Here is a 143,405-nt window from a genome sequence, read left to right as displayed (position 1 = left end):
TTCTACTACACCACCACCAATAAAGCAATCCTGTATTCTCCTACATCTGCATTCACGGGGGTTCACATAGGAAAAGCCTGTCGCCACAGTAATGGGCTGGCGATGGGAGTTCAACGCAGACTCGCACATATTAACCCCCTTCAGAAAAAGCCAAATGCTGCTGAACTAAACACACAACATACAGCTCTCTCTCTCACACACACACACACACATACACACACACACACACACACACACACACACACCAGAGCTGGTATAACAGGGTTATAATGTACAAGATGACTAGTTTTTTATGTACGTGGTCCTGACTGCATCAGGAAGTATGAGCTCACTCAGAGCGAAACGCCCCCTATCAGCAAGAGAGTATTATTACTTTTGACAGCGCAGCGTCTCCGTCTCCTTTGTCCTTCAGATGTAGCCATCCTAAAATATTCACATTATTAGTCCTCCAACCTCGTCCAAGTCCGGGGAAAAAAAAAACTCTTTTGAAAGAGTTTTGTGTTGAAGTATTGTCAACACAAAACCATTCAGCAGCTGCTGAATTAGTAAAACAGCATAGATACAGGACAGGTTGAAGATTTTGGACTTCTACGTTGGCTACTGTTATTACAACACCCATGGAAACTGACCACAACAACAATAACTGCAAAAAAGCTTGTGTTTTGAAGCGAGGATGTGGTGACGTATCATTATTACGGCCCGCAGAATCCTCCACCAGGTGGTTGTTACCATTCATGGGTTGCTAAAACAAAAACATGTAATCTTGGTTTCAATATTCAATGTTCAGAGTAGCCTGACTTTGTAGACAGTGGTATTAGACAAGGCCTCACATGTATGGCCTTAACATGTAGTAGCAAATGCTAAGGCTGCACAGCAGAGGCAGGAAAACAAAAATTACTTTTTTTGGCTGAATTTTCTCTCCAGTTGTAGTTGTGGAGGTGGTTAGGTGAGTTAGACTTTCTAAAGATTCACCCTTGTTTGTAAGTCAGATTTGAACCCAAGAACACTCCAATGTAGAACCTTGTCAGGCAAATTCCAGTTTTGATTTAGTTTTCCTCGATACTGTGCAGCCTTAGCAAACATAACTGGTTATTATTCTATATTTACAGTGTGGCTTCAATGCCATCACCTTCTGCTTCATAGATACTGTAGACTGGAGTCTTTTGCAGGTTTTTTTTTTTTTTATCAATATCCGCTAGAATACAACTTCAAAGCATCACTGTCCTTTGTGTGGTACGCTGGTGTGGGTGTTGGCTGACAGCCCGAAATGTGCTCTGAAGATCTTTGAATTTTGCAACTCTGTCAGGTTGGATATCCAGATTAGATTTTTCTTTTCTGGGTTTCATCTGTCATATCGGTCATGGCGCGTCAGAGTGAAGCATCAGTGTCAGTATCAGCTCCAATATTGGAGGTTATGTTCTTCAGTGCAAGCTTACCATTTAGAGTGCATGGTTAAGACATTATGCATAATGGATAAATATACATCTATACAGTTTTCTAAATGGTGAGCTGGTGCATGTGTGAGGGCAACACCCTATCCTCTGCAGGAGTTGGCCTGAATGCTACACCACAGAAATAAGCTGGTGGGCATCGTGCATGTAATGGCAGGTCAGAAACACACCTACACACAGTGATGCACTCCATCTAGCCTTCTGCTGAAAAGCTGGTCAAAGGCCAACACTGGTTACTGCAGGCAATTGGAACCTTGCCTATAATTCACACAGCTGCTGTTTACTGTACTGACACTGTTGTAAACTCCCTTGGAAAGACATCACTGCTCCAACAGGGCTGGGTTCCTCAGAACTTCCTCAGCTGAGCAAAGATCACATTTAAATCTTTTTATTAGTAGGGAGGCAAGTTAGGACCTCCCAGCAACAAAACACTAGTAAATGTTGTACAAATGGATTTATGCTACAAAACCATCTGGTTTAATTGAACAGGAAATGTAGAAGAAGTACAAATTCTAAACATTGCATCTACTGAATGGAAAAAATTAATTAATAAAAAAAAAATTAAAAAATTAAAAAAACTGATTGTTGCCCTGAGGTGGTTTTGGGGAACCAGAAGGGCAACCAGGATGCTGTTCTTAGGATGTTGCTCTTCCTCTGTGGTTGCTCCTTCATCCAATAAGAAAGTGGTTTGAGGCTGTGCTTAGGTCAGTAAAGCCAGGATTGGCAAATGCTTTTGATTCTTTAGTGGTGATAAATTTCATTTGATGCTTCAGCACATTGTTTTTCCACAAAGCTGGTCTGTCTATGAAATGGATCAAACTGACAAAAGACTGTCACTGTTTGATCATTTGGAAATGCAGGCTGACCCACTGAGTGCTTAGTGCTTCCTGTTTTTGATATTATGTCCAGTCCTTGCTTTAATGTCCTACGCCAGCCACAACAAACCCACCCACCCACCTACCCACTACTGGAGTTAATACACATTTACAATAATGTATCATACTGTTCAACTACTACTACTACTACTACTACTAGACATGTTCATTTTCCGTGTTTTGAAAAAGCCTTTGGAAGCTGTTTTTTTCTCCTTTTGTAACGCTTTAGCTGGCCGCCGTGGCTCGGATCAAATTAGAATGCTGACTCATTATCTGCTTACTCTGTTTTTACTGGCGCTTTGCTCTCCTCTCCGTTACAGCAAAGTTATGGCTTCAAGGTCTCAACATCCACAACCCAGACACACTGCACAGATTGGAGGTTTAGTCATACAGACTGAGTCGCTGTGGAAGCAGAAACAAGGTCAATTGTCAAGTTAAGCCTAAATTGGTGGAGTCAAAGAACCACAGTGATTTGAATCAGAGGGCCTTTTCTCACTCATTCATGGTCTTGCGGGGTAGCTAATTGACATACCAAGATCAATACAAGTACAGTCAGTTTGAACCGAAGGTCAGTTAGGCGAACTAGCCGAACTATGCCTATTACCATATGTGAGAAAATGCTATGCCTGGGCCACGTCTATTGAAAAATGGCAAATACTTTAGGATTCCAGCTTCTCAAATGTGAAGATTGATCCTGCTCTTTGTCATACACAATAGTGAAAACAATCTTTGGGTTTTGGACTATTCATTGGACAAAACTAGACATTTGAAGACGTCACCTAGACCAAACAAGTAAATGAGTAATCAAGGAATAACTGGCAGATTACTTGACAATGAAAATGATCATAATTTGCAGCCCTACAGATTACACAGCTCTGTTAGATCTAATTTCCCCACATGAGTTGCTTGAGAGACTCAAATTTGTGAGGGGGCATTTTATGCCTTTATTGGACAGCAACGGTGGAGCAATTACAGGAAATTATAGGGAGAGTGAGGTGGGGCAGGAAATTCAACAAAAGTCTTTGGTCAGAAGCGAAACAGGGATGTTGTGGTTCATGGTTGGCACGGAGAGTAGATCATTTAACAATACTTCATTATGATTATACCTATAATTGATCCTTTAGTCAATTAAATGTCAAAAAATAATGAAAAATGGAAAACCTTTTTCTTCAGATGGCTTGTTTTGTCCAACCAACAGTCCAAAACCCAAAGATAATCACTTTAGAATTATAAAAAAAAAAGACTTAATTTTCTTTTAAGTGACTTATCAATCAATCAACTAATTGTTTTGCATGACTCATTGCCTTCCCGAGAAGTAAGAGTTGACAGTACTCCGCTCTGGCAACAAAACACCAAGCAGATGTGTATTTTCATGTTAAGTTAAAGAAAACCTGACACATCCTAAAAGCTTCCCTCCTGTTTTTTACTATTTGCCTTTTCAGTGGGCTTCAGTCCAACATCACTCGATCCACCCACCAAGGTTCAACACAAATGTTGAGGTTACATCTGCCTCCAGAGCGGCTCAGGGAAATTTCAAACTAAAGCTCCCATCTACACAAACTGCGCACCTTACTCTGTCTCCGCCATCCAACATCTTCCTCACTTTTCCTCCTCCCACCACCAGCAAAGTCCCCCTAAAAACCACCCCTCCTGTCATGTCCCTCCTGCCCACAACTACTCCTCTCTTCTTCTCTCCTGTCCGGTGATCGATCAGCCTCCTTGGCCGACACGTGGCTCTTTTCGAATTGCTTTTGAAGCATTGGACGATCAAAAAAAAAAAAAAAAACGTTAAACAAGAAAAAAAGGATGTCTGTAGCTTTAAGGACAAATAATGACAGGCATGTGTTGTGTAAGTACGTGTGAGGAGGGGAAAACGTTGCACACTGCTTTGCTCTGGCTTGGAGAGCGAGAGAGGGAAGGGAACAGAAGAGCGATGGATAGATAGAAAGAAAGAAAGAAAGAAAGAGAGGAGGGAGACGCTTACTGAACCGGAGCCAGGAAAGCAGACAGAGAAAGTACAACTTGTTCTTTCCTCTGCGTTTTGTTTGCAGCCTGTCCGCACAGTCAAGTTAACAAGCAGCTAATATAAACAACACCAGGCACTTCCCCTTTCCTTGCCCTCTCGCCTCCTCACCTCTGTCTCTCTCTTTTTTCTCTGTACTTTCTCTGTTCTCTCTATCTCTATACAGCCGGGTCTCCATCCAAGTATTTCCTTTACAAACTGTAACAATCGAATCAGGAAAGCAGAACGGAAACCGGTAATATGTCCATTAAATGGCATGACCAATTCAGTTTTGGGACAGAGTTTTTTAATATCAACCATGACTTTCAATATAAAACTCCCTCTGTGGTTATATGTGGTTAGCTGATGCATTTGTTGATGCATTTGTATTCAGACAAAAGCATCAATTTGGCCAACATTACCCAAAACAGATAACAAACCAGTCTTACAAAGATAAGACTGGCGATATTCTATATTTTTCTTAGTGTCAACTAATCCCATTAAAAAGACCAAAACTAACAATTAATTGATCACACTAACAAGTAAGACAAAGTTCTATCCAAATCCTGAAATATCTTATTCCTCTGTACCGTAGACCTCCATTATTGTCCAAACAATATTAAAAACACATTGATGGGCCTCACTGTTGTCACATTGGATGACATGTTCCTTCATTACCATGCATACACATACTGTAGGTGAACTCAATCCTATATATAATGTACCATCCTGCTGCTGTAAATACTACTGCACCAAATGTGTATTAATCCATAGCTGAAAATAGTGCCCAAAAAATGCACTATTTACTCCTTTTTGAGTAACGTTTGCTAAAAACTACAGTGCCCAGCTGATTTAAGAAATTACTGAGCCTTTTTTTAAAAATTTTATTAACCTATATATTTGTGACATGTTTTTAAATATTTATGTCTTCAGTAGAAACAAAATGCACAAAATGGTTATTTTAAGTCAGGTAACCTAGACGATAGTAGTTAAACTACTGTTAGTCAATACCCACGACGTTCCACTTCCGGGATTGGTCTGTTGTCGACGGAAATTCCTTTGTGTTGGCATTCTAAACTCCGGTCGATTTATGACTATGGTTAACCTTTTATCAGATCTCTGCAGGGTAAATCCAGACAGCTAGCTAGACTATCTGTCCAATCTGAGGTATCTGTTGCACGACTAAAACAACTTTTGAACGTACACGTCCCACCAAAACAAGTTCATTCCCGAGGCTATTTTGCAGAGGCACCGTTGCGCCATCCAGTGCTTAGCGCCGCCCAAGACGATTATGATTGGTTTAAAGAAATGCCAATAAACCAGAGCACGTTTTTCTCTCATCCCGGAATGCTTTGTGGACTAGCCAGACCCTTCTCCGCACGCCAAGGTGGAGGAAGGTCTGGCAAAGCAAGACTACACTACTATATAGTATATGCACACCTGACACAGTTTACGGGACTGTCAGTGACTCCAGGTGGCGAGCTGCCTCTGGCTAACTTGTAGTGTGAAGTGTTGCCATCTCTAAACCAATAACAATCCATTCTTGAAATTGAATCCTTCTTTTTCAATTATTATTCATGGTTCTTTCCTCACACTCACACAGTATTTAGCCTCCATTTACATCTGGTTTTACCATTAGGCTCCTGGGAGGTTCAGACTCTGCTCACACATATATCACTGTAGACAAATTGGAGGTGTAAATGCAACCAGGACACACTGAAGATCCATTTGGCTAAAGCTACTGTCTAACACTGATGGTCAATCCAACATTTGGAAACTTTACATTTAAGTTCAAACGGAGCTTAACACAAAGGGTAAATGTAACAAAAGGACGTTGGTGGGAATCTGATTTATGAGGAAAAGGGTGATTTCAGCGCAGGCACTGGAGACACTTTACTTCCAGGTGCAAATGTAATCTGGATAAATCACGTCTAGACACATTCTGGATTTAAAATGCAGGTTTAGACTATTTGTTAAGAGGCCCTTTGTACTGTATTCTTTTCTCTTAATTTCACCGTGATGTTTATTTTATCTTGTTTCTCACTGTTTTTCTTCACTGCTTTTGTAATCTGATTATTTTTTCTCTTCCACACTAGCGTTTTCAGATTGTAAATCTCCATCCACACTAAAATGCCTGAACAATAAGAAACATTAACATTAAAAATACACATTTTTTAGCTAGTTAGGTGTGCCTAATGATTCACACATTTGAGGTAAGGGTGTGATCTGTGAAATTAAGCTGTATAAATAAAATCTTTGTTTGTTTGCATGCATTTAAGTTACCGGGTTACTGTCGGCTTTCTCCAATGAACGGATTTCTTAAATGTCATGTTTTCATAGTCAGGGCAGAAGGTTAGAGAAACCTGGTTTTCCCACATAGCGATGCATCCTCATGTTCAAATTGGTTCCAACTTAAGTCTGACTTAAACTTCGAAAGAGCTTTTTCGATTTAGAAAAACACAGGCTTAGTGTGGACAAAGAAGCCAAAACTGACTTGTGTGGATGTCCTCTTAAACATTTCTCTCTCCTCTCTCTCTAATCATAGTCAGTCTCTCTTTCTCTTGCTTGCGCTCTTTGACTTTGTGTTGCTTTGGCATTATCTGTCTCCCTCTGAGCTTCACTCCATGTTTCTCTCTACTTTTACTCACTTTCTCCTACTCCCCTTTTCTCAGTATTCCTCAGTACAGTTTCTGACTCTCATTAATAACAACAACAACAAAAAAGTCCTGCGATTCACAACGTTTTCTCTCTCAGGTTTAAAACACATTATGAAACAAGAGTTCAAGTGTTTTAGTTTGCAAATTTTCAGCAACTTTTTGTTGCAGAAACTTCTCAGTACTTTCTCCTATAAGCACTTATGAATATCCAATTTTTACATTAACATTAGTTATTTTAAGCACTTATGTCGTCATTTGTTGACATAAGGTTAATTGACAAGGCTGCTTCTTTGAACAGTTTCTCTCCCTTCTCTCTGCTCTCTCATGACATTTTTTAAATATTGGGTATCATTCTGCAATATGAGAGGGTTTTTAAATCACATGGTCATATTTAGGCCCTATTTAATTACCAATCAGCATTGTTTAATCAAAGCAGAGCTGGACACAGGCTGTTTCTCCTCCTCCTGTCTTATTTGTCCTTATAAAGGTAAATCTCTGCTGTGGTGTCCAGTTTCTCCTCCACTCTGCATCGGTTCTTCAGTACAATAATATGAATGTTGCAGGAGTTTATCCTTCTGTATTCTTTGTTTCAAAGAATGTTGTGCCATTTGTTAATAGCAAAGAGAACTATTGAACATATATGAAAAAGAAGAGCTATTTTAAATTATTTTTTGGCTTTTTTTTGCTATATTTATTTTCTTGTATTAGAATCTTCTTTGTAGGAGGGAAAAATCAAAAAATGTATTTTTCATTAGTGCGAAAAACCTATTTTCTTCCTTTTTGTACAATTTCGATGTTTTAAGCGAGACTTTGAAAAGCAATATGATGATGATGACGATGTTTCCTGTGACTGTATCTGCATGCTGTTTGTGTTGCCTTAAAGATGGCTGCATCCCACTATGATCCCAACCACCCCACCCCAAACCTGTCTGACCCCGCCCCCCTCAACTCCCACCCTCATCTGATGGAGTCCCAGTCCCATCTGATCCAGTCCAGACCAATCCAGTCCAGTCCAGTGCAGTCAATAAAGCAGTGCTTTCTGTGTAAACGAAACTCTCTGCCTCTCTGTTCATCACACAAACTGAGATCTCACTGGTCTTTTCTAACTGATTTTACAAAGAAAAAAAATATTATTTTTTTAGTCCTTACCCTGAATATAATATACAGTATGAAAATGTGTTAATCGTTTTGGTTCAGCAGAATAAAACAAAATGCTGAACAAAAACTATTTTTGTGTGTAGCCTACTTATTTGGTGTAAGGACTTTCTGTGGAGGCCAAATTTAAAATTGAAAAACAAATGTTTTTTTTATTACCAATCTACAATAATTAGGGCTGTAGCCTACCCGAATTGGATTGGACTGTTCAATACGAAGAATCAACTATTCGTTCCTTTTTATCATATAGACTATGGATCAGAAAATCCATTGGCATGAGTTTCAGTGAAGGTTTCGACCACTTCTTTTTTTTAACTTTGCTTTTTGCGATGGTACCCGTGTCTCATTCACCAGTGAAGAGCTCGTGAACTTCAGGGGAACAACACCATCGGACTTATTTCCTACTTTTCTTCTCCCTTCACTGGACATTTTGGACATTCTGGTCAAAGGTGCGCTCACCTTTGCTCATGCAGCGAAACACCGGAGGAGAGGGAAACGGGCCGGTGCGCTTGTGCGTCTCCGCATCAAGGAAGTGGACCAGTGAGGCTGTGGAGGATCTCCAGCGAGAATAACGCACACCGTTGCCGGGAATATTCCTCTCTAACGTGCGCTCACTGCCCAACAAACTGGAGGAATTACAACTGCAGTTGGTGAGAAACAGGGACTTTTCTTCATCTGCTGTTTTGTGCTTCACGGAGACGTGGCTCTGTGGATTAATACCGGACTCTGCGCTGCAGCTGGCAGGCTTCCAGCTTTTCAGAGCGGACAGAGACACGGATCTCTCCGGAAAAACTAAAGGTGGAGGAATCTGTTTCTACATCAACAGCGGTTGGTGCAACGACGTGACAGTGATCCAGCAGCATTGTTCTCCTGACCTGGAATATTTCATCATAAACTGTAAGCCTTTTTATTCACCCCGTGAGTTTGCGACATTCATTCTGGTCGGTGTTTACATCTCACCACAGGCCAACGTGCAGGACGCGCAGCGCATGCTCGCCGACCAGATACTGTGCGTGGAGCGGACCAACCCGGACTCCCTAGTTATGGTCCTTGGTGACTTTAATAAAGGGAACCTCACTCATGAACTACCTAAATATAGAGAGCATATTAAATGCCCGACCAGAGAGGAGAACATTCTGGATCACTGTTACACCACAGTCAGGGATGTTTATCACGCCGTCCCCCGTGCTGCACATGGACACTCTGACCACGTCATGGTTCACCTGATCCCTACCTACAGGCATAAACTAAAGCTCTGCAAACCTGTAGTGAGGACATCAAGGAAGTGGACCAGTGAGGCTGTGGAGGATCTCCAGTCGTGTTTGGATTCTACTGACTGGGATGTGTTCAGGACTGCTACCAACAGTCTGGATGAGTACACAGAGGCTGTGACGTCATACATCAGCTTCTGTGAGGACTGCTGTGTTCCATCAAGCACCAGGGTGAGTTACAACAATGACAAATGACCGACAAGGATAGGGACAATGTGACCCTATCCTTCAATGACTGACACCTAGCCAATGACCTGAACGAGTTCTACTGTCGATTTGAAAGACAAAAGGACAGTCCTGTCCTGACACCATCCCCTACGACACCTCCCTACAGCTACACCCACTGTGCATCACCTCCACCTCCCCCACCTTAACAGGGTCCTGGGCCCCCCCACCAATGCCCTCCTTAAAGGTCCCCCCCTCCACCTCCACCCTCCCCTCCCACCTCAGTGACAACTCTCTCCATCCACGAGAGGGACGTCAACAGACTCTTTAGGAGTCAGAACCCCAGGAAAGCTGCTGGACCGGATGCTGTCTCCCCATCAAGCTTGAAGCACTGCGCTGATCAGCTGTCTCCAGTGTTCACAGACATTTGTAACACCTCACTGGAGACATGCCACGTGCCAGACTGCTTCAAGACCTCAACCATTATCCCTGTCCCCCAAGAAGCCAAGGACCACAGGACTTAACGACTACAGACCCGTCGCCCTGACCTCTGTGGTTATGAAGTCCTTTGAGCGCCTTGTGCTTTCTCACCTCAAAGCCATCACTGACCCCCTCCTGGACCCCCTGCAGTTTGCCTACAGAGCCAATAGGTCTGTAGACGATGCAGTCAATTTGGCCCTCCACTACATCCTCGGGCACCTGGACGACGCAGGAACCTACGCCAGGATCCTGTTTGTGGACTTCAGCTCTGCCTTTAACACCATCATCCTGGCTCTGCTCCAGGAAAAACTCTCCCAGTTTGGTGTGCCTGACTCCACCTGCAGGTGAATCACTGACTTCCTGTCTGACATGAAGCAGCATGTGAAGCTGGGGAAACACGTCTCCGACTCACAGACCATCAGCACCGGATCCCCTCAGGGCTGTGTTCTTTCTCCTCTGCTCTTCTCCCTGTACACCGACAGCTGCACCTCCAGTCACCAGTCTGTCAAGCTTCTGAAGTTTGCGGACGACACCTCCCTCATCGGACTCATCTCTGATGGTGACGAGTCCACCTACAGGTGGGAGGCTGACCACCTGGTGAAGTGGTACAACCAAAACAATCTAGAGCTCAACGCTCTAAAGACAGTGGAGATGGTTGTGGACTTCAGGAAGAACCCAGCCCCACCTGCCTCATCACCCTCTGTGGCTCCACAATTGACACTGTGGAGTCTTTCCGCTTCCTGGGAACTACCATCTCCCAAGACCTCAAGTGGGAGCTGAACATCAGTTCCCTCGTCAAGAAAGCACAACAGAGGATGTACTTCCTGCGGCAGCTGAAGAAATTCAACCTGCCAAAGACAATGATGGTGCATCATTGAGTCCATCCTCACATCCTCCATCACCATCTGGTACGCTGCTGCCACTGCCAAGGACAAGGGCAGACTGCAGCGTGTCATTCGATCTGCGGAGAAGGTGATTGGCTGCAATCTGCCGCCGCTCCAGGACCTATACGCCACCAGGACTCTGAAGCGTGCTGGTAAGATTGTGGCTGACCCCTCCCACCCCGGACACAAACTCTTTGAGACACTCCCCTCTGGCAGGAGGCTGAGGTCCATCAGGACCAAAACCTCACGTCACATGAACAACTTTTCCCCCTCCGCCACTAGCCTTATTAAGGCCCGGAAACCACCCTGACTCTCTCCACCCCTGGCTCTTCATGCAACTGTTCTCTCTCTGCTGTAATGCTCTTTGCTCTTTATTTATTTAATTTTTTTATTTCTATCTTTATTTTTAATTTAATACATACTGTGTACATATACTTATATTGTTTATACCTATACTTATATTGTTTAATATTCCATCTAGAGAATGTGTGACGTGCACCAACAACACCAAAACAAATTCTTGTATGTGTTAAAAAAAGGTACATGGCAATAAAACCCTTTCTGATTCTGATTCTGATTATCATGGTCAGAACCGAAAATATCCATTAAGGTGACATCTTCAAATTGCTCTTTTCGTCCGAACAATTGTTCTGTTAACAGTCCCAAACCCAAATATATTTCATTTGCAATCACGGAGGACTCGGAAAACAAGTCACTTTTGAGCAGTAAGAACTTGTCGATTTTAGGCATTTTTGACATTTAAAAAAAAGCCTATTCAGACCAAACGCGAATAATTCGTGCAAACAAATCACACGTTAATATTCGAGCCCATCTGAACCTTTCCGCACCGAATCCGAAACGTCTGTATTTCGCCGTGCGTTTTTCTTTTGCAGCTTCGATTGCGGATTTCAGATGCCGATAAAAACAAGCAAAAACAAACTATTATTATTATTATTATTATTACTGGCAACGGAAGCATATGAGTTCACCGTGTATTCTTGAGAAATCCACCGAGCGCCGGAAGCAAGCAGGTGGCGATCGGGTCTAGCTATATCCCGGTTCCGGTCAGATAGGCCCACGAGTTTTAGGACCTCTGGAGACCTCTACTAACACCACAGTGCTATTGGACACAACGAGCCTGTCTCCGGTGGGTAAAGTTGAGTTGAGTGTGGGTTTATTATGATGAATCAATGATTGTATGACGGTGCAAATTTTTGTATGTTAGTTTTCCGTGGAATGCACGGAACGTGAATATTTGTGTCGGCCTTGATGTGAAAGGTTTGTAGCCTACCAAGCCCCCAGGAACCGCGCCATGAATGGTTTTTGCGCTTTTGAGCACTCTCATTGGAATGAACGGGGCTTCCCGCCGAACGCTGTATCCGGTTCTATTCTCTTCTCCTCTCTCTCATCCGTGGTTTGTACACGAAAACCCGTCAACGAATATTCTGTATTTTAGTTTCGTTTTTGCGTTTCGTAATCGGTGTGAAAATAACTTTAAACGATTAATAAATTAAGCTGGCGATGACTTTTTTGTAGATCGACTGTTTCAGCTCAGATCACTAGGCTATACAGAAACGTGCCCATGACTCAGGTCTAATTAAGAGAATTAAACTATAAAAACAGCAGACCCCATCATTAAGAGATGGAGGATCAGAAATGAAATTACCAGGGCACCGCCTAGAGCTGCATGGTTTTTGGCCAAATGGAGCAACTTGCCAAGAAAGACCTTGATCAGGAAGGGGGCCAAGAACCTCAAGACCACACTGACAAAACTCCAGTGTTATGAATCATGATAGAATAACTTGGCAGAACAGAAACTGTCAGCACAGGCATTCAAAAAAAATACAGAAGTCAAACATGGCAGCAGCCTGGAGTTGGTCTAAGGATGTGTGAAAGACTGAGAGCATGATGCAAAAGATTCTGTGGTCTGATGAAATAAAATTCAAAATGCTTCAGCTGATGCAAACTGTCTGCTGGAACTGGGCAGAGCTTATCAACCCTCTAACACCATACATACCTTGAAGCACAATGGTGCAGCTTCAGACTTGGCCAGGGAGGACTGGGATACTTTGCCAAAGGTCCAGAGGAACAATGCAGGGATCCAAACACAGGCAAATCTTGAGGAGAGCAAATTTCTGAGTGCCAAAGGCCTGAGAGTGGGGCCAACAAATTTCTCCTCCAACAGGACTCAAACATGCTGCCAAATCAATGTTGGAGATGCTTCACAACAAGAATGTGAAAGTCCTTAAGCAGCCTCAAAGCCCAGATTTGAATCCCAGAGAAAATCTGTGGAATGACTCGAAGATTGAGCCATATCGGCAAAATTCAAATGTGCCAAGCTGATGCAGATGTTTCCAAAGGGAGTTGAAGAAGAGTTGCTGTGACAGTGTCATCTGACACTTATGGCGTTTTTCCATTACATGGTACCTGCTCAACTCGCCTCTACTCGCTTTTTTTGGTTTTCCATTATGAAAAAAGTCCCTGGTACTAGCTAATAGGTACTTTTTTTTTAGTATCACCTCTGTCAAGGTTCCAAGCGAGCTTAGGCGATACCAAAAGGTGACGTGAAAACCTGCAGACTACTGATTGGTTGGAGAGAATCGTCACTAATCACTGCGCGCATCATCATTGCTAGCGACAGACGGGGGTGTGTCAAGACACGATGTGAGTCCCCTACACCAGTAGTTCCCAACCTTTTTCCTTGGTGCCCCCCCCCCCCCTCCGAAACCGAAGTTGAGGTAACTCTCGAGATAGAGCCTTTACGTTTCTCCGCTATGTTTCATTCATAAAATAGTGATGCCGTGGCGGCAGGAAAAACGAGGATGATAGCAGCTAGCAGCTGACCTGATGACAGCAAGGGTCCCAGGTTAAGAGGTCCCTGAGGTTTGGCCTACTAAGTAGTCTGCCTACAATTTTAAGCGAGAACAAGACTTTTGTATACATTATATATTCTAGTGTATTATCATCATTTGTTTAATATGTGCAAATATTTTTTTTTTACCTCAACCTCAAACCAGATAAAGACTTGCGTTTCCAAATGAAAAAGCTGTGCTAAAATACCAAAAAACAAACAGCAGAGAGACAACGTGACGAGCTGGTGAACATAGTGGAGCATTTAGCAGCTCCCTTAGGAATTTGTTGAGACCAAAAACAGAGCTAAAGAGAGAGCTGATAACTTAAGGTGACAGTATGGCAGTGTTTTGTTCATAATAATGTGTGCTCTTGAATTAATGATTAGTGCACACAAGTTACTAATTGATGCTCTTGATTTTAATTATATAATTTGCCTGCTCTCCTCTTGTAAAGGACAGCAAACGCCTTTTGGTACAGTGCATTCAGTCAGCCAGGAGTTTGAAGAAGACATTTATGAAGCGCTTCAGAGCCCTGAAGCTGAGCTATTATAAACTGGATGACATCCACAGTATCATCAAGTTTAACAGTGAAACAGTCCCCTATCCTGTAAAATACATTTTAGGGATCTCAAAGACAACACAACATTGCGTGTTGACAGCCAAAACCCTAAGTATATCGACATACGTTTAACTTGTCCATGCACAAAAGTCACTTGTCCGGGTAAAGATTTTTGCTAATGCAGAATTCGAACAAACCGTTGAACTTCGGTAGGCTATCCTCAGTATTTGCAAGCTAGCTAAACTTATACTACATCTTAAATAATTTTGTAGACATAACAATGGATTTTGCCACTAAATGTTGGTGTTAACAAATTCACTTTCTATCCGGTAGAGGCTGATTTACCAAGGGATCCTTTAAAAGGTGTAGCTACTTTACAGTTGAATATTAGCTGATATTTAACTACGTACATTTAACCGATACAAATGCTGCTGATGCTAGCTAGCTAACGTCATTTACTTGTCAGCCAAGTTGGGTTGCCCCCAGCAGACGCCGCAGAACATTACTCCTTCTTCATAACGCACCCAGTCAAATTCATCTCTCCAGCTGTTCACAAATGTTCTTTCCCTTTTTAACTCGTATGGTGCTGCTGTTGTAAGGTTAACTGTTCTTGATGCTTTCCCTGGCACTTGGCCGGGCTGCGGAGCCTGAAGAAACATCACTCTCCACTCCAGTCTCCACCACTGTTCTTCTGAGGCAGGTAAAATGTATGTTTAAACTGCGGGCGATTATTACTTGGACCGACTCCTGATTGGACAATCAAAGCATTCTGAGTTGGACGCTGATTCGACAGATTGTGGGGAAAAAATGTATTTGTTTCAAATCGGTAAAATAAAATCTGTAAAATAGACTTAATGAGTGGCACATAACGTGAAGTAACATGGCATTTTATTTCGTTTGAGTTTTAACTTGTCCAGTGGGGCAAGTCAATTTCTCTTCCACTTGCCCTACAAAAAAATCCACTTGTCCCGGACAAGCGGACAAGCCTTAATGTCGAGCCCTGCATAGTGAGAGTGTGAAGGGTACTGTACACAAAAAGAAGACAATGATAAATGTCATGAAGGTGATAAGTTATGCTAAATCAAGACCACAAAATAATTTAATACACGCAGATTTGTTTTCCCCTCCATAACACTTTTCCCAGCTCCAATTTTTTATTTACAAAAAGATGTTTTAATTGCAAGATATATAGCCTAAAGTAAGTAGATACATTTTGAATTATTTTTGAGTTCAGGCAGCGAAAGACAGAAGTACACAGTAGGCTACAGACTCTGTCTTCGTGGGTTTATTTCAGGGCCTCTGAGTGAGAAGTAAGGCTTGATTAATAAACTGCTCATCAGTTTCCGATCTCTTTTTTTATTTTTTTTATTTCGCTTTTTCTCCTTCATAATCTGACCATATCCTGCTATTTCTATCTCACTACTGTGTCGGCCTCTATTCTAAAACCTTACCCTGGATTCAGATAGACCTCAACTCTGTCATCCATCAGATTTACACAAACACACCCACAAACGGACATATTCATAATAATGGAAATCAATTTAGCAGCACAAAGCAAAAAAGCACCTGGAGAGACTTCATGCACCTGGCTTTCCTCACAGAGCTCAAAATTGTATTCTTTTCCCATGGGGCCCTTCAAAAATCATTTTGTTTTGCAATCCAAATGTTATTTTTCCAGCCTATTGTAAGGGCTTTGGCTGAATCTGCTGTATAGTTATACTACTAACCCACTACCCCACCACAACTTCAGGGACTTCAAAAAGGAGCATTGGGTAACATTTTCTCTTGTATAAATTCTGAAATTCCTGTGTCTGCAATCCAGCCTCACACCCCTCAGATGGTGTTTGGGAAACAGCAGGATGAAGTTTCAGTGTTGTGTGCTTCAGGGGATTCAGGCGAACTTTTCCATGCACCTGCCACAGTGCCTGGTGTTTTTACAAGCAGCCCTTATTTAAGCTGCAGTAGGCAAGATTTTTTTAATGTAAAAACCTGTGTAATCAGCCTAAATACCCTGTAAAGCGACTTTGAGTTTGTGAAAAGCGCTATATAAATTAAATTTATTATTATTATTATTATTATTATTATTAAATATTGAAAGTAAGTCTGCAGTACAGAACAACATCAAATCTTCCACACTAATTGTGATACTACACATTCTCTGGTGTCTGGTATGAATATTTCTATCCAAGTCAAATGGCGATTACACACTGCTAGTACCAGCTCTGCTCTGCTCGGCTCGACTCGACCACGGTGCCCCGTCCTCCATTTTCCATTGCAGATTTAGTACCGCCTCATGCGTGAGGCGAGCGTGGCTGGTCGTCATAGCGACGCCGCAGGACACTGCCGTGACCTAACGCGACACACACACACACAGAATGTCGAAGGTGTGTTGTTTTGGATTCTCGGCATGTGGCTGTTGCCAGAAGACACGTTTTGTTTCAAAAGAAGCTGGAGGCAGCAAAAAAACACCGCTGGCTAAACAATTTAAAAATGGCGGGTTTGTTCAGGACACACCCATCTGTCGCTAGCAATGATGACGCAGTGATTAGTGACGATTCTCTCCGACCAATCAGTAGTCTGCAGTTTTTCACGTCACCTTTTGGTATCGCCTCAGCTCGCTTGGAACCTCGACGGAGGTGATATTAAAAAAAAGTACCTGTTAGCTAGTACCAGGTACTTTTTTTCATAATGGAAAAACAAAAAAAGGCGAGTCGAGCAGGTACCATGTAATGGAAAAACGCCAAAACTGTCTCCTAAAGAGCAACGTTCGCACTCTCATTCCACAAAACACTGGCCTCACATTAGATCTGTTTTGTAATGGACTGGGGCTGTGCCCACAAACCTTCATAAGGCTGAAAGTAGCTCCTAACTGGCCAAGATAGGAGAAATTCAGGGAATGTCAATCCTTACTTGAAGACCACTAAATATTTTATCTAAAAGTTATTCACAAAGCATTGTATTACTAAAACTACTAAACTCCTAAGTCTGGGAGAATTTAGATGTAGTCCAGAGGACTCATGAGTCACTAAGTGCTGTTTACAATCAGTCAGCTGCTGCCAGAAATGTTCTGTGTTGGGTCAGCGTTTTCGGAAAAAATATACTGATAATGAACTTTTAAAAGCATATTTTGATGGCAGGTTGAGTTAATGAAGGTCCAGTCAGTTCACCAACAAAATCAAAACTATTCAATCACACTGGAGATGACCGTTTGTGAAACTCTCCACTGTACAGTTTGCAGCGCTGATTAACTAGGAATGTCTCCACCATTTGTCTGAATTATTCATCAAACCAAAAATTACTTCTTAAGACCCCAATGTATTACCAGTAAAATTGGCACTATATGTAGTATTACCAGAGATGGTTTAGAACCGAGAACTCAAGCTAGTTTCCTGTATCTGTGTTACATGGGCTCCACCACCGCCGTGCTTTTTTAGGAGACTAGTGGCAGATCGCCGGTGTATTGATTCCAATGGGAGAAGTGAACACAGATTATGAGCGATCCTTTTGCCCCAAAGTCACCAAAGTAGATATTGGACCCATTTCTCACAAGCCACATATCTCCAGAACATTCTGATCCTAAAAAGGCATTTTTCAGGCGGACACATAATGAGAAAATTAACTTTGAGATGTGTTTCTGTCTCAGGACCAAACTTTCGCGAGATCTGGCAACACAGAGAAGCTAATGTCAGTGATGAACATATTAATAAATTATTCATCCACACGAGGTTCACTCCACGCCTCTTTAGGAGACAGGAAGTGTGTACTGTTTCATACCATTGGCGATGCTTGAAATGCGCTATCTTTAGTATAAAGGATCTTTGGTATTACCTAAGGGTGGGGGGGAAATTCAAAAAAATTGGATGTATCATGATTTTTGTTTTGCGACGATTTGTTTCCCTAGAATTTTTCTTGATATATTTTCTGTTTATATGGTACCTGCTTCATATCCATTTCCAGCAAAACAGAGCGAAAGCATAAAATGCAGAAAATTCACGTAATGTACATATTTACAAATGAAATAAATGTCAGACTGACTGACTGACATGTGATGTGCATTCTTTTTAGAAAACAATTAGTTTTTAGAAATGTCTCATGATAGATTGTCTCTAGAAGTGTATTATTCAAATTTAGTTTTTGTTGAAGAAGGAAAATTAAATCACAATACTTAATACTATTGATGTATCGGACAAAAGCATATCGTCCCAGCCCTAGTATTACCCCATCTACGGTGGCCGACAGGGGCAAACACCCTGCAACTTAAAGCGTAACTCTCGCCAAAATGCAACCTAGGGTCTTTTTGTGATTGTACCCGAGTCAAACTTTCATTTTGAAAGCATATTTCAGACGGAATCGCCACTTTTAAGATTTACCGTATTTTCATTTTTCGGTCAAATGGCCTTTTGAATGGGAGTGCTAGGGGCACTTTTATGCTAGCCTCAAAATAGCTATTTTTAAAACACTAAGAAGGCTCGACACAACATGAAACTTTACTCAAAGTATCTCCAGGGGCTCTACACCTTAATGAAAGCATTGACAACATTGTTTGTGTACCCAGAGTTTACTAAAAAAGGTTTTGAACAACTCACCGTAGCTCTTGTTGTTTCCGGCCGCTACCACCTCGGCAGTCAAAACGAGTCGAATTCCGAATGCGAATGACCGGACTCCATATGATGCTCCTTTTTCAACTATGAGGTCAATATTGTTTTTCAATAATGACAAAACAATGAATAATCCGTGCATTTCTATGGAACTAAGCTTTAGGAGCTTTCCATCTTTACTCTCCTCCCTGTTATGTTGCATTCGGAAATCGATTGTTTTTGACTGATAAAATGGCTGTGGCCGGAAACAACAAGACCTACGGTGAGTTGTTCAAAACCTTTCTTTTTAGTAAACTCTGTGTACACAAACAACGTTGTCAGTGTTTTCGTTACGGTGTAGAACCCCTGGTGATACTTCGAGCAAAGTTTCTCTCTCTCTCTCTCGTGGCATTTGTTTTCGGGGTTTGTGTGCTTTTCTTTTTTATTTGCAGCGCGTTTATGTATATATGGTTGTGTTGTGTGTATTTGCAGTTTGCTGAATGCTGCGCATGTGTTGTCAAATTAATGAAGTTGTTTTCTTAATTTGCTTGTGTTTTGTCTTAAGTTGCAGGGCGTTTGCCCCTGTCGGCCACCGTACCCATCAGACTGGGAAAACAAATCAGTGTCTACATGCAGATCACAATCAATCTACTCCACACATCAATATTTTTTATTTTGTTTCATGTATTTATTAAATATTCATGTATCCATCCATATAAATGTATCAATGATGTTTCATTTTACATTCACTGACACAGACGAGTCAACTGTCAACCAGTTTTGGTTTTATTTGTTGGTTATGAGAATGAATGAAAACGACTTACAAAATGTAACGGCAACATTTCAATCAGACTTGGATCGTATTCAGGAAAAACCTTATCCTGAGAAAGAATCCTGATTTTAGTTGCAGTTGTTTTAGCTTAGTTGTTCTTGATTAGGTCTAAAGTGACAGTTTATTGATCCCATAAACTGTTTAGACCTCTTCTCTTATTTGAAGTGGGGAAATGTAGCAATACGAAGTAATTTTGCAGGTTCATTCATTCACTCGAGGGCTGCTCTCATACAGTCTGTCACAACTGATCCATCACCCCCACTGTGCAGAGATTTAAGCCTGACTGAGAGGCTTAAATCTCCTGAGAGAAATCTGCTGGGATCACTGGCTGATGACTGAAGACTTTTTGAGGCAGTTGAAGAAGCTTTAAAGATGATGGATGCTTGAAGTTAATTTGAAAAGAACTCATTCACCTCCCACATAGCCACTTTTCTCTGAAACTTCATCCATTGTAGGCTTTTTTCGTTTCACTGAGATTCTTGGTAACACATAACAGTGTTACGCTACTTCTTGCATGCAGATTTACAGTGTACTTATGTTGTATTTATTAGGTACCTATAAGACAACTGTACCGGTTCTTACTGCAACTTAAAGCTGTGGTAGCCAGTTTAGTTTTGGCATCATTGGGCAAATATTCCACAATAATCTTTCCGCACAATAATTTAAGACTTAGAAGATTTAGACTTCTGAACCTCTTCCTTAGCTCTGTTTTCAGGCTTTTGAAAATCTAGCCCGTGAAGTGGGCTTTGGCCAATTACAGTTAATGAGAGAGAGAGAGAGAGAGAGAGAGGTATATGAGATGCACATTGCTTTGGTGAAAGTTCTGCTAACTGTGGCCAAAGGCTCAGGGCTGTAGCTAATTTGAGGCTAAACTATTAGATAAGAGCCTTTATTGTTATCCATCTATATACGTATAGGTACGAAATTGTGTAAAAGGGTCAATGACGAAAAAGGGTTGGCAAGATGAGAACATTTAAAAACTTAAAAAAAGCTTTTTTAAAGGCATCCTTGAGTTTCGTTAAAATGTATATTTGTGTTATTGTACATTTTATTTAATTTGAAAAAATGGTAGGACCAAATGGACCTAAAATGTCAAGTGGTGTAACCTCAATGGAATGATTAATATGTAATATTTCATCCACTACATTGTTTGTAGTGTACAAATTTTCACCCAAAAATAGATTTTATTAGGATTACTTCTAAATTTAAATTATATTTGTTATTGCAATATCAAGTGGTAGACATTCTGGAAACATTTGTTTTCTAAATAATCTTGGACAAATGGTGTAAAAAGTCTTAAAAATGAGTTTTTACAGTGGAGTAGAGTATTACATTTTATCAAACAATTTACCTGCACATTATCATATTTTCAAGAAAAAATACTGGTTACCCCATTTGACACAAACCAGTTACACCACCTGACGTGATGCTTCTATAGTCAAAAACCTTGTAAGTGACACTATCAAGCACTGCAGTCAAAGTAGTTTATTGAACTTGGCGTTTAATTTCATTTCAATGACAAATATTTAAATATATTTAAAACTCATTAGATTAAATTAAACAACTAACATCTTAACAAATTGTGTGTGAACAGTGTTTGTGTGTGAGAAAGAGCTAGATAGATGGGTAAAAGAGAGAGGAAGAAGCAAGTCTGTTTAGGGTTGTGCATGCCCTTTAACATATTTACAGTTAAAGAGCTCATATTTTCGGCAGGGAGGAGATTTTCGTCACAAACACCGGTAATGCTAACGGAGGTGTAACGTTACGAATGCCCGCTGTTCTGACTCGGGTGCCTGGGTCTGTTTCAGTACGGTTCAGTAAACTGCCGTTAGCGTCCTTAGCACCAGAGTTAAGTGCTGACCGGGTTTGGATTGCTGTAATGATAGTTGCTGTCTGCTAGCTGGCTGGGGGCTGACTGTGGATGTGCCCCCGGGCCGGGGCTGTTGTCAGCTCTCATCCCGACTGAAGCCTTGCAGCGCCAGGAGAGTGAGTCAGACAGACAGGGGTGTGCTAGCTGGCTAAATTACCATTAAATTAGTCATCTATATATACAGTTAACGTTACTGATGAATTCATGGGTTAGCCCAGAGTTGTTAACCGTGGTCAAAACAATCATACTAAAAATAACTGAGCGTGTTGAACGATGTTGTAATCTTATGTTACCCACCAAGAATTAGCTAACGTTATAGACCAAGCATTAGCATTAGCTACTTGTCAACCAGCACCTTTATAGTAGGCTAACCTTAAAGCAACACCAAAGGACTTTACCTCTTCGGTCCCCCTACAGGTTGGAAGTGGAATTGTCCATTACCGTTATCAATACCATTATTCTTATGTCTCATTCGAACGAGTTGATGAACCACTGAAACGATTTTGGAAACATTATTTTAACGTATAAAGGAATCTTTGGTGTTGGATCGATCGATATTGAAATCAATCAGTATCAATAAATAAGGTCTCTGTTGTTATTACTGTGTTGCAAAGTGGCATGTAATCAATGACAAAACGATGCCATGTGGCAGAAAAAAAGTTGTATTACGTTTACTGAGTATAACGTAATACAACTTTTTTAAGTTTTGACGGTCACACCACTTAGACATTTTTACCATTATCCTCCAATTATTATTCTCTTAAAATTGATTAAAACCAAACTCTTTAAAATATGAAATGTGTCATTATGTTCATTAGTATCATTATACTATTACTCTTAGTTTTACTGGTGCATCCAGTGCTCGAAGTGGGCCGGTACTCACCGGTACACAGTACCGGCACTTCTACATTTTACTCTTAAGCGTACCTGCACTTTTTCTTGCGTACCGCTACTTCTTGCATGCAGCCGGTACTCTACCACTGACAGAGAAAGCATCAGTGTCAGAGAGATTGACCCTAACGTTACATAAACTACACTTCTCAGAGGGCACTACGTGACTTACCTCAGTTCGGAAAAGCTGTCTGATGCCTGCAGCCTGACCGTAACAGATTTTTCACTGCTGAAAATCTAGAAACTAAAAAGAAGTGTGTCGAGTTTGAAGTTGTTATGTTAGCCTGGCTTCAGAAAGGTACTAAAAGAGCACGTGTGCCAGAGCCAGACACGTCAACTGAGGTCCAAGTCCAACCAGAAACATCAGGTACGATTCATGAGCTCCAAACTAACGTTAACGTTGATGTGAGCGGAACAGCTAGCGTTAATGAGGAGTCTGCAGCTACCAACCTTAACGTTACCTTAGTCAATGACGCTGACGTCAACAATAGTGTGAGTAACTAAACACATGGATGGCCTGACTATTGGTCAAGGGACCAAATTATGTATTTTTGCTCCACGAACAGCTGGCTCGTTTTTAAAGATAACAAACTGGGCTGCAAACATGTAGCAGCATCCTGTCACTTGCTGGCCAGACAGAGAGGAGACTAAAGCTGTCAAGAGAATCACACACACACACACACACGACTTAAATAAATACATACATTTATGTTGTTAATAAATAACAATAAATTGTTGTTGTACCAGCAATATCTCCAAGATTAGTTTTTCACTATAGAAATCTCAAATAATGTCATAATGATTTGCCAATGCAAGAGAGTACCAGCACCTTTTTTTCCCTGGGTGCACTGGGTGCATCACTCGTCTTTCCTGACCCTGAAGAAGGGAATTAAAGTAAAACTCCTGTAATTATGTTATTCTTACAGCTAACTGTCCTCCTATTAGCCAGTTAATTAGCTTTCTAGCAATCACAGATGCTCAATGAGGAATGCTAATAAGCTTTGCTGTAGTCCAAAAGACCCAAGACAGATAGTAGTTTCCTCAACGACGTGACAAGTGGCTGGCAAAGAAAAACGACAGACGAAAATTCTAAATGTCAAGGCATCCATTTAACAGCCTTATGTGCTGGCAGCCAGTTAATCTGACACATTGTTAAAGAAATCAATAGAAAGCAGAAAACTGTTTGGATAAACTGTTGGCAGCTGACATCCACCACTGTGAAACCGTGAAATCCACATTAGTTTCAGGACGTCCGGCAAACGACAGAGAAAGGAGGTGGGCGGCTCTGCTCGAAGGGGTTTTGTACAATTTTATCTGTTACAATCTCATATACTGTCTCACTCACACACACACACACACACACACACACACACACACACCCACCCCAGCAGATAGTCCTGACACAAGCACTTGAACTCCCTTTTTCATTCCCTGCTCCCAGGAGATCCTTATCAACTACACTAACACATCCAGCCCAGCCCAGTATTTTCACATGATGTTAGGTGTTGAAACCATCCAGTACTACAGCAGGCTGAAATGCCAAGAGGCCACTGGGGTTTAGTGTGTTCCTGATGAGTTCTAAGTCATCTAGTTCTTCTTAAAGCAACAAACAATGGACTCAGCAGAAAGAAAGAAAGACACCAGACCCCGTTGACATGAAAGATAGTTTGTTTTTGTTGCTCTTGGTCCAGGTCCAGAGCGCTCTATAGTAAGTGACGAAGTGCTTCCCGTATGAGACCCTTTTTGTAAATACTTAGTAGAGTCAAAAGGGTGGAGGTGAGGTGGGAAGCGGGCGATGAAAGAATAATACCAGATGGAGCGAGCAAAGACTTTGCGACTTTTGCGATATTGATATTTGAGTTTAATTTAAAAAATCTGATGACAATATATTGGCTAAATAAATAAATTTGGTTATTATAAAAGGGAGTGACAGTAAGACCATCTGTTTTAAAGTAATGGTTCATATGCACATGCAAGTTGTAAAACAAGAAGAAAAAAAGTTTAAAGGGAACCATGTGAGAAACCTTACTGCACCTCGTTATATTGAACAATACAATCGCAGGATACAAATTGTGCTTTTGTGAACTTACCGAATATGCTGTATCTGAGTCCACACCAGCCCTCTCCTAACCCTTCAAAGACCATAGCTGTATCTTGTCCTCAGTAAGTTGTTTCACTAAAAGAAAAATATCCAACAGAGCATTTTTCAAAGTGATTGTGGTTCTGACAGACAATTATCACCAGCACACAGACATGCCGTCAGTCCCTGATGCACTGTATGGCAAGTTGTTTACAAGGATTACATACAAACAGGACACAAGAATGAAAAGAGAAGTTCTTTTGCTGTATAATTAAATCCGTATAATATAATAAAGATGGAAAAATGCCAGAAATGGCTCTGAATTCCCATCACAGTCCTGCGGCAGACAGGTTAGGTGACCTGGACCAAAGTCTATTCATAAGCTCCAGCTCCCCAATAATCCTGAAGAGGAATAAAAAGGTGCAAAGACTGATGTGTTTAGGAGATCTACGCAGAAGAGAAAATAGCAGTTATTTTGCTGCTCAAGTCTAAATGTGTGTCACATTAAGTACTTTCATCTTCAATCTACTCATTGATCAATTGATTCAAATTACTGCTGTCACTCAGCTTCTACTTCATTCACTATTTATCCCTATCAGTTTCATACATTTTTCTTCATTTATATCAATACTCAAAACTCATAGGTTTTGTATGATTTCTGGTCATATTATTTAACGATAATGTTTTGTTCTGCACATAATACATGCAATTATATATTAAATGCATCATGCTTTCATTTCTTTCTACAGTGTACAACAAATCAGTGAACATAAAAAAGAACCCAGTATCTGCTTGCAGGTCTAGTTTCATTTGGGTGCTTTTCTTTGTAAGTGCACACCAGCGCTGAAGAAAGCTTTCCAAACAATGTGTAGGTTACTGTTGTATAAAAGCAATCACGCCCTTAAGGATATTCTCTGCTGTGATTATGGCTACTCAGTTTCACATTGCAGGTATTGCATCACCACTGTGGACATAATCACAGCACAAAATGCCCTCTTAGGTCCTCTTGCCGTAATAGCTATTTCCTTGCCATGTTTCTTCCTCTCAGACAAAGTAATCACCTTTTAAAGAAAAAAGACAACAGGATGTTCTGCTCAGATAATGGTGTGCAAGTCCGTCACCAGTTATCAAGTGCTACCTACAGTGTATTCTTAAGGTGCTGACACACCAACCCGATTATCGGCCGTCGGGCCCAGTCTGGCAAGGTCGGTGACCCGAGTCTGTTTGGTGTGTTCCGTGCCGTCGACAGTCGGAGGAGCCGTCGGTGTTCATTTGGGCCAATTTCACTTGTTGAATCGGCCAGTGGGCAGTCGGCCTTAATGACCAATTACTGGAAATGACGAGCAGGATGAGCGCGACGAACGCCTCTCAAAATCTGACGAGAATCTTTTAAACTGACCTTTGTCAATCTGAAATAAAGACAGATTCAGCAAACGCATGGCCTATTTCTCGCTCAAAATGTTTTCAGAAACACGTTTCAGTGACCTATTTTCATAAAATACGAGATCGCGAGCTTCCATTACGGTCGGTTTTGAAATTTGGGAGAAGCCAGACCATGGATGTATTAAGAGAACTGGATACAGTGTTCGGCGGGAAGCCCCGTACATTCCAATGAGAGTGCTCAAAAGCGCATAAAGCAAACATGGAGCTCGGCTCTTCCGCATTGTTGGCCCATGTCACTGCCCGATGTGAGTCGAGTGCAGATGTGAGTTGCGCATGCTCAGATTTGAACGGTTTACGGCATAACGTGTCTTACTGAAATTTGTGAAATCCATAAAATAATAAACGTTTCTCTTTACATACAATAACAGAAGATGGTAATCATTTCAAAAACGTTTTAGCTATCTATGATTGTTAGATTGCTAACGTTAGCTCAAAACGCCATTCAAGTGACAGCCTTTGTTGTGTTTGATTGCTAACTTGTAGCCAGCAGCAGCAGTCATTTCAAAATCGTTTTAGCTATGATTGTTTGATTGCTAACGTCAGCTCACAGACTGTGCGTTAGCTCAAAAAGCCGTTAACATCTTGGAGGCTACATGTCGCAAAGTGACGCATGCGCAACTCACATCTGCACTCGTCGCAAAGTGACGCATGCGCGACTCAAATCTGCGCTCGACTCACATTGTGCAGTGACAGCCCATAACGCTGGTTGGCTCACGATGGGCATGCGCACTAGCAACAATTTGTTTGTGTTGTCATAGCAACCGGTAGCAACATGCGCGTTCATGAGCTTCTCTCTCGTGTTTCTTACATCCACGGTAAACGTAGCTAGCGAACTCATGAACTTGCCGTTTTCATTGTCTAAAATATTCACTAACGTTAAACATTGTGTTTTCGTTGTTCCCGATCATTTACATGCTTAGCTAAATAAACGATAGATGTATTTAGACAACCAAGGAGATGTAATTATTATGTCGTGCTACTAGCTAGCTAGCTAGTAGGTTAGCCTGCAGTTTGGTGAACAGAGCTTCTCTTAATACATCCATGGCTTTATCTCTCATCCATTCTACAGGCTTTACAGCATACATCCCTCGGATGTATCGTAAGACAAGTGTTAAACCCTAAACCCACATCGGCTCTTAGGGACATATAAGATATTAGGTTAACATTAGCTACCTAACTAGCTCCATTATTTAGCTTGACCTGCATTCTGCTTTTTGAGCTTTTGCAATAAACCACTAAACCAGGTCGAGTGATAGTGACATTGTATTTAAGTTACAAACAACATGTTCCTTATTTTAAAACTAATTATCTTAATTTAAGATTAATACTGAAACTTTCACTCATTGTTTTGTTAAATTGCAATAACTTTTCTCTTTTTTTCACAGACAACTCCAACCTTGGGAGTGCAGTTAGCATCTATTCATCCATCACCTATCTTCCAGCTGCATGACATCTATGAAAATATTTTATCTGGGATTCTTGTGTGCAATATACAATAACCTATACCTCACAATGAGTTAAAATCCATGCATGTATTAAAACCTTCTGTTGAGAATGTATGCATAATGTGTAATAACAATTTCAACTGATGCTCATTGCAAGTTACATGTACTCCAACATTTTTGTTATTAAAAAGTTGACTTTTGTCTCAAACTTTTCATGGAAAAATTGGAAAGCACAAAAATAATGCTCAACAACACTGGTGTATATTTACATTTTAACACAATACAATTATTATTAAGAGAATTATTGATTCACAAAAAAATGTATTCCACCTGCAGGATTATTTAAAAAGAAAAATTCATTAAAAACATAATGTAGGGCGGGGCAGCCTCTAGCTCACCCAGTGGGAGCGTTCGCCCCACGTTGGCTGAGTCCTGCAGCGGCACAGGGTTCAGGTCCGACCTGCTGCCCTTTGCTGCGTGTCATCCCCCATCTCTCTCCCCTTTCATATCGATCCACTTTCAAATAAAGCCCCAAAAATAATCTTTAAAAAAAAAACATAATATAGGACAAACAAAATCTACATCCGACGTGGGGAAGAAAGACAAAATAAAAAATGCAAAACACGTGGGTGAGGCTGGGGAAGATGAGTGGAGGCAAGAGAGGAAAAGGCAGGGAGAAATAAAGTGAAATTAACTCCATCTCTTATAAATATGCCAGGACAGTCAAACTTTATGCAAGGATGCCTTACACTGTCTCCACCCAATTCCCTGACAATTTTTTCCATCTCTCTGTTCACCCACATTCTGGTCTTGTTGATCTTTCCCGGATCTGCTTTCCTCCAGTGACATCTCTCATTGATGGAAGAGAGAATGATCTTCATCTCAGGAAAGATGCCATGGCGGTGCAGCAGGTCCTACTTCATCACTGTGACAAGCTCCACACCTTTGATGTTGCCAAGGTCGTTGCCGTCACAGTGAATCAGCAGGACATCCGGGACTGTTCTTCCTCTAAGACTGATGAAAAAAGGGAATAAGGTTCCTCCATCTCAGACCACCCCAGACAAACCACCACACACGGCCATCTAGTCCCAGGTTCCTCCCTGTGGTCTGTCTGGCGCTCTCTTCCCCACGTCGGATATAGCTGTCTCCTAACTTTCAGACCTAGATATTATAAAATATATTGGATTTTAAAAAAGTACTTTGTGCTCTTCTTTACACAAAAATGGTTTATTAAGCTCTCATATACATTTTATATTGTGTAAAGGCATTACAGGTACTAATCATACCCTAAAAAAATTCAAATACATATTGTATATAGCCAGTCATTGACATCAACAGTCAACGACAATGTTCATTATAATACTTCACTTTGCCATGTATTAATTAGTAATGCTTATCAAAATAAACGATGGATGTTATGAGAAAACCAAGGCGATGTAATCACTGTCTGTAATGTTACCTATGTACAGTGTTACCGTTCTCCCATGCTAGCTACCGCTGATGTTAGCTACTAGCCGATAGCCCTGGCAGTTTTGGGAAACGCTAATGATGTTACATCCACGTAACAGGCTTTACAGCAACATACATACATCCATACATCCCTCGGATATATCATAAGATAATACCATGGATGTATTAATAGAACACATGGTGAATTACAGATATTAGCTGCTGGAGCTACATCCATTAGATTATTACAGCTACAGGACTCAAAACAGTCATATGAGCATGCGCAGTGCAGGCGACGCGGGTGGGCGCAGTCCAGCGGCTCTGCTCGCGCCCATCATGCCAAATTTAATAATTCTGGATTCGCTTCTAGTGAATGTTAAAAATGTTAAAAAAACGTGACGTTTTAAACAAGGACTCTTTACTTGTTCGGGCTGGTAAGTTGATATACCCCGAAACAAATTAGCCGCTGAAATATAGACGTTTCTTTCGCCATGCAAAGTCTATGTGAAAAGTCTTTCTGGGCCATGGGGTGCAGTACCACCGTTATCCGCTAAGCCCATGGTGGCTTTTAGACTTGGCGCGCTTCCTGGGGGCTTGAGCCAGACCCACGTGATGCGTTTGTCCAATCAGCTGCCGGTTTTCTTTTTTTTGGGCGACAATACAGATTGGCGCCGCCTGCTTGCTTGCGTGAGACGTACTACGTCTCACGCAAGCGCAGAACGTACGCTCAAGTCGACGTCGCTTCGGTGTGTTCCGAGGCACTTTTTTGACCAACTCAGGGAGACTGATCAGTCCAACTGCCTTTTCTGCCAACGGTCGGTCATCGAGTTGGTGTTTCAGAGCCTTTAGACTTGAGCAAGAGAAGGACAGGAGAATACAGTATGCTCCTGAACCTCATTTGCAATCCAGCAGACGACTGTTTGTTTCCGTCTGGTAAATAATTCCACTGAAATTTTGTTTTAAAGATGCACATGTATATGAAATAGTTATTTACCTGCAGGCATAAACGTGCCTTCACAGCACAACACAATTAAAACCAGATTAGGATCATTTTTTCAACGTATGTCAGTCAGGAGTTGTATATTTCTGATAGGCCTACATTTGAACCAAACTGGAATCACAACAGCCCTAATAGATCAGTGTGGTTACATTCTGAGAGCTTGTGAGCTAAAGATTTTTTTATCATCAAGGTTAATGACCTAAAGACAAGCCCACATGGTTAAATCTAATATGCATGTAGGCAGTTTGTTTGCTGAAAGGCCCCATGGCTGTCACAAACAAAGCTGAATAATCTTTGATTACTGATAATGTTATCTCTGCACTGTGGGCTTTGTTAGCTCATTCTATAAACACAATCTACAGAGCAGTGCATAGAAGAATAACTTGTTAAAATACAACAAATCTAAATTGTTGATACAGATAATGATCATTTGGCTAAACCATAATCAAATATAATGTTAGCTCTGCCTGTAGAATACTTTACTTTAGTATTTTTCTATCAACATGATAATGGAGTAAAGGACAATGATTAGGCTAGACGATGAATGAAAAAACATTGAATTTCTTAAAGCAAAAATGCCAAACATTTGCTGGTTCCAGCTTCTCAAATAGTAAACTGAATACCTGTGTTTTGGACATTTGATCGAAAAAGTTTAATATGCAGTCATTCAACTAATCAAACTAATTTATTTAGAAAAAGGAATCGATGCTTTGGAAAACCAAAAGTTTTTCCAATGACAGCAAAAAGGAACAGATTCAGAAGGACTTCAAAGATGGAGACGGTGGGTGATAAAGCCCCTCAGCTGCCTTCCTGTACTGCCCTCTGGTGGCATGATATAATATAACTTAGTAGTTCAATTACATTTTCACCACAGAGCCACCAGAAAACTCCCAGTCCAAATGCAATAAATGCAAAAGCATTTATCCTAATTAGGGATGCACCGACAGACCAAGTACAAGTAATTATATTTGGGTTCTTGCGGAAACCAAGTACCGATATAAGAACTTAATAATACCATTACAGTTCTGAGAATGGGTACATTTTTCGTCAACGATATTGCATGTTGATATCGCCACAGTCAGCGTCTAATGACGGCGGTGCTGTCTCATCTCGTCATTATTACCGTTGGAATGTAATTAAGTTTCTCAAGTACTGTATTTATGTACAGTACTTGAGGTACTCGTTCTTAATTTGAGTCTTTTCTTCTCATGCTACTTTCTACTTCTACTCCACTACATCTCAGAGAGAAATATTGTTCTTTTTACTCCACAACATTAACCTGACAACTTTAGTTACTAGTTACCTAACAAATTAAGATGTTTGCACATAAAACAGTGTAGTTTATAAAATATGTTTTATTATAAATTAAACTGCTCATTAAACACTCAGTTGGTAGAGCGCGCGCCCATACTTAGAGGTTTACTCCTCGACGCAGCGGCGTTCCCCCTCTCTCTCCCCTTTCATGTCTTCAGCTGTCCTGTCAAAATAAAGGCCTAAAATAAAACAATATATAAAAACAATATATAGGCATACAAGTACAGCTGAAATGATTAGCCGATTAAACACTGAACTGTTGTGATAATTTCCAGTTTTTAAAATGTGAGGATTTTTCTGCATTGAGTACTTTTACTTTTAAAACTGTAAGCACATTTTCCTGATGATACTTACGTACTTTTACTTAAGTAACATTTTCAATGCAGGGATTTTACTTGTAACAGTGTATTTTTACAGTGTGGTAGTACTTTACTGAAGTAAAAGATCTGAATACTTCTTCCACCACTGGATGTGTGCTGCTTTGTATATCGGCCTGTGCATTATACTAATTGAGTTCCGTGTGTGTGTGTCGTGTATGTGTGTGTGTGTGTGTGTGTGTGTGTGTGTGTGGTGTCTGTTGTGTGTTTTGTTTGTGTGTTGTGTTTGTGAGTCTGGCAGGCAGCATTGTTCACAGCAGCGCTGAAGGACACATCTCCATGGCCTGTGTACCTTTCTCCTCCACCTGCTACTATAAATAGCTTCTAATGTTTTTGCAGTGCGTGTGTGTTAACCTGGCTTTCAGAGATGTTTACCAGACTGTTGATTAAGGGAAGGTGAAAGAGAGACAAAGAGAAAAATGGGAAGAATATGAGAGAAAATGAGTAAGAAGGAATAAATGAAGCACAGAGAGGGAGGAAGATGAGGTGGATTAAATAAATGGGCCTGACCTGACCACTATAATAATAATAATAATAATAATACTAATAATAACTTTTAAAAGACCACTACCACATCATCCTAATACTACTGTCACCTAAAAACGTTGCAATGCAATCAGAGCTGCAACCATAAATAGATTAGATTGAAAGAAAATGAATTGGCAACTATATTGATAAGTGATTAACTGATTCTTTTTTTAAGCAGTGCCAAACATATAGATATAGATAGATAGTTACAGGTGCAAATGTCTGCTTTTCTTGGTCTAGCATTGTAGTTAATTGAATATTTTGGGGGTTTGGACTGTTGGTCGGACAAAAACAAGACATTTAATGATGTCACCTTTATGCTCTAGGATATTGTGATGGGATGGGCATTATTTACAGTTTGCTGATGTTTTGTAGCGAAAACAACAACACCATTAATCAAGAACATAATTTGCAGATTGCTGCCCTACAGTATTCATGCACAGATTCAAATTCCCAAACAGAAGCATCAATGCATGTATCAAATACATGACATACACACCCCTATTACTTTTATGCTTGTCACATAACATTCAGAACCATAGGCGCCGATACTGAGCATATAAATACTGAGCACCCAGTGCAAGACTGTCAGTAGGCTGCATTCATTTAAAATTAAACATTGCAGTTGGTGCTAAGTGGAGCGTCTGTCATAGTGTGCCTAGGCTACTAGACAGGTGGAATTGATTCTTAATTTCCCACGAAGCTGATGGCGGTTACGTGTTCATCTCCAATCCTATCTGTATTTGTGAGAAGTGGCGTTGTCCTGAGGTGAAAGATAGCCTACTTTACGACTTTATTATCGAGTCAATAGGCGTGTGCGTTTGTGTCGGCCGCTGTCCATTTCCTAAGGTTCTGAAATGCAAAAATTGTTTGACTACTTTTTTTTTTTAAAGGACGTGCGCCCGTGAGCACCCACGGAGGAAAACATAAATCGGCGCCTATGTTCAGAACTACATTGCATTGTTTTTTTAATCAGGGCAGCAGTTTTCAGATTACATCATGTGTTTACATAACTGCAAAAGGGTTCTCGACTGTTGTAGAAAGAAGTGGCTGAAGAAACGCTTGAAATCCATGCCTTTTGGTCTAAACGTCATACCCAAATTAAAAGTGGTACAGCTCCCATATACTTTGACACTCAGGGGTGTGCCTGATATCATTGGAAAGGTGATTGATGTGGGTGTGTTTGTGTATTTGAGAAGTGTTGTATTTTGTAGTTTTTTGGCTTTTTTCTTTGCACTTTTCAAATGGAAATAAAAAAAACGCAGAGACACATCTGTAGAAAAAAATCATATAAAATCAATTTTTGACTATTGACTGCCATTCATTTTGACATCACTTTGACAGCGAATAACTTTACATCTGAAGCGTTTAAAGACTTTGTTTGTCCATTGTTTATTTCTAAAGAAACACAACAATGTATAAAAGGCTCCATTACCTTGTACCTCACGTTATGGCTCTGTAGCAGGTGTTTTTGTAAAAAATAGGCTAACGATTGTGTCATAACCACAGGACTTACTGTCGCATAGTAGAGGAATTACCGTATAGTACAGGAGAAGCTCGCAGGCAGTTTTGACTTACATTAGCTGTTTAAGTTTAATTATATTAACTAGCATTTTAGTTAGCAATAATTAGCCTGTGTCCATGTTATCTCCTTACATATAGCTACGCTGTCCGTCTCTGCAATATTCAGAATGATTGAGATTTCTCTTGGCACAGCTACCAGAAGACTTACAACTTTCAGACAGGTTGCTCATGTCACATTTACGTCGTCTCTCTCAGTTGGAGGCTGCACAGTAACGCTCGGCGCTCACCGGAAAAGTGCTTCTAATGGCCTTCACTGGTCTCCGTCCAGAGCAACAGGATCTGTTGGTCCATTCTATATACAGTCAAAGCCCTTCTACGGAATTGTACCGAATTTGGGTGCAGTTCCACCAGCGTTCCACTGGGGGTGATTGCGGTCCAGTGATAAATGAATGGGACTCTAGACGGCTAAATTTGTCTCTTTCGCCTGATTGTCGTTGAGAAATCTCAGATTTGATTGTAGTTTTTGCAAGTCCAACATGAATTATAGGTCAAAAGTTGAATGAACGAGTACTTGTGTCCTTTCGATTTCTTACAGGTTGAGTCGTTGTTGCCTATAACACGCTAGCATTCTGCTAATGAATGCTGATTGGTCAGTGAAGGACTGATTACGATCAGAGATCTCGCTTGACGGCATCCAAAGCAGAACCAGAATGTCAGAGTGAATATTTCAGTGCGGTCTTTAAAACATTAGCAAACCTCTTTCTAGCACGTGTATTAACAGGGAGAGCCTAACCTGTCAGCTGTGTTGTCGATGCTTCGAGAGAACAAAGGAAGCGACTCAGAGCTAGCCGTAAAGCAGTATCTCTGGCCGTATATGTGTATGACGTCATTGACATTTTAAAAGGCTTTTAGAACAAAAAAGCCACTTTAAAAAAATCTAACACCCAGCAGTGTGTATTTTCTTAGCCTCCCCTTTCGAATGCAACATTCAAATTACTAGACAAAAAATTATATCCTGAGAAAAGTGGATTTTGAGGGGTATAGCTCCATAGAGTCCCATTCATTCTGCACTGGCCTGTGAGCGCCCCCTATATGGAACTCTGGTGGAACTGTAACCAGTTCAGAAGCCGAAAGTAACGAGAGAGTGGAACTTCTTCCCTTATTAAAAATTCTTTGATACAGTCTATGGTTTACTCCAGCTGCTAGCTAACGGTAGGCTAATATCAGCTGCTGTCAGGTGTAGTGTTGACTAGCGTCCCGTGCGGCGATGTTTCAGTTCCCTCTAACGTCCGTTTTCGGAGCATCAGAGAGAAGCGCAGGCATTTAAGTGGCACCTAAATAAGGCACCGAAATCCGTGTTGCTATTCGGTCTGGTAGATAACGGTCGTTAAGGCACCGGTGCCGTATTAGCACCGGGTCTCGGACCCCCCCCAAATAAAAACTCTTCGGATCTACATGATTGACGTGGATGACATTTTCCCTTTCAAAACAGCGATTTTCGCCGAAAAGCGACTAGTTTGCAGGTATGTACTACTCTTTGGCCGGCGCGCAAGCCTAAACAAGTGTGTCTGTTGTTTTGTTTCCGGTATAGCTAGATCCTGTGTGGTGTTGTAGTTTTTCTAACGTTACTAGTTGCAACAGCATGTGAAAAAAACTGCAAAGTTTGCTAGGCCAAAAAGAACGTTAATCTCGCGATAAAAAAAAATGACGGCGTTAAAATGGGTTTGCGTTAATGCCGTTAATAACGTGTTTAACTGACAGCACTACTATAAATCTTAAAAAGTCTGCATCAGTCACATCCATATACTCGTTGCCCCAACTTGCCGAGAAAGGTAACTATGAATTCTGAGCGTTTACAAGATAGTGTTGTAGTTTGTTTTATTAGTTTCAGTGTCATTTAAGTGACACTGATCTCTGCTGCAGGATTTAAAGATGTATTATTATTTTAAGATTATCAGTGAGCTCAAATATGAAATATTCATCTTAAAAACCTACAGTGAAAATCTGTGAAAACTTCCATCTTGAGTGAGTGAGAGTATTTTGTTGCCAGTGTTATTTTAAATCAGTATTCCTGTGCTAAGAGTCTTAATAGAGTGAACCTAATGACTGCACAGGAACAGAGGGCCCATGGACCTCATATCTTAAAATGTCCTGTGATTGAATTTTCTACTTAATTTTAAGATTTTTTTCAAATTGTGCATTCACCAAGAATGGCTTCAACTGAATATAGCTGCACTTGCAACATTCACCCTATAAATTGAATGTGTTGGCTTCTGCTATCAGGGTGACATTCTTATATCAGGTTCAAGCACTATAAGGTAACAAAGTGCCCATATTATGAAAAAAATCACTTTTTCTGGGATTTGTTATTTTGTGTCTCTGGTGCTTCCACACGCATACAAACTTTGAAAAAAAAAAACATCCACATCCATGCTGTTTTGACTGAGATACTGGTTTCTGACTGTGTCCTGCATTCAGTCTCCAGGTGAGCTGTTCAAAATCTGCACGGCTTTCTACGTAACTAGCCAAAACGAGGGGGCTAGGGGGCTAACTGTTAGCATGCTAGCTCATTCTCAATGGCAAAACACTGCTCCAACATACATGGATTCACCCTAATCTACAAAATAAATTGTATATAACTACTTACATGTCCCTGTTCTGCAGGTATTCCATGCAAAGTTGGAAGTGCGCCCTTAGAAGAAGTCTCGCGGCTAATCCTGCCTTGTACAGGCCGAAGTTGGAGAAACAGCTAGCTAGCTCATGTAATCTTTACATAAACAGAAGTTGAGAGGTCTCACTCTGTAGCTAAAACAGAGACCTGAACACAGAGTGAAAAGAGGCACTGCAGCAATGTGCAGTACAACAAAACTATGGTGTTTTTTGAAAATTAAACCATGTAAACCTATTCTGATAAAATCTCAAATTACAATTATGAACCTGAAAGTGAGCATAATATGGCAACTTTAAGGTATTGCTGTGGATTTCTACATACCGACGTTTCTAGGAGCACTTTTTAGCAATGCAAGCAGCACGGCAATAGGGCTGTTCTGTCAGTCGGTCCAACACTTTGATCCAGCCTGAAATATGTCAACAACTGCTGGATTGATTGAGATGAAATTTTGTACAGACATTCCTGATGAAGTGTAATGCATTTTGTGATTCCCTGACTTTTGCTTTTAGTGCCCCCATGAGGTTCACATTTCTGGTTTTGAGTGAAATGCTTGACAACTATTGGTTTTACACACATAAAAGACCCTTCAGGATGATTCACTTGCCTTTTGTGCTTGCAAAACGAATGACATTTACATCAGCATCAGCTGTACTTTGTGTTAATTGCTAACTAGCAAATGTTAACATGCTAACAAGTTGTGTTAGCATGTAGCTCTCTCTCACACCCCTTACAAAGTTACTTGTCTTTTCTAGACGTGGCTACGTTGTCATGGCTACAGTAAATTTACACACAGGAAAGAATACAGTAAATATTCCTCTGTACTGTTTAAGTATGTTTAAGTAGGCTGTTTTCAGTAGGGCCGTTTTTTGCCTAATAACCGAAAAGTGAGCTACTTTGGCTTCGCCGCAGCTGTTTCTGTCCCTCTGCTTCGGTTTCCCACAACACCATCGGACTATCTTTTACTGTGTATTATGTTGAAAGTTTCTAATTTATCAAATAATAGCTTAAAGTATTTAAACAAAGTTTTGTGTTGGGAGTTTGTAACAATTCCAAAATCCTAATTTTGACTGAAAGATTTTCATTTTCACTGTAAATGCATATCGGGTCCAAATATCGGTTATCGGTTTAATTAACTACTAATAATCTGTATCGGCCTTGAAAAAACAGTATCCGTCGATCGCTAGTTTTCTGCTTCTCCACAGTAGTCAAATGAACCATTGTTCCAGATAGTAATGTAGTCAGGTGTGTGTATTTGTACTTTCACCATTTTTAGCTCTAAGCTTATGACAGTGACATTTTTAGCCAAGTGTCTAATGTTTGCCTAAACCCACTTCTTCAAGAGGGTTAGATCCCGATTACAATGTGGATTTAAAATTTGGGAGTAGCATTAGGATACTGTTAAGAGGTAAATATATGGTTATGCATATTAATGTAAGGAGTAAGGAAATACATTTTGTTAAATGTATGTTGTTAATGTCAAATTGAGGGCTGAAAAAAAAAAAACATATTGCATCTTCTCTGCAATATTGTTCTTTCCGTTTGTCACTTGTACAATGTATGATTTGCTGTCATCCATTTCAGGAATAGATAAATTGTACTGCACTTAAAAGTAAACTTTTCTGTGTCATGTGCACCACCTAGTGGCCTGATAGGGTAGTGCTTGTATTGAAACTAAATGATTTGCTGCCAATTTGCTTTTTACATAACCTCCACGGTTAAAGGCGCTCTAAGTGATGTCACGCGTTTTTTAGGCTACAAAATTTTGTCACATACAGCAAACATCTCCTCACTATCCGCGAACTGCCCGTCCCCTGAACACACTGTAAAAACCGCAGTCTCGTGGCCGGTTTGGCTCAGTTGGTAGAGCAGGCGCACATACATAGAGGTTTACTCCTTGACGCGGCCGCGGGTTCAACTCTGACCTGCGACCCTTTGCTGCATGTCATTGCCCCTCTCTCTCCCCTTTCATGTCTTCATCTGTCCTGTGAAATTAAAGGCCTAAAAATGCCCCAAAAAATATTTAAAAATAGACAGACTGTAGACAGCCCAGGCTCCACAAACGGCAACAAAAACGGGCCAACCTGCACCACGAAACATAACAGTCTTCCAGCATTCCAGCCAATAACCGACAAGAAGGATTTGGGGGTGGGGGTTGGGGGTTAGTGCGCGGAAGCACGGAAGTGAGGAGGAGGGAGGGGCGAGCTTGCCTCATTTTGTTTGAAAATACTTATAACGTCAACAAGAAGTGCCGTCACCCAACATCGCTTAGAGCACCTTTAACTGTCTACATACAGACTGTCTAATGTAGATATTTTAGCTTTCAGATAAAAACAAATACAATTAATCCAGTACTATACTTTAATTTAAGGTACTTGTAATTTACTTGAGTATTTTCATGTTATGCTACTTCTTTTAACTTCTACTCCACTACATTTTAGAGGGAAATATGGTACTTTTTACTGCACTACATTTGTTTGACAGCTGTAGTTACTGATTACTTTTCAGATTAAAATAATAATTGCACAAAATACAATGCATTAAAGATCAAAACATTAACATTACATAATTTTTTTTTAATCTTTTTGGCACGACCCCTTACAAAAAAGCAGTGTATCGTTGGGGAGCTCTGTCACATTCTTCTTGCGTTGTCTTGCTACCCCATTAATCATCTCACAATCCCTCAGATTTATTTTTGGCCCACTGTTTAACCTATGGGTTGGAAACTACTGCACCCAAATACCAAACTGTATATAAAGTAGTTTAAAGTATATCCATCTTGACCAGCTATAACAGTTAAACAATGCTTGTGAATTGATGCATCCATATCAACATTCTAAAATGTCATATATGTATGGTAAAACATAAGTCACAATAGTCAATTTTTTCCTGCATGAGTATTTTTAATACTTTAATTACTTTTAAAAGTACATTTTGCTATTTTTAATCTTGTAGTATTTTGATACTGTTGTACTGGTACTTTTCCTTAAGAAAAAGGAACTGAATACTTTTTCCACGGCTAATCTAACCAATGAAGTGACTAAAAAAAAAAGAAAAAAAAATCAGTCTGCATTGTGGACCAATGTTAAAGCCTGTTATTCATTGAAAACATTTATTACATTTTCATGATGCAAACAATAGCATTCCCGCCCTTGTTGGAACAGCTCATCACGTAGTCATGTGGGAATGAAAGAGACACAAAGGGACAGGGACAGAAAAAGTGTGTATTACGTGCAATTCAATTGTTTCCGTTAAAATAAAAAAACATGACAATCAGCTCTCATTGTAAATTTTGGCATATTTCCCCCTCCTGTTGTATGCTCTGGAATAATGGTTATTAAAAGTCAAAATAACAAGGCATGCATAATAGTTTCTGGTAATGCACATAGAACAAAGGATACCACTTATAAATGCAAAATCCATGTACGATGTTCATGTACATTTCATATAATTATGGTCCCTTTCTTAGAGGCTTCTCAGGCCTATCTACCTGCTCCCGCTGTGGGACTGTGCCCTCTGTTATCTACGCTTGGTCGCTAGATTCACCCTGTACAAAGGTCTGTGCCAGAAAATATATCTCTAGGATGGACTTCTTACATTGACAATTTCTAGACGTTACAACCATCTGTTTAATCCTCCTTTTATCTATTACTGTTATTATCAAGCTATCCCCAATTTTCATTTAAATAGTTCTCTTCACATCAACTGACCTCTAAACGATTTTATCAAACCTGGCCAGGGTTATAGCCCGTATTTTCTATTAAAATTCTTCTCCTATGTGCTATACTACCACCCATGCTTCTCTTTAAAAAAGGGAGCCCAAAGCCTACTTGCATCCATTCAATGCCACAAATTCCCACAAGATAAAAGTCTGGGACTAGTGTAAAGTAAAGTATTTAACTTACAAGTAACCCTAAAGAAATGGATCTAATTTCTGATACGCTAAGATAAATGCACTGGTCCATTTTAATAAATGGGTGAAACAGACACCCGTCTATAGTAAGGGCTGTATACGTGGCCACACAGTTTATTTACTGAAATCATGTAAAAAAACAAGGACAAACCAAAATGTGTTGATTAAATACAATGTTGAATGAATGTCTTTACTGTTAAAAAAGAAAAAGAAAAAAAAAGTGTACTGCAATGTATACAACTATGTTGCTCTCTTTCATTCCTCAAAATGAGTTGAGGCATCAGGGATTGTTGATATACCAATGGAATCATGTACAGATTTACAGTTATAATGCATCTATCATCACACTCAATAGATGGCAGGAAGGGAGGGAGAGAGGGCAGCAAACGACAGACACAACATAGAAAAGATTTATCCGTTTGAATTTGCTGTGGAACCAATGCTATGTTACTCTCGTAGAAAAAGACAGAGAGATGGAAACGAGTGTGTGCGCGCGTACAGGTATGAATTCTGTAAGTGCGGAACCAAATGTTCGACCAATATAAGTCTATTGGGATCAAGTTGTACTGGTTTCTCTGAAGGTGGAGGCAGACTTGTTTAACCAAACATGGGGCTGAGTATGATGGTACTGGTGGCAAAGGTGGGCGTCTTGAGTGGTTGGGTTTAGCGCCCCCCTGATGGTGGTGGTGTTTTACAGGGCTTGACTGCTTTAGTCGATGTACTGGGAGAGCCAGCGGAAGCCCTCACCGTAGCCCTGCCTCTTCAACACACTGCACATGAACACTTCCAGTGGTCTTGTGTTCAGCTCCTTAATGGCAATGGTGCCCTGAGAGAAAAGCAGGAAAAAGTCACACAGTATATATCTACTTTTTTAAATTAGCAAATGTATGCAGAGTCTCTTAAACGATTCCGTTTTAAATAAAGGCGGCAGCAGTATTTTATTTCACTACGACTGCAGGGACTTGAGGCTGCTTTGACACCATACCTGAATAACTTTTTAATGTCAGTGTATTGGGTTGGGGACTCATCTTACCATAGTCCAACACTGGATCTTGATTAGGGTTGGGTACCGAAACTTGTGGCCAATATGGCACCGGTTCCTTAACGGCCGGTATCTATCGGACCGAATGACAACTCAGATTACGGCGGCACTTAAATGCCTGCGCTGCTCTCTGGGGCTCTGACATGGACGTTAGAGGCAACAGAAGCATCACTGCACGTCACGCTAGGTAACACTACAGCAGGTAACTTAGCCTACCTTAGGCTGTGTCAGCATTTTAACCATGTTTAAGCCAGTTACTAGCTAAACAGTGAAAAGTGTGGCTGTATTTCACTCAAAGGGATACCAACACCGGGACATACAACAGTCTGCAGCTGAAGACAGAGTAGGCTAGCTGCACCATGGCCCATGCTGTAGTCGGAGTTGGCCTTGGCAATAAACAAGCCATTTTGTGATTGAAGTATGGTTCAGACACTGGCACCATTTCAAGTATTGTTTTAGCACCGGTTTGGGAAAAAACAATTCAAGTTAAAGTGATATTTCTTTTATATACTTGCCTTACTTATTCCTATAATCAGATGCCCAAAGAAGGGTAGAATGTACTGTCCCAACAGATAAGTGCTGTGTCCACATACCTTGCCTGTCGTCTGTCCGTACAATCCAAAGACTTCTCTCAGCTTCTCCTCGCTGATGGCCTCTGGTCTGTCGATCTTGTTGCCCAGGATCAGGATAGGCACGTTTCCGATAGTCTCGTCCGTCATTAATGCCTAGAAGGGTAGACTACGTATTACCATGTGGCTTTCATATCTAGCCTTAAAAAGGTGATAAAGAAAAAAAAAATATATATATATACCCTCATATACTACTATGTAACACACACATCAAACTGATGTTTTGAATGATGTATCAATGAATTTACTTGTGTGGACTAAAGCGGACTGAGTTCTATATGTAGATGGTAGAGAGCAATCGCAAAGCATGAGTTTTTTTTAAGGACAAAGTCAAACAATGATGTATGCTGTGATGAGCTCTGCCTCCTTATTCATCTTACAAAAAATGCCATTAAACATTGCTTTGTATTTCTTGAGCTATTTTGAGAGCAGAAACATGTACCTTCACTTCCTCTGCAATGGATTTCTCTTTGCACAATTAATAAGCATTGGTGGTGACCACTATGCTGGTGCCGCAAACACCAGAAAAGTATTTGACCAATTTTGACAGTTTAGCTGTGTTCTGAATGCTGTCAAAAACACTGCTCTACAGTGTGACGGTGACCCTTGCATGTAGCAGGTACTTACATCAAGTTCTGTTTTTGATTCGGCCAATCTGGTGAAATCTGCACAATCCACGAGGAAGACAATGCCATTAATGGCAGGGAGGTAGTTTTTCCACACTCTGCGGGCTGTGTGAAAAACAAACAAGAGTTTTACAGTCCGGTCTGTCTACTTATGTTAGATACATTTTGCATTCATCCATTTATGTTAGAAACGTTTTGCATTCACAGTGATATATTACATTGACCTTATATTAGCAAGAGTATTGGCAGGAGAGAATTTCCTTTTCGTGCTGCACAAATTGCATGCAGCCTTTTCCAACATGTGGGTCAGATACTGTATGTCTGGAAAACTGCTAATAACTCAATCATTTTATTTCCAGATCGTGGCAGCAGTGAAAAAGACGTGTTTTACTAAAACACACCGTGACCAACGAAACCTAAAAACATTAGTACAGAACACACACATACCTTGTGCGTGGCCTCCAAGGTCGAAGGTGGTAAAAGTCATGCCAGCAATCGTCAGCTCTTCCGAGGCTGGAGGAAGGAATTTTTTTTATTTTTATCATGAACAAATCTGAAAAGTCTGGCAGCTCAAAAGTCACTGACACACAATAGTTTAGTGGATTGGCATGTGCAACATGAGTAAAATTACCAAAATGTTACACATTCATACTCATTGTATACTTACAGCTCGTACCCATTCAACAGTGGTTCATTTAAAAACAGTAAACCTAAAATGTCTGACTTTTTCTTCTTCCATGGATGGCTTTCAACACATAACTGAGCATGTGTGGATGTGCATGTATGTGTGAGAGTAGCACCAACTCACTTGGATGTAAAGTTGGCACATGCTGTCCCAATCTGTCATCTTTAAGCATGTGCAGTAGCGTTGTTTTGCCAGCATTGTCCAGGCCAAGAAATACTAACTTGCCCGATTTCTTATACAGTCCTGAAACAAAGCCAGAAGCATTTCAGAACACAAACTTGGACACTAGAATTTTTATTTTTTTTATTATTTTTTTTAAGTCTGGAAATTTCACAAATAAGAAAACGTCTACACATTTGAACTCAGCTGAGTCAAGTGGTATTTGAAGGTCTGTCATGGCTTAAAACTTTGGTTTGCATTAAGATTACACAAGCTCAGACTTGTTCTCAGGCATGCACTGGATATTAATTTCATACGTATAAATAGTTTCTTTGATGCAACAGTGGCTGTGCTCCCCCTACTGATTTTGCCATACTCCAATCTTTACTTCACATTGACACAAAAAAACTGAAGCCACCCTTGCCTTAGTTAAGCTATGTGTAAATTGAAGAAGAAAAAAAAAAAGTAGATTTGTAATCTATGGAGGAATGGCATTCAGTCATATAACCTCACAATTAAACTACTTTAGAAATGTAAAATGCACAAGTGCTTTCTGCTTCAAAAGGGAAGCCAACAAGATTTTACTCGTATTGTCAGTTCTTAGATATATGTATCGCATAACTGAATATAGGAGAAAAAGTGCCACTCCTTACTCAAATTTCCTGAGGAGATTACAAGGCTTAGTGTTTACCACTCTTCGAGTCAGCGAAGTGATACCAAGTGGACTGGTGACATTTCTGACTGAGTCAGCTCTACTAGACGTCATCATTACTCACAACAGCACAATGCTACCTATCTGACAGGGAGAACAGAAATGACTGCTTCACAGGGCCAGCTCTAACACAGAAGCTGTTCGCAGCTGTTACACATAAGATTTTCCACCAGATTTCAGATGGACACATTGATCCCAAACGCATTTATACCAAAAAAAAAAAGCTGGGGTGAAAAATCATGTCATATTTCTAAAAGACATTTCTTTGTGTGTCTTTCATGTTTACATCAACATCACATTAGCGTTGGGCAATCATTTGCTTTTCAATATCGTCATATTGTCATTACCAGAGATCACATCTGGTTATGGTAGTATTTGTGAGACGTGATCACATTTCACTACTTCTGTCGTCAGACAATAGTTCTGCTTCTTCCTATCAACTTCTACCAAAAGGGGGGTGGATTTATAGGGACAAAGCCCACTGTTGTGCACACTCTTTGTCCCGGTTTTTACAGAACACTTTAAGACTAAGGGGTAAGACGGACCAGTAGTTGTAACAATTAAAGATGTTCTGTAATCACTGAAGACAGATTATACTCTAAATCCTCTCTCATATTACCAACTCTGTTCTCAACGTTAAATTTTTTTTATTTTTTATTTAATAGCTTTGTAGTTGTACACTATGGCAACGCTATTTCATTATTGACTTAAAATACTAAAGCAGTCAAAATAGTTTGCAGTAACCTTTTAAATCTTCCGACACAGAACCCATGTTTACTTTGAGTTAGTGTGTCTGATGATCACCAGTACTTACCTAACAACTGTAGTACACTATTGAAACCTATCGAAATCCAATCCAATATGAATGACATATCCGGAGCTGTTGAATCCTGAAAAACAACAAATGGGGAAAAAGGCAGATGGGATGTGTTATTTTGGCTGTAAAATCCATAATTATCTCACAACAAGTGAACAAAAACAAAGCAAGAAGGTGCGATTAAGCGTCCTGATAAAAGTTGTCTAATGGTGCCTTTTCCCATTACTTTACCATGGATGATTTGTCATAACTTTTTGTACGTAGGTTGTTACTGAAGTCATCCACAACAGAATACTGAAGTGCAAAGAGTTGTCACAATAGCTGACATGACACACGCGTACAATCTCTGCTGAAATCTTAATAAAAACTGCAGGCTGTTCATGTTTCCATAATGCTCCAAAGTTCACATGCTCGAAACACTGGACTTATTGTGTAATATTTTGATTTCAAATCTTAGAGTAAATATAAAGATAAATTGGCAAATTACTGTACACATGGTAAGATTGCATGTGATCCTACTGATGAGGGTAGTGTCTTAATGGTGAAATTACTACTTACAAAAAAATATCCAGTTTTAAAGAGGACAGAACTTTTTTTCAGTGACATATTGATGGCCTAAGCTACAACTTAATATTCATATTTATTACATGGCTTGAGTCTACAGGGGGAAGTACCTGAAAATAACTAGACAAGACAAATAGACACAAGAGTATCAGACAACAGAAGACAGACAGTAAGATCAATAGGAACCAATCAGAACCCCACAATGTGAACCTCATAAAAACTCCATGAATATGCAGTCTGTCTCAACCTATCAGATAGATATTGGCAGCTGGTGATAAGAACAATGACTTGCTATCTACAGCCAATGATTAGCTTGTTCCAGTGGGAGTCTTTGGACAGCAGGACAGGAGATTCACAGCACTGATCACAAACCATCTGACAGCCTTTCAGCAGACAACATGAGTGTTTTGATCTATACAACCCATCTGCAAGGGCCTTGGAAATGAAGCCTCGTCTTATCCTTTCACGATAAGCTAGCCTCATTGTATTTTAATCAAAACGGATCTGAGATTGGACCTGCTTTAACTATGTGAAGTCAGAAACAGCTTCCCGACTTAACTAAACGCAACAGCTTGTTTTTGCTCAACCTTTAATTTTACAAGTGTTTACACTCCCCATAAAACCATTATATTTGCTACATTAGAGACACTGTGCATTCAATACACACTCCGTTTTCCAACTTCATCTCATTTCCTCGCCTTTTCTCTGTGACGTGACATCAGAACAAGGTAAGCTGGTGCCGAACTCTGGCCCTAGTTACGTAACATGCAAACAACTCCAGGGTTAAAGTATAAGGTAGCCAAAGGTCAAGACCACACAAACACAGCTGAACTACACGTCAGCTGCGGCTACAATCCAGTCCCATATGCTCCTACGCCTGCTACAACACTGTGGGCTGGTGTTACAGACTGATGCTCCCACATGTGGCATGATGCAGCTGCGAATATGAAACAGTTTGACAGTAACTGACAACAACCACAGGCACAAATGGGCTCATATAAGACAAATGAGTTTGAAACATGTGGCAATGAAAATGTTTGGTTAAAGGTAGCAGCCTTAACCTGTTTCAAAGGATATGACAAAGTGACAGTAAAAAAAAAAAAGTGAGAAAAACAATGCTGGCTGCCAAGTTAAGAAAATCAAACATGCACAGGAGGACTTTAGCTAGAAATGGCCCCAGAGCATTTCATCAAGGCACATCTGTCGTGAATTAGATTGAATAAGATTAGCTTTTAATCATTATTTCAAGTTAACACTTTCAGCACAGGATTGTATGACTGAATAGTGTACTTGCTCAAAATTCACAACGTTACACATTTTGACAGTTCACAAAGTAAGATGATCACTGACAGGACATATTTTCCTTGAGAAGATATGGTCTCTATCAATTTACATCTACTGTAAGATTTCAGGCAGGTGGTGTATATCAAATAGATGTCATGAGAAAACTGTGAATCGTAATACAGTGAGTGACACTAAATGTGATTTGACTCGGCTGTCACAACCACTGTCCACTTAGCAGCGTAGTTAGCAAACATCTAATGTTACCTTAAAGGCTAATGTTGGATGATTTATTCAATTTTATTTATGGATATAGAAGACAAAAAATAAATAAATAAATAAATCAATACAAGGGTCAACATGTAAAATGTAATGTAAACACTTATTTCCAACATGGTCTCTGATGTCGTCGAAAAACACAGGACAAACACACATTAAACAAAACATCCCCAAAAGAATAAGCAACAGAAACCAAGGACATTCTATAAATGAGAAACAAACAAAAACAACTTGAACTTCACAAAAATGAACTTCAAATACCTGTCTTTGTATCTTCCTTTCCTACACAATCGTTGTGTCCTAAAAACACTAAAAGCACTAAATTAGATGCAAGTAACAAAAACGCAAACAATAAAACGCCCAGGACCTGCCTGTCCTATTCTAATTGGCCATCTTAGCCCAGAGATGAGCCCGGACCTGACCTTTAAAAACTCAGGATTTTGATTGCTTGATATTTAATGGAAGTCTAAAAACGAGCTCCGGGTTCCTCCCTTTACTCGCTGCACCTTGCATTATTGTACACTAGTCCTGGTGTGGCTAATGACCATGCTGGGTATGTACCATGGCTGTGTGTGAGCCCACGCATTCAGGTGCTGCTAATGATGTTAAACATATGGTTATGTTTCAGCTGTTCCACCCTGAGTTGTAGCTACTGGAAACAGGCCCACCTTCTTAACGTTACATTGATGGTTGGTCTCCGACAGGTTCCGCGTTGGCAAAAGAAAAACTAAAAAGGGCCCAAATATAAGAATGACAAGTCATATCAAAGTATAACATATAAGTAAATTGTCATTTAATAAAGCTTGGGTGAGGCCAACTAGTAGGTTGGCTAGCAGGAAGCCACTAGCTACGTGTCATATTCTGCAACAGGCGACGTTGCATCGAGTGGTTACTGGCTACGTGAGCTAAGCAGCAGTTAGCTAGCTAGCTAGCTAGAATAAATACTTCACCGATGTACTAACGTCACCGGAGGCTTGTAACGTTAATAGTCCGAGTATTCCCCTTCCAATAATACGTATGAATGTTGAAATATATATAAGAGCGGGTCAACTTCAGTTTATATCAAGCTCGAAGCTCTTCGATAATAAGCGAGTTAGCCGACTTGGTGTTAGCAATGCTAAGGTAGCATCGCTAGCAGCCGGGATAATTTGCTAGCGGAGATGCCGAACATACGTTTCTTTTCTAATTATTGTTAATAAAATGTATTTAAAAACTTACCCTTTATTTATGTGTAGAATAATTTACCGAGTGTGTTCGTTCTTTTAGTCATGTAAATTGGTCTCCCGGTCAAAAAGAGAGCCTGCGAAATGCCAGGTCTTCCTCTCCTTTTTCGTGTTTTGTTACTGAGCCACGACACTGCAATGGCTGTCCAGCAACTCCCCAAAAACCTGCCCAGCCGCTTCCTGTTTATGTTCCACAATCATCTTTCCGGCAGGGGAACTGAAATAAACCGAGTGCCTGGCGTTCTTCTACTTTTACAATTTCCACACACATATTCAGCAGATTTTTTTTTTCATACAATATTTTATTATGGTAACAGTTACTGGTTTATATATCGAACAAAACGACCAACTGCAAAAACGATTGCTCCTAGCATGTTATATCAGTGGTTTTCCCAGGGGTTCTTGATAGGGATCCAGTTGGTGGTCCCAAGTACAAAGGTGAATAATTTATTTTTCACTACAATTCCATCCATAAGTAACACAATGACAGACTGTATGACTATTTTTGTCATCTGTTTCATGCACTTTCTGTAATAAAACATCTAAAAGGAAAAATCCTGTCAGATAGGGGCCATGGTCTAATATGTGTCAGTTTGGGGGTCCTTTACTTGAAAACGTTTGGGAACCACTGTGTTATATTATAGTATTTTATATCTAGCCTGTAAAGTCATGAACATCATTTTGTTAGGTAGTTCAGAGTCATATTTATTAGCAAAGTAAGTGTTAAAAAGACACTAACAATAAGAAATAAGTACATTATAACAGTTTAAGAAAGGGAAAGAAATAAGGCTGTACGGTTTAGTGCAGGGTGTGCAAAAATATTGATCAAGGGATGTTTAAAAGTTCACAGTATGTAATATGTGCAATGGTCAGGGGTAATAGTCCAGGATGTGCAGTTAAATGTCACTTCATCTATAGGTGTAAATTACTCTGGTGATCGCTTGAATTCTTTATGGAAAGATTACCGATCTCGCTGACATCTAACTAAATGAGAAAATGCTTAAAAAAATACTGAGTGTACATACAATACAAATATTGCACTCTCTTCTCGTGTTTCCAGTACACTGGAAAACCCAGAGCACAGGAGGAAATGCCACGTGTACATACTGCGCATGCCCGACGAGTTTTACGTTGATCCTGCTGGGTGATCCCCACTTCCGGTGAATGGGAGGAGAAGCGTCTCACACGATACTCTAACAAGGCCTATCGTTACTCACCCGTAGGTAGTTGAACGGGGTCTCGGTTGTAGCCATGGACCTGTGATCGCCAACAAGTCATCTAATTAACTTTTTACGAAAGTAGAAGACGTCACCATAGACGCCGCTTTGACTAAACGTCGCCAGAGCCACAGGTTTGAACGTTACCCCGCTACTGCCAGCTAGTTAGCCAGCTAAAGACGCAGCTAACGTTAGCTTTTCGCCAACCAAGCACCTCTAAATTAAGTCCTGGTGTCTATTTCAAGATGTCAACTGCGGGATTTAACTCTCAGAATGGGACAGGGACAGGACAGGCATATGTGAACGGTGAGTAACATTCAAATGTAAGTAAAGTTAGTTCAAGGCAAAGTAGCTAACAGGAGCTAACTCGCTAAACGCAAGTAATAAGCTGACACTAGCAGCAGTTCTTGGATCTTGTCTCTTGTCTCTGTTGCTATTTGCTAAGTGGGCTAACTGGCTTGCTTAGTAACGCTGTAAATTAAGATAGCCAAGCAACGGCGAGCTGTCATGTATAGTTAACGTTACACCGGGACAGCTGCAGTTAATCTTGACCTGTCTTAACGTTAAATTGTTGCTGTCGGTAAGGTAACTAGCTATAACGTTACCTGCCTTGGTCAGAACCAGAATGAGATTCATTGCCAAAATATGTTTTCACTAGCATGGAATTTGCCTTGGTGTGTTTCGGGCATACAATAAACATAACAAAATGGAATAAACAACACAGCACAGTATTGTAACAGTCAAGAAGTTAACTATAGAACGGATGAGTGTTAATGTAACCTGTAGTGACTATGGATGGGGGGGGGTTGAGTCCGAGTCTTTGCTAACTACATTTTACCAGTGCTACTTTTTAATTTGTCGAGTTGGAAGACCAACAGGTCGACAAACCGAGAGGTCAACGGGCATCATGACTTTTAAGACAGGTGTCAGGTTGTTCCATCTTCTCCCAGTAAACATAACGGCAATGATATGATCAAACCGTCAACGTAGCACTTGTTGTTCTCCTGTCCAGCTGTTCAGTTAGCCAGAACCATTCCTGTCATGATAAAATATCTAACGAGCTTTAGCTCGTCTTTTCGCATCTGTCTCCTTTTTCTGCCTCCTCCGAGTTTTTTTACTGTACACTTTAACATTCCCATTGAATTTTCCCATCTGCAGATTTTTTTAGCAGGTTAAATAGCTCGGGTGTTTTTGCTATGACGTTATTGTACATGTGGCAAATTGGGGATGATCCAGATATGTTGCTGCAGATCTTTCTGTAGGCTCATCCAATTACTTACTTCAACTTGAGATTACTTGAACATTTTTATCAGGTTTCCATTGAATGGTGAGGAAAAACACCCTGTGACATCTGACAAAAGTGTGATTATGTGCAACCTTCAGAAGCGTTTCTTGTTGATGCATGGGAAGGAGCTCTCTTGTACTGTTCAGATGAAGCAATTGCAGCTTGAGCTTTAAATGCCTCAGGTGGTTTTCTAAAACTGTAGATATGTGTCTGAACTGTATCTGAACTTCTAATTGTTCACTGCATTCCCCAATAATCATATTCCCATCTCCCTTGAATCAGATGGGTCAATAAAGGATGTTAATCCAGCTCTGTTCTTTGACCTCTAATCAATTTGAAAACAATGTGTTACTGACAATAGGAACAAACCATGAAAACATGTCACTAAAGCTGCATGGGGTGAGTTTTCAGAACAATGCTTGTAAATTCATTGTTATCATGAGCTATCTGTAATGCGAATGAACAATTCAAATGGGAGGAAGTATCATTTGTGTCATTTATATATTGTCACACCAATATGTCTCCACATGTCACTTGTATTTTACACTACTGATGTGCATCCAGTAATAATATGTTCACCTGGAACTCCCAAACCGCAAGTGAGTCTATTTCTCTCTGCCATTGTCTATCAGAAGCTAACGTGTGCTCTGATAGCGCTTGTTTTAACGGATCTCTATAACATCAGTTAACTTTAACCAGCCCGGTTCTTTGTGAAAAACAACAACGGCAGAGAGAAACGGACGTAAATACTGTAACAATGCTTACTGTCTGGGAGTTCCAGGTGAACTCATGAAAGACAGTACGGTACGGGCTGTGGGGTCCAGAAGACTGACCTGTTCGTTTTTGTAAGTCACACTCTCCTTGCCCCCTCCACTCCACACCATAACAGAAAGTTGAAACTAAAAGAATTTTTTTTTTAGTGGAAACCCAACCCTCCAAATGTTTAAGTAATCTTATTTTCTTCCCTTTCTTTACACACATTGTGGTATCGACTTTAGTATTGAGTATTGTGTACTTTTGTTGCTATCGGTACTGAATACTAAATTTTTGGTATCGTGACATCCCTAATTACCAGAGGACCTCATGTGATTTAATAAATACCCCCCCACATCTGTGTTTCATGTTGCACAGTTGCATAGTCTGTATTTTACTTGAATTTACTGAACTTATCCCACGAATATGATGTCAAGGTTCTGTCAAAACTTTCAATTATAATTGCCAACGCAGTAAATTCAACCCCAGATCACAGAGATGCAGGTTCACACGGGACTAATTATCACACAACCACTCTGTTTGGCAAAATCTGGTAGGTCATTTGCGGTGGAATCTTTTCTTGATAAATTACAAACATGGCAGATTTGAACGGGATTGAGATCACAGAAGACCTCCGCAGTTATTACAAACTACTAGAGGTCCCCAGGTAATACAAGTCCCATGCGAATAAGGTTATACACCCACTTGGTGTTACTGAGGCCAATTTTTTACCTTTTATGTTTTACCTTTCAATGGGTTGATTTGTGATTGGCAGAGAGTTCTAATTCCACATCAAGCTTTTTGATTGAACAAGAGCTGTTACTGATTAGGAACTTCTTACAATTTCCCTTTTCTCGGGAAGGACAAAGATTTGAGGTGGATTATGTGCCTTCATCCATCTTTGCTCATTGAGAGTTTTCTAATCCCTTCTCACTCTGAAATTCACTTAGCTTTGCTTCCACGTATGTAGCACAGGGCTAAGTAGATATGGGTTAATCGGTTTGCATATAGGCCTATGTAATCATTTAAGGTGCAAACAGCGATACATTGGTGCTGCAATTTAAGCTGTTGCCTGTTAGATTGTTTGTTATTTAGATAACACATTTTTCTATATGAATTCTCACTCTGACTAGAGCTGGGCAATATATCGATTTCAATTATATCGATATCTTGATATGAGACTAGATATCGTCTTCAATTTTGGATATCGTAATATGGCATAAGTGGTGTCTTTTCCTGACCCATTTCTTTCTTTCTTTTTCCTACTGACGAGTAGATAAGTATTTGAGATCTGTTTTTTGCTGTTTGCAGCATCTTGCATCATCTGCTATTTCAAAAAGAGTGAATCCTGTTTTGATATTTGGTATGACACCATGATTCTTGGTATTGATTTGACATTCAGGAAGTTGAGAAACAAATGCCATGTTTTAGCCTAGTATCTGCACAATATACAATTTAAAGAATTGTTAATTGTGCAGAAGTGTCTGTGGTGTTACTACTATTACTACTACTACTACTAAGGTCAGACTTGGCTTAGAGCCCCACACTTACTGTCACTGTGGGCAGTTCATGGTGAATTACACTCGGATAAAGGGATTAGACCCTGGGCTGTCACTTCATTGGTCATTTGGTGGATCTAAGTGGTTTTCACTGGTGTTCTATAAGTACTGTGCCATCTGTTTTTTCATTTACCTTTTTGAACTGTACTTCAGATTTAAACCCAAAGACTTGCTTGGGTTTAAGACACTTGAATCACAAACAAAAGCCCTTTGCAGACATGGAATCTGTAACATTGCTGGCTTCGTCTTTCTTGGAAGCTAATGGCTTGGCTTTTGAACTGGAGAGCTGCAATCGTTGTTCAGATTTTGGCATCTGGCACACGAGGGAGTCCAGCAGCCCTTTTTCTTACTGCCACAGTGGCAGCATGACTGGAGAACAGTTTGAAAGTAAGGGTGTTTTCACACCAATTTCATCAGACTTTTGGTTTTGTTTTCCCCCTTGGTTGCTGTAGCCAGGTGTGCTTTGCGTTCTAGAATGTTACAGAGCATACAAACTATAGCAGCTTGAGTAGTAGTAGTAGCAGCAGCAGCAGCAGCAGCAGCAGCAGCAGCAGTAGTAGTAGCAGCAGCAGCAGCTGCAGCTGCTGCTCTATCTGGACAATTGAAAAGTGATGTTTCGTTCACAGAAATATGCACTAGTCTAGAACACAAGACTGTCTTCCTGTATTAACTTTCTTGCTCCAGACACATCTGACCAATAAGCAGATTCAACGTTCTCACATGGTTTGTAGTTATGCAATTTGGTTCGCTTGGATTTTATATTTGTGGGAAAAGAAAATGAACCAATGGGAAAATGCTCCAAGTTTACCAACTCAACTGTTATGGACCAGAACAAACAAACTATAGGTGGGAAATTGTGAATTTCCCTGTTGTGGGATTAATAAAGGATTTTGAATCTTGAATCAGTATTTAACCTGGAGATGACATGTAAAATTGCCGGAACATTTAAAAAATGAATTGTAAGACTGAAAGGGCTCAAGTGTCATCTTGATGGATGGACTTGTGTTGTTTTGGGTAGAAGAAATATCAAATAACTAAATAAACATAGGCCTGTTGTTTTTGATCTAGGTTTTCTAACATGCCTGTATTTTTCATTCTCTCTTCTGCAGGTCCGTCGCAGAATCCAGTTGGCCTGCAGCAGCTGCCAGGGGTCAGCTATGGCATGACTCACCAACCAACCTACAATCCAATGCAGGCCAAAGCTCCCGCACCCCCCGTCACTGGACTCTACCCCTCTGGGCCATACCAACCTGTTCACCCAGTCAGCTCCTACCAGCCTGGCCAGTCACTGTTGACCAGGCCTCTAATTGGAGGTCCTCCATCCCATACCCCTCCTCAGTCTGCCAGCCCTGGTCCTAGGCTGCCCCCTGCACAGACCACACCTCCCCCTTCTGCTGTGTCTTCTAGTAGCTACTACCCAAACCCCCGGCAGCCGCAGCCCATGGCTCCAGCATGGCACTACAACACAGCTCCCCCACCAATGGGGCAACCCACTTCCATGAGCATACCTCCCCACGGCCCCGTGCCTAACCATGTAAACCCAGCTGCAAGCTCGACACCGTCATCGGCACCTTACAGCTCTGCACCACCAGCCCATGTGTCCCATAGTGTCACCCAGCCCCCAGGCCCAGGGATGCCCCCCACCTCTCTACACGGATATACCCAGCCAGGTAGGAACACAAAGGCTCTGCTGTAGTTTAAACTGTACCATCCATATCAGTGGTTCCCAAAGTTTTTTCAATAATGTACCCCCTTTGAATGTTTTTATTTTTTAAGCCAAGTACCCCCTGACCAGCGCAAAACAATACAGGTACAATACAGCGCTGGCAGTGATAGATTTACCAAACAACCACCTTGTAACTGAAAAACATTTAAATGCTGCGTTTCAAATGTTTAGAATCCATCACAAAAGATCATTCATTATTATAGTATAATTATTTTCAGAATAATGCATGACATATTTTTAAATTAGCATTTAGCAAAAATCTCAAGTACCCCCTGCAGTACTCCAAAGTACCCCTAGGGGTATGCGTACCCCCATTTGAGAAACAATGATCTATATGCACAATACAATTTTCAAATGGAGGATAAGATAATTACAAGATGAAGTTGGGAGTGAATTAGACTCTTAATGCAGGCACTCCTTGGCTCACATCAATAAAAAGATGAATCATCCTTTTAAGTTTCAATAAATCAGACCAGTGAACGTTAGCCCTGTAACCTTAATTCCAGGGTCCCCATTACTTAATCACTGTAAGATATCCACCATGTTCTCCTTCTAATAACCTTTCTATAGCGCTATTACTGTCTCGTCTTTTTTTCTCATCACCATTTTAATTGACGTGATACAGATATGCATGTCAAGAATGCTGCTATGTTGGAGCTGGACCTTGCTCTCTGTTCCTACTTTGAACATGGCTCCCTCCCAGGCACAGGCTCGTTTACTCTGAATTTGTACAAAGTTCAATTCAGAATTTTTATTGTTTAAATGTGATTCTTATGTAGCAGCATGACGTGGCTTTTAGGACAAATGCAAATTTTACTTTCAGTTTCTGGTCCAGGGTGTATTGCTAAAATGATTGCTCTCTACTGGTGATGTTAGCAGAATGCACACAACCGTATCTTCTGGGCTGTTAAAACAATTGATAGATCAGGTAGTTAAGTAGTTTCATTTCTTTCTGAGAGAGGTAAAGGGTTGTCTCCACTGAGAAGTATTTAGCTCTCTGTCAAAAACAAAAGCCCACTAAAAGAGAATGTCAGTAACTTCTACTGCCAACTAGTGATTTTCTAGGGAGGAAGTGGATTTGTTAAGTGACGTTAGCATGTAGTTGGTTGTGTAATCCGTGGCCACAGTGTCTCAATGATTTGTCATAGCATTATGTAAATTAACCTTGATTTTTTAAAAAGCTTTATTTAGTGCATTACTTGGTTGCCTCAGTCTGTCTGTTACCAGCATATCTCTCAATCAAATGGTCAGATTGGCTTAAAAATGGCTGTTCGCATTTACACCCCCAGCAGTAAGAGTTGGCTTGATTTTAGTGACTTTTCCCCCAGCAGCACCATCAGGGCACATCTTCCCAGTACAATGGTGACAGTGAGAGTTGCAGCTAACTGGAGAAATGATTAGGTCTTTGTGACGTTGCGTACTGCGATTGCTTTCTTGCAAATTAAAAATGTGACACATGTCACAAGCAATTCTCAAATGTCACCGATTTTCCACCTGCAACAATAATCTGTTGAACCGTTTTGGCTCTTTTGAGCTGCTGAAAGTTTCAGTCTCCAGCATTAACAGTGATAAAGTATTTGTCATTAAAATGTTTCATATGAATGTAACATGTTACAGTGCCGATATGAAATGCACCAAAGTGCCGTGAACAATGTGAAGTAAAGAGGATTATCATTTTAGTCATTATAATGCAGCTTTGTCTCAGTATAGTCTCTAATCTAATTAAGTCTTTACACTATTGGCCTTTTGTCCTTGAAATGATAGATTCTTCCCTAATATATAGATCACCATTTGTCATTATAATTGGCACTGACTTGCCATTGTAAGTCTCATTTATTTAAAAAAATGTATTAACCTTTTAGACAAAAGAGAACATACTTCCTGCATGTATTGATCAACAAGTTAATCAAGGAGTTGGAGTCCAGAGGCATCTTAACTGGCTAGTTTGTCAGTAGACATGAACATGTCTCTGTTGCTGTCATTGTTCTGACATTAGCTCGCTGTGGGTCAGTAGTGCCACCCCTGTTGTTGCCTCTAGTCAGAACTTATAATGTTGCCATCATATTTTTTTCTACATGATATGTGGCAGTACCACAGAGTGCTCTTCTTTATTTATTTATTTTTTTTACACAAAACAGATGCAGTGATGATGCAGTTTCACCCAGGTGATGGAGGGTGTTGTCATCTCACAAAAATTACTGCAACAATTTTGATATGTGATTAATTTTATAAGAGTTTTATGCTTTTTCACTCTGGGAAATTGTGATGACCATTGCTCACTATTTTGTCACATTTTATATATTAGAGTAATCAGAAAAAGAATTACAAGGTTAATCTACATCTATAATGAGAATAATCATGAGTTGTTGCCCTAAAATGAATCACTGTTGGTGTTTTTCATCAGGCCCTGCACCTCCGCCAATGACTCACATGGCTCCACACACATACCAGCCAAGCAGAGCACCCTATGGCCCCCCACCTACATGCCCACCACCAACCATGAAACCCACACCGCCTCCTACTGGAACCCTAATGGCCAATGCCACACCTCCACCCCCCAAGGCAGATGGTAAGTGGTGTTTTTAAAACTGGGCACGTGACATTTTTGTGCTTTGTCCTCAGGTATGACAACCTACAAAGACAGCAACACACTGAGCGCCACATCCACATTTCTTTATACTTTACTGCATCACTTTGTTCATTTATTTACATTTTACATTGTCAGATTTAGTTTGAGTGGTCTTAAAGGTGCCAACGGCCTGGTGTGAACTCAGCAAGACGAGACTAGTAAAAAATTGTTTGAATCAACGTTTCTGAACCAAAAAAGGAAATGGAGCCAGTTGTTCATAAAACAACATGACCAGTCACTTAAGTAGAGTTAGTTTTTCAGCCCGATTGTAGATGGTCAGAGGGTGGTATGTTTTAACTTTTTATCTAGCTTTGTAAGCTTGTGAAAAAAATTGAAGGTCAAAGTCCATGCAGCACAACATTTTTCCCACAAATTAGGCAAGTATATAATTACATGTTTAAAGTACAAATGTTTTGTGGGTCTGTGCCGATTGTAAAATCAGAACGCTGTCAGCGATGAGTGTGTAACAGTATGTCCACTTATAAGCCAGCCGTTTTTGTTCTGATCACCTTCCGTTGTTTCCCTCCCTCTCCTCCTTCCTCTACATGCCAGCTCAGTGTGGGGGTGCTGTTAACAGCACTCTGCCCCCCACTGAGCCCGACTGCCAGGAGGGGGATATTGAATGTCCAGGTGTGGTTTGTCAGTTGCTGTTAGTGTCAGTGCTTTGCTCCTCATCCTGTCCTCTCTGTGCTGTTGTTCATTGTATCTAGGGATGCACTAATTCTTTTATTCCATCCCTTAAATTGATACCAAATATGAAGCATTGCAGAATCAGCTGATACAGAACTCCAGTCTGTTAATTTTAGACCAAATGTTATAAATAAGTTAACCGATATCTCTGAAGATGCTTTGCTTTGATCTCTATAACTTGTGCTTATGGAGCTGGGTGTTAGCCCAGTATTTATTTTAGTATCAGTGCATCCCTAGTAACATATTTCCTGTTTGGTAGTTTGTTTGCCTCTCTCTCTCATCCTTTTTCATCATATCTCCTAAATGACCTCTAAATTAACATCTTAGAAACCCCAAAGTATAAATATTTCTTAAAAACACCATACATCATCATCGTCATCATCAATATTATTGTTTTGCTTCAGTAGTCTTTTGTGTCCATCTACTGTAGATCAGATCATTCCATAGCTCGTGGTTGGCACACTGGGATAGAAATAGCAAAACTTGTCACTAAAATTGTTCACATCACATCTGTATTTGTTTTGAAACAGGAACTGTGGCTGGCAATGGCCCACAAGCACCAAACAGCTATAATCATGTTGACAACAAAATGGGTAAGGCCATTTTCTGCCACATATTAGATTATTTTCACACCAACCATATGTACAGTCTAAACTTACAAAGCAGACTTCATAGCTGCTACACAACTTGCCGTAACTGGGCATCATTTGCCCTCTTTCAATTTATATCACAGTTTTTGAAGGAGAGTACGGCCTTCTACAGTAAATCCCTTTTAGTACTGTTTAAACACTTACAAATAACAACCTGTTGCATTGATTTTAAACTAAATACACAATGTCCCAGAAGTAAAGCCCCATCAATGAATGTCAGTTCTGGTGTGCTTTTACCAATTACAAATCTCTCATTTTCTTTAGTTTAAAGGATAAGTCTGTAAATATTCTATACTTTTCATATTATCAACAAATTCCATGAAAAGACCAAATCCATTAATGAACTTATTCCACTAAGAACTTGTGTGTGTGTGTGTGTGTGTGTGTGTGTGTGTGTGTGTGTGTGTGTGTGTGTGTGTGTGTGTGTGTGTGTGTGTGTGTGTGTGTGTGTGTGTGTGTGTGTGTGTGTGTAACCAAAGCTGATGTCGCTTATCCCTCTTTGCATAAGAGCTCCAATGTTGTACATGGACCAATAAAAACACATTAATGAGCCACACTGTTACATTTGGGGACGTGTTCCTTCATCACCACGAAACCCCGTCACTGTTGTTTATTTTAAATCAATTTCACATACACGGTTGTACTGCTGTAAATACTCATCAGCCACCAAATGTGTACTAATCTGGCTTGGGGCACAAGTGTTGGACTAATGGATTTGTTTGGTCTTATCATATGATTTGTTAACAGCAAGACAAATATAGTCTATAATATATCATTTAGAGGGGTTCACTTTTTTAGTAATCACTGCTACTCAGTGGGTTGGATTTCTCATGTAAACTGACGTAATTTCTGTTCCCTTTACTTCCACAGCTGGCCTGCCCCAGCCCGGACCACCTGGTCGGCACTTGGGCCACTACCCCTCCCTTCCCCCTGGGTACCAGAACACCTCGGCTCTCCACAACGCCGGCCCCCCCATGCACCCTGCGATGCAGGCCGCCACGCAGCCTTACACTCAACCACCTCAGACATACCAGCAGGTGAGAGGAAAGTCACAGCCATGCACTGACTGAGTACTGTTTGAGCATTTCACATGTACTCTTCTTTAGCTCATTCTTACTGGTTGCAGAACGATGTGCTCTGCAATTTCTGTCATGCATTTGCTTCTCATGACAAGATAAAAAATGCTAGAGAAATATAAAATCTTTGATGTTTTGGCTTTAAAGGGGTCAGATTTAGAGGCAGTGAATATCAGCAGATATCTACACCAGTCAATCAAAGCATGGGTGGTCATCCATGCTTTATGATTTGGCTTTCGTAAGTTTTTGGTAAATAGATCGACTAACAAACAAGCTTGTTGGTTTCCCTTCTCTCAGCCACCTGGTGGCCCAGGACCAGCCCAACTGAGCCCGTCCCTGGCAGCCTTGAGCCTCCAGTCCAGCACCCCAGAGGCCCTGAGAGTGGTCAACCTGCTGCAGGAGAGGAACTTGCTGCCACCAAGCCCGATGCCCGCCCCAACACCCTGTCTCCCACAGGACCTGCAGAAGATCAACTGCAACCCAGAGTAAGCCATGGCAGACTACTATTGACAGCATGTCTATATTTATATTATTATCCTTTAAAACTGATTTATACTGTGATTTTTAATTGTTTGCACTTTCAATTTTTTTTAACTATTTCATGTAGTTATGTAGTATTAAATGCACTAAATACTTAAAGTAGGACTTTTTGCAATTTAAATTACTGCTTAGAGTAAAGAACAAAATGTTATCTATTTCGTTGCCATCTGTGCAACTGTACACATTTTGTAGTAGATCAGATAATCATGAAGTTTTCCCTGGATATGTTGCCCTGGGAGTTCCTTGGCGACATTGTTCCAAGACATCAATTTTGAAGCATGTGTACTACCGGGGACAACATGATCTCTGCATGCAGTTCAAGGAATATGAACTTTCTGCGTTTGTGTGTCTCGCCAGGGTTTTTCGTAGTACGCTGACCAGCATCCCTCAGACTCAGTCACTGCTCAATAAAGCCAAGATGCCACTGGGCCTGCTGCTCCACCCCTTCAAAGACCTTTCGGTAACACCTCAGTTCAATATTTAATGTGCACACACATCAGTCAGTGCCTTTACGTCAACTGAAATAATGTTGTTGTTGGCTCTCTATTATAACCTTTATTTCTGAGATGTCATGTAAACATGAAACCTGTTTTACTCAATTGGTATTACGGATTAAGAGGATCACAGTAGAAACACAACCACGTTTCTCCCTGGGGGAAACCAAATTTTCTAGCCAGCTTCCGGCGATTTGCTTAACCAAGTTCCTTACTGGATTTAGCATGTGAAGGAGAAAGACTTAAAGTTAGGTAAATCCAAGTTGATTGATGTAAACCAAAATTAAATAAATGTGCTGTCGGGACCTAGTAAATAGGTTTAACAAAACATTACATGTGTTGCTAGCTAGCTAAAAAGTCAGTTAGCCTGTAGCTATTCCTGCTAGATAGCTTAAAAAGAAAAAGGCAGTTAATATGACTGTAGCTATTCCTTAACAAAATAAAACATTACATTTGCTAGCTAGCAAAAAAAAAAAAAAGTCAGTTAGCCTAACATTACTTATTGGTCATCATGTATCCAATTTCTCCTAAAACCCTCTTATACTTCCTGACCAAATGAATGGATCAATATGGCCAAATAATAGCTGGCAATAATCCAGTGGCCTAAAAGAGCCACCATGAGTTGGAGCATTGGTGATGTTTGACAGTTGATCCAATCTTCCTGTTCAAGTCCAGAACGGTTTCTTTGCTAAACCTGTATCATGAGAGAAATTCAGCAGCATCATATAACTCCATTGGGTTGAGCCTGTCCCTTAACTTGATTATTTTCCACAATACTGAATCACAGTTAAATTATGTTTAAAAGTTTTGGCGCAACACAATTTGAACTTAACTTACTAATTAGAGTAAAAACTAAACAGAGATTTAAAAGTTGTTTTTTTTATATTTTTTTGAAGATAGTTTTAAAGTTTGGAGCAACATCAATTCAAATTAAACCATGAATTAATCAGGTTTAAAAATGAATCCTTGTTTGTGCAACCCAGCCTCAAGGGCAGTTCAGAAATAAATTACATGGCCTATTTTTCTTTTACCATGCAACAAACTTTAACTACTTTTTCTATTCATTCATTCATTCATTCATTCATATAATATTGTTTTTAACTGTTTAAAGCTATAGTGTGTGACTTTAACTGATAGTATTAATCGGTCAACATTCTTAATGTTGGTTAACTGTTAAATTATTTTATTTTATTAATGTTAATGATTAACATCTCTATCTACAGCCACATCCACTTCATCCACAATTATATTCCTTTATATTTTGAAGAGAACTACTTCAAACCTTTACTGATTAAACACTGAGAATCTTCTTAACACTTTTCTTCAGAATAGATTTGACTCAATACGCCTCTGGGCAAAATTTGTCAGAATGAACTCATGTTTGTTCCTGTGTTCATTGAGGATAATCATTCATTGAGCACAATCTGAACAACAACAACAACAATGTCTTTATTGAAATGCCAGTTACAACTAGTTACAATAAAATGAATTCTTACATGGCTTTCTTTTATTCTGTGGTTTTCCTTGCAGCAGCTTCCTGTGGTGACATCCAGCACCATCGTCCGGTGTCGGTCTTGCAGAACCTACATCAATCCCTTCGTCTCTTTCCTGGACCAGAGGAGGTGGAAGTGCAACCTGTGCTATCGGGTCAATGATGGTAAGAAACAGGGAGGAGTGATGTATGCTCTTTTAAGTACCATCATCTAAAGAGCCACTTAAAGTGAGAACATTGGAGGAAATCGTCAAGTGTCCAAAATAATACAGCCTAGCTACAAAATGTACAGTACAGTGGAGAAATGTAACCTCACTAGAGTGTGTGTGTGTGTGTGTGCGCGCCTATGTAGTTCCAGAGGAGTTTATGTACAACCCAGTCAGCAGATCGTATGGAGAGCCACACAAAAGACCCGAGGTCCAGAACGCCACCATCGAATTCATTGCTCCTTCAGAATACATGGTATGTTTCCACAGCTTTATTGACATTGGTCCTGTTAAGAATCTGAACAGTTATCTGCATGCTCAGTTTATTGTAAATTGGAAGCTAATTTCCGTATATGTGTATTGGTGCCAAGGCACAAAATGATATGTATGTAAATGTAATATTTGTATAGATTATACAGTATATAGAATTGTATTATGTGATTGTGATGGTCGGTCTTTACTGACCTTGAGTAATGTTACATGTGTTTGTCCTCATTTACCCAGCTGAGGCCACCACAGCCTGCTGTTTACCTCTTCATTCTTGATGTATCCCATAATGCAGTGGAAACAGGCTACCTAAATGTGTTCTGCCAGTCACTGTTGGACAACATCAATGCGTATGTACAACATTCAATTTCCATTTAATAGAGATGTTGGGAAGACTGCATGGCCTCATTTAGTCATTTCCCGTTTTGCTTTTAAACTGCACAGACGGCCAATTCATGAATTCAGTTTAATCGACATTTTATGTGTCCATAAACTGATATAGTTTTAATAAGTCCATAATTTAAAGTTGTTTATGAAGGTATTTCATTGTTTATAAATACACTCACTTTTCCCATATTATAACTTCTAACTTCATACTGCAAGGTTGAAGCAGGTACAGATGAAAGTATATTATCTTTGTCACCTGAGTGTTAGCTTTATTAATGTGTGTGTGTCTGTGTCTGCGTTTCTGTGTATGTCTGTGTCCCAGGCTTCCTGGAGACTCTCGGACAAAGGTAGGCTTCATCACCTTTGACAGCACCATCCACTTCTACAACCTCCAGGAGGGACTTTCTCAGCCCCAGATGCTCATCGTGTCTGACATCGAAGGTGAGATGCAGCTGACCACACGTTCATTACTACAGCAACATGACACCAGCTGTGTGAACCCTTACTGCAGAAATGTAGAATGCATATACAAGATATCAAGAGATCAGGAACTGCTTTTTCCAGGTGGACTGTTGCTTTCAGGGAAACTTCTGCGAAATCTAGCTGGATCTAAATTTCTTAATGTCAGAGATAAAATTATCAAGATTACGTCTTGTTTTTTCTTAAATCCATTTAACTATTGATGTCAAGGTAGCTGCGCCACAAATAATGGCTTGCTCTTTATTATATTATTTGAATGAATTGCTTCATAGTAGCTACAAAAAAAACTTTCTTACCACTATTATGATATCAGGCTGTGTATGACAAGGGTGGCTGTATTATATTTGTTTAAATAGTAACTTTTGTGTTTCACAGATATCTTTTTACCAACACCAGACAGCCTTTTAGTAAACCTCAATGAATGCAAAGAGGTAAGAAAATGTACTTTAATTGCAGCTATGTCGTGAATGTGAATTATTATGTGAATAACCTGAAACACCCTAATTTTGTCATATATATGAATGTTGAGCTTGGTTTTAGTCGTGTGCTTTTTTTTTTTTCTTACACTGTGTAGATATTAACATTAATAACTGCTCACTGTGTGAGAGGAAACCTAAATCACCCGGACTATGGCCCCTTAATTCTGGATGGAAGAAAGCTGAATTGAGCAACGAAAGTTTTCCCTCGGGGATTAATAATGGTTCTCAAAAGTAAGACTCGCTCCCTTTTTTGTTTTTCAGCTTGTGCAGGATCTGCTGACGAGCCTGCCAAATCTGTTTGAAAAGACCATGGAGACCCAGTCTGCCCTGGGTTCAGCTCTGCAAGCAGCCTTCAAGCTGCTGTCACCTACTGGAGGGCGCATGTCTATCTTTCAGACCCAGCTGCCTAACCTCGGTGTGGGGGCACTCCAGTCCAGAGAAGACCCCAACCAGCGGGCATCTGCCAAGGTTAGAGAGACATCAATGAGAAGTCTGTTGGACATACAATAGGATTAAAGAGCCGTTACAGCAGCATTATTCAGAATTCTCTAGGGAAGTCATGAAATAACAGAGATTATACCATGGTATGGGTGAATACTCTATTCTGATTTGGCTGCAGGGTTTCCATTAAAAAGCGATGTAGGACAGCTTCTTAGTAGTACCGGTGTGTGTTTACCATTGTAGATGGTATGCTGGTGAGCTAATGTGCTACATTAAAAGAATAAAAAGAATAATCTGAATATCTTATTTACAACACTAAGTGTAGTCCTTCAGTGCCTTATCCTCTAAACACGCGCTAACACACAAACTGCAAGAATTAAGTTACACTGCCCCTGTGAACTTACTATACTTTGTTTCACACTTATCGATTATCTCACCTCCGATTCACTGTTAAACTCGCTACTTCGGGCTGCGGCCAAAAGTACACACGGTGTATAATTTGGTCACGAAAATCTTGATATTGATTTGGGCATAACGACATGGCTGATAGCTAGTTTGTCTCATTGGTAAACATACTGTCAAATCATGATATTTACTGATTGTCAACCATACACAATCTTACTGACTTTCAATCTTGCAACCATAACGTTAGCTTTCTGGCTCATAGCTGAGCCAAAGGATTGTGTGAGCTGAGCGGACTAGAAATAGCTCCCTCTTAACATTGGCATGTGATCATGGTATAAGGAGGCTCATGCCCTAAGAGGTGTCAGTTATCTGTAATTAATGGATGACGGGGAGACCAGTTGCCTCCGCCGCCTCGTCGAGCATTAACTCTTACGTATTACAGTCATGGTTAAAAAATATTATTATTATTTTTTTTTTTACTTTCAAGGCAATTGAAGCCAGACAAAACAACACTGAGCTCATGTCACAAAAGTGCTCCGTCTTATATACATATGGAAAGTCATGGAAAAGTTATAGCTTTTTTATTTCTTGGTGCCAAAGGGCCGGCATTCAAGACTAATCTGTCTTTCTGGCTCTTTAACAATAATTAGATCTTGAAAAATGTCTTTAGATTTTGACAAATTTTGGGTAGTTGCATTATGTTCCAATTTTGAGCTCATGGTCTCACCTGGTGTGTTTTCCTTTAGGACATCCAGCACTTATCCCCAGCGACAGACTTCTACAAGAAGCTGGCTCTGGACTGCTCCGGTCAGCAGGTGGCGGTTGACCTGTTCCTGCTCAGCTCTCAGTACTGCGACCTGGCATCGCTAGGCAAGTCCCGGACTAAATGGTTGGGAGAGGGTGGACAGAGGGAGGGTTTATTGGACCTTTTTATGTTTGTTTACATGTCTCACAAGGGCTAAAAACACTGATGATCAGTCAGTAGAATAGGTGAAAACCAAAACCTCATCGGTTATGGAAAAAGCTGGATACAGGCAAAAGTTATTCAAAAGAACAGATTTAAACAGTAGGACGTGGAAAATGACGTGTGAATATATTTTTGATCACGTCACATATAAGACAATCAGCGTCTCCTCCTCTCCTCTTGTGTGCTTTTTCTCTCCCAGGCTGCATATCCAGATACTCGGCAGGGAGCGTTTACTACTACCCCTCCTACCACCACCAGCACAACCCCGCTCAGGTGGAGTGCTTCCAGAAGGATCTGAAGAGATACTTAACCAGGAAGATCGGCTTCGAGGCCGTCATGAGGATACGCTGCACCAAAGGTCCGTTGGCACAACTGCTGGCGCTTGGTCAAGCATTGACTGATTGTTGTTGGGACTTATTTTTTTTGCAGTTGAGTGTTTGATTGGCGCTGTCAGTCCAGCTTGATTGATTTTGTCTCTCTGTTTCTCTCTGCAGGTCTGTCCATCCACACGTTCCACGGAAACTTCTTTGTGCGCTCCACGGATCTGCTGTCTCTTCCCAATGTGAACCCAGACGCTGGCTTTGCGGTTCAGATGTCCATTGAGGAAAACCTGGACGACATGCAAGTCGTCTCTTTCCAGGCCGCGTTGCTTTACACGTCCAGCAAAGGTTGTTTTGTTTTTTCAAAGCCATTGTGAAAAATGTAAATAATCAATCTCTTTGTCTTTTGTTGAAATAACACGTTTTCTCTTACAGGAGAGAGGAGGATCCGTGTCCACACCTTGTGTCTTCCTGTGGTCAATTCTCTGGCAGACATCTTTGCTGGGGCTGATGTTCAAGCGATCACTGGACTGCTGGCTTGTATGGGTAGGTACTAAACCAGCAAACACATTTCAAAGGTCCCCTCCAGACATGTTTTAAGACATGTATAAAAATACTCTGAGCAGATGCAATTTCAAGAATTTGTATCAAATAATTATTTCAAGCAGTTTCCCCAGTTCAAAGGTCTAGAATCTATGAACTAGCAAATATTGTAAATTTGAAAAGTTGGACTCTGGGCACAAGATGTCTTTATTTCACTGAAACGTCCATTCACAGTGTGTGTGCACTCGAGGTTTCAAGTTTCCACATCGTACTTGTGTGAGTTGTATATTTGACAACGATTGATTTTAAAAACCATGCTCATACATGCACATGTTAAACTCAGATTTAGGGTGATCACAGAGAGACTTCCCCCCCCTCAGCAGATACATATGAAAACAAACTGAGAAACAATATGTTCTGGTGCTGTGCATAATTATTGAATGCCATGTCAGATAATTTGCTTTTATTCAGATTAGGCATACTTTCAATAGCATATCATTTTTTTTACCCACAAATTCTGCATGTATGCATGTATCAGAACTCATTATTTGATTTATTTAGTCAATTCATGCAGCACTAGTACCTTATTTTTGTTAAAAAGTGTGTCTGTGTGTGTAGTATTTGTGTTAATGAGTTACAGCTGTTTTCATCCTTGTGTTTAGTAACTTAAAGCAGGAATGTGAAGATGAAGTAATACCATGCAGATTTCCATGAGTTTTGTCTCGATTTTTCTTGACTTGAATTTTCTGGATACCTGATCACATCACATAAGCAACATGAACTTGGATTTGATTAAAGCATCACTCATGCTAATTATTCTTCATTGTTGCAGTAAATAGTCTTTTGATTGGCTCGATACTAAATTACTGCAGGGTTTTCATCCACTTCAGTTATTAGCACTGACAGATGGAGATGAGTGGCAACAGCTGTGATTACCTAGCAACCACCGCATACTGAGCAGTCAGATCTGTCCCGGCTCATCTCACAGTCACTTAGAGAACAGACGCCGATATTTCTGCTCTCTTCAAAATATGGCACAGAATGGCACTACCACTGTTTGTGCCTCACTTCGGCTGATGGTCCACAACACTAAAAGTCTAAAGTTGCATTGAAATTTAAAAAAAGCTTAAATTCTTTTGAAATTCATAAATCACATTTTGTCAAACTTCAAGGTGAAGGATAAACTTTCATGCTTTGTTTCAACATTCATTCATTTTAAAGAATCCAAAATTGGCAACCTCACAATTGTAAACACAAAGCAGTATTCAACTTGTGAACTCCTCATGATCTCTCCTTTTCTTTATATACATTAAATTACAGAATTGAGACGCCATTGAAATGTTGTTTTTCCTCATCTGTGCCTCTCCAAGTCTACTTGTTACTACCTTTGGGGACTGCCCAAGTCAGAGGTTTTAAAATCCTACACATAGTGGTTTTAAAAGAATGAGATTCTGACTGCAAATATGTCCCTGTCTCTCTCTCCAGCTGTGGACCGCTCGGCGACAGCAAGTCTGAGTGACGCCAGAGATGCAATGACCAACGCTGCCATTGACTCGCTGACGTCATACCGGCAGTCTGTGTTGACCATCCAGCAGCCCGGCCTGCTGGCCCCGGCCTGCCTCAGACTCTTCCCCCTCTTCATTCTTGCTCTGCTGAAACAGGTCAGCTTTCATTGCACAGCAACTGCACTGTTGACCAATGCTACACTGAACACACAATCTTCTATTCTAAATCTTGTTTTAGTTTTTTGCCTTGTTAAAATGAAACTGTCCCAACATTTTCTGGCACTTCTGAAACTGCTTTTACTACCAGAATCTTGTGTTTTAAACCACTCCATCGAGCCTTTATTGATCCAGTGTGTGCGTGCACCCTGCAGAAAGCCTTCAGGACGGGCACCAGCACCAGGCTGGATGACCGGCTGTTTGCCATGTGTCAGCTGAAGTACCAGCCACTGGTCTACGCATTACTGATGATCCACCCTGCTCTGTACCGTGTCGACGATCTGACCGATGAGGTGAGGAGGATGAAATCATGTCTCAAAAAGTAGTGACCCTGGATAAAGTTAAATTGAAAAAATAAGTTCAGAAGCAAAAGATACTTTTTAGTGTTTTGTTTATGAATAATATTATATGATTGGAGTAAAAATGAAGAAGAAGAAAAATGTTTGCGTAGTACACATATTTATGATATATGGAAAACCACTGTTTTGAATTGGAAGTCGAGTCATGTTTTAGGACCATTATTTCGTCCCTAACTCTAAATTCAGTCTAGGTGATGTATTTTTAGTAGTGGGCTGAACCTGAACAGTCATCCCAATATTTCCCACGTTATCTTAAGTGTCTTCCTGTTACTGAGTTATCGTCTCTTATCTTATCTTCCGTTTCATGCATCCCCAGGGAGCTTTGAACATCAATGATCGAACCATCCCTCAGCCCAGAGTGCTGCAGCTGTCTGTGGAGAAGCTCAGCAGGGAGGCAGCTTTCCTCATGGATGCTGGAACGGTACGAAGCTTTAAAGTGCTCATATTATGCTTTTTGGCTATTTCCCTTTCCTTTATTGTGTTATGTCTTTTTTGTGCATGTAATACGTTTACAAAGTGAAAAAGCCCAAAGTCCACCCCAAAGGGACTTACCATCTTCCAGAGAACACACTGTTCACAAACTGCTCCAAACAGCTCTATTGTAGTCCAGCCTTTACTTCCGTGACGAACGTGCATCACTTTGTAACACGTTATAATGCTCGCCTAGCAGCTAGCATGGCACGCCCTCATACTCTGCTTCTGATTGGCTAGTAGTCCTTACCTAGCTACTGTGCATGTGCGACTCCCAACAAAGATGGAATAGAAGTGTGATGTCTCACTCTGTAGCTAAAACAGAGAGCTCAACACACAGGGTGAAAAGAGGAGCTGCAGCAATGTGCAGTACAACAAATATATGGTGTTTTTTAAATATTAAACTATGTAAACCTATTCTGATATAACTTCGAAATACAATTATGAACCTGAAAATGAGCATAATATGAGCACTTTAAGCCATGGTTTTAAAATTAGCACTCATACTTATATTTATTTTATGATTCTCTACATTTTCTCCAATAACTTTTGTCAACCCCTAAGATGCTATGGATATATAGCTTCTATGGGTTATGGTTTGTGAGTAGAGGGGGAATAATAGCATACTAAGAAAGAAAGTAAAAAAACTATTTGTGTGCAGTTTGTGTACAAATCCATTTTGAGCTGTTAAGGCTACCTGTGTCAAAATCAGTCTATCTGCCTGTAGATGGTGAAACATTGGTGTAAAGTGGAAGCTCTATAAAATAAAGCCTTACTGATACTGACGGCCCATGACATTAGCAATGACATAAACCTTTCTGCAACACACTGGAGAAGAGCGTGTAAAATTAACATTTTACATAATGAAGTAGCAGTTATTCAATGTGGCTTTGAATGAAAACATCCGTACAAGCTTCAGTTTTAACTCTCCTATAGCTCAGGCACCCAGTAACTCTAAATATTAAAATTCTTACTATTTATTTATATACCTTATTCTGTTCCAAAAGGTCATGTATCTGTGGATCGGACGGAACTGCCACCCCAACTTCCTCACACAAGTCCTGGGAGTTCCCAACTACGCTGCCGTGCCTGATAACCTGGTAGGACACTTCCTGTTGCAGCAGTCACACACATTTATATTCCACTTTGCCTCAGAGCTGTATCTGTGAACCAGGATTTTCCAACAAATTGTCTTAAGGATGGCATAAGGGTCCTATCTGTTAACTCTCATACAATACAGTCTCACTCATTGCATCCTCCTGCCTGATGTTAAAAACTTGACTGTCGCTCTCTCCTCTCACAGTACCTACTCCCAGAGCTAGACACTGCCGAGTCGCAGAGAACCAGGGCTTTCATCGGTTGGCTGAGGGATCAGAGGCCGTTCTTTCCCTCACTGCATGTCATCAGGTGGGCAACAGGCAACATCCTGTATAAAAGAGTAAAGAATCAAGTAGCAAGACTGTGGGGAAATTAAAACCAGCAATCAGCTGCTGGTAGATTTTAATTTTGGCAGTTAATCTACTGTAATATTAAGGTCTGTTCCTCTTCGTACAATCTGAAAACTGAGCAGCACTGAAGTTACTCATGAGGTTTTTTTTTGTTTTTTTTTAAACTGGAACAGAATTTAAAAAGTCATTTATAATGTTATAATTTTCTCAGGAAAAAAAAGTTTTATGGGAAAATTAGAAGTGTGCAAAGTGTGTTGAAGTTCAACATTTACATAATAAAACCAAGCTCTTGTATTCCCTTCCTCAGCACTTTATAATGAAAGAGCAACTACAACTAACCACTTTTTTTTCTTTCACCCTTTGGCTCTCTCAGGGACGAGAGCCAGCTGAAACCCACCTTTATGCAGAACATGATCGAGGACCGAACAGAGTCGGCCCTGTCGTACTACGAGTTCCTGCTCCACCTCCAACAGCAAATCTCCAAATAATCTTCAGTGGGAATGTGGAGACGAGGTGTGTGTGTGTGTGTGTGTGAGAGAATCCTCTTGCTCCATCTCCAGCTGTGGTCCACTATCTCTCTGAGGAAACGCTGAACTGACATTAAACTACGTGACGGACAGTGCAAGGACAGTGTGACAAAGAAATTAATTCTGATGCTTATTTGGCATTTCTTACCGAGCTGAAGCATTGCGTTGGAAGATAAAACAAAAGCAAGAAATCCAAGATGATGATGGTGATTATGTCAATGATCGAATGAATCAGTGTTTATTCTCATAGAACAATGCTGTCTAACTGAGGTATCGTTCAGATACAGTCAAGGCAAACGGATGTGTGAAATGTTTTTGTTCAACAAGCGCAGTCTTTACTAAAACAAGTCAAACGTGTTTGTATGTATGTATGCCTTAGACTAGGTTTATGAGGAAGGTTAGTATGTTTGCGCTTAGACTGTTATTGAGTGTCACCAGGAGTATTTGTACACAGAACACCTGAGCTCTAGCAACACTCTTAATATCCTACTTGAAGGACAGAACATGTGCTTTTTTTTTTTTTTTTTTCGGTCATTATAATTGTGTGTCGAACAAATTAGTAGACTCTGTTGTAAAAGGCAGGAAAGTTAAAGGTGTTTAAAGGCAGACTGACCTAGCAATCGTTACTGCCTTGAATGTGTGGACTTGGCAGTGGAAAGTCATTTTCATTGGTCTGATCTGTCCTTCAGAAAATCTCTTTTCTCTCTGGACATTCAGAACACCTCTGACGACATCGCTGTTCTGTTTTTTTTATTTCTTCTTTTTTGTTTCCGATTATCTAATAATTTATGTGACTCCCGGTCTGATTAAATTCTATATTTGCCTTGTATGGGAAGTCACTTTTTATTATTAAACCTCTGTTTAAATACAGACTCTATATATGAAATATTTTAATATAATAGGATATGGGAAATTCTTTAACATGCATAACAAAGCCATTGTGATCTTTTAATCATGCTTATTGATACTTGTATATTGGAAAAAAAAGACCATTATATAAAAGGTGAAGAAATGCTGATGATTTCAGTAGAAACTTTAGGTGAAATGACGCTAAGGAAATAAAATGTTTGGGACTTTTTAAATGTGGTTTTGTGTTTTGGTGGGTGAACAGTGTTTATTCAGTGGAAGCAAAGACTACAACACAGAATATGGACCAATAATAGTCAAATTTTTTGTTTTGACTTGAGTGTGAATTGAAGGTTTTTTTGATTTGGTCTGATTTCATACAGTTTGTAATCTATGTATTATATAAGCAAAAATGTATTTAGGAACAGATATGTTTTGGTCTTCATGCACAAAATTGTCTTTCATAAAAAAAAACTGATGAAAATAAAAATAGCTTGTTTGTACAGAGTAAATTGCAGAGGTGTGGACTTAAAAAAAAATGTTATAAAAACGTTTGCTGGAGATCAACTCGTCACTTTCCTGACAAAAGATTTGCTTTGAATCAATTCGATAGCCAATCACTTTGCGTGAGCTGAATGGAAAGGTACCCTGTATCTAACACATTTAATTGTGTCACAGAATAACAGACCAAGACGCACTTGATCATTTTGCAGTGAAAGCAATAAATACAAATTTTACACAACACATTCATTGTCTCTTTAAACTGACATTGGTATTGAATTGGGTGAAGGGGAACATAACCAGTTAAGGACTTGGACTCGAGAATTACTTGTAATTTGCAAAATGATGGCTTTGTCCCACCTCTGGTAAATTGTGAATCACTGCAGTTCCAGATGGAGAAATGCCAAAAAAACTGATGCATCAACACAGTTATTGATGTTAATGACAATATTTTCCCGACCCTATTTCCCAACACTATTTTTTTTGTTTTCTATTATAATTAACTCTTATAAGTTTTGAGCTTTTTAATCATTAGTTACAGCTCTAATTATGGCTGTGCGTTATTATTATATACTGTATGTGGCAAATGGCATTTGCATGTTTTTGGCATAGGGTCCCCAAATCACTAGGTCCGGCTCTGCTGATTTATTTTAGGTACATTAGAAGCCAGTGGTGGAAGGGAACTAAGTTACATTTAAGTACAAATTTGAGGTACTTCACAAGTCTTTTCTTCTCATGCTACTTTATACTTCTCCACTACATTTCAGAGGGAATTGTTGTACTTTTAGCATTTCTCATTAAACCAAACCAAATCGATTAATGGTGTAAACAATCAGCTGATGAAAACTCATAATGAAAGTAATCATTAGTTACTAGTTAAATATAAGCTCCACAAAAGTAAAATCCTGCTTTTTTACAATAATGCATGATAACTAATAATATAATTATATAATATATAACAGCATGTCACAGGGGACAATTTTACTTTTAATTAAAGTAAGTTTTTCTGATTATACTTAACACATGGATGGATGATTCCATAAAGCGCGCTTCGCAAGTACAACAAAAGATCGGATCTATACTTTCATTGAATTTTGGGTGTTTTATTACATTTTTTAAATGTTTCTTAACAGTCACTGAACGGTTTGCTTTTTAACTCAATGATTAGGTATAATTTCCTATAAATAAGGTTTATTGACCATGAATTTAAAAAAAAGTGTAAAACTAGTAGTAAGTTGGTGTTAGTGATGGGTATACATGGTAGTGAAAAGAAGCGCTAAACTTCGAAAAAAGCACCAAAAACATTGTCGAAAAAAGTGTTTTTCATTCATTTTTTTGACCCGGGGGGACGACAAGTGCGTGGTCAAATGGAAGATAACACAAGGGTTAACGTTACTTAAGTAACATTTTCAATGTTGGACTTTTACTTGTTATTACGTATTTTTTAAAGTGTAGTGTTAAGTCAAAGATACTTCTTCTAGCACTGCGTGTAACCAGACAGCACCTAATGAAAGGCTAGGCTACATCACACAACAAGACCTCTGTTTCCTGCAAGTCAGCGTTGAGGGCTTAAAACCTCTATAAACTACCTTGTCATTCTCGGCGATGACATCATCATTGTGCGTTGTCTCTCCTCAGACAACGCTCGGTCCATTCCGTTATGTGTACTGTTTAATTCAGTGATCTGGGGCGTTTGTGTTGCAATTGAATCGCTATTTTTTTTATGTATCGTGACTGTACTTTGTAGTCGACGCTAATTTATTTCAACATGGAGCCCGGGGATGTCAGCGCGGGGGAGAAGGCAGCATGTCTGTCGGCGGCGCAGAGGAGGGCAGAGATCCGGAGGAGAAAACTGCTCATGAATTCAGAGGACAGGATGAACAGAATCGTGGGCTACACTAAAAACGAGTCTGAAATCAACGGTATGCAATTATGAGTTCACGCTACAGTGCTGTACGAAGAGTCTTTGCTATTGAAACATGTTGTCGTGACTCACCTGCGTCATCTAACGGCTGTTGTTTGAGCTACAGACAATTAGCAAATGTACCTTCGTCCACAGAGCTAGCTTTAACATTGATGGCCAAGTTAGTGTGAACACATAAAGGGAATTTGACTCCGGCTTTTTGTTGCTCTCAAAGTACATATACAGAAATAGACATACCGATTAAAAACAAGGACAACAATGCTGAACAAGGAAAACAAACATTTGACTACTATCATAACAGATATGGTATGTCTTATAGAAATTGTATATAGGCCTGAACACAGCGACGCATACACACACACGCATGTAAACAAACGGCTCTATGAGGATTGTAAACAGTAATACAATAGGGCAGTGCAAATGGTGCTGGAATAAATAAAGATTTTTTTAACAGGTTGCTTATATGTCTGAGGTAGGTGGAAATGACACACAGTATATATTTGACATATATTTACATGTTTAAATGATGTGTTTAACACTATTAAATATACAATTTAAATTACCAATAACTTATATATAAAAGTAAAACACTGACAGGGAACATTTTACTGCACAATGAAAACTTATACTTTAATACTTTAAGTGCATTTTAACTGATTATACTTGCATATTTTTATTTAAGTACAGTTTTGAATGCAGGTCTTTTACTTGTAGTGGAGTATTTTCACAGTGTGGTTTTAGTACTTTTACTTAAGTAGAGGATCTGAATACTTCTTTCACCACTGAGTATAAATGTATGAATGTGTGGTAAATTCTCCCAGCCTTGGATTCAAACCAGCAACTAACTGATCCCACTGTATCTCTACTGACTGAAGATGGGATGCTGAGCGGAAACAATTAGTTGAAAATTACAAAATCACAACCATTTTTACAGTTTATAAACACATGTTTCCAGTGTGAATATTTGCTGGTTTCTTAATCTTCCTTCCTGACCTCTAATGATAGCAATTTTACTATATTTTGGTTTTGGACTGTTGGTCAGAAAACCAAGCAATTAAGTTACGCCACCTTGGATTCTGAGACATTGTGATGGTTATATTTCACTATTGTTCTGACTTTATTTAAGTAAAACATTAATTAATTGATGATCGATAGCTGCAGGTCTTGTTCTATGCCTACAAATGTCAATGCCAGTTACCGTAAGAGCAACAAATGGCTATAGATAAAATCTCTCCGTGTAATAATACATAATAATACATCTGTAGCTGAGGTGCAGAAAACATTACTCCATCTCAAATTGCGCCAAACTTGTAACTGATCAATATTTGGGGGTTAAAGGCCCTGAAATAATTTATATTGTCTGATTAGACCTCCTCTCCTGAATTGTTGTTGGCATCTCACCATACTGTTAGCTTAGTTCACATTAGTCTGATGACGCTGATGTCGTCTTACATCCTCAGCTGCAACGCTCCTGCGTCCCACAGAACCCCGCTTCCACCTCGACCTCGACAGGACCGAGCCGTGGTCATCAGCCTCATCTTCTCCGAGACCGTCTCCCTTCCTGCCGGAGGCTTCGGGGCTCGTCAGCCGCTCCCACGGTGCCACCCCAGAGAGGAGGGGCTCACCCCTGCCCGATTCCGGTGATCCATCGGGAGGCTTTCTGGAAGACGACATTGGAAGCATCCAACAGAGGCCGAGGGGGGAGCGGGCATCAGACGACCTCAGCGGCTCCCCACGTCCAGGCCTCCAGAAGTACCTGTCCCGTTTTGACGATGCCATGAAGCTGCGTGGTCAGCTGGCCAATGAAAAGCCGGCCCAGGACGGAGGAGGGTCTGACTCAGAGGAGTTAGATCCTTTCAGAATCTTCCGCCTCATCGGCAGCATCCTCCTTGCTGTTTTTGTCAGGGTTTTTGTCTGCAAGTTTCTGGTGAGTCTGCTCGCTGTAGACACCGTGTTGCTTTGATAACTGTGAGATTAGCCCATTGGTAACCTTGACATGTTACCGCTTCCGGTCTTATTTTGTTTTATTTTTTGAACACTTACTCAATCTTAAAACGTACAGATATAGATCCTTTCAGGTGTGAAAATGTAATAACAATGAAATACATGTTGTGGGAATGTCACACATTATACACTGAGGTCTGATATCAGTATAATATTCATATAATAGTGCATCTAATGACCAGAAACATGATATTGTTCTGTGTAATTCTTTCATTCTAGTCAATATTTGCTCCATTTCTGACCCTCGAACTGGCCTACATGGGGTTGTACAAATACTTTCCAAAGGTGAGTTTGTATTAGATATTTTATATCTATCTTTCCCATTTTTAGAGACTCAAATTTAACATGTATGCAGAGAGTGTAATTTCGATGCAGAAACTTATATTTTAGCCATGATTTCCAAGGAGTAATGTTGTAATAACCGATGTGAAGAGATACTTTGGAGGCACGGTGTGGAACATTTGCAACAGTGACATGCATGATTTTGATAAAGGTTAAGTAAGGTTGTTTTCGTAATTATGATTGGTTAATCTTCCACTTTTTATTTATTTTTTATTTGTTTTGGCCTGTTTAGTTTCTCACAAGATTTAGTATTAGTTTTGACAAAAGTTGGGTCCCATTTAGATATGACCCATCGTTATTGCTCTGACTTCCTTGTGCTCTGGCTGACAGCCCAGTCTTGGTCGCCACAACCATCTCACTGCTGGCTACACCCACAGTAAATATTACTAAAAGTTGTCCAGTAACTCCCTGTGGAACACTGCTTTTGTCTATTATCGTTCACAATTTTCTAACATTTTATGTCCTAAACAATTGCTTGATTATCTATTTAAAAAAATAAAAAAAAATAAAATAAAATTGGATAACTAAATATTGAGAAAATAATCATGAGTTGCAGCCCTGCATCATAGTGTCTTTGCATTATATTCCTGTTCCTCCAGGTAGAGAAGAAGGCCCAGACCACTATGCTGACCGCTGCCCTGTTGCTGTCCGGCATCCCCGCTGAGGTCATCAACCGCTCCATGGATACCTACAGGAGGATGAGTGACGTCTTCGCCGACCTATGCGTTTACTTCTTCACCTTCATCCTCTCGCACGAGTTCCTGCTGCTCATTGGCTCAGAGACTCCCTGATGGACCAGGAGGTTCTCAGTAACCCCGCACCCCCCTTCTTGTTGTCCCCTCCCTCTGTCTACCATAGCAACAAGGCATGGTCATTTACGTCGGCTGATGTGGGTTTGTTGTTGACAGTCTGGAAACTCATCCTTACTGCCTTATGATCAGGGTATCTACATGTGAGAGTCCAGTGTTTGTTGCAGATCTCTTAGTCATTTGCTCTGGACTGAACCTGAGAAACAGAAAGACAGGATGTATTTGCTTGTGCACAGAATGTACAGCGGCATGTATCGTGCCGAGTGATATTTATTTGTCAGGTCTAGCACAGAAAATGCTAAATGTCATACTCAAGAGTGGACCCCAGAACAATTCATCATCAGTCTGGCAGCCACAGATTCCATTTATCTTATGAATGGGGAAACACTGGAGTCCCTCAAGGGCTTGCCGATATTTCTCTAACTGACATCATTAATATCAAAAATTCAGATATTGATGCTCGCAAGTGTATGCCAAATCCAAGTTAAACCAATAGAGGGCAGCAAATGTATGACTCTCAGCCGCTGTTAAGTTGTTCTTTAAAAACAAATGTTTGCATGGAATCATTAATTTAAAGTGAGATTATGTCACTTTTGCGACACAGCGGCCTCTGTGGCCACCAGCAGCGATTTCAGGAGCAAGTTAAATGCTAAAATGTAGTGCAACAGTAGCACAGGTTAGAGAATACGTAAGCGAACTGACTTAGTAATGACCTTAGCTGCATAGGTGTATTGAATTGATAAATACTGTTTTATTGTTTACAAAGTCAGCTTTTCATCTGTAAGAAGAAGAATGTGTTTATTTGTTCTTTGAAAATGACATAGTCTTGTTTTAAATAACAGATTTACTGAAAGCTGATAGAGAATAATAACGCCATGGGTTCTTCTATATCCTAATAATCTCCAAAAATGGCGCATAAGCTAGGCAGGGTTCTATTCTCAGCTAATACGATGCAGACTCCTCAGCAGGTGTCTGGCTTTGGAGCTAGTTGATCTCCCAACTAGAATACAGCACTATGAATATCTTTTTTTTTTTTTCATGCGAGTCAGCCCTACAGCGCGTCAGGCAGGGAAACTAATCTTCACATAACTCTGACAGCCTGCTGAATAACGGCAGCCTTTTTAGGTTAAAGCTTCATACATTTAGTAAAAAAAATCCACTTTGTGTGAGGAGGTGTATTGGGGCACGTGATCGGTTATTATTAACAGTCGATAACTGAATTAAGCAGAAAGCTTAAGACTGACAGAGGCAGGTGGTTTCTTTTTTTCCCTCTTTCGTTTCAAGGAACCAAATTGTTTGTAATGACATAGAGATTTAGCACCACTTAAAAAAATGGGTTTTATTAGTTACTGACTTTATTCTCAGGATTCTGACTTAAACTTTCTGACTTAAAATTTGTTATTTTTTTGCTTGAATTCTGTGAATAAACTCAAAAGACGTGACATTTGTTTTCACATATGGCCCTCTTCTCTCCCATGTATACATATATCAGCTAGCAAGAAAAGTAGATGTTTGGATACAGGAAATCAACAAGTATGAATCGAGGACAAATTACACATTTTTCTGGCTCACCTCAAATGTAAAGTTTATTATTTTTAGTTCACAAAGCATCAGGAACAGTTACACACATGGCCCTCCAGCGTTAAATTAGTGGAAGATTTAAAAGAGTTTTAGTTTAGAAGTATTTAACAGTATCCAGTTCCTGATAATTTGAATTCCCCTTTAATGGATATGAACTATATGTGTTTGTGTTGTGACAGATTTCCTCCTAGGCGGTGCTTTAAGTTATATTTTCTGTTGCGATCTGTAATCCAGTGTTCAGAAGGCCGACCCATGCTATGAACAAGTTTTTATTTTTCCCCTTGTTTTAAGTTGTAAAGTCAGAAGAAGCATGTAGTCCCCGAATGTAGTGTATTATATTGCACGGCTATGAGTTATAAAGTGCAGTAAACGTTATACAGTATAAGTACGTTATAAAAAGTGTGATTGATGAGAATGTTTTTGGTTTCACTGGAAAGTACTGTCGCTGCAAAGTTTATACGGAGTTTATACGCTTCTTGTGTTAAGTAATTCTGGTGATGTGTCCTGCATTCATACATACTTCATATATACTCTCTACTATGTTTGTGCTGTAATGTCCTCTCTCTATACTTCTAGTACATCCAAATTAATTTATTGATGTGAATATTTTTTTTTCATGTAAATAAATTGGTGTGATTTGTCCTACGACTTGTCTGACCTACTTGATTGTTTTTGATAACGTTTACAGCATAACTCTTATAGTATCTTACTTACTACACAGTAACAAATTCAGTGTTGACATGAACTCTCATTAAAAATATACGCAATAATGAATAACTGGTAAAATTATACCAAATAAATACTTGTGTGACATACTCTGTTTTGACTCTCACTTTCTTTCTTTTATTTATTGGGTTATGTAACAAGCAGGTGTTAATGCACATCAACCAACAGTTAATCTCACATGCGTTATCAAAAATGTTCCCAGTTAGAAGAGGAAGCATTTTGTCTGATGAAATGCAGCCCAGTGGAACATCAATTTGATTATATTAATAAACTGTATGTAATGTACACTACCGGTCAAAAGTTTGGGGTCACTTAGTAATATCCATTCCACTCCATTACAGACAGAATACCAGCTGAGATCAGTTGCATTGTTTTTTTTAACCAGGGCAGCAGTTTTCAGATTACATTATGTGTTTACATAATTGCAAAAGGGTTCTCCAATGTTTTCTGAGTTAGCCTTTTAAATTGATATCACATTAGTAAACAGAATGTGCCTGTGGAACATTGGATGAATGGTTGCTGATAATGGGCAATGTAGATATTGCATTAAAGATCAGCCACTTCTTTCTACAACAGTCAAGAACCCTTTTGCAATTATGTAAGCACATAATGTAATCTGAAAACTGCTGCCCTGATTAAAAAAACAATGCAACTGATCTCAGCTGGTATTCTGTCTGGAATGGAATGGAGTGGAATGAAAATGTCTAAATGACCCCAAACTTTTGACCGGTAGTGTATACATTTAGCGTATTGGGATATATATAGATATTGGGAAAATATTTTTTAATTCTTCTATAACATCATGGTGGCAAGGCGTTTTTAACATTGAATGTAGCAAAGTAAAGTACAACTTACCCTCTGGTATTTGATGGAGTAGAAGTATAAACAATAAGAATACAAATAATATATACACTGTATGTAAGTATTAAAATGACTTATAATAAAACTTCCAGTACTGCCCCCTTCTGCAAGACCCTATTAAAAGAGGTCTGATTTGCCACCACCTGTGTCGCTCAGGCTTCAGTACAGCTTTGTAGTTCTGACCTCCCACCACGCGGGGGCGCTCTACGCTGTTCACCCTACGAGTTGTGAACGTCGCAGTTTTTTAACGTGCGGGTTCATAGACTCAAACAACCGTCCATCGCACAAGAGTCGTTGCTATCTTTGAACTAATTTGACTTTTTTTTACAAGACATAACCTCGTGGAGAAGCAATGGGACGGGAGTCGAGGTATGTCCGAAATATCAGGTTAAGTTGGTGTTTTTTTATCTTCCGTTTAATCAACTGTGACTTTCTCCTGTGGTTGCTAAACTTTAAACGATTTAATTTCGGTTAGCATGCTAGCTAGCCAAAACATGCAGATGCTAATGCACATCAACCGACAGTTAATCTCACATAGCCGTGGAATATGAATTACAAAGTTTGTATTAATATAGTTTGCCTTCAACAATTTGTCGGTTAATGTGATTATTATGCTGTTTGGTCCTCAGACACTACAGGAAGCGTTCTGCGTCTCGGGGACGGTCGGGTAGTCGATCAAAGAGTCGCTCCCCGGACAAACGCTCCAAGAAAGATGACCGAGACCGAAACAGGAGGGAGCGGTCACGGAGCCGGGACCGCCGCAGGTCCCGGTCCAGGGACAGAAAACGAGTCAGGTGGGTGTTCCACCTTAGTTGACAACGCGTGAATGTTAAAAAGGAAGACTGTAACGTTAGCTAGCTGTTTGTAAACACTTAAAGGAACCAAACTGAACCAGATAGAAACATGGAGGAGAATAATTTTGCTCTAGCGACATCGAAACCAGATCATGGAGCTTGGTTTCCCTATGACATGATACCATGATCCCCTGCCATCATGAGCTTTACTTTTATATGCTTGTGCTCATCACAATAAAGCTATTGCAGTTTATTTTAGGAGGGGCTGTATTGGTTTGCATATGCTCTAAAAATCTATGATATTGGTTATTGTTTGCGATCAGTTGAGATAATGAAATGGACCAAGTTTAAACATGTTCTTAAAAGTAAAAGAGAGTGATATTATCATCTCACTCCTGTCCTGTGTGCTTTCATGTCATGTTTTTCTTTGCTGTCCAGGCGCTCCCGGAGCAGAGAGAGGAGGAGGTCCAGAAGCAGAGACAGGAGGAGGTCGGGCAGCAGGAGCCGAGCCCGCAGGTCCCGATCTGGTAGCCCCAGCAAGAGCAGGAGACCAGATGAGTGAGTGAGGCTTCTTAAAAAATAAATAATCATCTCGAGACATAAATGACAGCTCTGGTAACCAAAACTATGCTACAGTTTTTCTTTTTCTCTTTATTGTTATCTTACCTACAGGTCCAGGAGCAATGAGAAAGACAACATTGATCCTTTATCTGACAAGAAAAAGATTAAAGAGGAGAAAGAGGATGAGAAGGTTGAGGATGTAAGTTCCATATGGTCAGTCCTTGCTAACCTCTAAAAGGTCACTGTGTAGTAGGTGGGGAATATTTCTGATCTGTCCTCTGCTTCCATGCAGCAAGACTTTGACCAAAACAAGCTGGAGGAGGAGATGAGGAAGAGGAAGGAGCGAGTGGAGAAGTGGAGGGAAGAGCAGAGGAAGAAGGCCATCGAAAACATCGGAGAGATCAAGAGAGAACTGGAGGAGATGAAGCAGGGCAAGAAGTGGAGCCTGGAGGATGACGAGGGTGAGGAAGCACAGTTAATAATAACCAACACAGTTTTATTGTAGAGAAATCAGTGTCAAACTCCCAAAAATGTGCCAAAGCTACCCCCTCTCTAGGGATTATTTGAATTGCCAATTGAACCATTGATTATTATTTGTCATCACAAGTTGGTATGTTTTATCATTGTTTACTTGGTAAAAAACAGTTATTTTAAATAATGAAAGCATTGTTTGCATTGTGAAAATGTACCCAGCAAATGTTTGGTATTTGTGCTTGATAAGTCAAATCCATTTTTAATGGGTGAATATACTTTAATCAGCTAAGCAATCACTTGACGAGAACAGACCTTAGCTGTAACACTGCAGGGCCTTAATTAATAACCTAATTGACTCTTCTTCATTTCAGATGATGACGAAGATGTTTCAGCTCCAATGGAGGGAGACGATGACGAAGATGGGGAAGAGAAGGAGGAGACGAAAGAGAAGGAGATAACGGAGGAGAAGAAGGAGGAGGGTGAGAAGGAGGAGGAGACTCCCATGGTGCAGCAGGCGGAGGAGGACGACGTGGATCCTCTGGACGCCTACATGGAGGAGGTGACGCAGGAGGTGAAGAAGTTCAACATGGGAGCCATGAAAGGAAATGATAAGGTGGGTGCAAGGAAAAAAAAATACTGCGTTACTTTAGTCTGGAGACAAGTCCTCTGATGTATAATGTTGCCAGGGTTATGAAAAATTAATTTGTCGTGAAAGGACAATTTCGACTAGTAGCTAATCGCTTTAAATAATCTAAGACTATAGTTGACTCCTATTAGAAGCCTGCAGCAAGATTGACGACCACTTCCTGTCAGTTGTCAACATCAGTTTGTCTACTCGTGTTGGACTAGATGTCGTCTTTGTGGAGGTTTTCTTCCTCTGTTTTGCCAGATGACCTGAATGTCCCCTTTTCAACAGAAAGGAGCAATGACATTAACCAAAGTGGTGACCGTTGTTAAAACCAAGAAAGGACCCAACACTCACAAGAAGAAGGGAGAGCTGATGGAGAATGACCAGGATGCTATGGAAGTGAGTTGTTTTTATATTATAGTATAGTAATATATATATATATATATATATATATATATATATATATATATATATATATATATATATATATATATAGTTTTGTTTGTGAAGGAGGTCACATGTTAACCCTTGTGTCGTCCTCGGGTAAAATCTGACCCGTTTTTCAAAGTGTTTTTTTTATATCACAAGTATGGGTTTCTTTCAACCAAAATGCCCAAAAACAACATGGATGATCTTTGGTAAATTTAATGATTACTTTCATTGAATGTGGGGTGTTTTATTCAGTTTCATAGCATTTGAAAAAAAAAGTTGAAGTGGTTTCAAAACAGAATCCTGACTAAACCATCCTCTGATCTTAACTATCAGGCAAAGTAATTCATAATTCCGGCTTTTTTTAAACAAAAAAAATTAGGTATAATGTCATATAAATTAGGTTTAATGACCGTGAATGGAAGGAAAAAAAGCGTTGGAAAAAAGTGACAAAAACGTTTTAAAAAGTGTCAAAAGCGTAGAGAAAAACACCAAAACCGCTGGAAATTTTGACCCGGAAGGACAACAACTCCATGGTCGACGGGAAGACAACACAAGGGTCAATATGCATTTCGTTAATACTGACGGCTTTTCTTTCATCAGCTAAAAGTGCTCCTTTTCCCCCAAGCAACACCACTCTTCTCTCAGATTAAAATGACATACCCATCAAACGGTATTTCAGTTTTCCCAGGGAATTAAATGCAGGTCCTGATTTAGACTCATCAGGCAAAAAGCTGGAACACACTGCTAACTATCGTAAATGTAACCAACGTGTTTGACAGTACTCGTCAGAGGAGGAGGAGGTGGATCTGCAGACGGCTCTGACTGGCTTCCAGACCAAACAAAGGAAGGTCCTAGAGCCCGTTGACCACGGAAAGATCCAGTACGAGCCATACCGCAAAAACTTCTATGTGGAGGTCCCTGAGCTCGCCAGGATGAGTCCAGAAGGTCAGTTAACCGAACACAGGAGATGGAGATTTCAGTTACGATTAGCTCTTATCCCACAACTGAGATTTTTAATTCTCGTATTCCCTACCACTGTACGCTAATGATTTGATCTGACAGGCTGCACATGTAATATCTGTGTTGTACAAATGTTATTTTAGCGGTACCCATCCAAATCCAGGCCTCTGCTGTTAGGGTTCACAATGATATGGCCGCTAGTTTATCAGGCTGATATTGGTTTCTTATTTGGGCTGGGTGTGAAACCTCAATACCTTTCTGAGTACTGCCTGAAATGTGTATGTAGCGTCGAGTATTAAGGGGATTTGTGTCTTTGTAAACCTTCACTACCCATCTAACATCTTTCTGTTTGGCTGGTTTCTAACCAATACAGAAGTGAACGTGTACAGGCTGGAACTGGAAGGCATTGCTGTTAAAGGGAAGGGCTGTCCCAAACCCATCAAGACCTGGGTGCAGTGTGGAGTGTCTATGAAGATCCTCGGTGCTATGAGGAAGTGAGTCTGACTGATGGTGACTGTGGGTGTGATGGAAGAGGCAACTTTTTTTGAGGGCAATGTAGTAATTTAGCAATGGTCTTGCTGATGGAACATGAAAAAAAGATGATGATCGGTTTCTAAAAAGATAGCTATGAAGTCAGCTTGTGTGTAAATGGCTCGAGCAGTGATTTAGGTTCATATGCAGAGTGCAGCTCCCATTTTTTAAATGTGTAATAAAGTAATTCATATTCAGCTGGACATGAAGTTGCAGGTAATGTAGCAGTATCAAAACACGTCTTTGTTAAAACCCTATTAAAGAAGTGTTTGGCCAGTGTGTGTGTGTGCCATAACAAAAACCATTACAAAAATAACCTTCTAAAAAGTATAACCACATGTATCCGTTTAGTCTGCCCTTTGAAATGAATATAAAAGTTTATAGCATTTTTATTTTTTATTTTTCAGGTCCACAAAAATCACTTGATTCTTTCTGACCAGAAACCACCGCTTAATATTCATGTTAATGCATCTTTCTCATAAATGTACCCAGGCACGGCTATGAGAAGCCCACCCCTATCCAGGCCCAGGCCATCCCTGCCATCATGTCAGGCCGAGACCTGATTGGCATCGCTAAGACCGGCAGCGGGAAAACCATAGCCTTCCTGATGCCCATGTTCCGACACATCATGGACCAGAGGCCCCTGGAGGAGTCTGAGGGACCAATCTGTAAGGAATAGATCATTTTATACTTCCTTTAGGCATCACTCTACTGTAACATTTACCGAAATGATTCTCATTTCTTCTGACTATATTCAAATAGAAACAATGAATAACGGAAGAAAGTAAGAACTGGGATTGTGGGAAGTGGAGTGGTGATGTCCTATTCCTGAGCTTTTCAAAGATTTAGGTCAAAGGAAGACTAAAATCTGACTCATTTCCACTTTGGGATAATAACCCAGTGGCTGTTACACCTACACAGCATTTCAAATCTTCTTTATGAGCCATCCTAAGAGTCATCCAAGTACATTTTACCTCAGTTTGTTCTTTGCATCAAATCAAAAACACATTATGAAAATGTGAGTGCTCAAAATAGTAAAAGATAGAAATATTCTCTCTTCTCATCCTGTTTTTCTTTGCTCTCCCTCAGCTATAATCATGACCCCGACCAGAGAATTGGCTCTGCAGATCACCAAGGAATGTAAGAAGTTCTCTAAACAGCTGGGACTCAGGGTGGTGTGTGTTTATGGAGGCACTGGCATCAGCGAACAGGTAAACACACACACACACACACACACACACACACACACACACTCTATTGTTGCCTGTTCATTTTATTTACTACCCAAGGGCTTGAATTGGCTTACAATTATTTGATTTTTCAATACAAGTCCATCTAACACAGCAGTAAAGTAGAGGTCAATACTGCAAAATGATACACAATGACATTGTAATGGTGCAGGACAGTCCTTAACAATGATCCAACCAGAAGGCCTTAGTAGGACATCATGCATGTAATGTGATTCTCACACACAACCGGACTTCATGTCCAGCTTTATCGCCTCCTGCCCATTTATAGTTTCATTAACTGTATTAAAGAGCAACTCCAGTCTTGGCAGAAAAGGCAGAGAAATGAAACTCAGGAAAGGTTATGTTATTGCTTCTGTCTCTTCCTTCATTGAGGATAGTTCTTGAAATCTCTTTATTATTTGGCTGTGACCTGAGAGAGGCAAATGTGTAAGCGTTTGTTCCAGAATGAAAAATTCGACATTTTGGGAAATATTTTGTGCTTACTTTCTTGCTGAGAGTTAGATGAAAAGATCAGTACCACTCTCATGTCTGTAGAGTAAATATAAAGCCACCGCCAGCAGCCGACTAACTAATAATGATTTGTTTTAACCCCTAGCTTGGGAACAATGACTGATTATATGAAATACTGTAACACAGTCTGTAAGATAAGTAAGCACTGCTTGGTCAACTGTTATCTTTGAACGTTGATCAATACTTTCGGTTGTTGTTGTTGGCTTCCAGATTGCTGAGCTGAAGAGAGGAGCTGAGATCATCGTGTGCACACCTGGAAGAATGATTGACATGTTGGGGGCCAACAGTGGTGAGTTCATACACGTTGACCCTCTCACTTCTTTACTCTTATAGGATGTCATTGCAAATAAGCATTTTGATGCCTTGTGAGCCTTATTTTGTTAATTACCTTGCATGGAATACATGTTACAACATGATAAAGTACATCATTAACGAAGTCAGTACCACTTACTAAACTGTTGACATTATTTGACCACCCTTGGGATCAGTCATATCTGCAAGACAGTGGTGTGTTTCCTGAAGATCAGGGCAATTACAGGTAGGTGGACCTGGTGCTGCCTCCGTGGTTCTTCAAAGTCCAGGCCAGAGACGATCAAAATGTTTGATAAGTGGGTTGTAACGTGGGTGTGTATCAGGATGTGTAATTTATGTTCTATTACATAAGAGTAGCCTGAATACTCAACCAGGGTTCTACAGTGTTGTTGTCTGGGTACATATACTCTCATAAATACATTCAAAAGGCGCACATGCATTTTGATCTTCAAAGCACAGAGAGAGATTTTCTAGTTATTTTCACAGATCAAACATCAGATCACCTAATTCATTTTTAATTTGGAGCTCATGTGGCTTCTTGGAATAGATATCACTGTAGAGCCCTGTACTGAGCATTTACATACACGTGAAGAAATACTGGAAATGTAAAGCAGTAATTGTAGTATTTACTGACACTTTTATTGTGCATTGTGTAAATCTTTTCTGAGCAGTTATTATCCTAGAAGGGTTTTTTGTTTCCACACATGCGAGGTAATCTGTAATATGTTTCCCTTGTAGGTGAAAAGGCGCTTGGTCAGATAATGCTTGATGGGGCTCCATCTCTTGTATTGTATCTTGAGGCTGTTTTCTGACATTTACAGGTCCCTCATGCCCCTGAGATGGTACGCAAGACCAGAGACAAAAAAAATAAAAATAAAATAAAATTTAAAAATGTAAACAAAATAAAATCCTGGCCACTTGAAACTAGTCCACAAAAAATGTGCTGAAGTCAGGATGCCTTTTTTTGTTGTCCAGTAGGCCGTTTTATGCTTCTGCGGAGGCTCCACGCAGAGCTTTCGGCGTAGCCTACATATGTGGCCTGGTGTTTATACTTGGTGTGTGTGTATGTGTGGGGGGGGGGAGTGTGTGGCAGAGGGAGAAGTGAGAGAGTGACGGCGATTAGCTTCGGAGCGAGTGACGACTCTAGAGTCATAGTGAGGGAAACAAAGCGTCTCCCCTGTGCTTTCTGACCACGGTGAGACATCTCTGATTTCATGTTGTTTATAGAGAAGGAGAACCAGGAAATGAGTCGGTGGAAATGCAACGCTACCGAGCCACGGCCGAGAGACGTGCGTCGCCGCGGCGTGTAGTTACATTTTTCTAGAGGTGCACATCAGGCTACGGCGTAGGGTCCGGCGTAGACGCAGAGGGGCCTGCGGGGGTACGCCGTCGATTTGACGCAGAAGCATAAAACGGCCTTTACCCTGAAAAAGGTTTTCTGTGTTGATGTTGTAGATTAGTTTAATGTTTTTTTGAAGAAGGCAGAATGCGTATTAGGATTGGCTTTTCATGAAGTTAACCGTTTTCCTCATGCTCCTGTACTTTGGTGTGTAGGTCGTGTCACAAACCTGCGCAGAGTAACATACGTGGTGTTGGATGAAGCAGACAGGATGTTTGACATGGGCTTCGAGCCACAGGTGGGTGTCCCTGGATTTACTATATGCTAGATGCATACACAGTTTCTCATACTTTTTCTAATGCCGAAATTGTTAACTTTGCACGTTTGGCAGCCCCAGAAACAGTTGTTTGTTGCTGTGAAGAACAATGTAAAGAGTTATCTCACACAGTTGGTAGCAACTGGGTGTATGATGGCTTAAACCCTCAAAACCAGCACAAATGAAAGAATTCAAGTATGTGAAAAAATGAATTAAAGATAATGAAACTGTGTTACAACCGTGCCGTTTTCCTGTTCCCTTTGGTTGGAGCAGCCGAAAAAACAATAACCTCAAAAATTAAATGAGTAGACAAAATTCACTAACCTCCAGGTGTCGTCTGGTTCCTCTAACAGGTGATGCGTATTGTGGACAACGTGCGTCCAGACCGCCAGACGGTCATGTTTTCGGCTACCTTCCCCAGAGCCATGGAGGCCCTGGCTCGTAGGATCCTGGCCAAGCCCATTGAGGTCCAGGTGGGAGGCCGCAGCGTCGTCTGCTCTGATGTGGAACAACACGTGGTAAATCCGCTACGTTTCATCTCTATTTCATTGAAAAAGATGTATTTAAAGGCCGCATTTGGTTTCTTTGTCCAGTACCTAGACAGACTCCAGCATTTTACTTTTTAACTCCGTTCAAATCTCCTCATCTCTCACCGTCTCCCTCTTTCCTTTTTTCTGTTTGCATTTGTGTCTGTAGCTGGTGATTGAGGAGGACAAGAAGTTCCTGAAGCTGCTAGAGATTCTGGGTCACTACCAGGAGAAGGGCTCGGTCATCATCTTTGTGGACAAACAGGAGCATGCAGACACACTGCTAAAAGACCTGATGAAAGCCTCGTACCCCTGCATGTCGCTGCATGGAGGTAAGGAGTCACATTTGGGATGCACTGATTACAACTCGGTGATACTGGGATGTCTTTACAATTTGAATGAGCAGTTTCCTTCAGTAATCCAGAATTCCAGATTTGTTACAGCAAACTCTACAGTGACAAGTGTCATTATGTCATGTGTTAACAAATATATTTATCTCAATGTAAGGCATTAGGAATAACCTTGTTAAAACAGCTAAATGTCTGCTGTAGCAACAGCTGAAGAGATTCCTGAGCTTTCTGAGTAGGACTATTATGCTTATTTTGGATGGGGGAGGGTATGGGGGTGTCTCATTACCCACACTGACCAAATGACATGTAACCTGGGGTTTTGGAGAGCATATTTTTTTTTATTTCCTACTCTAATCAGAATATAAGAAACTACAATCAAATAGGACAATTTGCACCTTTTTATATTGTGATAATAAAAGAATACTTTATAGATTTACTATACACTATATAGAATTTAATGTATTGTCCAATGCCCGCCAAATAGGCTCAGTTTGTTCTTTTTATTAGGTCCCAAATATGAATGTTTCAAGTAAAAACTCTTCCTACTGCCGCATAGGGAATAAGTACATTCACTATTAAAAGCTCTGATTCCCGCCTTACCATAACTCATTACTAGTATTTTGTCTTTCATATATTCCTTTCCTGCCGTCCTCCTAGGAATTGACCAGTACGACAGAGACAGCATCATCAACGACTTTAAGAATGGAGCATGTCGCCTGATGGTGGCCACCTCTGTGGCAGCCAGAGGGCTGGACGTCAAGCAGCTGATCCTGGTGGTCAACTACAACTGTCCCAACCACTACGAGGACTACGTCCACAGGGCCGGACGCACAGGCAGAGCAGGCAACAAGGTGATTTACTTCAAACTGAATTTGCATTGTGTCGAGTGTGATTTTTGGCGCTTATTTTTAAATGTCTAAAATGGACTGGTTCTGGCTCTCTGTAAATGGCTTGAATATCCTATGGAAGTTTGTCTTTACACATCTTTACCTCATGTTCCTTCTTCTAGGGCTTCGCCTACACCTTCATCACAGAGGATCAGGTTCGCTATGCTGGGGATATCATCAAAGCTTTGGAGCTCTCTGGCTCTCCTGTCCCGTCTGAACTAGAGCGGCTTTGGGCCTCCTTCAAAGACCAACAGAAAGCGGTAAGCTGAGGGAAAGGCAGGAGTGTGTGGTGTCTCAATTAGCAAGTAGACCCAATTAGGTAATCTAGAAACTCATGGGGGGGAAGAGAAATTCTTGTCTGTGTGAGAAAATTAAATCAAAAAAATATTCTCATTTTCCCCTTTCTCTTTTAATTCCTTCATCCCTGCAGGAGGGTAAGACCATCAAGAGCAGCAGTGGCTTCTCAGGAAAAGGCTTTAAGTTTGATGAAACAGAACACGCGTTGGCGAATGAGAGAAAGAAGTTGCAGAAAGCTGCTCTTGGACTGCAGGACTCAGATGATGAGGACGGAGCCCTGGATGTGAGTAATGTTTGAATTTTACATTACATGAATTCAAATGTTCATTAAATTGGGAACATACTCATGGAACAAAATGCAGTGCTCAGTTTATTCTAAGCATCATATTAAAGATCAATTCACTTTTTTGTGTCTTAAGAGTGCCGTCCTCTCCCAGTAACAATTAATCTTACTAAATAATAATTTCACTATGCCAACCCATCTCAATTGTTTACATCACTTTTTCCCCTCCTCAGATTGAGGAGCAAATCGAGAGCATGTTCAACTCCAAGAAGAGGGTGAAGGATCTGTCTGCTCCCGGCTCGGCCACCGGTGCTGCAGGATCAGCTGCCGCCACATCAGCTGCCCCAGGCGGGCTGCCAGGCCTCGGACCCCCATCTGCTGGAAACATCCAGAAACTGGAGATGGCCAAGAGGCTGGCAGTCAAGATCAACGCTCAGAAGAACCTGGGCGCCGAGGCTCAGGTAGGTCTAACAGAGAGGCAACATGTTAGTGTAGGTGTGTCTGTTTTCAATGCCAGAGAAAAGATGGAGGGGAATCTCTAAATATAACATCTATAACGCATCACAAACTTTACCTTGTGTTTAATAACTTCAAATGCAGTTTTTTTTGTCAGTCAGCAAGTTGACCTTTTGTCAATTTAACACTAGCATGTAGACTTGTGCTGTGCAAAACATGTTCACTACTAGACATGAGCCAAAATACGTAAATCAAATCATTAATTAATAGTCACTAAGTAATTTGTACATATCGCAGTAACTACTAAGATGCTAGTCGTTACAACATACTGTACTTTCAATATAATTTTTTTTTTTTTTTACGTTTTTAAAGCTCAGTTTTAAGAAAATGTAAACTGTATTATGAACACAAAATGTGCAATAACTGCCATTGAAACATCTTTTTTTGGCATTATAAATGTCTGCACTACTAAACTAAAACTGTACTCTAATTGTATTTTTCATCATAGTTACATTGATTATTTGGTTGTTGAGTATTATCTGTGGCCACTGCCCTCAGGTTTTTGGTCTAGGTAGCCATGAAGATTAAATTATTTAATTTGAATTAAAAGAGACCTTAAGTTCATATTTATTTTGTTTAAACTTAAAACATGCAAAAGCTCTCTTTTCTTTGGTCATTTTCTGCCATTCATTTAATGTTTTATTTTTTATTTTTTTGTTGGTGTTTCTCTATTCTCTGGTCAGTTTGTGTCAAGATGAATTTTTTGCCACATGGTGCAAATAAAGTCAAACTGGTTTTCTCTTCTTGCACAGGACGTGATGCAGCAGGCCACCAACGCCATCCTGCGTGGCGGTACCATCATGACACCCTCTGTCTCAGCCAAGACCGTCGCGGAGCAGCTGGCGGAGAAGATCAACGCCAAGCTGAACTACACCCCCGTGGAGAAGCTGGAGGAGGAGCAGCGGGCGGCTGAACAGGCCGAGACCATCAAGAGATACGAAGAGGAGCTGGAGATCAACGACTTCCCTCAGGTCAGCGGCACACAGGGCTGCACTGAAACAGCAGATTCCTGTTTTTTATTTTTGATCTTTTGCACTAATCTGCTTCATCGGGACCGTATGGGTGTGGTTTGATCGCATTTGACTGACAATGGTGTCACCACAAACAACAGCTGTCCTCAGACTTTGATTCAAATGTTGCTAACTCATGATCGGTGCTCAGAAGTATGTGACCTCACCGTTTTCAACTGAGCCCTGCCCATTTCAAACCAGAAAGAAAAACAAAGACATGAGAAATAATCAAACCTGTTTTTTTGGCAAAAAAAATCATGTGTTTGTGTAGGACCCCTGCTTAACAAAACAACCAATTAAGAGATTTTGAGTTCTGGGCCTTTAATGTTTAAGACTTGTTTTGGTAGCAGCTATTTAAGAAACGGTGCTGTGTGTTTTGACTTGCTAGTGAATTAAGCATCTTACAGAAAAGAAAATGTACATGCTTTTTTAAATTTGTATCATCCTTCTGCTTTCTACGTTGATGGAAACTGGTGCAAAGAAAGAGAATCTAGCAAAGCGTCTTTATAAAATGTTCCTCATTCTGTTCTTCCCCAGACGGCCCGGTGGAAGGTGACGTCTAAAGAAGCTCTGCAGAGGATCGGTGAATACTCTGAAGCCGCCATCACCATCAGAGGAACCTATTTCCCTCCAGGCAAAGAGCCCAAGGAGGGAGAACGCAAGATCTATCTGGCTATTGAGAGTATGTGTCAGGGGAATTATTTTCCAGTGTTAATTCTTTTAACAACTTTTACACGTTGTAAATTAAATTCTTTTAACTACCTATGGTCTATGAATTCATTCCCATTCCCTTGTGTTTGATAGCATTTTTATATACCCTATATTAATAATGTGTTTGTTTTCTAGGTGCAAATGAACTGGCTGTGCAGAAAGCCAAAACGGAGATTACGCGATTAATCAAGGAAGAGCTCATCAGATTAGTAAGCATCTCCTGCCTCTTGAAATCAATAACCAGTACTGGATCTCATGCTGATACCAGATTTTGTCTGACACTAGATTTTGAGAGCTGGAAACAAAAATATCAAAATGGCAAATATCTAGGCAAGATGTTGCTTATTGTATTTTTTTTTTTTTTTTTTTGTTACAGCAAAATTCCTACCAGCCGACAAGCAAAGGCCGGTACAAAGTGTTGTAGAGGAGGAACAAAGGCTCGCCGGGGGAGTTTCCATCTCTCAACAGTCCCGTGTCATCTCTACAGTTTCATCAAAGTGGTCAAAGAATATTTTAGTCTATATATGTGATAATGTTCCCGTCATTTACCTAAGTTTAGTTCATGGTTTTGTTTTTTATTTGTCCACTTCCCCCCCGCCCCCCCCCCTTAGTCTCCTCCTCTACAGACCATAAATACCAAAATGTCTAATGCCGTTTTGACCTCCAGCGTCATTGAACCATCACGATCTGCATTATGACTTTTAAATATGACATTTTCTTTTAATGTTATTTTTTGTTGTATGTACAAGCAACATCCCAACCATAGACTTTATGAAGAAATAGTCAAATGAAAGATGTTTTTACTTTTCCTCACAATAATAAAAATGTGTTGCTAAGAAAGACATTTGTCTGGCTTTTTGCATTGAAAAATCTGATAGGTACTGTGGAATGCCATTTAAGTCAGAATTGAATAAATAAATACATGAATAAATAAATATACCTATGAAAAAAATCCTAAAATATAAATATATAAATGAGTCAAAGTTCAATAAATAAATAGGTTTGTGTTTAAAAAGGAAATTTTCCAAAGGCACAGACATTACCTAGGTTTATTTCAGGGAACTTTAATTTCCTAATGTCCATGCGCCATTCATTTAAATATAACAGATGGGAAATAAATGGCATTAGTCATTTATTTAATATTGACCTAAATTGCATTCCATATTCTGCGTACTGCTTTAATTATTCAATAGCTTCTCTTTTGTATATTATTCATGTAGTGGAGTGCTGTTTGTAAGCATTTAAACTTGGAATATGGCTCAATTTCAGGGCAATACCATTCAAAAAATAAGGCAGGATTTTGCAGCTTTATTGGATGCAAATAAACTATTTTGTATTTGAAAGTAAAAACAGTGTTTACGTGAAAGGGGTTCAGGAGGGGAAGGAGAAAAACCTTCCCATCCCCTGTTTGGTGCTCTGCGCATGCTCAGACTGCACTCGCGTCTTATTAATTTTTAATGGAAAATGGCTGCGTTTCTTATCCAAACCTCTGGAGCTGGGCAATGAGAATAAAACCCCGTCAAAGCGGAAGCATCTCGCATGTCGTTAACGTTCACACCGAAACAATCCGATGTGGTGATTATACGTTAGCTAGCCGACGTCCTGTGGTGCGAAAATATTTGGGGAAAATGGATCGACTCACGCTTTGAAGGATGAAAGATAATTTTTTTCCTTAACCATTTCTGCACCGAGATCTGCGAACAATCGAGGTACAGTAACCTTAGCTAGTGCTAATGTTGGTGGCAGGAAGGTGTGTTTAGATTCATTCTATGGACTAGATGTAAGCAGTCAAATCGGATATCTTCACACATTTCCGCTTTTTCGTTACAATTGTAAACCCCTTTCTTGAAAACCGTTATTCGGGCCAAAACGAGGCTACATTCAGTCGTTGCTGTTGTAACGTTACACAGAGAGGATGAGGTTTTGTCGTCAAAGATGCAGAATCCATGTGCATATTTTTGTGAATGAACATTACTACAAACAGTGTACTATTTGTGATAGTATAGTCCACATCTCCTCTGCAGGAGACAGAAATCCCATCAGCAGCAGTCTGTCCTTTTGCCTTCTTCAAGTATTTATAGCCTCATAATTAGTTATGAAGATGGTATTCCTGAAATTGAAGAGCAGTTATGGGTGTAAACAGTCAACATATTAACTCATTGTAATTACAAGGTTGTTGTGTAGGCTATATGATACTAGTAATGAAAGAGAAAGTATCCATTTCACTGCGGCTTCCACAAGGAGGTCAGGGCCACCTGCTGACCACCAGCTGGTAGGCATTCAGCATCTTGCTCAAAGACACTTCGGCATCACTTTAGTAAGGTGTAGGTAACCCAGGCCCTTTTTTTTATCTCCATAGTCATTGTCCCAACCTACATCACACTTGTACATTTACACTCATAATTGGGGTGGTTTATTCAAAAACTGAACAATTTTGTTGGCCTAGTTAAAACTAGGCCATTTAAACTCTGACCTCTGAACTGTTTTTATTTATTTTAGCTTGTGAAGGGTCTGAAATGAAAAAAACAACAACAAAACATCACAATATATGGTTCATGAGAAGTGTTTTCAAACAGTATATATTTAGGTATATATTTAGGTTTTACAAGAGAAAAGACTTCAATGATGAAGACCGGGTTGGTTTGGGAAATGCATGTAGGCATACTGAATCACAGGGTCAGTTCCTGCCCTTTCACTGCAAGCGTCTCATGCTTATACATCCCTTAGTACATTCATGTGCATTTTTTATTTAGTATCTTTTATTGTCCATATTAATGTGGATTTGTTATTTTATCATCCTGTTTATGATGTATGTGCATGTTGTGTGTGATGTCTTTAAGCTACTGGGACCTTGAATTTCCCCTTGGGATCAATAAAGTATCTATCTAATCTATCTATCTATCTAATCTATCTCATCCATCCATCCATCCATCCAAACGGCTTTCTTTAGACTAGGTGTTAGCTTCTAACCTAAAAAAAAAGGGATGGAAGGCTGTAAATCCCTAAATGTGTCCAGGTTTCTAGAGATGGTCCGATACCATTTTTTGCTTCCCGATATCGATTCCGATACCTGAACTTGCGTCTCGGCCGACACCGAATACTGATCCGATATCAGTGTGTCATATATTTTATTATGTTTTAACAACTGCATACTACTATCCCTGTATGGATGTGATATGATTTCTATCTTTGTTGTCAGTCTGGCTCAGGTTAAACTCTTTGTGAAACATGAACAAACACAAACAATGAACGCCCCAGAACTTTCTTTTATTATCCAGTTTGACAGTCAGTCATAACGGAAAAAGAACATAAAAAAAACTACTTTAACGTAGATTTTATTTAGGGCTTCATTATGTGGTATCGGATCGGTGCATATACTCCAGTACTTCCCGATACCAGCGTTTTAGGCAGTATCGGAGACGAAACCGATACTTGAATTGGTATCGGACCATCTCTACAGGTTTCCTTTCTTTATGCAGGTCAAAACATTGACACCAACCTTTATTGTGTAGATGTTCATGCAACAACACTGACTCAACACAGAGATATTAGCCTAGTACTTTTATCTGTGAGTGTGATAATAACACTGTTCCAACTTATTTCCGCCCCCCCAGCAGAGGATGATGCGCCAGGTGACAAGCAGTGACTTCTGCATGACTAGCAGGCCGTCATGCCTAGCTGAAGACGGCCACCACCCCGCCTCCCACTTTGACCTGTGCACCCAGGCCAACAAGTTCTACCCTCCTCCCCCTCCGTCGGCCGTCCAGATGACGCTGGCTCCTATGACCTTACCCGCCCAGAGCCACAAGCCCATGGTGTGCCAGAGACAGGAAGTGCTCGGGGGCACGCCTGGAAAAATACCCAGCATTAAAAGCACTGATCAAGCGACGGACGACGGCAAGAAGAAGAACAAGGCTGCCGGGAAGACAGGGAGACGCGGGAGGCCTTTGGGAACCACCAAGCTAGCCGGATACAGAACCAGCACAGGGCGACCCCTCGGCACCACCAGAGCTGCAGGGTTCAAGACGAGCCCAGGAAGGCCGCTGGGTACAACCAGAGCGGCAGGGTACAAGGTCAGCCCCGGACGGCCTCCTGGCAGCATCAAGGGCCTGTCTCGCCTCAACAAACTGGCTTATAGTAGCACCTGCAGTGGAGCGGCTTTCCCCTATCCGCTGCCACACAAGGACGTCCTCTGTGAACCTTCCTGCAAAGAGAAGACAGCTAATGAGTAAAGGCTCTACTCTGTTTCCACTCACCCTCCATTAGTTGAATAAGAGACGCATGTGTACAGGTTTCCTGCCAGATATGGGGGTGATTGTAATCTTTCCCAGTCTGCTGTGAGGCTGAGAGGAGGAGATTTTCTATTATTCGTGTTGGTGTCATCTGTGTGCCTGCCACCTGATATAATACTGTTAGTCTTTCAGTGCCACTGCTGGAGATCTATAGTGTGCGGAAGGTTTCACTACACCTTGCTGTATCTGTTTTCTTGGAGGAAAATGTAGCGGGCTTTTATCTTTCTGACAACTGTAGTGGTAGGTTCATTTTTTGGTGTGTTTTATTACTGTAAACAAAGGAGACCATCCTGAGAAGATTAATAGCCACAATTGTGTGAAGTGGACAAATTTAACTTTGTGTGTTCATCACACTACAGTTTGAATGACATATTAGCCAATGTTGTTGGATATTCCCTCTTGTTCTTGCTCTCTAAACAAATAGAGAGAGAGAGAGAGAGAAGTAGCAACATTGGCTTTGCCACAGGAAGGTTTGTTGGAAACATGGACTTTATTTTAAAAAGGTAAATGTTATATGTAGCACCTTCTTTGTGTCACATTTGGAACATGAGAGGCATCTCCCATCAGAGGAACAGTTGCAGTGGCACTTTAAAGACAGATTAACAGCTAATCCTCCAGGCTATCAGCGCCCCAAAACTGAAATCCAATGAATCAAACTTCTTCCACTCGGCTCCAGAATAACACTAAAAAACATTATTCCTGCTAATGATGTCTTACCGTTCACTCTCTCAATGTCACCTCGAGAAATGTCTATGTATAGTTTGCATGCAAGTGTCATCAAAGCAACTGAGTCAACCTACAGATTGTTATCCAAGTCCAAACTAATGTTTGGACTAACGAAAGGTATAAACTATAAAAATGTATAAACATGACAGCAACTTAGTTTACCTGCTGCATTTCCTATAACCTGCTAATAATTGACCAATGTGGACCACAGTTGATCGCCACAGAAAAGTTGTCTGCGGGTCAACGTTTGGATGAACGTGTGTTTTTCTGTCCTGCTTGTTACTGGGTGGCTCGTCATCGCAGTAAAATTTGAGGTAGTTCATCTGGCCCACTACAGACAGTTCAAAACCCCTACTTACTGACGATGTCACTGCAGGAACTGGATTTTTGTTAGCTTTCTCATGGTAGAAATGGTTTCTCTACTCTGATTTTTGTCAGCTTGCCTTGGGCTGGGTACCATTTAAAAGGTTTCAATACCAATACAGTTTCTGTTACAGATAACAAAAATATACATTTTATAATACTTAGTTTTTCTACAAAACCTCATTTTGTTCTGTTTTACAAAATACCCCAAATGTCTTGAAAACATTAATGTTTAATTTTGTCTCAACACAAAGCAGCTGAAGAAGAGCGTTCCTTAAACTAGGTACACTCGTAAATTAACAGGAAATATCTGATCAGAGATTAAGTAAACAAAAATCTAAACAAGCATTCAATTCCAACTTTTTAACCTGACAGTTTTAGATTCTCATTGCTACAGACATATATATGGAGAAAGAGAGTACATTACTTTTAATAGGACAACACACCTTGTATGTTTTGTCACATTGTAGGGAAGTCTGCCACCCAAAGAATTACTCTGTATCTTTTGTGTTATTCATCAAAACCACTACTTGCGTTATTTGAATATAAACATAGCGAAAATGCAAAATCCAAGTACAAGTAAAGATATATTCCAAGAAAATGGACAGATGGATAGCCAACATATCATCTTATCTATATATGAATGTGTTGCAAAATGCACTGACTATGATTGATATGGCAGTTAACATTGTAGTTATAATATTTACACAAACTATCTTTAAAATTATCTTATTGATATTCTTGCTCAAAGATAGAAAAAATAATACTTAAGATACATGTTTTAATTAGCATTTTAACAACTAATAGCCACATACCGGTAGTTGACCTTATGGAGCACTTAGAAACCACTATCACAGGCGTGATACGGACTACGAACCATCTCAATCATGGTCTCATTTGTTTACAAGGATTACACTAAAGTGTACGATTTTAAGTATGTATTGATGTTTTCATTTCTACATGGTAAATCAATCTTTCCTTGTTTTGATTTTAACATTGACAAAGTCAAGTCATGTCTGTTTTTTTATGTTGCTATTTATGATATTGTTTTAGGTACATAACCGCAGCCCTGCAGATCACTTGAGTCCGACTGTTGGGGAAGCTGGTGTTTTTGTGAAATGCTAATGTAAAAAAGAATTAAGTGCAAACGGACAGAATCGAAAGTCGCAGTGGTTTTATTGGTTTCATATTTGTTATTTCACAACATGCTTAACGCACCGTACACACAACAGATCACATATAGTCAAATATGATTTAGATCCAATGTGACTGATTGGCTATTTGATTACTTTTCACAGTAATACATTCAAGTTTTTATCATTTGAAATGTAAATCTTAAAACTTGGTGAACATTCAGTTTTTAGTATTATTCATATACAGGCATTTCAAATCCTGAGAGTGAACAAACAGTGTAGCTCCACTGAATTGCTCTCTCATGATAATCAATATGAAATAGTTACATTTGGTGCAATAATCTGTTGTATGTATGTATTGTACTGTGGAAACTTTGATACTACCACTTTTTATTATCATTGTATTTTTATACTTGTGTACAAGGCCTTCTATCACTTTTTTTTGTTCATGTGTGTAGTGTTAACAGAGGTTACCGAAATGTCACATCCTTCTCACCCTCCTTTACCAAAGAATAAGACGTTATCTAACTGTAGGCATTTATTTGATTTAAAGAAAATATTCCAACATCTCACGAAATAACCTTAGCATGAAAGTTTCTGTGTAAAATGTAAATGAAAAAACACTTGGTGACCACTATCCCACTAAAGGTATGATTGAAAAAACTTCAAATTGTTGCATCTGAATCGATTCAAATGGCAGTTTATTGAATGCATTGTAAATGGCTATACATTGAAGATGTAAACTTAGTTATTTGCATCTTATATCATCTGTTATTCAACTTTGAAAGTAGTTCTCTTTTTAGATTGAATTCTTATGTAGCCATGTCCCAAATTTCACCGATTTTCTTTTTTGAGATTATGGTTGACATTATTTCTTGCTGTTTCACATTCTAAAGTTTGTCTTTCATTTACAGTGTTTGCGTTGGAATGTTTTTATTTTTTTTTATTTTACTCATTTTGTGTTTCAGGCTCTGGATATGGTGAGGTGGAGTTTGATGGGATAAACATGCTAGCCAGATGCACTGGATAGCCCCTTTTTCACAGTAAGACACACTGTCATGGCTTACTGAGACACTTAAATAGACCCTTAATGTTAACAACTTCTAATGTCTGCTGTGAAAGAGGCCTTCATTTTTGATAGAGGGGAGTGGGACTGCTACATAGCATCTGATGGGCATCTCACGGCTCCTTGAGCCTTGAAACGGTTACATTTAGGTATGAAGCAGAAATGGTTTAGACTAGGATTATAGATTGCTTGGGCTAACTAAGTGTTTGACATCGTTATGGTTTGGGTGAGAATTTTTTAGCAGGGCTTCCTTCTTCATCAGAATGCCTGAACATCGCAACAATTTAGTCTCACATCTCAAATATTTGGCTTTCTGCACTGTTGAAATGGTAAAAAATCAAAGAAATGACATGAGAACAGTGTACTGACGTATTTGCCAGCATATTAGGTGTAACCTCAGAGCACCCTGAAGGTCCGTGTACATAACCATGTATCTTTGATTTCTTATCTAAAATACTTTGTTAAATGTATGGATACGATGTAAGAACTTATATGTTATAAAAATACACTTTCTTTCCTAAATTTTGTTTACTTGATGGAAGGCACTGACATTTTGACATCTGACATTCCTCTAAGGAGGACATTGCATAAAGAATACAGTAAGAGATTAATGGATTATGGGAGGTGGCTTACCTAAAATACACTCAATAAGATGGTTAATTTATTGACATTCCTGTAGTTTTTAGCTGTAACATTTTAAGTTTAAGCAGTGCAGGAATTGATAGTTTGATGTTTTCTTTGTTTTTTTACGTGATTTTCTTATGATCATCAGCATTAAATCACACATGGTCTGTTGTCTGTAGATGATGATTTCAAAAAATATTACCTCACATTTTGAGTGTTTTTGAGATGACGTGAAGCTCAGTTATTCCTAAAGTGTGATTGGCGACACCTGTGAAGCTTTGTATAATTTCCATTTTATTCCTGCATGATTGTTGTGGAATGTTCAAAAGTTGTGTAATAAATCTGAAAGTAACACATTCTGCTGAAATATTTTCTTGAAATGTTTCCTTTTTCAAAAGAGCCAACATTTCAGAAATGGAGCTTATTTGATTGTCTTCATTAATCTCCACGTTTTGTCTGTTACCAAAAAATCATAAAACACTCAATAAGTTGAAAGAAATGTGATAGAAAAACAAGAGATTTTTGTGATACTCTGAAAGGGGAAGCAAGATTATTTAGCAAGTTGTCAGTGTGATTATTTAAAGAATAAAATAGGCAAAATCGGCAAGTCAACTATTTGTTTATTTGTAGGGTTTTGAACATAAAACATAAATGTTTCCTAAATTCTGTTTAAAAAAAATAGAAAGATGTAATGTGATTTTACAACAGCAGCAACGTATGCATTATAACAGCAGTATGTAGAGGACTAAAAAGTGAAATTTAAATTATGCAAATGACATTCATGAAGATGTGGTAAAAACTAAAATGATGTCTTTTAAACCTTATATTACATTCAAATGGCAAATGATAATGAAAATGAATGAAAATGTTTGGTGAGTATAACATGCGTAGCAAACGATTTTCATTAGATTGATATGACAAAACAACCAAAATCCAAGAAAACACATCACAGTTATGTTTGATCTCTGCTGTGCAGACACACCTCAACATTTACTGTACAGAGATGGATCGCTCTTGAAACTCCTGTCTACTTGAGCTCACACAACTCAGCAGTGTCTCCAACAGTTTTTGGTAGCCAAAATCCAGCATAGAGAGGCTGAGTGAACGTGGTCTGGACTTTGTGGAGGAGAGTCATGATTTCAGAGACGCTGTAGTAAGACAGAGTACCTGCCCTGTGATCCAGGTAAACTCCTATTCTGGAGGACTGAGGGCCTGAGATGCAAGTAACAATATTCTAATGCCCAAGATTTGCCATTTTATCCAAATCCACATTTGTCTCTGGTCCCTGCAGTGAATGGCCTTTTAGCTCTTACATTTGATCACATGGTGTTTACACCCATCTATAAACTGGCAGCTCTGAGGGAATGACAAATGTCTGAGCTGAATAGACTCTGAGAGTTTCTTGGAGCAGGAATGGGCAGGTTGTTCATTCCAGGAAGAGGAGCAGTTTGAAAGTTGCCGTGTGTCTTTAGTCCTTCTTTAGTTCTGTAAATATCATTACAACAGCAGCACGATATCCAGTACAGACGGCAATATGTAGAGTAATAAAAATACAAAGTATGTTCATGAAAATATGTACAACTAAAATTACCTTTTTTAAACTTTACATTACATGTATTCGGCAGATACTCAAAAATCAAAATAAACGCACAAAACATTTTTTTTCCTCAGGCATTTTGCATAGTGAAATATTTTACATTCAGCCTACAGTGTAAGAGAATGTTTCGTAAATATAACATTCACATATAATAAATATTCCTCTGTAGCCAAAAAAGGATTTCTTTTCATTTCACCATTTCATTGAATTGACAAAAACAAACGTAAAAACCAAGAAAAAACATCACAGTCCCATCCACTATGTTTGATCTCTGCTGTGCAGAGACATCTCAACATTTACTGTACAGATATGAATCACTTTTTAACCTCCTCTCTACAGTACTTGAGCTCACACAACTCAGCAGTGTCTCCAGCAGTTTGTCTAAGCCAAAATCCAGCATAGAGAGGCTGAGTGAACGTGGTCTGGACTCTGTGGAGGAGAGTCATGGTTTCAGAGACGCTGTAGTAAGACAGAGTACCTGCCCTGTGATCCAGGTAAACTCCTATTCTGGAGGACAGATGGCCTGAGATGTGAGTAGAAATATTCTTATGTCTGAATTTATAACTAACACCGTCACATTCTAATGTCCACGATTTATCATTATTTCCAAATCCACATCCATACATGTTCCCTTTTCTGCTAATATCCTTGTACGCAACTGCTATAGATACTTTCCCGCTCCACTTCACCTCCCAGTAACATTTTCCAGTCAGACCCTCTCTACTCATGACCTGCCACCTTTCAATAAATCTGTCTGGGTGATCCAAATATAACTGTTCCTCTTCCATTAACATTGCTTTTCTGTTCCTATTACTCAGTGACAAACTTGTGTGTGCTGTATCTGGATTTAGTGAGATTTGACAAGCATATTTCATAAATTCTGCTCTGGTTCTGGGCTGTCCCTGAAGCAGTTTAAAACCAATTTTAGTCACTTCCAGTGAGATCTTTGCCCATTCGTCACTCAGAACAGACTGCAGTTTATCTCTGGACGCTATCACACCCTCAAAAGAGCTCAGAGGACAGACATTAATGCTGGGTAAGTCTTCAGACTCACTCAGACGGGACAGTGAGGGGTAGCTGTTCAGGAAATGGAGGTGATCTTCTGTGTGTGAGAGCTTCTCCAGCTCAGTGTCTTTCCTCCGCAGCTCAATGATCTCCTCCTGCAGCTTCTCCTCAAGCTCTTCAGCTTGACTCACTTCAGTCGTCTGCTGGGATCTGATCTGCTGCTTCACTTCAGAGCTTCTTTTCTTAATGAGACAAATCAAATCAGTGAAGATCTTCTCACTGTCCCTCACAGCTTTATCAGCAGAATGATTGATAACCTCCACCCTCTGCTGAAGCACCTTGACATCTTTCTCTCTGTCCTGGACTCTCTGTTGGACTTTTTGCCGACTCACCCCGAGCTCCTTCTGCCTCTCAGCCCTCTCTGCTGCAGCGGAGACTGTATCGTGGCCTTTATGATCATCCATGGAGCAGAGATAACAGATGCACTTCTGATCAGTGCGGCAGAAAATCTTCATCACCTCGTCGTGGCGAGAGCAGATGTTCTCCTGAAGCTTCAAAGTGGCTTCAACCAGCTTGTGTTTCTTTAATGGCGCTACGCTGTAGTGAGGCTGGAGGTGTTGCTCGCAGTAAGAGGCCATACACACCAGACAGGACTTGAAGGCTTTCACTCTCATCCCAGAGCAGAAATCACAGGCCACGTCTCCAGGTCCCACATAGGAATGATCAGGTGAAGTAGCTTGAGGTCCTACTTTCTTCAGTTCCTCCACCAACTCTGCCAACATGGTACTTTTCACCAGGACAGGCCTTGTTGTGAAGCTCTGCCTGCACTGAGGACAGCTGTGTGTTTTCTCCTCATGCTCCTCACCCCAGCAGTCTTTAATACAGCAAATGCAGTAGCTGTGCCCACAGGGAATAGTCACCGGATCCTTTAGAAGATCCAGACAGATTGAACAGCTCAGTTTTTCTTGATCCAGCTGAATCAGTTGCTGCGCCATTTCTCCTCTCGACGACAGCGAATGTCAGTGAGTTTCACTCTCTGCTTCCAGATAAATCACATGGTGTTTACATTAAACCTGCTGATCTGTGAAAGGGGAGGGAATGACAAATACCTGAGCTGAATAGACCTTGAGCAGGAGGAGCCTCACTTAGCCAGTAAATAAAGTCTGGGTGGAGGATATGAAACTGTGCTTCATTCCAGGAAGAGGAGCGGTTTAAGAGTTGCAGTGTGTCTTTAGCCTTTTTCAGTAATAGTCTGCCTTTAAGATCACTACAGAATTAAAATGGAAAATCTGCTCTGGGAATCAGTTTCCAATGGTCAATGGAATATACTACTGCCACTATGTAGAGTATGTAGAGTAGCCTACTAATAAGTAAACATTAAATTATACAAATTATGTTAAAGAAGGTACAACTACAATGACCTATTTTTTAAACTTTATTTTACATTAATGTCGCAGATGCTCAAAAATCCAAATTAATTTATATAGGCTTATTTTTACATTTTTGACTCTTTTATTCATTTTGTAGTTTTTCACATAATTAAGCCCATTTATATAATAACCAAATTCAATTATCAGACATTTCCATTCACAGTATATAGGCCTACTGAAAATGTTTAATAAATATAACATTAGAATCAAATTTTAGCAAACAAGATAGTTAAATGCCCATTGATTTTTTTCTCTCTCACCATCATCTATCTAAACTTAGCACAAACAATAAGGGAATTTGTGTTTGGTAGATTATTTCTCTGTGGTAACAATGCTTTTTGGCAATGAATCTTAAACCGTTGGAAAGCCTGTTTAGTTCCCTTACAAATGTGCCCCATTTGTAAGGAACATGCATTTGTGGGATGAGCAGCAGCGCTGAGTATGTGGGTTGCACCCATGGAAATTTTACCAAATCTTCTCTGCCAATGCCAGACAGCTTATTCTGCCATTGACTCGTTTGGTGGATTGGATGATTCTGCCTACGGCAGTTGGATCATAGGGTCAAAGTGTGGAGAAGACGCGGAAAAAACTATGGTGATTGCTGCACCGAGAGAGTAACACCTTTTGGTGGAGGCAGTGTGATGGTGTGGGGCGGCAGCTCCCTCACTGGAATAACGAGGCTTTGGAGGCAATCTTAATGCAGAGAGATGAGATTCTGCAACCAGTGGCATTCCCATATCTCCACAGTCTGGGACCGAACTCTATCCTCCAAGATGACAACGCTCGCACCCACAGGGTGGGGTTTATCAGAGACTACCTCCAGAATGTGGGAGTGGAGAGGATGGAATGGCCTGCCAGCAGTCCTGACCTCCACCCCATTGAACACTTGTGGGATCAGCTTGGGCGTGCTGTTCGTGCCAGAGTGACCAACACAACCATGTTGGCTGACTTGCGACAAATGCTGGTTGAAGAATGGGATGCCATCCCACAGCAGTGTGTGACCAGGCTGGCTCCCAGCATGAGGAGGAGGTGCCAGGCTGTTGTGGCTGTGTATGGTTCTTCCACACGCTACTGAGGCTCCTATTTGTAAAATGAATACATTATTCAATTGCCAATATGTCTTCTTTCTTCAAACTTCAATCATCCAATCCACCAAACACCAAACGAGTCAATGGCAGAATAAGCTGTCTGGCATTGGCAGAGAAGATTTGGAAAAATTTTCATGGCCGCAACCCACATACTCAGCACTGCTGCTCATCCCACAAATGCATGTTCCTTACAAATGGGGCACCATTAAGGGAACTAAACAGGCTTAACAACGGTATAAGATTTTTTGCCAAAAAGCATTGTTACCACAGAGAAATAATCTACCAAACACAAATGTCCTTACTTTTTGTGCTAAGTTTATAAATCGGGATATAGCCTGTGTTCCCACACATGGGCAGTAGGCCTACAGCAGCAGGGGCGGGGAGTTGCTGAATCCCTACAAGGCTTAGGCTATTGATTGCGGTTCACCGGCGACAGGTGTCTTGCCAAAAACTGATCATCCGCTAAAAACTCATTGCTGTCTACCATACATACAAATGATGAAATAGGGGACACGCTGAATCTCTAGATGAGCCGCTGCCGAGCCGCAACTGATTGAGCTCCGCTTACAGATGGTTCTCTCCAGCACTTTGTTTTGTTGCGCACATTTCTCCGATCGTTCTGCGCGCTGCTCAGCCAGGTTCGGTTCTACCGCCCAGGCCACATAGCCTAAAAACTACCACGATGTGTGACTGCTACACTAAAAGCAGACACGTTGAATCTCCATGAGCCGCAGTCCAACAGCCACTGATTGAACCTGCAACATGTGTTACAGGTTGAGTTTTATAAAAAAATAAATAAAAAAAACACATTCAGGATGGGGCTTTACTTATGCCATATAAAACCAACTGTGACCGCACAGTGCAAGTTCTGCTTTCAAATGTTTAATTAAAGTAAAAAGAGAGGCATTATCACACAATGTAGGCTACGTTCTCTGTAAATGTAGCCTATGTTTTCCTCTGAAGTAGCCTACAAGTACACAGTAAGTCAGTAGGCCTAGTAAAGGCCTACTACTTATTTATTAAGTGCTTTGGTGGGCCTTCTGTAAGTTCAAACTTTTTTTGGAGTAGCATATGGTTCTGGAGAAAGCTACAAGCAGCAATCGGCCCATTCCAAACAGGCACATTTTGAACTACTAGTTAGAATTAAATAAACACATGGTCTGTTGTCTGTAAATAGAAAGTGGAGGTTAATTGATTGTCTTCATTAATCTCCCCATTTTTTTTTCAATACAGCCTTAAAAAAGTTAATTGAAAGAATTTAGATGGAAAGTTTTGTGATACTCTGGCAGTGAAGGAAGAACATAAAACATTTTGTAGAATAGAAATGTTCGTATAAAAATGGTGGCAAAACAAGTATGTATTCATAGGGTTTTCATTATGAATTTCATAAATGTTTTCTTAAAAATGTTATCGTAAAGACACAGTACTGACTCTTAAAAAGATGATAAGGAAAGTATTTTCAGAAGATGACATTTAAAACTTTTATTGTTTTTTGGTACTAGTACTTTTCAGGTACATTTAAAAAAAAAAAAAAAAAAGCTATGTGATTTTACAATATCATTACAACAGCAGCACATTACATTACAGAGAGCAGTATGTGGAGGACTAATGAGTAATTATTAAATTATACAAATTATCTTCATGAAGATATGTACAACTAAAATAACATATTTTTTTAACTTTATATTTCATTCATTTGGCAGATGCTCAAAAATCTAAACAGACTTACACACACAAAAACAGGTTTTCGTCAGATATTTTGCATAATGCAATATTTTTCATGTATAGTGTATTGTAACAATTGTTTTAGCAGATATACCATTTACATATACATATAATAAGGATCACATTTCAACAAATAGTTTAATACCTATGTAGCCAATAATTTTAAACTCTTTCACCTCCTGTCTACTTTAGCTCACACAACTCAGCAGTGTCTCCAACAGTTTTTGGTAGCCAAAATCCAGCATAGAGAGGCTGAGTGAACGTGGTCTGGACTCTGTGGAGGAGAGTCATGGTTTCAGAGACGCTGTAGTAAGACAGAGTACCTGCCCTGTGATCCAGGTAAACTCCTATTCTGGAGGACTGAGGGCCTGAGATGCAAGTAACAATATTGTTATATCTAAATTCATAACTACCACTGTAACATATTAATGCCCAAGATTTGTCATTATTTCCAAATCCACATTTGTCTCTGGTCCCTGTTCGGCTAATATCCTTGTACGCAACTGCTATTAAAACTTTTCCACTCCACTTCACCTCCCAGTAACATTGTCCAGTCAGACCCTCTCTAGTCATGACCTGCCACCTTTCAATAAATCTGTCTGGGTGATCCAAATATGACTGGTCTGTTGCCATTAATTTTGCTTTTCTGTTCCTGTCACTCAATGACAAACGTTTGTGTGCTGTATTTGGATCCAGTGTGAGATGACAAGCATATTTCATAAATTCAGCTCTGGTTCCGGGCTCTTTTTGAGGGAGTAAAGCATCCACTGCAGTCACTGCCAGTGAGATCTTTGCCCACTCCTCACTCAGAACAGACTGCAGTTTATCTCTGGCCTCTGACACCGCCGCTGTCACATTCTCAAAAGAGCTCAGAGGACAGACATCAATGCTGGGTAAGTCTTCAGACTCACTCAGACGGGACAGTGAGGGGTAGCTGTTCAGGAAATGGAGGTGATCTTCTGTGTGTGAGAGCTTCTCCAGCTCAGTGTCTTTCCTCCGCAGCTCAATGATCTCCTCCTGCAGCTTCTCCTCAAGCTCTTCAGCTTGACTCACTTCAGTCGTCTGCTGGGATCTGATCTGCTGCTTCACTTCAGAGCTTCTTTTCTTAATGAGACAGATCAAATCAGTGAAGATCTTCTCACTGTCCCTCACAGCTTTATCAGCAGAACGATTGATAACCTCCACCCTCTGCTGAAGCACCTTGACATCTTTCTCTCTGTCCTGGACTCTCTGTTGGACTTTTTGCCGACTCACCCCGAGCTCCTTCTGCCTCTCAGCCCTCTCTGCTGCAGCGGAGACTGTATCGTGGCCTTTATGATCATCCATGGAGCAGAGATAACAGATGCACTTCTGATCAGTGCGGCAGAAAATCTTCATCACCTCGTCGTGGCGAGAGCAGATGTTCTCCTGAATCTTCAAAGTGGCTTCAACCAGATTGTGTTTCTTTAATGGCGCTACGCTGTAGTGAGGCTGGAGGTGTTGCTCGCAGTAAGAGGCCATACACACCAGACAGGACTTGAAGGCTTTCACTTTCATCCCAGAGCAGAAATCACAGGCCACGTCTCCAGGTCCCACATAGGAATGATCAGGTGAAGTAGCTTGAGGTCCTACTTTCTTCAGTTCCTCCACCAACTCTGCCAACATGGTACTTTTCACCAGGACAGGCCTTGTTGTGAAGCTCTGCCTGCACTGAGGACAGCTGTGTGTTTTCTCCTCATGCTCCTCACCCCAGCAGTCTTTAATACAGCCCATGCAGTAGCTGTGCCCACAGGGAATAGTCACCGGATCCTTTAGAAGATCCAGACAGATTGAACAGCTCAGTTTTTCTCGATCCAGCTGAATCAGTTGCTGCGCCATTTCTCCTCTCGACGACAGCGAATGTCAGTGAGTTTCACTCTCTGCTTCCAGATAAATCACATGGTGTTTACATCAGTAATTAAACCTGCTGATCTGTGAAAGGGGAGGGAATAACAAATGCCTGAGCTGAATAGTCTTTGAGCAGGAGGAGCCTTACCAAGCCAGTAAATAAAGTCTGGGTGGAGGACATGAAACTGTGCTTCATTCCAGGAAGAGGAGCGGTTTAAGAGTTGCAGTGTGTCTTTAGCCCTCAAAGTCTGCCTTTAAGGTCAGAACTGAAATGAATGGAAATCAGTGTTTCTAATGGAATAATAATGAAAACTTTTGGGTGGTCATTACTTATTCTTTCCAGTTTTGTAATAAAACGTTCTCATTACTAAATCAAGTTAGTTGTTTTGTAGAATTCAGCTGAAATGTGCAGTGCAATAATCATGTGAGGCAGAGATAACTAAGTCACCGGAAGCAGAATTCGGAGGTGTAACACTTATTTTCTTCCGCCACAGCTGGAAACACTGCCGAAAAACGTCACCCCACTTCTCAACATGTCGTGATAACCGTTCATATTTGCATCTATCTAATTATGAAAGATATGACGGGGATTTTGACTAAACCTCACGTCTTGTATTGTTTATTATTTATGTTATATAATTCTTATGTTTTGAGATTTGCTGTCACCGCACAAGGTAAGAGACTGACAGCAGGTTGTTAGCTGGTTAGCGCGAATATTAGCTAACAGCCAACCTGTTATCATACTAACTAGCTAGTATACTTGCCTTTAATGTGAAGAAGTCTCCACGTTGTGTCAGCTTAACCAAACGAACCCTGTCCATTAAACTAATATAACCGCTAACGTACGCGAGTGAGCGTGTAACAGTTAGCCTAACGTTAATTTATAAATATTATAATGTGACATAGCTAGCTAGCTAACATTAGCTAGGGTTTTAATGTTAGTCGAAAAGCTAGTGTTTCACGCATTGATAACCTTGTAAGGAAGAGCAAGAAGTTATATTTGGGAAATTGTATTTCTTTTAATTTTGGTTACACTTTAGTAACCATCACTAATAAATGGTAAATTGATAGCAAAATGTTAATAGTTATTTTACTGTTAAAAAACAATGACATTATCATTATTAATTGTCTAGTTATTAGAAATAATATAACTACTTAACATTATTTTAAGTGTATTGTTGCAGTTTCTTTAGAGAAACTGTCAAAGAGCCTATCTTTAGCACTGTATCATACATCTTCAAAAACAAAACGGATAGATGGGAGATAAAAGTCTAATGGACTGTGTTTGATCTATAATTTACTTTTTCTTTAGAGAATGTTGAGTCCCTGGAGCTCATGCTGTCAGAGGATGCAGTGTCTGACTTGGAGAACAGTCCCAAGTTTGTGGAGTCCGAAGACCTGGACTCTCTGCCGAAGAGACAATTCAAGACAGCTGAGATCGCAGATGCTGTGCTGGGAACCGAAGCACCCATCGATCCATCTGACATCGAGTCCCTATTCCCCAAAAATGTGAAAGACTTCCAGTCAGGCTTTTCCCCACCTTGTGATGAGAACCGTGCCCAGTGTGGTTCACCTGCTCTGGCTGCCAATGAAGCATCCCTGGAGGAGGGGAGCGATGAATCATCACAGCAGGTAGTTTACTAGAAGCACTATAACATGAATAGAAGTTGTTGTAAATTGCATCTTGGTTACAGCTTCACCAATGTGAGGATTTGCTGCTTTTCTTAGTCTGGTGTGAATGTAAATTGAATAGCTTTGGGTCTTTTTTTTTGCTACTTTTTGACATATTATAAACCGAAAGACTAATCAATGAATCAAAAAATATAATCAGTAGATTAACCTTTATTGGAAATAAGTTACCCTGTTTTTTTTTTAGAAGCATACCTAAGATATGATCAGCTAAAATTAACACAGTGATGAGTGCAGAAGTTGACTTCTCTCTGAATGTTTACCTCCAGATCACTCTTGACATAGTGCGTGCGGACATCACGCCAACTGAGGAGCGGAACAGCACAGAGACCGCCAAGACGTACAAGGTGAACTGTGATAAGAGGAACATCACAGGACTGGACAATTTCACAGTGCAGATCCTCGACGCTTCACAGGTATTCATACTGCCTATGATGCTCACTTGTTCAGAAGTGCCCTCGGCACTGTTTACAGTTGAATGTATTTCCTAAATGTCATCTTACATTTAAGACAACTTAGTGCTTCATGCATTTTTTTTTAAATTGGCCATAATGTTCCTAATCGTTCATCTATAATATCGGTAGCCTAGTAATCCAGTTGTGTATTGTTGTATAAACCCTAGTAAAAATCTAGTTAATTTTGCTTCATTGTAATAGACGTAAGACTTTAGGTGTTAAGCTAATAATGGACAGTTTTACTGTTCATCATATTTAATGGAAACGTGTTAGAAAGGATTTCAACAACTACCTTAGCAGAGCTAATAATGTCCTTTGTCATGCGCTATTTTAATACTAACAAACCAAAGTTTGCAAACTCATTTGCAAATAAAATATGAACGAGAGAAAATGTATGCATGGTCTGGGAAAAGGGCACAATAAGCTGCCTTTGCGTTTGTCATTGTGGTAAGAATCAATCCAGGGCTTGTTTCACCTGTCTTTGTTTTTCATTCCAATTTTTTCTGCAGTGTTCTTCATACCTGCTGTAGGAGTGCAACATAATTTTTAGTCTAGATTTTGTAAAAGAAAGACACAGTCAGGTTAGTTTTATTCTCCAAATAAAATGCCAGAGGAGAAGAATACATCTCTTAGTCTGTGTGCCTCATTTCTCTCAGGACCTGATGGAGTTCCTGAACGCTAATGGCACCGAATGCTCTGTGGTGTTGTTTTTTACTGCTTGGTGCCAGTTCTCAGCCAGCCTGGCACCTCACTTCAATGCACTGCCCCGAGTCTTTCCCAGCATGCACTTCCTGGCACTGGATGCCTCGCAGCACAGCAGGTGAATGGTCTTTTCAATGTGCAGCATCCCTCCCTCTGTATAAGCCTCACTTTAAAGAGGCATTAAGGGATTTCTGATTCGTATTACCTTTTGTGGTCTGCTAACCCGTTCTCAAACGTATTACTTGAGCTTATAAACGATATATGGCACACATCAAATATACCAGGGCTACATTACAGAATCACTGATCTGTTTTTACCAAATATTCTCAGGTCTAGCTAAAAACACAGAATCCCTCAGCACGGTAGCTTGGTTCACGTTCACTACTGAGCATGTTTGTAACCGGTACCAACAATGTTATCTTCAATTCACCTGTCTCTCCTCTGCTCTGCTCTGGTGCAGCATGGTCCATGTAGCAGCTTCAGTTGATTAAAATGGACACACTCAGCTGCAGCAGGTGTGTCGCATCGCGTCCGTGCAAATTTCAGCCATCCCCAGCCCGCACTCGGTAACCCACAAGAGCAGATTGTTTGAAATAAGCAACGGTGTGCCGCTGTTTAATGAATATAGCGGAAACCCTGCATAATAATGTTTATTAAGAACTTTTTTTGTTTAGATCGATTATCCTGTATATCAGACCAGTTTAGCAACTCCGGTGAATATATAAATCTGAATCCTCATTTGTCATACTTGTGTCTTGTCTATCTCCATCTTCCACCAGCCTCTCCACGAGGTTTGGGACCGTGGCAGTGCCCAACATTCTGCTGTTCCAGGGGGCCAAACCCATGGCTCGCTTCAACCACACCGACAGAACGCTGGAGACACTCACCTCCTTCATCGCTAACCAGACGGGTACAAACTGAGTAGAAACAGTCCAAAATGATGCCGTTTTTGAGTTTCAAGACAAGCAAGTTCAGCTTTCTCTGGATAGAGTGCTTACTCTTTGCTGAATTAGTTTTGGTCTCTTCCTGTTGACCACACTTGATGAAATAACTAATAGTTAAGTAATAGTAAGGTAAAAACACTTGTTCTCAGGGACAGGGGTTAAGACATTCCTCTGTGTACTTACTTTGCTTTTGTTGCTGGGAAACCCCATGCTTAATAATTTGAAACATGTTGTGGGTGCTGCATAAATGAAGAAACAGCAGGGAGTCTCTTGTGGATCAGATCAGTCAAATTAATGTCTATTACATTTTTTTTTTTTTAAAGGTTTAAATGGTTGCCTTAAGTACTACACCTGAATATCTGACACCTGACTTCTCAGAATCTAGGTAGTTGTAGCTTTTTGGGAAAAATAGATTCCTTCTGTTCAAAATCAAAAGTTTTTTTTTTTATACTAAATAATTATTTCTTTTATTTGTTGCTGTATTTTTTGATAAACTGTTTGTCTTCCAGGGTTTGAAGTCAGCCCTGACAATAACGTGACGGATACAGACCACCTTGGCCCCCTCCCCAGCATCCCGGTGAAGAGCATCGACTGGCTGCTGGTCTTCTCTGTCCTCTTCATCACAGGCTTCACTATATACGCCATCCTGCGGACAGAGAGCATCCGCTGGCTCATACCAGGACAGGACCACGAACATCAGGACTGAAAACACAGACTGCAAGTCACTGGATGTAAACGATCACTTTATAAACAATTTCATTTGCTGTTAAAATTAACAGTTGCTAATTTGCTTATGTTTCAAGTGTGTGATGAACAAAAATAAATGTATGTGAGCCATTGTGATTTATAAAAAAGAATAATGATTTGTAGCTGTTAACATTTCAGAGCTTTTGGCAATGTTAGAGAAGTCAAAGCTAAGGCTGCACGATATGAGGAAAATATCTGCGATTATTTTGACTGATATTGCGATATGATTCACGATATTGGAGGGAATGATTGTTTTTGTATCATTCTCATTTTCATTGAAAATGATTAACATTGAAAGAAATTAAAATGATTATAATGTGATTTTTGCGAGGATTTGTACCAAACCAAAAACATTTCTTTTGTCTGTAGGATACGATTTGTAGGCCGGGACATCTCTGCAGCACCCCAATAATTAATTCAGAACGGTTTGACACATATTTTGCCATTAACAAATATTGCGCCCCCCCCCCCGCAATTTGGATATTGCATTAGCCCATATTGCGATTTCGATACAATTGAGATTAATTGTGCAGCCCTAGTCAAAGCTACAGGCTTGTGTTTGTGTGTAGTTCTCTTCTATGATTTTTATTAGATCTTCTCTTACAGCCATAATCCTTAAGTACAAAGTACAAAAAAAGCTATGACTTTACTATGGTGAGGTAGGAGCAAGATCACATAAAGCAAAAGCTGCAGTCAAGTGTAGTCCACTAATTTCATTAAAACAAAAATGAACAAGAATGTATCCACCGTTTTTAATCTGACAGAAATGGTTTACTTGAAAGTATATAAACACATAATTAAAGGTTGTTTTCAGAAAGGATATACATGGATATGCTACTGGAAATAGAATTGATTTTGTTCTAATTTTGCCTTTTGAGTAGTTACTTTGGCATGACCAGACTCCTATGGAAACTATTGGATTTTAAGCAGGCAGTAAACTGAACAGCTATGGTAAAGGGTGTAAGGACAGTGGAGGACACAGGGAGTAGAAGAGTTGGTAGTTGAAAGTGATAACGGTTGAAAAAGTGTGGTTATGTCTAGGTTAATGTTTACCTTGAGGACGAGCAGCTCATGGCCTCGCAACGGTCTGTTCAGGGTGAGCAGTATGCTGCTGCCTCCGCTCTCCAACAACCACTTGTCTAAAATGGTGAGTGCTCCAGTGACAGCCAGTCTTTTAGCATTAGCATGTATACAAATCTACGTATTCCATTGGAAACTGGAGTTATTTAATGTAACAGTACGTATGAGTGTAATCTCGTGAGACAAGAACTGTACAAACGTGTAGGCTCTGAAGTAGCAAGTGGTAGCCCCATGGAACACGCTGTTAGTCATTAAAAAAAGCATGTACGCCAAACTCTATATGAAAAGTTATGAATTAAATGTCTACCTGCACGGCTGTAAAATGACACGTGTTTTAGGCAGCACTTGTGGCATTTTCGAATTGCATCAAAGCTAATTTTGAATTCGGCGTAAATGGTTTAATGGATATAACTCAAGTCACGAGACAATAGAACTTGAAATTTCGATTCTATGAGTTCATTGCCCTTAATTTTGGACTTCATTTTTGTGAGCACTTGCGATATCATTAAATTGAAGATTTCGACGATAAATGTTGATGTGTTGAAAAAAAAATGCTTGTAACAAGTCAAACAAGATTTATATTCTTATTCATGTAAGTATGAGTTTGCAAACAAGCAAGCCAATATTAAACAGGTTATGCATTAGTAATGCAGTTTGCTGTGTGTGTGTTTTTAAATGTAGGCTACAGTAATTGTATAGTTAAATATGAATATTACAGAAATATCAATATAACTTGCGGCCATTGCTTGTTTGGTTCCTAATTACGGTAGGCCAATACCCTTATTTACGGTGCAAGGCTGCTACGGTGCAAGGCTGCCACCTTGCGGACGCAGCACTAATAGGACTTAGGTAACTGCCACAAAGAATGTGACAGCTGAATATGTAATAAACCACATCTCAAGCTTTACTTTAAACCTGTGGTTCCAGAGTAAAGACTGAATTTAATTAGCCTGTCTGGATCAAAGTGACCTTAGGTTAGAAGAAGTCTTAAAAAACAAACCCCAACCACTGATGATAATGTAATTTGTCAGTAAAAATATCAGTTTTTGAGATGTAATGTTAAATAAGAATGACTTCCCTGATTTACAACTGAAACAAAAACATTTAATACAACCTATAGAGAACACCACAGCAGATTGAGAAAAGAGATTAAACACAGAATAAGTGCTTCTTCGAATGTAATAACTATGACAAGAACAACAAAGTGTACAGTTTTGTGTGTTTTTGTCTGCAGTCGTCAGACTCCCACTGGCTCTCTCCTGCAGACCGGGATCAGCAGGTGATGGAGCTCAGGACCAAAGGATGGGTGGATGTGGAGGGCCGCGATGCTATCTTCAAAGAGCTTCACTTTAAAACCTTTAATCAGGTGTGTGTGTGTGTGTGTGTGTGTGTGTGTGTGTGTGTGTGTGTGTGTTGATGTATTTCTGACATGTTAGTTGACTTTAAGTTCAGAATGTTTTTGTAAAGTGAAGTTTTTTTTATCACTTCCTTTGTTTTAGGTAAGGGTTTGGACTTTGGTTTAAGGCTAAGATTACAATTGGCAAGGCTGACAGATCCCTATGCATGAGAACATAGTGTACAGCAGCAGATCATCATTTCAAATAGAAGCTGTGTTGATGGGATTCACCATCCATGTAAATGAAAGGAAAATAGCAAACAGAATTACACACACAGTAGGGCTGATTGCAGTTTCCGTAGCCATAGACAGCACTAAAACAGCTGTCATAGATATATCAGTCACGAGTTGGATGTAAGTAGCTGCTTCAAATTATTGAGATTAACTATTAGTCATAGCTAATCACTGGGATGTCAATGTCGCACCAAATCTGCATCCCTGTGCAGCTACTTAGAGTGTGTAGATGGGCTTTTATTCAAGTTATAATTAAAAAAAAGAACACACACAGGCAGCTGACATTAATTTTGCTTAAGTTTCTGTAGTTTTTTAAATTCCAGACGGCAGGTAGAGTCTGCGATGAACCTCTGTCATTTTTTGTAGTTCTTTTTTAAAATTTAGAAATCTGTCGGCCTCTGCGTTCTGCTGTGGTCTTCAGGGGGCTGTTGTAAGCTGGCTGGAGGTTTGTTTGATGAAGATCAGGACGCAGACCGCCAGACGCACAGCCATTACGCTAACCATCGGAAACACACAAATTCATCTGTGTTTATACACTGATTGGTTGCATGTGCAGCAAGAGGCAGGTTCCTCTCTGCTGTCATTGGATTTTTGTTTGTTGCTACCTGCAAAGAAAAGCACTGATGACTCCTGAAAGGTTGTTGTTTATGAGAGAAGCCATTATTTCTACTCGTTGTCGAGCATGGGGCTCTATAGACAGGGCAAGCTGGGTCAACTGTGGCAAATATTGAAAGCCGTAATAAAGTCTTGGTACTGCATGTTAAAGCACTTGGGCAACAAATGGGCAGGTTTGTCACATGTAGGGCTAAGTCCCAATACAATACCGATACTGTAAGTTACAGCACAGTTAGAGTACCTATACTAAAATTATACTTTGAGGATATAAACATGTTTTTCTACAATTAATTAATTTTCGTGTCATACCATGGAAATGGATCATTCATGATGTACAAAAATTTCTAAAATTTACATTCATTTTCAAGGAAGCAAAATGAAATTATTGCTGTATATCATACACAATACATGTTCCTAATACAAAAAAATAAGAAGAGAAAACATAATTTACACGAAAAGAATAATAAGCGGAATAGTCGCATAAAATATGAACGGTACCTTCTTTTGTCTCCATGCACTGACCAAATAATCTGACTGAATTACATTTTTTCTCAGACCACAATATTAATATCATCACTGTTTTTTCATTTCACAAAACATGCCAAACTTCTCAGTGCATCAGTGTTTAACGTTGTCTCAGTACAAGCAGCTGAACGACAACTTTTCCCAAATAAAATACAATCGAAAGCAAACGATTTATATCAGGAAATAATTGCTCCGAGAATAACTAAACTTGACTATGAACCTAAACATTCGATGCCAAATTCTGAGACTTTTGAAGAAGTTGTGGGATCGATACCTAGCCCTAATCGCATCAGGACAGTTTGGTAATGTCACTTGTCACTTTGTGACTTCGTGTTTAAGGTTGGTGCCCTGTTTCACATAAGATCTGTGTTTTTCTGATAAAGTTTTTCAAGCCACCCAAGGACACTGTACATGAATTCTTTAAGAAAAATGGATACAAATAGGAGGAAAATATGCAGTTATCTAAAAAAAGCGTTGTTTTAAATTGGTTTATATTTAATGCTTTAGTGCGTAACTTTTATATTAATGAACGTCTGTTACATTTAAGCCATTGCCAAATGGCTACAAAGCTAATTAAGACTATCAGCTCCACACAAGTCTCTCTGTATTTCTCATTATGGCTATGTCTAGAAAATGGGGTCGTCCTGCAACTTTTGCGCGCAGAAAATCGAGTGAAGATAATTACCTCTTCTGAAAAGTCCATCATGTTTTTTTTTTTTAATCCTCCGTGTCCTCCTTGGTTACTAGCAACTGCGTCATTACTTAGAATTCCTCATGGGGGAGACAGAAACGACGCACTATAGCTTTAATTTCAGTTGTCCTGATGAGCTGTGTGAAAATGATATTGAAACCTTTGAAACAAGTCTTTACACAACAATCTGCACTTCAGATTCAGATCAACTTCATGATCCCACAGAGGGAAATTAGTTTGGTCCGGTGCTCCCAGACCTCACAAAGTCCACAGTATAATCCAACACAGTAAGACCCCAACATCATCATATAACACATTTGATCCCGTTGACACAGAATAAACAACAAAGTCAAATTAAAGCAGTGACCACAACAACAGTGCATGGAATTCACAGAAGCTTGTGAAATGAAGAAAATATATAGTATTTTTATAAAACTCAAGGTTGACTTACAAGCTTTGTCTGAAGCTTTCGTCTGTATCCCACAGCCCTCTTTAACGAATGGGAACTTGCTCCGGTGTTTTTGTGACAATACATAGTTTGGTAACGTGATAACAATTGGTCATGAAGTCTTTGAACAAAAACAAGTTTCAGAAAACAAGCTAGTAAGTGAGCCTTGAGATTAGTATATTTTACCACACATCGGTGTTCCCACAGATATGTTTTAGTAGTATGTTTTTGTTGTGAAAAGGATTTTCCAGAGTCTTCTGTGTAACCGACCTGCCTCAAGTTGTTCTGCAAACAACTTGAAGTGTTTATTTAATCATGCTTGTTGTACCAGACAGATGCGGTTTATCACAGCACAGGAAACTTGTCACAAAAAAATATTACTTGAAATTTCCTGTGACTGTATCACACTTATTGTGAACTGTGTGGTAGTTCATACCAGTTTTATTACTTCTGGGTGTAAAAGAAAAACTAAAAGTGATACACTAATGTTTTTTTTTTTTTTTTGCAGCTTGCTACTTTGCCTCAGCCCTGTATTGGGCGAAATAAACTGCAACATCTCAAGGCCACTTAGCGGACATCCTCTAATCCTGTCGTTAGTTGTTTTAGCCCCTAAAATAGTCAGTTTTTACACTTCCCTGTGTTTGAAGTCAGGGGGTGAGCGCTGACCTCCCCCATCTGTTCCTCCTGGCTCTAAAGCCTCTCCTCTTACCCCGAGACGTCAGGCTGCATTACCCTGAGACGCGCCAGGCGGCCAGTTGGCAGCAATTGGGGGTTCGATCAGAACGATTTCTTTCACAAACAATCAAATTGGTTCAAATGTTTCATCTCGTTTACAAACCACTAACAACCCCATCATTCCTTCTGGTAGATGTGCATTGCTTTCTGTTCTTGCCCGTTGCCACCCTCCTTTCCCCATCTTTGTCTTTGTCTGTCTCTCATTCCCATTCTGTGCCCCATGTTATTGGGGAATGAGCTCATGTTGTTCCAATTTTACATGTTGGCAACTCTCTCCGTCTGTCTCTCTGTCCCTCTTTTTCACTCTCTTTTATTCTCTCTCCAGACACCCCTCCAGTTCTCTGATGCATTTTCACAAACTCTCTAGCTCATTTTTCATGGCTGTTCTTAAAGGGCTTTTACCAGAGGGGAATGGAGATGAGGAGCGACACGCTGGCTGATTTCCATTCACCACTTATCTGCGAGTGATGGGCTTGAGGAAATCAGATCCCCGAGAGTTTATAATGAGAATAACAAATCCCCTCTCTGTGAGTTGAAACACTTCCTCTAGTGGTCTCTAGGGTGCGGTAGAGGCGTGTCTTTGACTGTATCCACAGTGGCAGTCTGTTGAATGAGCGAACACATGAGGCACAGAGCCACTCATAGCTGCAAATGAACTAAAAAAGAACATGACAGCTGGATTTGCTATTTTGACTTTTTATTTTTCTTTGATTACTGCAAGTGGAAAGTGTTATGATGCTGTTGCAGCTCAGTAATTAATCTGCGGCATGTGGGTAAACTGTGCGTTGATAGTGGCAGTAGTCTGTGAAGTAACTGAGTTATTTTCCTCATCAAGTCCAGTGATGTTTAATCAGGTTTGAGAGGTGAAATCCTCCGTCTGGAGTCACTTTGGTCAGTGAGAATCCCTGCAATCAAACTGTGTGTGTGTGTGTGTGTGTTTCTTTAATACTGTACATTTTGGTTGGAATTGTGTTTGTTTTTTAGTTGCAGTCACTGAAATTGTTTATGCATCAAGCTTTATGTCATGTATGTTTACAGATGACCATCTGCTTTACGTTTTGGTGGATGAATTGGAAACATTCATGCGACACAAGTGAAATGGGTTGTCTTAAGATGCAGTTTGTATAGGAGAGGTGAGCTGTGCATGCTCAACTGTTGTGTTAAGTTAGCTGAAGTTGACAACAATGGCATTCCATCTCTTCCCCACAAATACTCAGTCATACAGTGATGGGGGGAAAAAATCACTCAAAAGCTGCATCCGGGATGGAAGAATGGCTGGTTGTTATCTTGAGTTTGTCCTGCAAAGTGAACAAGCCCCTCCTTTAGGGAGAGAAACCTTTTTAACCAGGTAAATATCTGTGAGTGCACTAAACAGTTTTTATTTCCGGGTGAATTTGGTTTTCCAGTTTTTTTGGGGAAAAGTGCTGAAATGATAATAGATTTACGACAATTATACTTAAGTATTTGGAGAAAAAAAAAGCCAAACATGAGGATTTACTGCTTTGATCTCATATCATTCTAAATTGAATATCAGGTTTTAAATATTGGGTATTTGGCTGTACAGACAAAACAACCAATTTGAAGACATTTCTGATATTTTAAAGACTACATGATTGATTAATTGACCAATTAAAAAACAGATTACAGGATTATAAAACTTTAGTTTTAGCCCTATTTAGGGTACCTCGTCAACTGAGTTCATTTAGTGCATCATACAGCCACTATGGCTACCAAAGAGTTAGGAATGAGCAATGGTAACATTTTGACTCACAAACGAAAATCTTGAATGTTGACCTTATGTATAAAACCATTTTCAATGTAAAATTAAGTATTAAACACTATTTACTTTATGTCCAAGTCAAATTAGCATTCATGAAAGGTACTTTGAGTGAATGAGACTGAAGAATTCACTAAAGTCATGGTTTTATAGGAATAAATTGCTGTATTAATCAATAAGATGCAATATATTGTTAAATTATTCAAGAATATTTGCAGTATTCACTCAGTGGTATGTTCGTATAGGGGCTATATTGCTGCATTAATGTTCGTCTAACCTCTCAGTGACTTCTGTACATGTCTATGTATAAGATAAAAAGACTTGTACTGAAAATCTGTTTGAAAGGGTCAGCAATCAGGCCTCCAGATATCTAAAAGGCAGTGATGTGTGTTCGTTGGCTACATTCAACCTCATAATGAGCACATAACTGCCACAGACTGATGCCGTAAAACTCCACAAAGCTACGACAGAAACTGTTTGAGGTCATATTAGAGGGCTATTCACTGTCAAGGTTTGCTAGAATAAATGAATAAAATGGCACTTGATTTTTTATAAATTCACAACATTATTAAATATTGTTATAGTCATATAAATATTACAGTCATATTTGTGCAAAACATAATGCAAAAAATGAATATGACACAAACTTTGAGACAAACAACATGCAAAAGTTGTGGATAACCACAGACTATAAACGCATTACAAGCACCGGATAAAGCTGCAGCGTCCACACACAGCTTTTGGACTTAAGTTCCAATTTTGAGACTGAGGAGAGCATTGCTGTGTTCCGAAAGCTCCCTCCGCTCTGCTCTCAGAGGCTGATCCCCCCTTTTTATATTCAGTCGGGGGCTCCCCAAATCTCCTTCAAGCTTCTGCCTCTCGTTACAGGCCTTGCTCTGCTTGTGTTGAATAAGTTGTCCTACAACTCAAACTGAGCCCCTGGGTAAACCAAACTCTCAGAGCCATGCCCCTCCTGCTTCACATGCATGCTCAAGGGTTAGACTGATGAATTATTTTGCTGACATTGACCACTTCCTCAACATTTCCTTGTTGTACTCCTTATGAAGTTCTCGTCTGACATACAAACAATTCACAAAATTTAATTCAATTGTATTTTTTATTTTTTATTTATTTCTGTTTTTTGTTGAGAGTTTGTCGATTGACAAGTGCGTAGTATGATATACAGTTATTATTTTTGGTCAATTATCAATTAAAATAATAAACATTTGCTGGTTACAGCTCCAAAAATACTATGACTACCATGGTTTTCTTTTTTAATATTGTTTTATTATATAATTAATACTTTTGAATACCGATGAAATTATTGACTATGGGATAGGTGTGGTCAGTAAATTAGTTTTTTTTTTTAAAGAGCTGCTAACCCTCAAAAAAATGTAGTCAGTGGACAGTTTTAGTGTCATAAATAAACGGCTTCAGCGGCTTTTCCACCCTAACAAAAATAAAAAATCTGGCGGAAACACAGACACCTGGTCATTTTCTGGCATAAAAATGTGTTGATGAATGTTTAAAATTAAAGACATTAAATAATCAGTCCACCAGGCTTGTAAAATTACATATCTATACACACATGTATACATAACCGCCCTACACAAGCGCTCACACCATATCCCTTACTCACAGCAAGAGGCCGGTTAATCGGCTCAGCGGTGTTCAGTTCCCACCTCCGTGTCCAAAATGGAACATTCCCTGGGAACTGGAGGCATCATGCATTCATCACATCTTGTGAAAATGGCTGCAGGGAAGCAGCGAGGTGTGGCGCCCAAGCGGAGGTGGTTAGATAATCTGGCTATCAGTCCTTGGGTAAACTAAGATGGCCCTGACGTCTGCGCTCTTTTGACGAGCCCAATGTCTTTTTAAGCCTTTGCTGGTAACCCTGCAGTTAATGAGGGGGTTTGCATAAGTTGGCCTTAACACCATGCCTGAGCATTACATGACACTCATTACATAAAGAGGAACTGACTTGTGTGAACATTTGTTACACAGGATATCAGTCACTTAATGAGTGTTCACAGTGTGTATCACCTTTGTCAATCACCTTTGGGTATCAAATTGAAGCTCTTCTCAGTGTCTCTCAACTTTAAGAATGTGCATTCGAGAAGATGATGACGTTACACTAGCCTAGCAGAGCTCTCTCTACTGCATGAGAGAACTTTAGCGCTTGGCAGCTTTGCTTCATAATTATTCAATATTTTGCTTTAAGTTACATGTCAACTTAGCGGGCAGCCTTGTCCGGCCAGCTGGAAGCTTGTGGAGAGTTGTTTGGGAAAGGAGAGAAATGAGACATAAGAGGTGTGGTCGTCTTCATCATCATCATCACCACCACCACCACCGGGCAATTCACAGCGTTCTTGCCTTTCACTGCGGAGGAGCGAAGGTTTTCCAGGGGGCTGACGCGGGTGATGATGGGGCTCGCAGGGTAATCATCGGGTAGTCGTGGTGGTGTGTAATGGAGGAGAGCAGCTTGCCTTCATGTGTGTGTCGACACATGCTTGTGTGTATGCTGAGGAGCTTTGCATATGTGCATTCGTACATGCATCAGTGTGCATTTGTGTGTCTGTCAGAGACTAGTAAGAGTAGGCACAATCTGCATGCACTTAGTCCTGGCAAGACAGAGCAGGCGTTTCTAAGCCTCTGGACCGCGCGGCGGTGGAAAACCGATCTGTAAATAACAGACACATGTGTTTGAAACTGAGTCCTGTATTCCAGCCCACGGCCGCAATGAGAGAGAGAACACTGCTCAACTCCGACGTCAAATTGTCTCATCCAGTGTTGTATGACAATCATGCCTTAATAGCACCAAATTGACTCCTCAAAAGCGGGTGCACAGGGAAAGGGGCATAGCGGAGGTCTGCTGTCGGGTGTTTCTGATTATTTGAGACGGGGGCCTGTATAATGTCATGTCAAATTATCTGACTCTGACAGCTACAGCTTGTTGGGCCAGTTGGAGAGGACGGCTAGCTGGCTGAATGAATGGATAGCCAACTGGCTGGCTGACCCGTTGGCTCGAGAAGTGTGGCCCTGACAATACAAATGGTGTAAACAAAGCACTTTAAGAAGGAGAGTCCTTGACCTCTGTTGACATAAGACCTCATAGAGAGTTGAGGGTTGGTTTATTTCCTTGTTTGACCCAAGTGTAGGGTGTTGTGATGACCTACAGGTGACAGACAGGCGTAGCGCCACCACTTCGGCAGTATTGTGTCCTGCCTCTCTCCTTACTGCCCCCGAGGGACCACCACCTGTGAGAAAAGGCCGATACAGGGCGATTTTTCATGCCTTTTCAGGATTTCAGGTTATTTAGACATTCAACTTCAATTCATCTGTAGTGGGAGATTAAATTGCTTTTTTCTCACCTCTTTTTTGCTTTCCTGGGACTGAAGAGACTTCTCTCAGGGTTCATGTTGCGTACAGGCTGAACTAGTCATCTTCCGTTTCACATTCCGCTTTCCTCCAAATTACATTTTGCTCTGTGGTTCGTTGAGGTCTAAATGTGGACATGTAACTTTTCAGGAAGTGTGACACTTCGCTTGATTGAAGCAGTGCAGCCAGCATATTGTGCGGCACTTTGAAGTTTGGATAATGAGTATTGGCTCGGGTTGGGGTTGGTTCACTGTCAATTCAAATTAAATGGATTCAAAATGCTAATAAAAAACACACTGCTAATACAGCATTTGTTCTTAATCATTTAGCAAACTTCAGCATGCCATGAGATGGCTTTTGAAGAAAAATACACTTCTTGAATTAAAACAGAATTGAAGTGACCAATTATTCGTCCAGACTACAAGTTCCTTCATTGGAAATCGGTGGAAACATATCGTACATATGTGAATGCCGATGTTTGCAGTTGCAGGCCCGTCTTAATATCAGTGAATCTGCAACTGTATTATTGTGATAATGTTGCTTTAAAGTGGTGTGACCCAGTTGGCAGACATGTAGTGTTAAAAGATATCCTCTCTGTATTAAAAACGGAAGTACATATGCTGATCAAGGCCAGGAGCATGAAAACGGTCAAAAAGAATAAATATGAAACTGTTCCAGTAAAATGAAACCCTATAGTTTTACAGTCATGTAGACGGCCATAATCAACATACAGCGTTTGGACTGTTGGCCAGAAGTAAAAAAAAATTCAGCCAAGATATTAAACAGGCATTTAAGTAAAGCCTGACTGGATTTTTTTTTTTTTTTTTAGGCTAATACTGATATTTTTCCGATAACAATAACTCTGATCGCAGTGTATCATCTAATAATCATTCAACAATTTTGACAATGATCCCTCAAATTTGAGTATTAAATTACAAGCAAGACATGTACTGAATGGGATTTTTTACAGTTGAAAAATAAAAACGACCTAAAATATATCTTTGGCATTTCTGTACTGTAATTTTCAATTGTTACTGATCAGCTAACATATACAACAATACAGATATATCTGTAATTAGTCAAAATTGGCCAATAAATTTGATCTGGGTTTAGCATAAGTAATCTATGTAGAGCGCCCTCTGGAAATTACAACATTGAAATTAACATTTCACATGGGAACAGGAAAGCTAGCTATTTGCATCACAGATACCACAGTGACATTTTGAGAGGAGGGTAATGTAGTTCTAATACTGCACTTTGTTGACATGAACAAGCATCATTAGCTTCTGCAGCTAAAAGGTCCAGAGAGTGCAGAGCCACCACAGCAACGGGTGCCTGGTGCCAATGATGATGGCGAAAATAAAAACAAGGGAAATTATTGATTTAAATGTTAGCGTAAAAAACTGTATTAACGTTTATTTTTATCCCAATTTTAGCCAATCGGGAATGTGTTGAAATGCCAAGGGGATGAGTTTTTGTTCCATAACAGAGTCCAGGCTGGAAAGTGAGTTTGTGGTGTTTTGAAATGGGACAATGTGAAGGAACCCTTAAGTGTTCACACAGAATCCTTTTAGCTGTCACTCAATGTTCCTCGGCAGCAGATTAGCCTAGCTCAGCCCTGAGAGAGAGAGAGGACATGTTTGGACAACACCTGATATGACAGGCTGCTTAGCCATCTCCATTAGAGCCAATAAGAACTGAGAAAAAGCAGACCGCCTCAGTCTCCAAATTGGTGCCAGTGGGGTCAAGTTGCAGGAATATGCCAATTACTTAAATTGATCAGGAGACGGTTTCCTTGATAACCAATTTGATCAAGCTGCTGATCGTGTTACATGCGTCGCGCTGCACAGGCACCGAACAGGACGTCTCAGAAATTGGTTACAACGCACTAAAAAGGCTAAATGCAATTTCTTCTGCGAGAGTAATTCTGTTTCGTCATGTCAGGTGGTGGACGGGGCTGCAGCCATGTCCTGTAAACAATGGCGTTTCAGTTGATTTAATTAGGCAGGGGGGAAGTATTTAGGGGCTTAATTGAGATTGCAGTGGGAAATTGCTCTGAAATAGGCCTAGCTGATTTTTTTTCTCCTCTCTTCATAGTGGACATGACGAGGGATTTCACTCTTCTCTTTGTAGATAATTAGAATAACCATAATCACTCCCTGGATGGCCTGTGATTGGAGAGAGCCACATGCCGTACTCAAAATATGAAGAGTGTGTATGTTTCTGAGTGTGTGCCTGCATGCTGTGTGGAAGTATGCACATACATGCCTTCAGAGGGTTTTCTACATGCACAGAGACTCCGTCTTGTGCTTTTCTGTGCCTCAGATGGCAGCATTGCTCCTTGTGCTGCATGTGTCTGCCGCTACACGTTTTACTAATTTCTTTTATAGCTGCAGCAATTAGTCAAGAAATCAGTTAGTCAATCCAGAATTTTATCCAGCTATTTTAACTATTTTGATAATCAATTCACCGTCGAGTAATTTTTCTAAAAGAAAAAGAATGCCATAATTCTTGGGTTCCAGCTTCTCAAATATGAATAGTTTTTGGTTTCCTTAGTGTTCTATGATTGTAAATGGAATATTTTGGGGTATTGGACAAAACAAGACATGTGAAGACACCACCTTGGGCTTAGGGTTTAAATAGGCTTAAATTGTGATGGGCATTTCTCACCATTTCCTGCCACTTTTATAGACCAAATCGATTAATATGCGAAAACAATTGACTGATTAATCTATAATGAAAAGAAGTTTGTTAATTGCAGCTCTACTTTTTTTCATCCTGGGTTTATTGATTCTGACCTTACTATCAACACTGCAACACAGTGGCATTTGTTGTGATGGAGCATTGTAATTTTGTAAGATCTCTAACAGCAGGATTTTTGTGTGTGTTTTTAATAGTTTCACTAAATGATTATGTTTATATTGTTGGACTATATTTTTTTAATAGCATTTTCCCGATCAGTTACCTGGGAGCCACTGGCCAGGTTGTTCTACAATTGTGTTTAATTTTTTTTAATAATCCATCACAGCTATGCAGTTTTTTAGAAGAGAAATTCCTGAAGTTTTTGATTGACAGTTGGTTGTATCTTCCTAACCAGGCATTTGGCTTTATGTCACGAGTGGCTCTGCAGGCAGAGAAGATGAACCATCACCCAGAATGGTTCAACGTTTATAATAAGGTAATAACTTTCTCCACATTATGGTCCAAATCACTATTTGTAAAACTGATTGAGGAGTGACTTACAGAGCTGCTGTTGTTTAGTATCCATTACAGAAATCACGGCTTGTAGAATTAAACAGTGTTATCACGGCTACGTGCGTTACTGCCATACTTACAATGCTACGGTTGGCTTATGACAAATTGCAGACACACCGAGATCAATCAACCCTGGATAAAGTCAAATGTTTTCATGTCAAACAATCCAACACTGGTGAGCTCTCCACTCAAAGCCTGAAACACACTCTGTTAGTCAGGACGACGAAAAACCCCAGTAGCTTCACACACTAATCCCATCGTTTTTCTTGTGAAAAGCTCTGCAAATATCTCTACCTCACTTCCACAACCCCAACGCTCACGCACACTCTCACTCTCTCTGCCTCAGAAATAAAGTAGTGGTTGATATGACAAACCCAGTCCCTGAAAATCTCTCAGCATTAGGCTGTAGCCACTGAGTTACTGTGTGGTGGACCGGGTGCTCTGACAGGAATGCTGCTCCTAATCCACTCTTTATTAAAGTGGCTGTAGAATAGTGCTACAGGTCTCTGGGCCCCCACAGCACTTTCCAGCAGACACTTACACATAAATCCCACTGAGAGCTTCAGCCTCGACAAAATAGATGCTGTATACTGAGCTGCTACTGATATTCTATTAATATTCATTCATGCTCTATTCTGTTTTATTGGCTCTCAATATTAAGATGTGAGTTTACAAACATTTTGTTTTTGGGCCAGAGCTTCTCTCCAGGGAGTAACCTCATTGGTTGAGTCAAACCTCAGTTGGTGGAGTCAAAGGCAACCTTCTGGACACGGAGTTGTACATCCACTAAATGTATCACAGTTCCTGTGGGACAATATCTGTCACTCTATGTGGATCAAGGCTTAAAGAGAGAGTTCAACATTTGGGGAAACGCTGCACGAGAAATGCTTATTTGCTTTCTTTCCAAAATTCAGATGAGAAGATTGATATCAATCTTATGTCTGTGCGTTAAGTACGGAGCGGGAGTCAGCAGGTTGCTAGCTTAGCATAACGCCTGGAAACACCTAGCCTGGCTCTGTCCAAAGTATAAAAAAAAAAGAATACTTAACTACATCTCTAAAGCTAAACAGAAATGTAAAAAGAACAATTTGTGGTTTTACGGGGAGTTGTGTGTTAGAACTACATTTTGGCAACCACAGACTTCCTGTATTCTTGTCAACACAGAGACCAAATCAAAACCTGTTCTCACTGTTTGAATCTGGCAACCCACACTGTAATTAGAGACGCTGCACAGAAGTGATATCTAGTCACTATGTAACTATCACAACAAGTTTGTTTACATGAACTTCCGTGTAGAAAACTCCTGTGTCCTGTACATACAATTTAACAGCGCTGAGAAAACGGGGACAAGGAACAACTGGATATGCTCCCATCTCATTTATCTAAAACACGTTTGATGCTTTCACATGTCCACACTTTCACCAACATTAGGTTGTAGACCTAATTTACCTCTCACAGACTAAAGAAAATGACACTACCCAACTAGCAGTTAGTCAGTCTGACTGGCGGTGAGATGTTGCTGTTTGCAACGCTACATTTGGTTTATCAAAGAAGCGAGCAAAGCAACACAGTACATAAAATAAGCACAGCAGGAACGTCAGATAGATCGGACCTTCGTGTTAAACCGCCATTTGTCTACTCGGAAGTGATTTTTGTGTTCGCGCAATGTCACAGGGATTCAGTCTATACCATAATCTATACCTAACTCCCTATGAAAGTTTGTTCTTAAGTCAACAACAGTATTGAGGCACAATTACATTTACCAATACCTCTGCTGTCATGAGGACAAGCAGACGGCCTTCTCATTCTTTTAGGGTTAGGAGGTGCAACACTCAAAATACTCTTAATGAAAAACTCTTGATGATCAAATACAAATAGTAATACTAATAGCTGCTGTAGTATTGAAAAGTGGCTCTTCGAAGTTAGTGTATTTTTGGAGAACTGCAGCTGTAGTCAGCAGTTAAAAGGGATCCCAATGATGGTCGACAGTCACGGCTAAAAGTATATAAGAACGTAAGTAGAAACCACTCCTTCAACATAATCCGCTATATTGATTGAAATTAGTTCATTGAAAATTTAATTTTGACCAGATATCCTTATTTGCTATCTAAACTTGACAATTACATAACATGCACTTTGGGATTTGACCAAAAATGTTGATTGTAGTATAACTTATCCTGTTTTTGTTTTGTGATTGCAAATAATTTGTATGTGTCCTAACAGGTCCAGATTACATTGACTACACATGACTGTGGAGGACTGTCAAAGCAGGACATCAAAATGGCAAAGTTTATCGACAAAATTGCACTTTCAATGTAATGTCTTTGTCTTTAATCAGAGCCCACCTTGTTTTTATGCTTTCAGTCACAACTCTGCTCAGTCAAAGAATGATTCCTCATGTAAATGATAAAATACTATTCATTCATAGACCTCTGGGTTCTAAATAAAACCTGTGAAAGATATTCTATTTTAATATTGTATTTTGTTTGCAGCATATCTTGTACAAGCTTTCTCTCAGAATAAAACTTGTAAAACAGTGATGTCTCTGTAATTGATTTACAATAATGTAGCGCTGCACAGACTCTTAAATAAGATGACATTTCCAAGGTTTTGTAGTAAACCTTGCTCTGTGGTTTAGATTCAGGATTCCGTCACCAACTGACTGGAAGATTTAATTTCGTTATGTGTATGTCACTGTGTGGGTTTCTTGTTATTAGCAGTGTTTATTTTCACACATGGAATTAAAATGGAGTGTAATTGCTTTGCAGTACTCTGTCTGGTACTTGCCAACGATCCAGAGGATACTTTTCCCTGTCGGCCCTCCACCAGAGCACATGGAGAGCGGAGCAAAATGACAAAGAGGTGAAAGTTAGTAGAAAGGGGATTTATGTGACTTACGGTTTGGTAAAGGATGAGTTGGATAGGGCTGCTGTGTTTTCTTGACTGGATCGCCATCAGGAGAAGATCAGAAAAGAGTGTAATAAAAGCCAAATCGGTAGAACTGTGTTCATGCTGCCAACCTATGTAGCAAAATGTCTCTTTGTCTGTCCTCTCTTGTGCTTTGTAGCTTCAGCCTGGAGAAAGTTAATGTATGGATGATTTATTTACATAGTGTATGCCCAGAGGCAAGGTGCTGAACACCTCGAATGCTCTGTTGGATAGCTGGGTTGCTCCAAATCGGTCAATTGTTTCTTAACAATTAGTAATTATGCTTTGTCAGCCTTTTTGAATCAGGACAAGGTTTTTTTGCTGAGATTTAGATGAGAAGGTCGATACCACTCTCATGTCTGTATGGTAAATATGAAGCTTGGGCTTATCTTAATGGGTAACAATCCTCCAAACATAACTGAGTTAAGTTACTTTAACAACGAAATGAGTGGCATAGCAGTGAAATTTCTAGTTGAAGCACAGTGTAAAAAATGTGGCAAGAAGGTGTGACAGTCTGAAGAGAGGTGCCTCCACTACAATTTGGAGCACGCTTGCTGGAAACAGCAATTAGATGCTTAGCAGCCAAGGTCATTACAATGACTTGGCTGGCCTCTGCAAAGTAGAAAGCATCACAGATTGACTTGGTCAGGTGAATGTGTTTTGCGTAGTTCACTGTCAATGTTTCATTTCATGTTTAATTTCAATAGATATTCATGCTTTTCAAATAAACTCCCATTTCGGTAGGTCATGTTGAAAAGGTTGTGTGTAATTTTTTTTTTTTTCAGATGACATTGCTGGATCAAACCCATAAAACTCGGTATGTAACCTACGCTTGACTGTTGCTGCTGTAGCTCAGTTTTCCTGTTTCTTTTAGGCCTTGACTAACAGGATAACTTGAACCTTATGGGCTATAGACTATATACTCAGTCAAATCAAATAATTTGTCAAATTTTCACAGTTTTGCCATTTTACAGTGAAGGCCATCCAGGCCCACACACGTTGGTGAGGTTTAAGCGCATGCTCAAAGTTTTATATATATATGTGTGTGTGTGTGTGTGTATAACTATCAAATTGCAAAGATGATTTGTGAGCACTAAACCCCCTGTTCATTCATCTGTATAGTCAAATTCTGACCATTGCATCTGTTGTGTATTAAATCACACAAGTCAAACCACCTTGCCTCTGTACTGTACTGTACTGTACTGTGTATCTATTGTCTACTGTCTCCTTTGTCGGACATATTAGCATGACAACACCTTAATCTGTTGCAGTAAATGAGTAAAAGTAAATAGGAATGATTACTATGTAGCAAAAAAGGTCCCTGTGCATATATCGTACTTTAGATTGTTCTTGATGCATGTATGTATGAGTAGTATTTTATTGGTTTAACTACTGTATATATAATTAGGTAGTTAAAAGTCCATTGGTTCCCAACCTAGGGATCAGACTCCCTCCTGAGGGACGCAGCGTACACACCTGAGGGGTCGTAAAATGATTAATGGGGCAGGAAAAAGAAGAAATCAAAGTGAAAACATATGAGTGGTTTAGAGGGGATATCTCTCTTAGGTTGAACTGCTAACAACTTCTCTCAAAATTGGCTGCTGGCTGTAGCCTTGTATTTTACGAGAGACAGATAGAGGTATCTTATCATCATCTAACTCCTCAGCGGGAAGCACATATATGTATTTCCCCCCAAAACACTATTCCTGTAAATCCAAAAAGCAAATAAAAAACAAGAGAAAAAAATGATTATGCTTCATGATGCATAACAATTGAATCTACTGGATGTATAAGAGAGGATGACACACGATTCTCTCTATATACAGTAAACACTCAGGTGTATTTATAAAGATCTCATCAAATGCAACTTTATTTAATGATATAGTATAAAGCTTAGGACTCTAGTGTCTTACTCAGTATTGGTCATCAGCTGAGGCAGTACAGTTGAACCGCTGACTTTTAATTTCCAGGGTTGCAAGAAACATTTCTTTTCATTCATCAATTAATCTTATTATTTAGATTTTGATTTATTGTTTATTCTACAAAATGTCCATCATAAATGATTAATTTACAACCCAATCCTCACATCTAAAAAATCTGGAACCAGTGACTGTGAATGGAAAGGTTCCTTAATACATGACTTAAATGATTATCAAAATGGTTATTGATTAATACATTTCTGTCTGTCAATAAACTAGTGGATTAATTGATTGATCGATTCCACCCTACAGCCTCTCTAACTGCTTGGCCACCATCATCTGTCCTCTGAAGAGGAAAAGGAGGAGGAGGAGGAGAGACTTTTAAGTGACCAGACAGCAGTTGCTACAAGGCCAAGCTGGGCCAGACCAGGCCAGATGTGGCCCCTTCAGATAATTGGCCTCAGCTGATAGCCAGAAGCAGCAGGCAGCCATCCCATTGGTGAGCTCCCTGGATTCTGGCTCCTAATCCGTTTTCAGCTTCACCTACTAATTCTGCACCGCTAGCATTTCAGCCTGTTCACACACACACACACACACACACACACACACACACACACACACACACACACACACACACACACACACACACACAAACACACACACACACACACACACACACACACACACACACACACACACACACACACACACACACACACATGAAAACCAGAGGGAGACAGACAGACAGGGGAAAGAATGAGGAAGAAAGAAGAGGCACAGAAAGTGGGAAGGGCAGTTGAGGGGGGGATAAGAGATTGCAGAGGTGGAGGGGGGCAAAAGACAAACGGAGAGAGAACAGTGGAAAGAAATAGAGTTGAGAATAGATGAGTGGGACGGGCCAGGTGGGGGAAGCTTTTTTCCCTTTTTTGTGAAGACCTTGAGATGGAAAAATAATAATTCTCCCCAGCATCAAGCGACAGAAAGGTAAAGAGAGAGAGACAGATGGAGTGGGGGTTTCATCAGTGAGTGAGAGAAGAAACCGAGAGCAGGAGAGAGGCTTTCTGGGCTTTTTCCAAGTAGCTGCTGTGCGTGATAGCTGCCCATATTTCTCCTCTAGTGTGTGAATCGCAGTTTCACTCCCTGTCCATGTGGGGAAGGGTTGGAGGACCCAGTAGTTGCAATCTGATACTGCCAAATAAAGATAACAAGGTCATAGAGTCTCCTGGGGGAGTGCACAGGCCAGCGTTTAGCATGTGGGCTTGTGTGTTGTGGGATTCGCTGCAGACACACTGCTGATAGTAATCACAGCGTGCGCTTGATGCCAAAAAGCAACCAGGAGCTTAACATTTGCAGAGACATTTGTATACCATTTGTTATTTGATCAAATGCACCCCTTTCGTACATTTCCCATGTGGTGCGGCAGTTACTACTGGACAACAACTGACTGTTTTAATCTATGTGAACAGAAACATATTGTTGTCTGTTTTGCTGATGAATGGCAGTTTCATACTGTCTTCTTCCATTTAAAAGACAAGTTGTCAGTAGTCCTTTTTATTTAAAAAAGGAAAACACATTTTCTCTGGAAGGATCACAGTAATGGTTGTCATGCTGATTCTAGAGTGAAGTATTAGCAACAGAGAAGCTCCCTAATACCGACATCCATTACAATCGTCAAGTTTCCATGAGCTAAGAAAAACACTAGCATTGTGACAATGCATTTTGGGATAGTGGGATTTTAAATGGTTTATCTAACATAAGAAGTAGGAGAACTTCCTCAGCCTATACATGTAATATGGCTGTCTAATATTGTCAAATTGAGTCAATTTGTTTTTTTTGTACCAAAGAACCAATCTAAATATGTAAGTCTATGTACATTGTTAACAAGGAAAAATGTCTACAGCCATTTAAGGGATCACCAAAGTCATCACAATTTATCCTCATCACTATCTGTACCAAATGCCATTGGAATCCATCCAATAGTTTTCTAGACATTTCACTAAAAAACAAAAATATCAACCTCATGGTGGTGCTCGGGGGAAATCAGGGGATCACCAAAGTCAGTAGGCGTTGTCCTCTGAGGGCCATGAATGTTTGTACAAGATTTGATGGCAATCCATCCAAAAGTAATGAGTTAATTCAGTCTGGACCAAAGTGAAGACTGAACAACATTGACATTGAAACACAAACACATATAAAATATATATGTATGTAGGGCAAAACAGTCACGATCAGTCGAATGTTGAACGCTGTGCAACCAGTAACCAGTAATATAGCACAAGCACGGCGTTCGTCGTTCGACTGATCGCGACTGTTTTCCCAAGATGGCGCCTGCATGTATACGTGAAGGTACAGTCTTTCTAAACTATCTTTGTAATAAACTGTCTGTACACTTACAAAGTTCTCAATGCTTCGGTTTACATGTAGGGACCCTCATTATGCTACTGTGGAAGTGTGGTGCTATTTTGAGCCTTGTTAGTGGTATAGAAATAGTGATTTCTTGTTACTTTCGCGTGGCCCCGGCGACTAGCGTTATTAGCTAATTAGCGGTTTGCCATAAAACTGGTCACATTCGATTAGCATGAAAGCATATCCCAGAAAACGGTCGACTCGGTACCCATGTGTTATTAACCCCTAGGTTCATTTTGCACTGGAATTGTTCTTTAACTGGCCTGCACAGAGCCCTGACCTCAACCCCATCCAACACCTTTGGGAAGAACTGGAATGAGCTCGGCCTTATCGCCCAACATCATTGACCAACCTCACTAAGGCCATAATCCCTACAGCCATGTTCCAAAATCCCAGTTAAATGGAGGCTTTTATAACGGCATTTTAATGCTCATTGTTTTGAAGTTGTGATGTTCAACATCACATATGGATGTGTTGTTCTCATGTCCACATACGTTTGACCATGTACAGTGCATTCCATAAGTTGTTGTATTACTTTTTTTTTTATTATAGCCACTGTCTGTCATTCCCAGTTTGCAGTAGTGATTACCTACATCTCCCAGAATTCTTTTTGTCAAGTTGGTGTTTAAAAGAGAGCAACAGTTAAATTCAGGATTTTTATTTATTGTCCCTGCCCGTGAAGGTACAGTAGGCTAACTGTGCGCACTAATGCTGTTAAGATGTTTTGATGAGTTAAGAAGTCAGAAAATTAGCTTCCTTTAAAATAAATAAAGTATGTTGAACCAGATCCTTCATACAGTAGGCTTCATTCTTTACTCAGCCACCCACAGCTCTCTTTATTGTGTTTTAAGCACAGACACACAAAAACACTTGGGTGTGAAGTCATTGCAGTTCGACTCAGCACGGTCAATAATCCCAAAATGACATGTCATGTGTCAGCTTTGTCAGAATTACTGCGGTACTGGGACAGAGTCTTGGCGGTATAATTACATCATTTTCTCAGGACACATATAATTATAGTAATTCATGCTGTTGTACTTTGGCTTGCAACAGTGTGCAGTTATTGTCCAAATACTCTTTTGACTATGTGATGAAGTATTACTCCATAAATCTTTCTTTGCAGCACAGCATAAATGTTGGCTTGTTATGACAGTTACTAGAACCATCAGGTTGGCTTTTGGGTGATTAAGTTAAAATATATTCATAAAGATAACATATTTAACTTTGGGTGCATACTCAACATGGATATGTACAGCTCATCAGATTTAGGTTATATTGTTAATGGACAAAATGCAATGAAATACTGGAGGAGGAAGGAATTAAAATAAGCAGCCACAGGGCTGTTCCTATCCAGGAAGATTTTGAGTGTTGGTGTTTGTTCAACTTTTTGTTAGAGTTCCACAGATCATTTTAAATACTTTTCAGTCATGCTGTAGGAATGAAGTCCACATCTTAACTTTAAAAATAAAAAAGTAAAACTATGCCTACTTTGATATTTCATACTTTAATTTTCTATATTTCTCTTATTATCAACAAGTTCCATGGAAAGATCAAAACCAACAACTTGATAAACCGACACTTTCCGACTTCCCTACTCTGCCTGTAGCTCCCCAAGGTTCCTGCTGAAGATGTAAATATGATAATGATAATGATAACGGCCTTCTGAACCTACTAGTAGGTGTAGCAGGCCCTTTCTAATCCATATATATGAGGCTGAATACCACTGATAACATTGGTGGGAAAAATGTACACTTTCAATTTTTAGAAAAAGCTTAGTAATTTCCTAAAACAGCAGGGCATTTTAGCTTTTTAGCAAACGTTACTCAAACTGGAAAAAATAATGCATTTGTTGGGGACAATTTTAAACCGTGGACTAATTAGAGCTCTAGTAGGTATTTCCGGCAGCCGGACAGTAAATGTGGGAGTGACTCAAAGTAAACTTAAGTGCAAAATGTTCATGGTATTGAAGGAACATGTCACCCAGTGCAGCGGTCTATGGCACAGAGGAATAAGATATATCAGGGGGAGGTAGGGAGAGAGAGAGAGAGAGAGAGAGAGAGAGAGAGAGAGAGAGAGAGAGAGAGAGAGAGAGAGAGAGAGATAATTCTAGTCTGCTTATTGTTACCTGCTCTTTCTCATTTGTTTCCCTACATCTAATCCTACTCTATTTGGATTGACTGTATGTCTTCCTTTTGACTCTCTTGGCTTTAATTGCAAATTAATGTGATGTTTCCCTTGATTAACTATTCTTGAATTGGTAAACAAGATTTCATAGATGTACTTATTTGTTAATGCTTATTCTTCAGGTTTTTATTGGCAGTTGACAAACTAGTTTATAGATGCATTACCACCACCCACTGGACTGGAGAGTGGCACACCTCACTCAACCACCCATTATATACCCTAAAAGTACCTAATTGGAGTGGATCACACCACTAGTAGGGGAGCTCACCATAAACACACACATATAGACAGACAAGTTGGCCACATGGATGTTTACTATTTATACCGTATGTTCACAATTCACCAAGAAATTACATTGCCAAACAACAGTATGTGTAACTAACAGTTTTAGAAAAACACATTTTATTAAAAACAGACATGCCCCCCTCCTGTTTTTAAACATGGTAGAACCAGGAAGTATAAATCAATATGAGATTCTTCCATAGACAGTATATATTCTTCTCACATCCTTTTGCCTGAGGAAATGGGAAGTTCTGCTAAACATGTATAATAATCTCATCTTTTGCAGCACATTGTATGTAAAAGCTTTTTACAAGATGACTTAAGGTCTCTCGGTATAACACAATGCAATTCAACAGCACCACAAACTACATCCTCCAAAATAACCAGTTGTTACAGTTGTATCAACACCTCTCTAAAACTGAACATTACAACCTCCACTGGCAACTTGGTGTTTTACCCTCAAGAAAATAGTCTGTCACGTCACTCATTTCACAGCCGGAATAGTCTGGTAAATAAAATTGTATCACTTTAATTGCAATGCATGTGCATACAGGTTGGTAAGTAATACACTTTTCATCTGATGGCTTTTCTAGTATATATAGATATATAGATATCGACATTATACAAACCCACGGTTAATGTATTGCTACAATAGTCTCTACTCCTCTGCAAAGACTTTCCACAAGATTTTGGAACTTGGCTGGAAGTTCTGCCACCACACCAAACTAGGAAAATAATTTCTTTATGGACCTGGCTTCGTGCATGGGGGTATCATGATGAAACAGGAGAAGCTCCTCTCCAAACTGTTGTGGGCTGTAGCATTAAGATTGAAATGAACTGGCCTAGCTCAAAAATATGAATAATAGCCCCAGACAAAAGTAAACAAATGTATGGACACATACATTAAAGTGTAAATTTGACCCTCTAGTGATCAAGTCCAATTCTTGGAACCAGTAAATGTCCAGCTGCAGCTTACTTCACCTTTCCTCTGTTTATAATGCAAAATGTTGTCTTTAGCATATGAGACTGTACACAATACAACTTTATATATTGGCATTTATTTCAGTAAAAACGTATGGTACATGGGGCTTGCATTTCAACATTTAGGTCAGGATTGATCACTCACCTGTTGCAGTTGCCACAAGTTTATAACCCATTACAATTTGGCTAAGCTGCAGTTGGCTTGCCCCAACATAATAGCACGCACAACGCGAAAAGTAGTGAAAACTGAAAAGGGAGATTCGATAACCGTTTGAAACAAGCAAAACATGCAACATCTTGAGCAACTGTTTGTGATGCGAGTTTCATGGCAACATTAATCCAAAAGCAATCAAACACGAGCAGTAATTCAGCCTGTTGGTTCACTTTCTTGTAAAAGTGTTTTTTTGCAAGATTGAGCTTTGAAAAACCTCCCTGTGAGTGAAAAGGAGATGGTTTTGTCTTCCAAGACTAGATTGTGCAGATTTAAAGTACCATACAGCAAGTTTACCAACACATTTTACATCACTGTCAGCCAGGTTTCCTCAATTCCAAGCAGCTATTACTTTTGATTGCTTTTGGCGTAGTATCAAAATCAACCTTCAAAGACTTGAAGCACACTTAAAATATGGTCTATATAAAGCTATCTATAAATAAGCTGCTTTTATCGATTAATTGGAAGGTCTGCACTACATCTCACACATTTCAGGTCTTTTTAATTGTATTTTCATACCGTATGAACATGAATGAAAACTAATTGCTTCCTGGAAGACTGGAAACTCCTTCATAATGCTCAAAACCAAATGGTATGCTTGAAATAGTCAGTACTGTAAAGTACATACTCCTGATTTGTGTGGGCTGCTGTTGCAGCAGCTGCCATTACATGCAGAGAGATAAACGTCACTCTCTGTCAGTCTGGTGCTGTCCTAATAAACCCCTGCTGCTATTGTTTGATTAAAGGGTCAGTTTTGTTTTATTATGGAGTCTAGGTGGTTCTGAATAAACTACAGGTTTGCATCTAAACAGGGACTTGGTGTGTTTATAGGACGCAGCAGCTGTAGTGCAGGTTTCAGGAGCAGATGAGCTGCTGCAGGGAGCTGGCAGCAGAAAACTAACAGAAGCTGAGCAGCATTGTAGCTGACGGAAGGCCTTGGTTTAGCAGTGCTTGTTTTGTTTATTAGGGTACACCAGATGGGTGGGGTTGTAGATTCAGATGTGAGCTACAGAAGTGTAGTGACTTTAAAATAATCAACGCATCAAGTTTCTTTTTTTTATTATGTCGTAGTGGTGTTTGTGCCTGACAAACACTTTGCTGGAATTCATCATTGTCATAGTCAGTGTAATCCTAATGAGGACATTTCTGAAAGGGAGGGTGGGAGCTGCCTCTTTTATGCAACCTTTTAAAGTGCTCATTATGCTCATTTTCAGGTTCATAATTGTATTTAGAGGTTATATCAGAATAGGTTTACATGGTTTAATTTTCAAAAAACACCATATTTTTGTTGTACTGCACATTGCTGCAGCTCCTCTTTTCACCCTGTGTGTTGAGCTCTCTGTTTTAGCTACAGCGTGAGGCATCACACTTCTGTTCCATCTTTGTTGGGAGTCGCACATGCACAGTTAGGTAAGGACTACCAGCCAATCAGAAGCAGAGTATGAGGGCGTGCCACGCTAGCAGCTAGGCGAGCATTATAACGTGTGTTACAAAGTGACGCACGTTAGTCACGGAAGTAAAGGCTGGACTACAATAGAGCTGTTTGGAGCAGTTTGTGAACCGTGTTTTCTGTTGGAGATGGTAAGTGGCTTTGTGGTGGACTTTGGGCTTTTTCACTTTGTAAACCTATAACGTGCACAAAAAAGATATATGACCCAATAAAGGAAAGGGGAAAAGCCAAAAAGCATAATGTGATCACTTTGACTCTTGGTTACTGATCTTTCACATAGCCCACTACAGTCTAACCTCACCCATGGCTGTATTGACCTCTTAGGGCCCCCCAGGGCAAAAGGTATGCTGTTGGGCCCCAGTGGACCCCAACTCCTAACATCCTCAATGCAACTTTACAGTTGTTTAGTTTGCTGTAATTTGGTTAATGAAAACTTGATTAAGGAATATGCACCATGTGAGCACAATGAAAATTTGAATAATAAAAGGCCTGACTAGATTTTCATAACAAGGCACAAAAGTCAGAGCAGGACCTGTGTTAGTGGTGCAAATTCATGAACAAATTTGCAGTTAATCAAATTACCAAAATCCGTTGACACACAGTGGACTTTTGGGCCCCGGGGTAGTTGCCTGCTTTACCCGGTTGGTGATTCACACTTCCCTCAGTACACCGATGTCGCCAGGAGGAGCAGTTAATAAAGGGCCTCATGGAAAGCCAGTATTTCAATTTACATTTTCAAAATAAAAGAACAAAATGAAACTTGATGTGTTTCATAACCAAAATTTGCGTTCTTTTGTTAGACTAATCACAAAAGTGACAACATTTTAAAGTCCAGCATAATTTCTTCTTCAGTCTTTCTTGATTTTAATTTGCAGTGATCGTTAGCAGTGGTGGAAGAAGTATTCAAATCCTTTACATAATTAAAAGTACTAATGTGTTTTGTTTGCAAAAATCTATTAACTAAAGCTGTCAGAATAATGTAGTGGAGTAAAAAGTACAATATTTCTCTCTGAAATGTAGTTTAGTAAAAGTAGAAAGTGGCATGAAAAGAAAAGACTCAAGTAAAGTACAAGTACCTCAAATTTGTACTTAAGTTCAGTACCTGAGTAAATGTACTTGGTTACATTCCACCACTGGTTAGAAATGAATTCTGTATTTGAGTCCAGTTTGACTGCAACCCTCCTGTCTTGACACTGTGACCTTAATTTGTGGAGCAGTCCAGGAAAAAAAGCAGCAAATCTTCAACATTTGAATGTTTTTTTTTTTTTTTTTCCCCAATCCCTTTTCCCCCTTTCAACACATACATGTCACACATTCTATTTCATCTATTCATTCGCAGTATCTCTAATAATACAGGAGAAGCCTCGCCAGATAAAAACTAGTTCAAATATTTACCGGCTATAAAGCGGCGTGTTGAACTTTGCCCTCCCAGGTTCAGGCGCGTTCACGGTGCCGCGCGGTTTTATTCCTAACCGAAAATAAGTAGGCCTATTATAGGTAACATTTACGAACTACAGCATGCGCGCTTTGTTTTTGTTACGAATCACTCAGCCTCGAGTGCGCTTTGTCGTCTCGCCACACATTTCCAAATAAAAACTTGTAGTTGGCAGTTACAGCCAGTGAGAATCCCGCCCTGAGTAAACGCTCTACCCCTCCGTGCACGCTGGCGCGCCCAAGGAAAGAATTTGAAGCCGCGCGCTGCTGACGTTACTGTTGTGACTTGTTATAAAAGGTGAACCTCAACGACAAAAGAGCTTCAGTAAAC

At 40.0% G+C, this 143,405-nt stretch overlaps 9 protein-coding genes across 15 annotated transcripts; 6 read left to right on the top strand and 3 right to left on the bottom strand.

Moving 5' to 3' along the window:
- Window positions 1-39,434: 39,434 nt before the first annotated feature.
- On the bottom strand, window positions 39,435-48,436 carry sar1b (secretion associated, Ras related GTPase 1B). Its single transcript, XM_078265741.1, has 7 exons — window positions 48,275-48,436; window positions 44,930-45,005; window positions 43,368-43,487; window positions 43,007-43,072; window positions 42,561-42,664; window positions 41,898-42,029; window positions 39,435-41,088 (listed from the first exon to the last, which is right to left on the bottom strand). The coding sequence occupies exons 2-7, from the start codon at window positions 44,985-44,987 to the stop codon at window positions 40,972-40,974; spliced, it is 597 nt and encodes a 198-aa protein (XP_078121867.1). The 5' UTR covers window positions 44,988-45,005; window positions 48,275-48,436; the 3' UTR covers window positions 39,435-40,971.
- A 975-nt stretch (window positions 48,437-49,411) lies between these two features.
- Window positions 49,412-72,824, top strand: sec24a (SEC24 homolog A, COPII coat complex component). Of its 3 annotated transcripts, none has more exons than XM_078265632.1 (23): window positions 49,412-49,802; window positions 54,203-54,763; window positions 57,224-57,388; window positions 58,669-58,731; window positions 59,659-59,825; window positions 60,162-60,349; window positions 60,762-60,864; window positions 62,432-62,555; window positions 62,743-62,852; window positions 63,101-63,213; window positions 63,573-63,691; window positions 64,106-64,161; window positions 64,471-64,677; window positions 65,802-65,925; window positions 66,222-66,380; window positions 66,517-66,690; window positions 66,778-66,888; window positions 68,371-68,546; window positions 68,762-68,899; window positions 69,282-69,386; window positions 70,444-70,536; window positions 70,740-70,843; window positions 71,258-72,824. In XM_078265632.1, exons 1-23 carry the CDS (start codon window positions 49,742-49,744, stop codon window positions 71,370-71,372), a joined length of 3,336 nt encoding a protein of 1,111 aa, XP_078121758.1. In that variant the 5' UTR covers window positions 49,412-49,741; the 3' UTR covers window positions 71,373-72,824. The 3 variants fall into 3 exon arrangements, with proteins under 3 accessions (XP_078121758.1, XP_078121759.1, XP_078121757.1); XM_078265631.1 differs by having other exon boundaries at window positions 49,413-49,802; window positions 62,429-62,555; XM_078265633.1 differs by lacking the exon at window positions 58,669-58,731 and having other exon boundaries at window positions 62,429-62,555.
- A 1,545-nt stretch (window positions 72,825-74,369) lies between these two features.
- camlg (calcium modulating ligand) lies at window positions 74,370-79,103 on the top strand. Of its 2 annotated transcripts, none has more exons than XM_078266129.1 (4): window positions 74,370-74,680; window positions 76,167-76,609; window positions 76,906-76,971; window positions 77,628-79,103. In XM_078266129.1, exons 1-4 carry the CDS (start codon window positions 74,527-74,529, stop codon window positions 77,817-77,819), a joined length of 855 nt encoding a protein of 284 aa, XP_078122255.1. In that variant the 5' UTR covers window positions 74,370-74,526; the 3' UTR covers window positions 77,820-79,103. The 2 variants fall into 2 exon arrangements, with proteins under 2 accessions (XP_078122255.1, XP_078122254.1); XM_078266128.1 differs by having other exon boundaries at window positions 76,143-76,609.
- Window positions 79,104-81,258: 2,155 nt separating this feature from the next.
- Window positions 81,259-94,535, top strand: ddx46 (DEAD (Asp-Glu-Ala-Asp) box polypeptide 46). 2 transcript variants are annotated; one of them, XM_078266016.1, is made up of 23 exons: window positions 81,259-81,374; window positions 81,635-81,799; window positions 82,238-82,357; window positions 82,472-82,559; window positions 82,653-82,821; window positions 83,206-83,447; window positions 83,751-83,861; window positions 84,674-84,839; window positions 85,228-85,348; window positions 85,878-86,053; window positions 86,475-86,596; window positions 87,356-87,434; window positions 89,012-89,094; window positions 89,466-89,630; window positions 89,809-89,971; window positions 90,647-90,840; window positions 90,999-91,136; window positions 91,307-91,456; window positions 91,690-91,917; window positions 92,725-92,943; window positions 93,520-93,664; window positions 93,829-93,902; window positions 94,070-94,535. In XM_078266016.1, the coding sequence occupies exons 1-23, from the start codon at window positions 81,358-81,360 to the stop codon at window positions 94,115-94,117; spliced, it is 3,183 nt and encodes a 1,060-aa protein (XP_078122142.1). In that variant the 5' UTR covers window positions 81,259-81,357; the 3' UTR covers window positions 94,118-94,535. The 2 variants fall into 2 exon arrangements, with proteins under 2 accessions (XP_078122142.1, XP_078122141.1); XM_078266015.1 differs by having other exon boundaries at window positions 81,259-81,392.
- Window positions 94,536-95,110: 575 nt separating this feature from the next.
- On the top strand, window positions 95,111-98,190 carry c13h5orf24 (chromosome 13 C5orf24 homolog). 2 transcript variants are annotated; one of them, XM_078266020.1, is made up of 2 exons: window positions 95,111-95,402; window positions 97,308-98,190. In XM_078266020.1, the coding sequence occupies exon 2, from the start codon at window positions 97,314-97,316 to the stop codon at window positions 97,923-97,925; it is 612 nt and encodes a 203-aa protein (XP_078122146.1). In that variant the 5' UTR covers window positions 95,111-95,402; window positions 97,308-97,313; the 3' UTR covers window positions 97,926-98,190. The 2 variants fall into 2 exon arrangements, with proteins under 2 accessions (XP_078122146.1, XP_078122145.1); XM_078266019.1 differs by having other exon boundaries at window positions 95,112-95,402; window positions 97,311-98,190.
- A 4,310-nt stretch (window positions 98,191-102,500) lies between these two features.
- LOC144527778 (tripartite motif-containing protein 16-like) lies at window positions 102,501-105,562 on the bottom strand. Its single transcript, XM_078266018.1, has one exon. It carries the CDS (start codon window positions 105,492-105,494, stop codon window positions 103,809-103,811), a length of 1,686 nt encoding a protein of 561 aa, XP_078122144.1. The 5' UTR covers window positions 105,495-105,562; the 3' UTR covers window positions 102,501-103,808.
- A 2,922-nt stretch (window positions 105,563-108,484) lies between these two features.
- On the bottom strand, window positions 108,485-110,697 carry LOC144527364 (tripartite motif-containing protein 16-like). Its single transcript, XM_078265312.1, has one exon. The coding sequence runs from the start codon at window positions 110,597-110,599 to the stop codon at window positions 108,926-108,928; it is 1,674 nt and encodes a 557-aa protein (XP_078121438.1). The 5' UTR covers window positions 110,600-110,697; the 3' UTR covers window positions 108,485-108,925.
- Window positions 110,698-111,078: 381 nt separating this feature from the next.
- On the top strand, window positions 111,079-115,237 carry txndc15 (thioredoxin domain containing 15). The gene is made up of 6 exons (XM_078265313.1): window positions 111,079-111,282; window positions 111,921-112,240; window positions 112,567-112,713; window positions 113,409-113,572; window positions 114,234-114,364; window positions 114,908-115,237. Exons 1-6 carry the CDS (start codon window positions 111,180-111,182, stop codon window positions 115,102-115,104), a joined length of 1,062 nt encoding a protein of 353 aa, XP_078121439.1. The 5' UTR covers window positions 111,079-111,179; the 3' UTR covers window positions 115,105-115,237.
- Window positions 115,238-115,611: 374 nt separating this feature from the next.
- LOC144527367 (pterin-4-alpha-carbinolamine dehydratase 2) lies at window positions 115,612-131,819 on the top strand. 2 transcript variants are annotated; one of them, XM_078265314.1, is made up of 4 exons: window positions 115,612-116,292; window positions 117,460-117,591; window positions 129,122-129,202; window positions 131,503-131,819. In XM_078265314.1, the coding sequence occupies exons 1-4, from the start codon at window positions 116,179-116,181 to the stop codon at window positions 131,596-131,598; spliced, it is 423 nt and encodes a 140-aa protein (XP_078121440.1). In that variant the 5' UTR covers window positions 115,612-116,178; the 3' UTR covers window positions 131,599-131,819. The 2 variants fall into 2 exon arrangements, with proteins under 2 accessions (XP_078121440.1, XP_078121441.1); XM_078265315.1 differs by lacking the exon at window positions 129,122-129,202.
- Window positions 131,820-143,405: the final 11,586 nt, after the last annotated feature.

This window comes from Sander vitreus, chromosome 13 (genome assembly GCF_031162955.1).
Source record: "Sander vitreus isolate 19-12246 chromosome 13, sanVit1, whole genome shotgun sequence".
In the NCBI taxonomy this organism is placed as follows: Eukaryota; Metazoa; Chordata; class Actinopteri; order Perciformes; family Percidae; genus Sander; species Sander vitreus.
The sequence above is the reverse complement of the archived record's forward strand: the minus strand, read 5'-3'. Positions and strand labels throughout refer to the sequence as shown.

Excerpts from the sequence above, each read along its gene's own strand:
- sar1b (XM_078265741.1), bottom strand. The coding sequence starts at position 44,987 with ATGTCATTCATATTGGATTGGATTTCGATAGGTTTCAATAGTGTACTA. Across the intron at positions 43,488-44,929 it reads TAGTGTACTACAGTTGTTAG|GACTGTATAAGAAATCGGGC; the intron begins GTAAGTACTGGT and ends GCTTTGTTTCAG. Across the intron at positions 42,030-42,560 it reads AATCAAAAACAGAACTTGAT|GCATTAATGACGGACGAGAC; the intron begins GTAAGTACCTGC and ends CTACCCTTCTAG.
- sec24a (XM_078265631.1), top strand. The coding sequence starts at position 49,742 with ATGTCAACTGCGGGATTTAACTCTCAGAATGGGACAGGGACAGGACAG. Across the intron at positions 60,350-60,761 it reads AAGATCAACTGCAACCCAGA|GGTTTTTCGTAGTACGCTGA; the intron begins GTAAGCCATGGC and ends GTGTCTCGCCAG. Across the intron at positions 70,537-70,739 it reads CTGCCGTGCCTGATAACCTG|TACCTACTCCCAGAGCTAGA; the intron begins GTAGGACACTTC and ends CTCCTCTCACAG.
- camlg (XM_078266128.1), top strand. The coding sequence starts at position 74,527 with ATGGAGCCCGGGGATGTCAGCGCGGGGGAGAAGGCAGCATGTCTGTCG. Across the intron at positions 74,681-76,142 it reads AAACGAGTCTGAAATCAACG|CTGCAACGCTCCTGCGTCCC; the intron begins GTATGCAATTAT and ends TTACATCCTCAG. Across the intron at positions 76,610-76,905 it reads TTTTTGTCTGCAAGTTTCTG|TCAATATTTGCTCCATTTCT; the intron begins GTGAGTCTGCTC and ends CTTTCATTCTAG.
- ddx46 (XM_078266015.1), top strand. The coding sequence starts at position 81,358 with ATGGGACGGGAGTCGAGGTATGTCCGAAATATCAG. Across the intron at positions 82,358-82,471 it reads AAGAGCAGGAGACCAGATGA|GTCCAGGAGCAATGAGAAAG; the intron begins GTGAGTGAGGCT and ends TCTTACCTACAG. Across the intron at positions 83,862-84,673 it reads ATGACCAGGATGCTATGGAA|TACTCGTCAGAGGAGGAGGA; the intron begins GTGAGTTGTTTT and ends CGTGTTTGACAG.
- c13h5orf24 (XM_078266020.1), top strand. The coding sequence starts at position 97,314 with ATGATGCGCCAGGTGACAAGCAGTGACTTCTGCATGACTAGCAGGCCG.
- LOC144527778 (XM_078266018.1), bottom strand. The coding sequence starts at position 105,494 with ATGGCGCAGCAACTGATTCAGCTGGATCAAGAAAAACTGAGCTGTTCA.
- LOC144527364 (XM_078265312.1), bottom strand. The coding sequence starts at position 110,599 with ATGGCGCAGCAACTGATTCAGCTGGATCGAGAAAAACTGAGCTGTTCA.
- txndc15 (XM_078265313.1), top strand. The coding sequence starts at position 111,180 with ATGAAAGATATGACGGGGATTTTGACTAAACCTCACGTCTTGTATTGT. Across the intron at positions 112,241-112,566 it reads GCGATGAATCATCACAGCAG|ATCACTCTTGACATAGTGCG; the intron begins GTAGTTTACTAG and ends GTTTACCTCCAG. Across the intron at positions 113,573-114,233 it reads GATGCCTCGCAGCACAGCAG|CCTCTCCACGAGGTTTGGGA; the intron begins GTGAATGGTCTT and ends ATCTTCCACCAG.
- LOC144527367 (XM_078265314.1), top strand. The coding sequence starts at position 116,179 with ATGTCTAGGTTAATGTTTACCTTGAGGACGAGCAGCTCATGGCCTCGC. Across the intron at positions 116,293-117,459 it reads ACAACCACTTGTCTAAAATG|TCGTCAGACTCCCACTGGCT; the intron begins GTGAGTGCTCCA and ends TTTTGTCTGCAG. Across the intron at positions 117,592-129,121 it reads ACTTTAAAACCTTTAATCAG|GCATTTGGCTTTATGTCACG; the intron begins GTGTGTGTGTGT and ends CTTCCTAACCAG.